The 113,032-nt window shown below is 51.5% G+C and overlaps 1 protein-coding gene and 1 long non-coding RNA gene across 4 annotated transcripts; one reads left to right on the top strand and one right to left on the bottom strand.

Moving 5' to 3' along the window:
• Positions 1–25,799: 25,799 nt before the first annotated feature.
• LOC116284925 (uncharacterized) lies at positions 25,800–58,016 on the bottom strand. 3 transcript variants are annotated; one of them, XR_012062912.1, is made up of 4 exons: positions 57,593–58,016; positions 54,674–54,859; positions 50,245–50,811; positions 25,800–26,338 (listed from the first exon to the last, which is right to left on the bottom strand). It is a non-coding gene; the product is annotated as an uncharacterized lncRNA (long non-coding RNA). The 3 variants fall into 3 exon arrangements; XR_012062911.1 differs by lacking the exon at positions 25,800–26,338 and adding an exon at positions 32,439–32,805; XR_012062910.1 differs by lacking the exon at positions 25,800–26,338 and having other exon boundaries at positions 50,093–50,811.
• Positions 58,017–58,922: 906 nt separating this feature from the next.
• ZCCHC14 (zinc finger CCHC-type containing 14) lies at positions 58,923–112,173 on the top strand. Its single transcript, XM_006212414.4, has 13 exons — positions 58,923–59,530; positions 81,527–81,650; positions 90,536–90,609; positions 99,088–99,159; positions 101,910–102,019; positions 102,765–102,859; positions 102,942–102,996; positions 104,187–104,466; positions 105,966–106,057; positions 106,398–106,525; positions 107,335–107,475; positions 107,557–109,038; positions 110,116–112,173. Exons 1-13 carry the CDS (start codon positions 58,979–58,981, stop codon positions 110,169–110,171), a joined length of 3,261 nt encoding a protein of 1,086 aa, XP_006212476.2. The 5' UTR covers positions 58,923–58,978; the 3' UTR covers positions 110,172–112,173.
• The last annotated feature ends 859 nt before the right edge of the window (positions 112,174–113,032 follow it).

Genomic DNA, 113,032 nt, shown 5'->3' with positions numbered 1-113,032 from the left:
TGGTTTTTGTGCCAATACCACGCTGTTTTGATTACTATAGCTTTGTAGTATTGTCTGAAATCTGAGAAGGTTATGCCTCCAGCTTCATTCTTTTTCTTCAATATTGTTTTGTCAATTCAGGGTCTTTCATAATTCCATATACATTTTAGGATTATTTGTTCTAGTTCTGTGAAAAACGTTCTTGGTGATTTGATAGGGATCACATTAAATCTGTAGATTGCTTTGCGCAGTGTGGCCATTTTAACAATATTGATTCTTCCAATCCAAGAGCATGGGATATCTTTTCCATTTCCTTAAGTCATCTTTAATTTCCTTCATCAGTGTTTTATAGTTCTCTGTACTAGTCCACCTGTACTAGTTCACCTCGTTGGTCAGGTTTATTCCTAAGTATTTTGGGGTTTTTTGATGTGATTTTTAAAAGGGATTTTTTTTTAACTTTCCTTTTCTGATACTCATTGTCGGTGTAAAGAAATGCAACAGATTTCTGTATGTTTACCCTGTGTCCTGCTACCTTGCTGAACTTGTTTATCAGCTCTAGTAGTTTTCGTGTGGAATTTTTAGAGTTTTCTATACACAGGGTTCAACACAATCTTTACTAAAGATTTGCTCTTTCTATTCCCCAGAGGTCACCACTATTAACATTTGGGGATATTTCCTTGCACACATTTTCCCTTGCCCAATATACAGATTTTTTTTCATCGATTTGCTAAATCTATGTTAATTTTTCTTGCTAAATTTATGATAATTTTTGTGTTACTTTTCATTTCTTCCCTCCAGTCCCCCTATAAGGACCCATATCTAGCCTCATTTGAGGTTGTTTCAGAACAAGGTGTCCTCCCTAAATTTAGTTGTTCAAAATAAAATCATTGAGACTAACCTGTAAAGACACATTATTATGTGACTTTATTTTTAAACTGATTTATTCTTATTATTGCTTACTTTTTACTTTGGAGCTTCTCAAACACACACAAAAATAGAGTGAAACGTACAAAGGGCACTGACGTGCCGGCCACACTCTCACCTCGAATCTAACACCTGTCCATCAGGGATGCCTCTTCAGTCAGTTCAAGAAGACGTCATTAAGTAATTTTGGTCTGGGGGGCAGGGGGCAGGGGGAGGCTCCTTTTCCTCTTTCTTTCTTTGTCCTGTCACACATGTAACTCTGGATTTGGCCAGCTTTTCCTGTAAAGGGCCAGGAAGTAGATACTTTTGGTTTTGCAGGTGCACAGTGTCTGTCACAAGCACCAGGCTCTGTGGTGGTAGAATCAGCCAGAAGTAATAAGCAAATGAACAGCACGGCTTTGTTCCAATAAACCTTCATTTACAGTAACGGGCAGCAGCTGGATTTGGCCCAAAGGCTGTAGTTTGCCAGCCCTGATCCAGGTCACCTAAACTCAGAGAAACACAAGTGTCCGCCTTGATTCAGCTGCCTCAACCACCAGGGAAAAAAGGCCAAGAGCTTGAGCCCCGGATGGTCCTCAGCTTTGACTCCTGCCTCGGAGATTAACTAGCGGTGACACTGGGCAAGTTACGAGCTCCTCAGAGCCTAGGGTGCAAGGGACATGGAAGTAATCCCTGCCCCTGCGGAGGGCATGAGACCAAGCAGATGTGCGCGCGCTTAGCTGGTGCCGTTGTCCCTAAAGCAGGGGGCGTGGCGGCTGGGAGACCCGCCAGCGTCCAAGGAAACCCGAGGAGGAGAGGACCCTGGGGAGGAGGGCACCTGAAGAACTGGGGCCGTCTGGGGGCAGGAGGGAACCGCACTGGGTACCAGGGGAGGAAGCAGACAGGAACCATGGCTGGGGCCTAAGGGCACAATGGGCACTTTTTAATGTCTTTATCAGTCAGACAGCACACTGAAATACTTAATGTGTGGAATGATGAAACATCTGGCATTTGCTTTAAAATATTTTGGTTGAAATAAAAGGAGTGGCAGGCGATTGAAACAAGATTGGCAAAATGGCAAAATACTGACATTGGGTCATGGCTCCATGGAGGGTTATTATGGAATCCTCTCTACTTCTGTGTAGTTTGAAATGGTCCACAGTAAAATGTTAAACTTAGAAAAAAAAAAGCGCCAGTCGATGCATTCCGGAGACCTGCTGAGTGACACGGAGCCCACGGTCAGCAGTTCTGTGCCGGGCACTTTAGCATCTGCTAAGAGGGTAGATTTCATGTTAAGTGTTCTTACCACCAAAAACCCAAAAACCAAAAAGCGACAACAAAGGGGCATGGGGAGCCTTTTGGAGGGGACGGATACTTCTGTTAATTGACTGTAGTGACGATTTCACAGGTGCTTGCAGATGTCCTGATTCATCAAATTGTTTGCATTAAACGTGTGCATGTTTTCATCTATCAATTATATCTCAATAAAGGTTTTTTTTAAGCAGGGCTAGAAAAGAGAAAGCCTTGGAACCACCACTAGGGTGGGTCCACTCAGCCAATGGCACCCAGTCCAACAGACCACCGTCCTTCATAGCAATCACTGTACACCCCGACTGCCATCCCGAAATGGAGCACAGAGCCTGCACCATGTTCTCGACCCCACAGAATGCCCCAGCTGTGAAACGCAGCACATCCAGAAGGAATAACACAGAATGACATTTCTCAATGTGCCCTCACTCAGCCCAGCCTCCCTAGACCTCAGCTGCTTGCCATGGCGCACAGGCTCATGGGAGTGTGACAGTGACACACGACACCTGATCCAGGTGTGAGCGTGGGACCCACCGACCAGTCACCTGGCTTTCCAAAATGGCGAAAACCTCTTGGCAAAGTTCCGAACCCAACGTGGTATCCCCTCCACTTGCACAATGTTTGCCTCGTGGCAATGGTGCAAAATCATGCTTCCCGCCTGTGTGTGAAGTTTGGTCATAAGCTCACACAGTTACAAACAGGTTTTCACCTGTGAGACTGTTTCCCAGGATGTCCTTAAACCAAGTAGAATGTAGGGCACTGCTCAGGTGGTGCTGCGTCCGGGGTCCCTGCCTGGCGCCCTCCAAGTGCGGGTGGCACCCTCACTGTGACAAATAGCTTCTTCCAGAAACTTTCAAGTCGGCCTTTGAGGGAGGTGGCACCCAGCAGGTCAGGCAGTCCCGGAGGGCTCAGGGGAGCTGCCTAGGATGCCGCCCACCCAGTGGCCCCTGTTTGGCCTTTCCCAGGGGCGGTGCAGCCTCACGGCAGTAGTGGGTACTGACCACAGCGGTGACCCAGACTAGGGACCCCCAGGGAGCTGCAGAGAAGCGGGTGGACCTGGCTTCTCACCGTCCTCCTTCTGGGAGGGGAGGCAGGTGGGAACCAGGAACGGGGCCCTGCCCAGGGCTGGCAGGAGGGCAGGGCTCTGGAATCCAGTAGCCAGGGGACCTGGGCAGCCCTCCCAGGCCTGGGTGTGGTGGTTCCTATCACGGATGGGAGGCAGAGGAGGGCAGAAGGCAGAGACCGCGGCGAGGACACGTGCAGGTACCGTGGGTCGGGTAGGAAAACACCACGAGGAGAGTTCTCAGAGCGCGCGTCCTCTAAATCGTGAACCGTCTGAACCATTCCCTGGCACTGAGAAGACGCGTGCTGCTCCTGGCCCAGCACGGCCCCCATTCTGGCTCCCACCTGGACAAATGATCTGGACCTGGGCTTCCAGGCTGTCCCCTCGCCCTGCCTCGTCCCCCTTCCTCCTGCAGGGGCCACTCAATGTGCCCGCCACCGCTGCTTGTTTTCAGTGATCCTGCCCTAGGGTTGAAGGGGTCGCTCACCAGTGGCTGGTGGTCGGTCCCCTGTGGTTCGCAAAGCAGCTCATCACTCCAGAAACAAATGACCTCATCCAGGCCTGGCGAGTGAACGACTTTGGCTGTGAACTCGCCCTGAGCGAGTGCAGGTTGGTGCTGAATTACTGTCCTGCTGTCAGGGAAGAGGGAGGCCAGAGGGGAGGCCCTGCATCTGCTCAGCTCACCCTGACTTGATGCTTCAACCCCCCGCAAGCCCAGAGCTGGCCTGCTGCCCCAGCAACACGGCCTCCCCGGTGACGGCACTGCTTTGCAGCCACCGTTTCTGAACAAGGCTGCAGTATGTCTCACTGACTGAATAAGTTGATAAATGGACCATCCACTTGACACCTACTTGTTACACACCCATAGTGTAGGTTGCTGAGCTAAAAGCCGAGCAACAAGAGGAAGGAGCCTCCTGGTCCAAGCAAACCCCAGGCTGGTCGGCTGGAAACTCTGGGTCCCCACTAGCTGTCTCTTCTTCCCTCTTGCCACTGGGAGGCCCAAGGTCTCTGCAGATGCCTGGCACCTCCCTTGCCAGGGTGGCGGGTCTCCATGAACCAGGTATTCCTTGGCTCGGAAATATAAACCCATTCCACACAGCCTCTGGGAGAGCACACTGTGGACTCGGAGGCTAGTCGCCCAGAAGCCCCTATGCAGCTGTCCCCTTCCCGAGAACTCTGGGGGAGCCCCGAGTATCACTAGTTTGACCCCATGCCCGTCGAGGGACAAGCTGAGACTCGGGACAGTCAAGGACTCGCCCAAGGCCACCCGGGAGTCAGGGGCAGAATCCAAGCCCCTGATGTTTCCCTGAGCAGTTTCTACCCAACTTCCCAGGTCTCCTTAGAGCAGGAGGCACAGCTCAGGCGAGAAGGGGACAAGCAGCCCGGAAGTGGCACCCTGGGGTCTCCTCATTGGGCCCTTGCCCGAGGACACAGATTCAAAAAAGTATTGCTAAGACCACTGTCAAAGAGCTTACTGCCAGTTTCCTTCTAGGAGTTTTGTGGTTTTGGGTCTCACATTTAAGTCTTTAATCCATTTGAGTCTGATAATATATCAAGTCCACAATATGTAAAGAACTCATAGAACTCAATATCAAAGAAACAAACAATGCAGTTAAAAAACAGGCAGAGGACCTAAATAAACCTTTTCCCAAAGAAGACAGACACAACAGGCACGTGAGAAGATGCACACCATCATTAGTTACAGGGAACACGAGTCAAAAGCGCCATGAGATGTCACCTCACAGCCGCCGGCACGGCTGTCATCAAAAAGACAACCGATAGCAAGTGCGGGCGAGGACATGCAGAAAAGGGAGCCTTGTGCATGCTGGTGGGCAGGTAAATTGGGGTTTTCCCCAAAGCAGAGGCTCCCCCAAAGTTAAAACCAGAACTACCACAGGAAACAGCAATTCCACTGCTGGGTATTTATCCAAAGAAAATGAAAGCACTAACGGCAAAGATATCTGCACCCCCGTGTTCACTGCTGCATTATTTACAACAGCAAAGATAGGGAAACAACCTAAGTGTCCCATTGATGGATAAGTGGATAAAGAAGACATGGTACACATATCCCATGGAATATTACTCAGCCATAAAAAAGAACGAAAACTTGCCACTTGTGACAACATACCCTCTGATATTATGCTAAGTGAGATACATCAGAGAAAAAGACAAACACTGTACAATTTCATTTATATGTGGAATCCAAACAACAAAGCAAATGAGCAAACAAAATAAAACAGAAACAGACTCATAGATACAGAGAACAAACTAGTGATGGCAGCGGATGGGGGTGGGGGGAGGGATGAAATAGACGAAGGGGATTAAGAGGTACAAACTTCCAACTGTAAAATAAGTAAGTCACGGGGTGTAAGGTAGAGCACAGGGAATGTGGTGTTGTAATCATACTGTAGTAACTTTGTAAGGTAACAGATGACAACTCAACTGATCATGGTGACCACCTCATAATGTATCCACATGTCAAATCATTACATTGCACACCTGACACATGTTAGAGTGTAAGTCAATTATCCTTCCATTTTAAAAGCCTACTAATAAAACTATGTTTGTGGGGAGGGTATAGCTCAAGTGGTGGAGCACATGCTTAGCATGAATGAGGTTCTGGGTTCAATCTCCAGTACACCTATTAAAAAAGAAGCTAATGAAAGGGAACAAGGGGAAAGGAGGTGGGAAGAGATAAATTTGGGAGACTGAGATTGCAGATGTTAACCACTATATATAAAAATAGATACACAAAAAATTTTCTTCTGTGCAGCACAGGGAACTAAATTCAATATCTTTTAGTAACCTTTAATGGAAAAGAATATGAAAACGAAAATGTGTATGTACATGCATGACTGGGACATTATGCTGTACGCCAGAAACAGACACATTGCAACTGACTATATGTCAATTTTAAAAAAAGGAAGAAAAGGAACAACCCAAATGTCCATCAACTCGTGAGTAGATGAACACTTCATGTCCCTACAACGGACTATTATTCAGCCATAAAAAGGCATAAAGTACTGACACGCTACAACACGGACGAACCTTGAAAACGTGCTGAACGAAGAAAGCTAGACACAGACGATCACAGATTATCTGATTCCATTGGTAGGGACGGTCCAGAGTAGGTAAGTCAGACAGAAAGCAGACTCAGGGCTGCCAAGGGCTGAGCGGAGGGGAGGCAGGAGTGCCTGCTAACGGGCACAGAGTTTCTTTCAGGAGTGATGAAAATGTTCTGAATTAGATAGACGTGATGGTTGCGGCAGCTCTGAGAATGTACTAAATGCCACTGAATTGTACACCATGAAACAGCTCGATGGTAAATTTTGTATTTATAAGTGGAGGTGTCAAGGGGCTGGCCTAACATAAACAGAGCTGGAACCTCTAATAAGCGTGGCCTCTGTAAATCACACCCAAGTGTACATTTTTATTTTGAGTACCTACTGTGTGCCGAGATCTAGGCTGAGCCCTTTCCTACCAGATGTCATTGCACTTCAGACCTGTATGAGGTCTCTATAAGGGACACAGCTTAAGTGGTGATGACAGTGACAGGACCAGCTCATCGACCTCTTCCTCCACACCAGCCCCGTCAGGCACTTCACCAGTCACCCTAGCTGATTCTCACGTTAACCCTGGAAGTAGGGCCATGTGTTTCTGCCATGTCACAGCCAAAGGATCGGAAGGCTGAGTCAGTCACCAGCTCCACGTGGGACTGGAAGCTAGGAAGGGGGACTCCAGAGCCCCCTGCTTGACACCACCTATCGACAGGAGGTAGGCCCTGAACTCCCCCATCACAGCAAGTCGACGGCACGGTGAACATCTGGAACTGACTCCCTGGATGGGGGGGCAGGTTACACAACACGAGAGGGGAGCCAGGGCAGCCTCAAGGCCAGGGATCCACGATCTCCCAGGACGGGGGGTAAATGCTCAGAAGCAGGATGCCTCCGATCGTGGGCAAAGCTGGCAGCTGCCCCCAGGGAGGCCATCACCATCCCGGTTGGAAGAGAAGACATGTCTGTTTGTGGGGAACTGCAGGCAGGTGCTAAGCAGGCTCTAGTCGAGACTTATCTCCTTCCAGTAAGGGAGCAAATAGGAGCCCAGGGCCAAGGTCACGGCAGGAAGAGGCACCAAGGCAGCAGCCGGCCTGGGCTACAGTCTGCCTTCCCATGTCCAGGCTGATGCCCATTAACAAAGAATCTGCCCTAACAGAATTCAGCCTTGCCTGGCCCCAAGAGAGTTCATTTATTCATTTCATAAACATCAGGCACTGTGATGGTTGACTTTTTGTGCCAACTTGGCTGGGCCCAGACATTTGGTCAAACATTATTCTGGATGTTTTTGGATGAGATTAAGGCTTATATTGGTGGACTGAGTAGAGCAGATTGTCCTCCATAATGAGGGTGGGCCATATCTAATCAGTTGAAGGTCTGAACAAAAGATTGATCTTCTGCAAACAAGAGGAAATTCTGTCAGCAGACGACCTTCACACTGGAATTGCAGTGCCGGGTTTCCCCTGGGTCTCCCGCCCATGCCAGCCAACCCTGCAGATCCTGGATTGCCAGGCTTCATAATTGTGAGAGCCAATTCCTTAAAATCAGTCTGTCTCTCTCTCTCCACACACACACACACACACACACACACACACACACACACACACACACACACACACACACACTATTGGTTCTGCTTCTCTGACAAATACAGGCCCCCACCGTCTGACAGGCCTGGGACTCAGAGTGGTGACACAGCCTCTGAAGTCTCAGTCTGCCCATCTGTTAAGGGGAATAGCAACGCTAGACCTTCAAGAACGCCATGAGCCTACACCAGACAACGCAGGTGTGAGGCTCAGTCAGAGAGCCAGGCTGTTCGCCAGGACAGAGGCTCCTCCCGGACAGCTGGGTAACCTTGACCAGGGACTTCACGTCCTAAGCTTCTGTTCCCTTGTCCCTGAAAGGGGCTACTGACACCTCATGGGTGGCGACTGCCCATGTGAGAATTAAATGGAACCTAACGTAGACAAAGGGGACCGTGCCAAGCCCAGAGGAGGTACCCACAAGCTGCATCTGGGAATGGCTCTGTAACTGAGTCTGAAAAGGCAGGTTACTGGGCCCCTCTGACCTCTGAATCCTCCTCTGCGGGTGGAAGAACCCAAGGTCTGCTTTTGAAGCATAGCTATCTCCAGGTGGGAGCTTTGGGAACCCTGGCTTGTGACGGAGGGGCAACAAAGGACCCTTTGCAAGCAGCTCAGGCTGTGCCTTCTCTGAACAGGCAGTGCAGGCCCGGATCTCCACTCCCTAGGCTGAGTGAGTCGGGCTGCAGCTGGGCTCTCGGCCACTGACAAAAATTGCCTGATAATGAGCTACCTCATTACCTCACAGACTGTCACTCCCCTCAGCCACCATCTGTCATCTCACCTGTCACCTGGCATGTCCCCATCCTCTGCTGGCAGGAAGGGGGGAACCCATACTGCCTTAAGCCTCCTTCCTCCACACTGTGCCTGCATCCTGCTCCCCTAGGGGCTCTGTGCTGGGGCCAAAGCTGTGCAGCCCTCCAGCAGTGTTACAGAGGTCTGCTCGTTCTGGACAGGTGACAGCAGTTCCCAGCACACAATTTAAGAGGCACTCAGGGTGCCAGCCCTGCCTCCATGCGTCCCTTCTTTCCTACCAGAGCTGCAGTTGTGACCAGAGCACGCAGGTCCCAGCTGAAAGCCCTGTGTCGCAGCGCTCCCTGCAGCCGGGGGACCCAGCCCTGCCAGCGGCGTGTGGGCGTCGGGGACGGGCTTCTGGTAAAGCCCTCTGCGTTCAGTTGGCACCTGTCCTCCTTCCCACCTGGAGACCAGGTCTGACCCCATCTTGTGGCCATGAGGACAGGAGCTGGGCGAGGTCACTGTGGCCAGCGGGGAGCTGCTGCCCCAGCCAGGATGCCTGTATCTGGATGCCTCTAGGCCCCAGGATGAAACATGCCCTATTGTCTGAGTCTGGTTTGTTCCCTGCAGCCATGTGAAGTTCCCAATGGGCTCAGGGATAAAGTGACAGCAAAGTGAAGAGTCTCCTTTTAGGCCCTGTCCCCGTCCCCAGCCTCCGTGAGGCAAGCAGAGGACCAGGCTCTCAAGGTCTCCCCAGAAGCACCAGACGCACACGCAAGCACCTGTGATCACAGGTTGTTCCTTTCCACCAAATGGCACAGGGAGCACACTGTTCTGTGCGTGTCCTCTGCAGGAGAGCACAGGCTCTCCTAAGAAGGGGTGTGGTGTCACAGGGGCTGTGTATGCACCCTTCACCGCGTGCAGTGACTTGGGGTGAGGTCACCAGCCTCCCGCTGAAGGACACTAGGCCATTTTCAATCTTTCCAGACACATGCTTTGGCAGTGCTCTCTAAAGGTGCTATCTGGCCAGATGGTTAAGACTGTGATGGAGACACAGAGGCAGGCCCTTGTCAAGGAGGGTGCCTTTGACCTCTGCCTTCCCCAGCCCAAGGTCTGGCCCCACCCCCAGGCCTGGCCCCGCCCAGGAGGTCTGGCCCCACCCCCAGGAGGTCAGGCTCCTGCCCCAGCGAGACCCGGCCCCACCCCTGGCTTTTCACTTCTTAGAACAGAGCTCCTTTCCCTGTCTTCCCCTTCCCCAGCCCCTGCTGTGGCCATCACCGGGGTCCAGCCCTCACCATCTGGTTCCTGGACTGCTGTACTGCCCGCGCCGGTCTTCCAGTGCCCCCCCCATCCCGTCCCTTTTCACTCCCAGCAACCCTTCAGGGGGCTTGTGCCTCCAGGGACAAGGACCGCCCGCAGACTAGTCTCCTCTGAAAGGGGAGGCAAGCCCCGCCCCGCCTCTGCTCCTGCAAGAGCCGCCGGCCCCTCCGCCTGTCCCCGCGGACATCCTTCCTTCCCTTTCAGATCAGATGTCCCCCCACCACGAGGCCGCCTGCCCGCCCAGCTCGGCCTGGCCGCTGTCCCTTGCTGCCGCCGCCCCGCCCCCGTTGTAAGAGCTGCCGCGCCTCTCGCGCAAGCCTCTTCGGAGGCCGGGCTGCGCTGCGCCCGCCTGACAGAGCAGGAACCCGGGGCTGTGTGGGAGTGTCCCGCGGCTCCGCACAGGGGTCTGTTGCTTGCAAGAAGGCATGAATGAGGGGGGCAAGGAGAAAGGGAAGAGACAAGATGATTCCCAGCTTCCATAGCAAAGGAAAGGATGCCGCTCTGTGAAGGGGGGGTAGGGATGGCCTGCTCCCAGGATAAATCATGGAATTTCCAGACAGAAGGGACCTTCAACTTCCTGTAGTCCAGGAGTTCTCAGCTGGGGGCGAGTTCCCCCTGGGGACTGGGGACTGGAGGCATCTTGGTTGTCATTTTGGTGGGGTGGGGGAGCTACCGGCATCTAGTGGACAGAGACCAGGGATGCTGCGAAACCGCCAGCAGAGCACAGGGCGGCCCCACAGCAGTCATCCAGCCCAGAACACCAGCGGTGCCAAGGCTGGAACACCGTGATGCGGCTCAACCTCTGTTCTGGACTTGAATCCTGTGACACCCTCCCACTCCCTCCAGAGCTGTTTTAGTCTTCGCTTAACCCAGCAATGGGGGGCTCGCTACCTCTAAGAAAAGCTGGTCCAAGGTGACAAGTTTTGCATCAGTGCCAGAGACAGCAGAGAGTCTAGGGGAGAATCTGCACACACGTCTCCGCAGCAGAAAAGCAGCACTCAGCTCACGCTGAAGCCTGGGAGAGAAACACCCGCTTCTGTCTGGCCTCAGACTTTCCGTGGAAGAGGGAGGGTCCACCAGGAACCAGAGGTCTGGGGGGAATTAGAGGGTCCTGCTGGTCCTTGGCTGGGGATCTCTGACCCTGTGGCTGCAGGGTGTTAGTGGGGAGAGGCAAGAAGGGGGCAGGACTTCGCTGTATACATATCCAGAAGTAAAATTAAGTTCGGAAATGTTAAAGTGTCATTAATGACATACATGTTGAAGTATTTAGGTAGAAGTGCATGTCCTCTGAAACACATCAGAAAATAGGGTGGATGGATGGGCAGGTGGGCAGGTGGGTGGGTGGACACACAGATGTGTGATTAAGCACGTGTTACAGACGAGGAAGCCAAGGGTTCAGAAGATTAGAGGAATTGCTCAAGGTCACCTAGCTAGTAAATCGTAGGGGCCAGGATTTGGAGCCAGTCAGTCTGACCCACAGGGGTTCTCTGCCCACCCTACAGGTCTCATCCCTTCCTGGGCCACAAACTGCCCCAGGGTTTCCAGGAGAGGAGCTGGCAGCCACCTCACCACAAGGAGGCATCTCAGGGAGTCTGTCAACAGGGATGAGGGGGTGATGGCTGGTTAAAAGCTCTAAGTTTCCCTAACGCACCCTTGGTGCTCCCCTGAGCAGGCGCTCACTTACACACGGAAATAGAGCAGTGACCTGAGAAGCAATCCCTGCCTCACAGAACTGGCACTTTGCTTCCCTCCTCCTCACAGTCATCATCTTCCAGGCATGCTCTAAAGCAAGGGTTCGTAGCCCTTTCTGTGCCATGGACTCTGTTGGCATTCTGGTGAAGGCTATGGACCCCTTCTCAGAGTAACGTTGTAAGTGCACAACTGAAATACATAGGGTATGAGCAAGCAGTTATGTAAGTGTACAACCACCATCTCAGATTGCGACCTAGTGATGTGAGTTTCTTTATTAGCACAAAACCAGCAAGCTCTGTCACGACTGTCCCTCCTGTGGGGGGGGGGGTACCTGCGGGGGTTGCCGGTGGCTGCGGGATGGTACATTCTGGTGCACTTTGTGAGTGCTGGGGTCAGACGGACCTGGGTTTGAAGCCCAATCTGATGATATTCACAAGCTGTGGAACCCTGAGTAAGGGGACGCCATCCTGCTGACCTCGGTTTTCTCATCTGTAAAGTGGGGATAAGGTTGGAGGGAGGATGGCAGTACTCTGAGATGCCTGCCTTGAGGCCAGCTGATATAACTCTACTTGAGATCTAATCCAGTTAAAGGTCGCTGAAAACAAGGGTGTAACTGGTTCTTGCTAAGTTCAGGGACCTCTGAAGTCCCTCTGTGAACCCCAAAGAGCCACTGGGCATTGGACCTTGGCCCACCCTGTCCTCCTGAGAAGTGGGAATTTTTTAACCTCTTGAGCCCCAGGGGCAGTGCCTCTGCCCCTCACTCCTCCCCAGCCCTGGCTGGAGACCCTCAGGCCCAAAAGTTGACATTTTGCTTTCTGTTCCCCCTGGAAGGGAAACAGGGCCAGTTCTGAGCTGGGGACAGGACCACTAAGGTCACGCAGACCTTGAGCCAGCAGCCGGGCTATCCCTGGGCAGCCGGAGAGAAGCAAGGCTGTTCCTGTGTCTGCCATGTCCCTGGGCCCAGCCAGCCAGGAAGGCCACTCAGGGCCAGGCCCTTCGGGTCACCAGCCATCCCAGCTGTGTTCCTGAAAGTCTTGGCAGGATGGGAAAGCGCCGGCCGGCCAGGAAGCAGAGACACTATCCAGCTGTGAGCAGCCGGCTGCCACAGACAGGGCAGGGTGTGTAGGGCACGGTCTGAGGCTGTTGGCAAGTCCCCGTGGGTGGGAAGGGACTCTGCCCTCAGCAGCCCAGCCGCCCTCCCCGGCAGAGTGAAGAGTGAGGGCATTTCAGGAAAGGGACAACAGCAGGGCAGTGGCGTCCAGCCGCAAGGACTGTGCCCTGGGTCGGGGAGAAGGTTGCCCAGGGCCCTCCCTGGAGACAGCAAGCATTGCCTTGGGAGTCCTGCCTCGGCCACGTGTCCCTGGGCGGTGCCCTGAGCGAGGAAGGAGTGAGTGTCAGTTACTGTCCACAATAGGGGCCCCTCTGGGCCGCGATATCTCCATCTGGACTGTGGCCCATCCTACAGAACTGGCTAGGTCTGACCTGGAAGTAGAGTTCAGCTCCCTTCTTTGCTGCTGAGCACTCCCTGCCCTCTTTTAAAAGCCAGTTTGGTTTAAAAAAAACCAAAACAAAAACCTAAGCCTAGAGAAAGGGCAGAGCAGTCCCGCCCACGCCCCCTGGCGGCCCTGGGCGGCCCCGGGCGGCCCCTTCCCGGGGAGGGGCGGGCCGGCTCTGCTGGCAGGGTCGCAGCCGCGCCACGCCCACGCAGTCCGCCCACCTCCTCCTCCTCCGATTCGCAGTGTCAGTAAGCGTCTCTCCACGTGATTTCATAATCCTGGTAAACACCTCTTTTCCTTGCAACATTTATTTATGCATTTCTTGCAAAATCACTATTTTTCTTGTTGTAAGAGCGGTAAATACTCATTGCAAAATATTCAAAGAATAAAGAGCGTGATGAAGAGAGAGGATTCAAAAGATCACTTTTAACCCCAATACCCCAGGGACGTCACTGTTAACGCGGGTGCTTACTTTGCCAGACTGTGAATTTTTTAAAATCTCTAGTAAATTTGTTTCCTTATTTACAAACTTAAGATCATAGCTACATATGGGCTTGCTGTTAAATTTTTTTTATTATATACACGCATGTATTCACATATATGCGTGTATTCACACAATGTGGGGGGTTTTTTAGTTTGCTTTGGGTTTTTTGGGGGGGAGGGGAGGTAAGTTGGTTTATTTATTATTGGAGGTACCAGGGATCTAACCCAGGACCTCGTGCTTGCTAAGCACACACTCTACCACTGAGCTATACCCTCCTCCCTCCTCCAACGTGTTTATTTTGTATTCTTATACCTCCACTGAGATTAGGAGAGCAAAGACACTAAAATATACCAAGTTTAGGAGTTTCGGATGTACACATAGACGTTTTTAAATGCAGTGCCCAACTTTCTGGCACAACCTGCTGTTCTGTTGTCTCCTCCACATCGGGCTCCAGATGGGCCGGGGCCGCATCTCACCGGGAGGCCTGTGGGTGCTGACGCCCCCACCCCGACCCAGACCAGAGCAGCTCCTGCTCCGCAGTGAATCTCCCCTAAGTCCACCTGCATCTTTCACACTGTCCCTTCACTCAGCTCCTTGAACTTGCTCATCTGTTTCTGACGCTTCAAGTGCATTCCACTCTGCTCTGTTCAGCCGTTTTCTCAACCACCTCTCTGCTGCGTGACAGTGGTTTCCAGTTTTTCACAACAGTTGTGAAATGCCAGTATACTTCCCCACTGTGTGCCTTGGAGATAAATTCTGGGAAGTGAAGTGCCTGGATCCCAGGACAGGCCCCTTGTAAAATTTCTAGCCAACTCTTCTGACGACCCCGTGACGTTCTGTCTGCAGGAAGCAGCACCACTGATTTTGCCGGCTCCGCTGATGGGACATGCCAGTTGTTTCCAGCATTTTCTTCGGTAAATAACACTGAGAGGAACCTCTCCGTGCATGAGGCGCCTTCTGCATCTGGGACTGCCCTCTCGCCTGCCTAGCGCGAGAATCTACACCCAGCTACAAAATCGGGTACTGAGAGGATGCCCAAGGACCTGTGGGCCCATGGTTCACGGCTCATTTCAAACAGCCACACCCACAAGGGTTCAAATCTGAGTGAGCAACAAGTCTAACAAGAATCACCGTTTCACATCTAGAGGTCTGTTTGTCCGCCGACATCAGGGCTGCAGCACCCCTGTTAGGAGGTAGCGCGTGGCATCCCATGGAAATATCTAACCTGGAAATAGAGTGACAGGAATCTAACCTTAAGCTTCTCTCAGAACCGGGGATTCCACTGTCTGCTCTTCCTGCAAACAGAGGCGAATACTTTCAGTGGCAGGTGATGATCCAGCGGGTAGACGAGGCAGGCCCACGACACAGGGGGAGATCTCTGCCCTGTGGTCTCCTGTGGGCGCCCCCACCCTCCTCACCTCCCAGGCCCTCTGCAGTCCCCTGCCCGCATCTGTCGTTGTGATCCACATTTTAAGACAGGCAGCACTGAGAAGCTTAGTGTCTGAAGCCAGATCTCCACACACTCCCATCTGTGCCTTGAGTCCCAGCCGCCTTCAGGTCGCTTCCCAGTGGAAATCGAGGCGTCAGCAGTCTCTCGTCAATTCACCGCTCCATTGTTTTGAGAAGCATTTAACGCTGACAATAGCTGAGGAGCACTGACTGCGTGCCTGCTGTGCGCAGGCTCCAACCTGTGGTTCCATCATCACAGCAGCACCATGGGCTGGGTGCGACCGGCTCCTTTCACAATGAGAAAACTGAGCTCAGAGCTGAAGTCCCCTGCTCGCTCTTGTGAGTGGCAGGGTCAGAAATCTGCCTCCGTGCGGCTCTGTCTCTGTGTCTCTTCTTAAAAGGAAGTTTGACATTGAATTTAGGGCTCACCCTATGCCCATCTGGCCTTGTCTTAACCTAATGAAATCTGCAAAGACCCTGTTTCCAAGTAAGGCCACATCCACAGGTAGCGGGCTTAGGACTTGAACACATCTTTCGGGCGGACACAGTTTAACCCACTGCCTCCTCCAGTAAACCAGGGACGGTCTCGGCAAGGTGCCTGCGTGGGGGGCCCCCTGCCTCCAACGGGCGTTTCATACTGGCTCACGCTTGTTCACTAGGGTGGACTGCCTGTTCCCGAAACCCAGAGACGGAAGAGGCTGGACCCCCACAGGGATCTGGGGGCTGACGGGAGAGATGAAGGCAGAGTACTAAGTGCACAAAGCCCGTAGGGGCCAGGGGTCCGCGGACGGGGTCATGCCGCTGTGCTGGGTGTGGGGTGGGAGGGCGGTGTTTCAGGGCCGGCACTCCCCACCAGCACACACCAGTCCCCTTCCAGGGACGCGAGCTCACCGTAGTTCACAGCCCCTGGGACAGAGCCGGGCCACGAACACGTGGACCCACAGCAGTGAGTCCCCTGGGGTGGAAAGAACAGCCTAGAGGAGCGAAGGAGAACTCCAGCTTCAGTGCCCCTCTACTTTCACGCGGGGCTGGGGGGCCCCCATCCTGCTGCAGACTGCCTGGTGCCGCCACCTGCTGGACAGTGGGGGTAGTGCGTGGGTGGGAACATTCTGGAAAGTGCTTGGATGTGACGTCCTCACGCCTGGGCCCTGCCACTGTCACTGTCTTCTTCCCTTGAAGGCAACGGCGACTCCTAGGGCGCCCAGGGACTTCGCCCCTCGGGGGCCCCCCACTCCTGGCCTGGCTGGCAGAGTGACTGGAGGGTAGTAAGGGGAGCAGGGACCTTGGTGTTGGCCCCAAAGGCACCTGCGCTGGGGACCCCAGATGCAGCCCCCCCGCACCACACACACACACACACACACACACACACACACATATTCACACGCTCACACCAGCATGAGCTCGTTTATCGCAATAGTAGGTTCCACTGGACGAATTTACCATCAATTACGGACCCCTGCGGCTGCCAGCGGAGGCCTCCGAGCTGCTTCTGTTATAAGCGATGCCGCTGTGAATGTCTGTGCGGGTCTCCGCACATTTGGGGGCGTGTTCTGCGGCCACACCTGAAGGGGCCTTGCGGGGCCTGGGGCGGACATGATCTCCGCTCCTGGACGCTGCACGTGGGGGCTTTCTATGCCGCAAAGGCCCATCCCCAACTCTTATCCTTGCCATCACCTGGGGTGGCTGCTTTCTTGAGGTCTTGCCAATCTGCCAGGCGCGGAGAGGGCCACACCGTGATGGGTTGTGTGCCTGGCCGCCTGGCGGGGTCCCGCGTCCTGTCTACAGTCGTCCATCGGGCAGTCTCTCATCCTTCATTTCCTGTTCATTTTAACGTCAAAGTCAGCAATCTTTTCTTCTACAGTTTGGGCTCTGGGGATTTTATGAAAGAAAAATCCTCTTTCCTCTCTCCACCGTGTCTCTCCTTGCTTCTTCTGGCCCACTCCCCCCAGCTCCAAATTCTCCTCTGTCAATGGTGGGGAACAGTTCCAGTCTCCCTGCCCCTCCCATGCACGCCCTGCCCCTGCCCGTGGCTGGGGAGCCCTGACTAACAGAGCAGCTCTGATGCTTGCTCACCGTGTGATTGTGGCCACGTTTCTCAGACTGCCACACACCCCTGCCACAAAACTCAACACAAATGCCCCACCACTGACGCCTGCTCCGCCTGCTGCCTCCACGCCAGAACCATCTGCACCCTGTCTGTTACCCTGTTCCTGCCCCAGGGGCCGACCTGTGCTTTGGGCAGAAGGGGACACACTTGCTCTCTGGCCTCTGGCTGCTCCCGGGAGCCCTGGTGAAAAGTCAGCACTCAGGTGCAGAGCGAGGTCCAGGGTTCACTCCTCTGGCTCCGTTCCTGCAGGGCTGCCTCTGGCCGGGGTGTCCCTGGAAGGTCACACCCTCTCAAGGCTGTGGGCTCCATACAGCCCCCCACCCGCATCCAGCTCGGCTGCCTTCACACACGGGGCTGGCGGTGGAAGCGGCTCTGCGGGGCTTTACCATTTCATTTACATTCCTCCTGGCTCCCTGCCCGCCAGTACCTCTGGGAATCACATGGGGCCAGGGCCCTCCTTGGGGTGCCATGATGTGAGTGATGGACAGACCGAGGGCCACCCTTCCTCACCCAGAGCCCCTGAGGCCCATCAGTTGGGATAGAAATCCCAGTCAAAGTCAGGACAGCCCTGGCGGGCAAACACACCAGCAGGTTCCAGTGACAATCGGTTCCACTGGTGATGACTGTGCCTTAATCGGATCACTGTTCTCCTTGAGACAAGATGTCATAAAGATTTACGATGATGGTCAGCACACTCAAGGGCCAACCTGGCCACCGGAAAGTCAAACCGTGCCCGCCTCTGAGCTCTGATAAAAGTAGCAAGGTGGGAGTGGGAGGGGGCAGCAGGAGGGAGGGGCAAGGTTTTCCCAAACACTTTATCAAGGTCAAGGGAGGCAGCCTTCCCCTTCCCACCCCTCCTGCTGAAAGGTAAATTCCATTAGAGGCCAGCTGCCAATAAGAGACAGAGGGTGGCAGCGGGGAGGGCAGGTGCTGTGACATCGGGCCTGCCTGGCCGGGCGCCCACTCACTAGTTAGGTGTCTGGGGCAGCACCCCCCGCCCCCGGCCTCCCCAAGCCAGGGTTCCTGGTCTATAGGGGAGGACAGCAATCCTCCCTGCCGAGCTGCTGAGAGGATTACAGACGTGAGTGGAAACACTCCGCCCATGGCGAGTTCTCAGTCACTGTGAGCTCCTGAACTCATAGTTGGGAGCATTCTTGTGATTAACATGAAAAACGGAACTGCTAAATATGTTCTTTGAATATAAAAAGAAGTGCATCTATTTCAATGTTGAAGCTAATGACCACTGGCCTCTACTGCTTTGTGGTCCAGGTGAGGACACTGAGGCCCAGAGAAGGTGAGTGGCTTGCCTGAGGTCACACAGCAGTAGCAGAACCGGGTCTGGAACACAGCCCCCTGAATGTGTTTTCAGACACATCCTAGGGTGGCTCCCTCCCCTCGAGTATGGGCAGGACCTGTGACTTGCCTCTAATTATGATAACATGGGATGTCGTTCCCATGATTACGCTTTATTATACAAGACTCTGTCTTAGCAGGTGGAGTGAGACAGGAGAGTCATGCTGTGAAATGCCACGGAGAGGGCCCAAGCGCGGCTCCACCAAGTGACAGAGTGACGCCCTCTGTCCTTCAGCCATGAGGACATAAATCCTGCCAACACCCAGAGTGATCTCGGAAGCAGAGCCTTCCCAGTCAAGCCTCCGGATAAGCACGCAGCCCAGCCGACACCGTGAGTGCAGCCCGTGAGACCCTGAGCAGGGGCCCCGTGCAGCCTGGACTCCTGACCCTCAGACACTGGGAGACAGTCCTGGGGTGTTCCCCCCAGCTGCTGTGTTTGTGACGATCATGCGGCACAGCAGACGAACACACGTGGTCCCTCTGAGCCCCCCGGGACCGCGAGAAGACCCTCCCTTCCCTACATGCAGTAGGCAGCTGGCCCGTTCACCCTTCATTGCTGGCTTAGTGATGGACTGAGCGCCTGGGCTGCGGCAGGCACGTGGGTGCTGGGAGCTGCCGTCTCCTGTGGTAGGAGACCTCTGGCTTCTGACGGGCACGTGGCCCCCGGTCAACACTGAACTGCCTAGCGGGGAGACCCAGTCACATGACCGCGCTCCGGCCGGGGGCTCTGTGTGCAGCTTCTTGAAGACCAGGGCATGCCCTCCCTTCCCTGCCCCTTCCTTCTGGCTGGAGCGCAGCCTGTGGGGAGCCAGCCAGGCGCACAACAAGCACCAGTGACTGTGCGCTCGCCAGCCCGACCTCGCTCCCCCTCTGTGGAGAGACCGCCCTCCGCTGTCGGCCCTGCCCGGAAATACCCTCGGTGAAGACAGCTGCTCAGCCTGGAGCCACGCCCACGCTGCTCCACTTGGGGACACAAAGGCCCAGCCCCCTTCTTGCTTGGGACACCTCGAAGGGCCACCCCAGCCTCGGAGCTCCCCATGGGCGCGGCTGAGGCCTGTGGAGGCTGCGTCACAGCGCAGGGTCTCCCTCCGCCAGGCAGCGCCCCCAGGGCCCCCTTCCTGCAGACAGCCCTCTGGGGGCCGATCTGCGCCCGGAGGAAGGCAGCAGCATGGGGGAGCAGGAGAGGGGAGCACAGGCGAGAGGGCGCCCGCGCCAAGCTAGTCTGACCTTCCTGCGAGAGGCAGGTGAAGAATCCCCTGCTCTGCTACCCGGGATTTCTTTGCTGGAGCCCCCAGATCAACGTCCTAATGAACACACCGGCTGCACGGTCACGTGGGCAGCCCGGACGGACGGAGTCCCTATAGCCACAGGGCGCCTTTTAAAATTCCTCCACCCAGAAGGCCGCACCTTTCTAAACTTAGTCCAGGCAGGGGTGCCTTTCTCTGATTTGCACAGACATCCTTAGACCGGCTCAGGCCCCACTGGCCCCGTGGGCTTGAAGGCTCACAGGGGAGAGGGCAGTGAGGGTCCCTTCCTGCCAACGGCAAACATCAGCATGGGACTGGGAACGTGGATGAGGCTGGCGTGGTACGAACAGGCGGCCAAGGGAGAATCAGAAACCCTTCTTGCAGAACTTCTTACAGAACCACCTCTGGTCCAGGAATCGCGCAGCTCCCGCAGGACCACACAGCCCCCGCCTGAGCTCTAGCCTCCAGTGCAGGAGGATTCATGGGCCACACTGGCAGGCCCAGGTGGGAGGTGGCGGGCGGTGACCACAAGAGCAGCTGGGAGGCCTCACACAGCGCCGCCCTTCAGCACTCACAAGGAGCCTGCTTGCCTCGGAAGACACTTAGGCAGGTTCTGACACTTCAGTATCAGATGTCAGAATCCATCACCAAGTTAGTACCAATGAACGTGTTCTGCGCTGAATACATAGGATGCTGAGGACAGGGGTGATTCTGGCGCGGGACTCACACGCACCAAGGCTGGGTGTGCCGCGGGGAGACGGCAGGGCCGCCCAGCGACCGAAACTGTGCCCGTGGGCATGACAGCTGCCGAGACGCCGCCAGTCTCAACCAAAGGCAGCAGAACTGGCTCCGCTTTCAGCAGCCGGGGGTGGGTGTTGTGAGGGCCCCTCCAGGTCCTGGGACTCTCCCCACTTCTGTGCACCGGAGTTTGGTGTGTTCACATCTCCACCAGCCAGCACCTGCGCTACGCTTGGAGGCCCTCCCGTTGCCTTTTCAGGTCACTCTGCCCTCAAAAGTGAGATGCCCACGAAGTTATGTCACCCCAGGCAGCCCTTCACCAAGACATGGGCTTGGGTGGAAGTAGGAAAACCCGCTCCCTGGGTGTCCTTGCGTGGCCTCCGCCCCTCCCGTCCGGGTCCCTCACTCGTAGTCACTGAAAACAAATGCACGGGAGGTTCTGCTTCTGCGCAACCTGTCCAGGAAAAAGATCTGGGTAAGCGCTTCCTTATTCATCCACACAAAGGAAAAGGCGCAGCTGCAGCTGGAGAAAAAGGAGCCGCAGCGGCCACTGCCTGGGGGACACCTTTAGAACAGACTGTGACGCGTGGGTGTGCATCCTCGCTTCTTGAAAGGGGATGGGTACGACCGTGGCTACATGCTTGCTCCTCCATCAGGAAGGAAACACATGGGCGAGGGATAAATTAGGCGTTTGGGGTCAGCATATACACACTACTTATCAAAAATTGATGACCCACCAGGGCCTATGTAGAGCACAGGGGACTATACTCAGTATCGTGTAATAACCTACAGTGGTAAAGAATCTGGAAAAGAATAGATTTATACATGTACATATAACTGAATCACTTTGCTGTACACCTAAAAGTAACACAACATTGTAACCCAACCATACTTCAATTTAAAAAAATTGAATTTAAGGAAAAAAAGAAGGAAATGCATGGAAGTAGCCACAGCAGACACCCTGGGTGCAGGGGGTTGACACCCCCCGCGTTGTTTAGGCTGCGGAGTCCCGTGGATGGACTTCCAGCAACCCAGAAGACTAAGCGGCACTCCTGGGCCCCACCTTCCAGGGAGCCTGACGCAGCTGGCCTGGGGTGAGGAGCCAGGCTCTCGGAAGATCCCTCTGGGGACGGCGGCCCTGCCAGGTCTGGGGATGGTGTTCTGGGTGACTTCGTCAAGAGGGCTGAACAAAAGCCAGCAGGCAGGCGGCAGTTCAGCACCCACCCGAGGCGCGGCGGAAGGCCTCCTCTTGTTCCTGGGTGACCCCGAGGGCATGTGTGAGCTGGGCCCTGGGTAGAAATCGACCTCCTTCCCCGGCCTCCTCGGCCCATCAGGCCTGGAGCTCGCGCCACATCCGTTGCCACAGCAACGGCAGACACAATGGATTCTGTGGAGTTCGGGTCTATAAATAGTTTCTAGATCAGTCGTTGGGTGTGAACGGGTGGGCTTGGCAGGATGGTTCGCGGTGGCCAGTCGGCCGGGCCACCATCCAGGGGAAACGGCCACACTCAGGGAGGCGAGGTGGCAGCCTGAGAGTCTGTCTGAAGCCCGAGCCCGTCTGGCGGCAGGGGCCACCGCCCCCCCTCCTGCAGCTGCTTCTGCTTCAGAGAACATCCCTGGGACTGCGCCATCTCCTCCAGTAAGCTGAGATGCTTACGCTGGGCTGGGGGTAGGGCTGGAGGGGCTTAAAACCCCGTCCTGTGACTTGGACCCTGAGGATGGTGCAGAGGGACTGTTTCTGTGCTGGCAAGGACGGTGCCTCTTTAATGTCTCGTTTTGCTGGGTGAGCTCCAGGGGCGGGAGGACTGGGGTGCGAGGGTCTGTACCCCAATCTACCTGGCTCCCCTGGTGCACACAGCCATCCTGTCCATGTCCTAAGGATGCTTTTTGTGTGTGTGCTTTAGTATTGGTGTTTCCAGGGGAGGGCTCGCATTCCCAAATCAAGGGTGAAGGAGGTGATTTGTGGTTGAGTCCTTTGACGATCAAGTTGATGGATGCCTCTCCTCTCTGGTGAGAGTGAGGCCCCTGCTGAGATGCCTGCAGGGTCCCTGGCATGCGGCGTGCTGCGTGGCGTCAGGAGAAGGGCACGGCGTTGCTCTGACATGGGGTTGCTGGGCACCTGAGTGGGGCAGCCCCTTTGGAAAGCAGTGAAGTGACAGCTCTCAGCACTGCCAGGATGGGTCCCTCTGTGGGGCAGTCCCGCCTCCAAGGGCTCTTTCTGACCAGTGCCCGCTCACGTGTGCCAAGACATGTTCCACAGGTCTGCACGGAGCCACATTGCACGCAGCTGTGTTCACTGTGGCAAAGCCTGGACTGATGTGTACCGGGAGGGAGGCTGGATACATACAGCTTGGCACCTGGATACCAACAACGAGCACACAGACAAAAAGAAGGGCTGGGCTGTCTGGCCTGATGCACAAGAGTCTCCAAGATAAATTAACAGAAAAGCAAGATGCGTGGACACTGCTGTTTCTGTAAGAAGTATATGATGTACTGCAAACACACACGTACATGTGTGCACGCATGTACGTGGGACATATGTGCACACACATATCTATGCGTGAACACACGTATACATAGAGACCGTTTCTGAAAACACACACAAGAAACAGACGCTTTGCTTAGCTCTGGAAAGGTGGGTCTGGTGCCCTGAGGAGGGGCACTGGAGGAGACATTCGTATTACATTTTTTTCTGTAGGGTTTGAGTTTTATCATCTGCACACATTCATTTTTAGTCAAAAACAGATGAATGGAGAAAAGGAAGGGAGGAAGAGCAAACAAAGCAGGAGAAACGGAGGGACCAGGAAAGGAGGCAGGAATCTGCATTTCTTCTCATCTGACGGCTGCCAAGGGCAGGGGGCACTGGGCTTCAACCCGGGGACCGGCGGAGGCAACGGAAATGCAGACCGGACCCGGGAGCGCTTCCCTCTGCGCTGCCCCCGCTCCTGGGAGCCCTGTGAACTGCCTTCCCGCCCAGTGGACAGCGGGGGCTTAGGGTTCTCTGAGAAGCAGCCCTCGGGGGCAGCGTCACTGGCCCTCAGCCCAGCTGCTGTCCGCCTCGAGGGCAGATTGAGAAAAGGGACGGAAAAATGAACCAAAGGAATTGGAAAGTGCGTTTTCCACATTTCTGAATGAATCTAGAACTCAGGCAGTCAGGCCTTGAGCCATGGGGCTGCTGACTCAGCTGTGCTGAGTTACAGGAGGCTGTGGTCTGGGTGCGACTCAGACTCTCAAACAAACAAACAAAAACGTTTTCGTCTTAGGGGAAGAAAACAGGAGGTGAGGGCGGGGAGTGTGGGCGTGGTGACTTGACCTCCCAAGCAGAGCCCCGTGTCACCGGCAGGCTCAGCGCTTGGGCTGGGAGCCTGGGTGGAGGAAGCATGTGTGTTCCCCACCGCTGACCAGGGCCATTTCACAGACACCGAGACCCAGACGCTGGGCACCCCAAGACGTGTGGGAAGAATGTGACAATCTCAGCTTCGATTCATCTCGTCCTTTTAAAATTTCTTTTATGTTTGGTGATGTGTGTTCAACAGCGGCAGCAGAGCAGATTCGTGCTTTGTAAGTAAGAATGCTAACATCTAGCCTCTGCACCACCTGTGCCCCACAGCCCTGCACCCAACCTTTCCCCAGTGTTCATTCATTCACTCCTCACAGCTCCGTGAGATGCCAGGACCTCCTGCTACAAACCAAATTCACAGGCAGAAGTCCTGACCCCAAGCATGGGAGCAGCAAGTGGTAAAGAGGAAATGCGATCCTAAGGGTGGGGCCCTGATCCCACAGGATTGGCGTCCCACTAGCAAGCTCGCCTCTGTCTCCCCGAGTGAAGAAACAACAAGAAGGTGGCCATCTGCAGCCGGAAGGAGAGCGCTTCCCAGACACCGAGCCCCCAGAGCCTTGGTCTCGGACCCCCAGCCTCCAGAATCGGAAGGCGATCAGTGCCTGTTGTGTAAACTGCCCAGTGTGCGCCCGTCTGTTGGGGCAGCCACAGGGGATGGGGACCTGCTCGTGCAGGCGAGGAGACGGAGGTGTGCAGAGGTTAAGGGGTCTGGACAAGGCCGCGCAGCCAGTGGTGGGGCTGGCGCTTGAATCCAGGCAGTTTGGCTTCAGAGCCCAGGACTCTGATCACAGACGCTGGGCTGTGCTCCTTTTGGTTTGGTTTTGTTTAAACTCCTATTAGAATATGTTCCAAAAAAGTCTGGAAACGACAAGGTTAGAAACCAAGGAGGTGACAGTCTGTAGCTGACAGGCTAACAGCCCCAACCATCTCCACATCCTCGCCCTGGAGCGGTGCTTACCTTACTTGGCAAAAGAAACTGCACATGGGAGTAAGTCAAGGGTGTGGAGAGAAGGTTCCCTGGATGCTTGCGGAGGGCCCTGAGTGCAACCCCAGCGTCCCTACAAGGGGGAGGCAGGGCATCAGAGAGGGCGGAAGATGCTGGGCTTTGAGGACAGAGGAGAGGCCGTGAGCCAGGGAGCACAACCACTCTAGAAGCTGGAAAGAGCAAGAGGATGAGTCTCTTCTGGAGCCTCCAGGAGGAGTGCAGCCTGCAGACGGCTTAGACGCCTGACCTCCAAAACTCAGATAACGCATCTGTGCTGCTTAAACCGCCTAGTCTGTGGTGATGTGTGACAATAGCAGTAGACTAAACAGAGGGAAGAACTGCCAGTCTGGGGGGTAAATGATCAGAGAAGACACAGGCGCGGAAAAAGTGATTCTCAGCTTGGAGCTGAAATGAGCCTGAACACCGGCTGCTGTGCAGCAAGATTCTGCAAAGGGCTTGGACCAACACAGTGCAGTGGAGATGCTGCTGTGTGACTTCTGACCTCGGTCCCAGGAGATCCCGTGGTTGCCACCCTTACTCTTTCAGACGCTGAGAAGATGCTCAGTCTCTACAGAGGCTGAGGCCACAGGGAGCAGAGGGGGCCACGCTACCTGCACCCACAGCTGGTACCAAGCGGCAGGCAAGCGAGAGATGCCGTCTCAGACCATGAAGCCCCCACGAGCCACCTGATGACTAACGCAGCAGGACTGGCCCCACACGAGGCCGCAGACGGACAGCCCAGCGGAGGATGTGAAGCCTGTTGAACAGCAGGGCCAGAGCCACCCCATCAGAGGCAGAAGTGGTCAGCCTCCCAGGTGGTCCCCACCTGTCCCTCCCCATTCCCGTCCTCCCCTCCCCCCAGTTTCAGTAACAACGATGCAGCGAACATTCGTTCACCCTCTTTGTCCTCACAACAGGCCTCTGAGGTCGTCAGTCTTATCATCACCGTTTTGCAGGAGGAAACTGAGGCCGGGAGCCTGACAGCCCTGCCTGAGACCACTGTGCAGGTGAGCACAGGGGCTGGGATTCAAACCCAGGTCCGTCTGATGCCACAGTTGCTGTCACTGTGGCTTTGGCTAGCCTGTGCCACTCACTCATTCAGGATAAGCTTATGGAGAGTCTGTTAGGTTTGATGGACAAGCTTGGAAAAATGAATATGAGAGATGCGGTCCCTTTGTGGGGAGCTCTTTAAATAAAGAATCCAAACCGAGGGTGGTTACCAGGCTTTGCGTCTGTGTTGCGATGAATCTGGGGTGACGTGGGAGGGTAAATCAGAGTTGTATTCCACTGTGAGTAAAAGCTTGTCCAGCTCAGGGTCCCCTTAGTCACGGGAGACGTCTGCAGACAAAGTGGGGGTCAGAGCTGCTCGGCATCCTCTGCACAGCTCTGCGGTGCCGCCCCTGGTGTGTGGCTGTCCTCGGCCGTGGGCTTTAGGACCATGGGGCAGGGAGGGGCTTCAGTGGGGCTGGTTGGGGTCATCGCCCACCCCTGGTCCAATCCCTGTGGCTGGAGAGACAGCGCGTTAGTGTCAGCCCCGCCCAGGTCGTGGGCTTCCCCTGTGGACCCGGGAGAAGTCTGCTGTCAAACAGAAGCAGGGAAGCTGGGCGTGGAGTCAGGAGGGCAGACTGCATTTTTCAAGTGGCCACAGCACCTTGCACCCCACATGCTCCTCTGATCTTCTCACAGTGGGACTTTACCCCTCCTCCCCAGAGAGGTGGCTTCTGGGTTTCCCTCCCTAGAGTGGAGTGGACTTGTGACGATGGCCGAAGTGACTGTGTGTGACGTCTGATGCTTGGACATGAATGGTGATGTGCCTTCCACCCAGTTCTCTCGAGATGCTCCCTCTTGGCAGCCAGCCGCCGTGGAGAAGTCACACGTAGGTGTTTGAGCTGAGGTCCCCCCAGACCCACGAGGGACAGAACCTTCAGCTGACCTCAGCTCCCGGCCACTGAATCACCCTCAGGCTTCGAGCTGCCCCAGCTGAATCCACATGGAGCAGAGATGAGCTGTCCCTGCCAAGCCCTGCTCAAATTACACATTCGTCACCACAATGATTTTTTTTCAGTAAGCCACTAGGTTTGGGGTGGTTTGTCAGAAAGCAGCAGATAACCAGAGCAAGAGGTGATGAGCACAGACCTATTCAGTCAGATACTTTCTTCGGGGGGAGGTGAGAGGTGAGAAGGAGCAAGAGACGGGTGGAGGCAGCAGGAGAAAAGCGCACACACACCTGACTTGCTAGCGCCGGGGCAAGGTCATGGGATCTGCACACATCTGTTTCCTGCAAGCATGAGAGACTCTAACCCACCCTCTGGCCGCGTGCTAGCTGGATCAGAAGGGACCTGGAGAGAGCACTGCCAGGACCGATGGAGAGCAACAGATGGAGGAGGCTAATGTGGAATGGCCCTGCTCCCCACCCAGCCGGGCCTCCTCTCCAGCCAGGTGGAACCACAGCGCTATGTCTGGGCTCAGATCCACCCACATTCTTGAACCGGCTCTGGCCTTGGGCAGAACCTCCTCTGGGGCCAAGCGGCTCTGTGATGAGCTCTGTCCTTGTAGGTAGAACCCTGTGCCTCCTGTCAGGCTCCTTGTGCTTTGTCTGGACACAGGGCTCTTAGATTTGAAAGTTTAATTACTGGAAATTACCTTGCTAAACTCTTACGTCATTTCTGATATTTTTTTCCCTGCAGATTCAAGTTTTTTTTTAAGGCAGTCCTATCATCTGAGACTAAATGATAGCTTTGTTTCTCCCTTTCCAGCCCCGATATTTTTATTACTTATTTTCCTATTCCGCTGGCTCCCCCAGTACAGCGTTAAACCGAAGCAAAGAAAGAGCCATCCTTGTCCTGTTCCTGATTTTAAAGACACTACTTTGACCGTGCACCATTACGAATGATATTTACTGTAGCATCGGTAGGTAGACTTCAGATGCTAAGAAAGTTTAATTTTGTTCTTACTCTTTCAAGAGTCCTTATAATAAGAGGATGTTGGATTTTAACTGTAGCTCTATCTGCATCTGTGTGGATAATCACCCGGTTTTTCTCCTTTAATCTTTTAATGTGATGAGTGACATTTATAGAGTCTCTAATGTTAAATCACTCCTCTACTCCTGGCATAAATTTACATTTATCATTTTTTTAATATATTGAAGACTGGGTTTGCTAATATTGTAAGATTTTTGCGTCTATTTTTATGGGTGATTTTGACTTATAATTTTCCACTCTCATGCTATTCTCGTCAGTTTATGGTATCCAGATTATACTGGTTCTATGGAAACTGACTACACTTCAATCTAAAAAGAAGATTATGCTGGCATGGGGGGAAGGTACAGCTCCGTGGCAGAGCACCTGCTTAGCATGCACAAGGTCCCAGGTTCCATCCCCAGTGCCTCCACGAAAAAAATGAGTAAATCAGTAAGTAAACCTAATTACCTCCCCACTTCGAAAAATAAATAAAATAAAAGATTACGCTGGCTCTACAGAACGAGCTGGGAAAGATTCCCTCTTTCCGTACTCCTTGGAAGGGGCTGCATGAGGCTAGGGTGGCAGGCCTGAAATGGCAGCACTCACTTGGAAAGCTCACTGGCACTTTTTTTGAGGTAAGATTTTAAAAACTGTCCAGTTTCATAGTGGTTGTAGGACTGTTCAGACTTTCTATTTCTTTTTGAGTCAGTTTTAATCAATTATAATTCTTCTAAAATTTTTTCCATTTCCCTGCCATTCCTTGAATTGGAAAAACCCTTCCCGGGCCACCCCGAGTGTACAGCCCTACCTTCTAAATCGTGGGCTGATCTCTCTGAACTTGCCCTCTTATCTCTTTGGAATTCCAGCCTCTTCCTGTGTTAGCATCTGCATCGGGGTGGTGCGGCTGCAGGTAATATTTGACTGAAAATGGCTTAAAACAATTTTTCACCAGTGCCATGAGCAGTCCAAAGGCAGACAGTTCCCGGGCTGGTCCAGGGGCACAGCGGTGCCACTGGGGACCCAAACTCCCTCTTTCTGCCCCCTGCCCCCATCCTCAGCACACTGGCCTGCTTCCTACACAAACACCGTACAGTTCCAGGCTTCTGTGTGTGGACATGGAAATTCCCAGGGACAGGGGCATCTCATGCTTTGCATCACTCTTTTGGAGAGGGAAGCTTTTCCCGGAAGTACACCCCACACGCCCAGCAGAACGTCCCCAGGTCCTCTTGGCTACTCTGCATTCCAGGGAAATCTGGGGCAGTGAGGATGGGGAGTTCTCAGCCTCTGTAGAGGGCGGCCACCTGGCAGCAGGAGTGGGCGGGCTGGAGTGCAGAAAACCAGGTTGCTCCAGCACCTTGGGGCGAAAGCCTGACCCTCCCCCTGACCTCACTGGCCTGTCGCCACCCAGACCAGCCTGACAGAAAGTACTAGAACCTGTGGTGTGCTTGTTAATGTTAATAGCTGGCTGGCTCTTGGGTGGAGGGAAGCCCTGATTTGAAGGTTTGCTGTTTCCAGGGTGTGAATACTCCCACTTCGGCTGATTTCAAGCAACCAGTGCAACATCATTGACTGCAGGGCTGAGAGGAGAATCATACAGCAGGCTCTTGTGAGCCAGCAACCATGCAGCCCAGGCCAGAACCCGCTCAGTCCTGTGAATTCAGGCATCAGAAGGGCTGGCTTGAGATGATGGAGAGGCTGTTTGTTGAATACCTACTATGTGCCAGTCACGCACAAACACTATGCTGCTTCTTCACGACCACCGTCTGCGCAGTGAGGAAACTGAAATTCAGAGAGGTTACAGGCACACACTGTCGTAGGGAGTCAGAACCCAAATCCAGGCCCGTGCCGTTCATAGCTTTTCACCCCAAACGAGGCCCAGATTCAGAACAGATTCTGCTACGTCTTGTTCACGTGCCTGTGATGTGCCAGGGGCTGGCTGGTGTCCTAAAAGGGCAGCATTGCTCATATTGGCCAAAGGTGGGGGGGCATGTCCATCAGTGGACGAATGGATAAACTTGGTCCCTCCTAACAATGGAATACGATCCAGCCACGAAAAGGAATGATGTCTGGCAGGATACAGTGTAGATGAACCTCAGAAACATCATGCGAGCAGAAAGGAGTTAGTCACAGAGGGCCACATGTCACGTGAGTCCATTCACACCAAGTGACCAGCATGGGCGAGTCAACAGAGACAGAAAGCAGGTCGATGGTTGTCGGAGCCTGAAGGGAGGAGGGGACGAGGTGACTGCTAACGGGCAGGGGCTTCTCTGGGGTGAAAAAGTGTTCTGGGTGAGGTGGTGATGATGGTTGTCTCCCTCTGCGAATATCCGGAAAAGCGCTTAATTGTAAAATAAAACAAGAATGTGGAGAATTAATTGGAAAGGGATTTTCTTTGCTCCCCTCTCCCTAGGCTGAAGCCTTTGTATGAATGTCTCATGATCACCAAGCAGAACTTTTCTGTGTCACCCAGGTACTAAGTAAGCATTTTCCATGCATCTTTCTCACTGAATACTCTCAACCACCATCAATGGGGGGTCGTCATATTATTCACACCATTTTACAGATGAGAAAACTGAGACTCAAGGAGAAATTAAGCAGCTGGCTGAGAGTACACAGTCAAGTGACGGCAGAGCCAGGACTTGGACCCAGGTCCACCTGACTCCAGAGCACGTGCAGTCAACATTCCGCTGTCGTCAAGTGAGGTCCCGGTCACTGGAGGCTTCCCTGTCCTCTCTCCAGCGTGCGGGTTCAGGTGACTCTGCAGCTCGTAGGGCTACTTAGCCTAGAAGCTTCTGTTCTCCAACCCCCACCGTCCCTCAGCAGGAAAGACCGGTGCTGGGAAGGCAGCCCTGCACTAAGGTGATGGTGTCCGCCGTGCTCCTGCAACACCCCTCCCCGCCCCAACACTCAGTTCTGCTGCTGCACGGCTCTGCGATGCACATTAGCCTCTTCCCATCTCTCAGCCTCCTTTTGCTCACCTTAAAAACTGAGGGGCCCCAAAGATCAGGAGTCCTCACCAGGGGCAGTGCTGCCCCCAAGGGGATGTTCTGGGCATTTGCAGGCGTTCCATGAATGGGACTGTGCCCCAAAATGAAGAATTCCCCCAACCCCTCCACGTTCCCATGTCCCACCAGACCACGTAAATGAAACCCCTCTTGTAATTCATGGGTCAGAACCTAGCTCTGGAATATACATCGGATGTTCTGGAAAGGCAATGACCACGTGGTCAAGGGCAGATGGTCACTTCTTCTGTTCAGAACTTGACTAAGAATTGCTCACCGTTTTGGAAATCCCTGTTACCAGCAGCGATGCCTTCACAGTGTTTGAGCCCTGATCTGACACACTGGTGTCACCGTGACTCCCCCTCCATGTACAAGCATCTGACCACTTCACCGTGTCACCCAGTCCTCAGCCCCGATCATTCACCTTTTGAAATCCACATTGTTTTATTTTAAATGACTTTTTCTTTATGTTACAGTTAGAGCATTATATTAATTTTTTTTGCAATTGGTGTGTAGGTAGATTATGTTTTCTATGGATTTCATTTCAGAATAAGAAGCATTACAAAATATTCGTTACATTTTTTAAAAGGTGTTGATTAGGGCTGATATAGGTCTGGGAACCACTGAGCTACATCGTTTCTCCAGATCCCTTCCAGCTTTTAAATAATTAAACCCGACCTCAGAGAACTTTTCCCATGCGCCTAACACAACCAAGTGCACAGTGCCTTTTAAACAATTCTCAAAGCGTCCTGGGCCACCGTGGTCCGAGCGCAGCCAGAGAGGGTGATTTCAGTGAACTGACCCGGTGGGCTCTTGAGAGGCTCCCCTCTGTCCCTAGTAGGAAAACCACCTCGTTTGTAACACTCACAATACTGGCCTCGTTTATTCCCCTTTCACCTCGAAAGAAGAGACGAGCCCATACCCCGAACTAAAAATCTTTCTCGTGCCATCTCTCTAAGCCTTGGCAAGTTCAGGGCTTAACTAGAATGCCTCATGGAAGAGGAAAGAACAAACAGAGCTCTGAGGATGTCTCTGGTAACAAACTCTGGTATGCTCGAGTGAGTTCACGCCACGTGACATTCCTTTCTGTTAATTATTTCTCCCAGGCTTATCTCCTCTCATCGCTTCTCTGACTTATTATATTTTAACGGCAGCTAGCGGAACGGCTGGGGTGCCGCCTTCCCCATCTGCGTGGAACAGAATGTTCAAAGTGGTTGGAATCAGGGATGCCACGCAGAACTGGCAGATGTGCCAGGGAGTGAAAAATGGCCAAAAAAAAAAGAGCAGAAATCAAGCAAAGCCAGACTGGGGGCACACTGCAGGGAGGGATGTTCTGCGTTGAACTGCACCCTCCGCTAAAACCTCCGAGTGCGAGCTCACCTGAAAACAGTCTTTGCAGGTGTCTAGTTAGGTGATAGCTAAGAGGAGGTCAGATTGGGTTAGGGTGGGCCCTCTTCTTGTTAAAAAAGAGAACAGGACTCAGAGAGACACAGAGGGGGAGGCCGGGGAGGTTGGAGTGACACACCATCAGAAAAGGCAGGAAGGACCCTCCCCTAGAGCCGTTGGAGGGAGCACAGCCCTGCCCACACCGTGATTCCAGGCTTCTGGCTTCCAGAACAGTGAGGGAGCACATTACTATTGTAATGTTTTAAGCCCTCCAGCTTGTGGCAGTTTGTTCTGGCAGCCACAGGGCTTATGAAGGAAAGCCGAGAAGGTAAGTGTTACATGAACGTTTGTGTTCTGCCCCCAATTCAAGTGTTGAAACCCTGCCCCTAATGCGACGTTATTGGAAGCTGGAGCCTTTGGGAGGTGATTAGGATTAGACAGTCCCTAAGGGTGGAGCCCCCATGAATGGGCTCAGGGCCCTTCTACGAGTCAGGAGGGAGCTGGCCGCCTCAGCGCTCTGCCACGCGAGGGTACAGTCAGAAGTTGGCAGTCCACAACTGGGAAGACGGTTCTCACCGGAGTCCAACCACATGGCACTGCGATCTTGGACATTCAGCCTCCAGAACTGTGAGAAATAAATGCCTGTTGTTTGTAAGTGCTGCCCTCCCCCAGCACCCCCCAATCTATGGTGTTTTATTACAGCAGCCTGAGCTAAGACAGTGAGCTGGTCCCACCCATTTCTACCTAACCCTCAACCCCTCCAACCAGCCATCAACTGCAAAATCGATTTTAGAAACCTGAGTGTCGTGTGGGATGGAAGAAGGACCTGCCTGTCTCTGGCCTTGCTGACACTGGAGTGGTTTATAGACTCTCTGAGCCCTGGGTATTATTTTAGCCTCAGTTGAACGAGCCACTTCCTTCTCCCCCCTGAAGATACTTGATACTTGATGACAGCTGGCCTTTCTTGAGTTCCTACTATAATCCTGGAACTGTTCAAGTGAAAAACAGAAACGTAAACATTCTATATTCTATACATTCTACTTCTAACTCTATTAATAGACAGAATACGTATATTTAAAGTTTATATAAATTTTATGGGTAAGAAAATTGAGGCTAAGATGACACAGCTAGTACTGGGTAGAGCCCAGATTAAACCCTCTGGAAGCTTGACCCTGGGACCTGAGCTCTTACTCAGTGTGCACACTGCCTCTCTCATTGGGGAAGACTGCCAACTCTACAGCTTTGAGTGTCTTAGACCAAGTCTGCTGGTTACAACCCCACCCAGCCTCCCCTTCCCTCTTTAGCAAAATGACTCTTGAGTTCCAGTGGGCACTTGGTTGTTAGCAGGAAACTACATTTCCCAGCATCCCTTGCAGCTTGATGTGGCCATGTGACTAAGTTCTGGCCGATGGGATGTAAGCAGGAGAGAAGTTAGCACTTCTGGGCCCATCCGTCCAAGGAAGAAGGGGCATCTTTCATGTCCCCTTCCCTCTTTGCCCTGGCTGGAATGTAGACATGCTGGCAGGAGCTGGAGCAGCCCTCTTAGATCTGAAGGTGGGAGCCACGATATTGGGGTTGGCAGAGCAACAAGTTAGATAACAGAGTACCTTGAATTGCCGCTTTGGCCTGAATTGCTTAATCTTGGGCAATTGCAAGAGAAAGAAAGAAACTTCTACCTTATTTAAACCACTGTTACTTTGGCCTCTGTTACAGTAGCCAGGATGTAACCCTAATTGATACACACCACTGTGGGCCAGATACTGCCCTGGAGGCTCGGGCCCTCCCTTCCAAGAGCTGTGGGCTCACTAAGTGAGAATGTATATAAAACACCCAGTGCAGTCCTGAGCACAGAGCAGGCCCTACAGAAATACTAGTTCCTTACACAGACATGGGTGACTCAGGCATCAGTTGCTTGCATGTCTTGAGATTGTCCTGCTTTTCCAAACATTACTCATGTACAGTAGGAAAAACAGCATGAATCCTGTTTTTCTGGGCTCCTTTCCTCAACTCCCCATCACTTATGCCTTAATAAGACTTTTTCAACACCTTCATTGTGGTATGGTTCCTGTAAACTACATATATTTCAGATGTACGATTTGATGAATTTTGATCGATGTATATGCCCATGAAACCACCACCACAATCAAGATAGCTAACATTTCCATCACTCCCCAAGAGGTACAATTTTTGAATTCCCAATTTATCCCTTCCCACCCCCTTTAACCTCTGGTAACCATAAGTTTGTTCTCTGTGCTGTGAGCCTGTCTCTGTTTTGTAGATAAGTTCATCTGTGTGCCTTTTTTCACACATAAGTGGTATCATATGGCATTCTGCTTTCTCTTTCTGGCTTACTTCACTTAGAATGACCATCTCCAGGTCCATCTATGTTGCTGCAAATGACATTCTTTTATTCTAATAAAACATTTTCTTGATTAGAAGAGCAGTTCCACAGTAAGCTGTGGACCTGCCTTTGTATCCTAGAATGGTACCCCTCTACCTAGTAGATCCATCCCCCTTTTCCTTGCTGGGCCACTTCCCTGTGGCCCTGACCAGCTTGGCTATCTCTGTCCGCACCCTTCACCAGGCCAGAGCATGGTTCACAGGCCAGCCTAACCAGCCAGAGTTTTCCATCCCTCTGGCCATGGTGATTGTGTTGGAGATGAGCCTCACCCACGCTGAATCAGTCTGCATCTGTACAAAGAACAGATATGTGGACGTTGGGGAATGAAGCTCTATCTCCTTAGCTAACGTCTTGAACTGTAGGGGTCGTGGAATCTATGGGAGTTGCTATGACTGCATAAACCTAAGGACAGAAAACAGCCACGTACTCTGCTTATAGCTTCTGTGGGTCAAGACAAGGCACAGTGTGGATAACCTTTCCACTCTGCACCATCTGGGGCCTCAGCTGGAAGACTCAAAGCCTGGGGCTAGGATCATCTGAAGGCTCAGGTGTGCATCTCTGGTGGTTGATGCTGGCTGTCAGCTGGGAGCCTCAGTGCCTCTACATGGGCCATCTCTCTGTGCAGGCCAGCTTGGGCCTCCTTACAGTACCACTGCTGGCTTCCAAGGATCCTGAGAAATGGTGGGCCAGGCGGTGCTTGTATGCCTTTTAAGACCTAGCCTGGGAAGTTACCTAATATCACATCTACCAGTTTCTATTGGTTGAGGTCGTTACAAAGGGCATTCAAGGTCAAGAGGAGGGAACATAAACCCTCCCTTTTGATGGAAGTATGTTGACACTACATTTTAGAAGAGTGTGTGGGATGGAACATATGTAGATGTGGCCAAATTTGGACTATATAACCTGACACAGAAACCTGGAGCTGCTATCACCCTTCATCAAACGGATGAGGGTATTGACAAAACGAGGCCAACACACAGAGGAAAGCAAAGCAGAGAGAAGGTGACATGCCATTTGAGCCCCTGGATCCAGCTGTACCTGAAGCTAGACACCAGACACATCTACAAATTTTCTTTTCCTATATATTATTTTTACTTTAGAGATTGGGGCTGAGTATCTGTCATTTGCAGCAGAGAGAGTCCTGAGTAACATACAGACCACAAGTTCACTAAGATGCTCTGGTGAGCCAGGACTCCAGTGGTTAGCAGCACAAAGCACTAGCTGACGGCTTGAAATGACATGTTTTCCTCTGCTCTTGGCTAACCAGAATCCCGAGGCCAGCATCCCCAATATGAATCTGCCACTTTAGAAGGCAGGAATTGATGACAGTCAGTTTTTTGTTTGGCTTAGTTTTAAGCAGTCAAAATATTCCTTCCTGCCACGAGTACAATACAGGGCAGCATCCAGGAAGTGCTATAAAAATGACCCAGACCAAGGTGAGAGGCTGCACACGCACGGGAGGGCCACGCTGGGGCCTGGACCACTCCTCCAGGCTAGGTCCTTGGCATGACAGTGCCAGCATCATCGCTGGCATCTGTGATGCGCCCAACATCGGCGTTTGCGCACTTTTCTCCTAATCTTTACAGCAACCTTGCAGGGGAGGGGCTATCTTCGTGTTACACGGAAGGAAACTGAGGTGGAGGCAAGCTTTGCAACTTGCCCGAGACCCACACCAGGAAGTTGTAAAGGCAGATACATGTGTTTCTGACTGCAGAGTGAGAATTCTTTCATGCCAAGCTAGGGGGCTGGGAGGAATACGAGGGCAGGGGGAGGGCATTCCAGGAGAGGTGACGATGCGTTGGGAGGGAGGGACTGGTGAGAGGTCGGGTGTGGCTGGAGCAAGGAGGGCAGGACTCATCTTGGGAGCGGGCACTGGCAAGGCGGGCTTGCTGGTGATCAGAGAGGCAAGGCCCAGCGTCCTGCCAAGGCCATTCTGCTGTGGCCTCTGCAAACTGAGGGCTGGCTTCTCTGAGCAGGATTTCGGCAGCTGGCTAGTGGCTGCGCACTGGCTCCTGCTTGCCAGCCTCCGTGTTTGGTGTTTGGCCGGGGAGACAGAAATGAGTCACACCCCAGTCCTGCCTAAGCCCCCTCCCCCTGCCTGGGGCGCAGGCTGCCCGCCAATCCCAAATAAGCAGTGCCCAGGGGTCAGGATCTGGGAGGGGAGGCAGCCCTGGAATAGGAGCTCCTTTTGCCAGAAGGACCTTCCTGGCTTTGGATTTCTTTGAGGACCTGGGCTGGTCCCACTGCACCACGTCAGAAGTCTGAGTTCAGGACTGGCTGTGCCTCCAACAAGCCACATGACCCTGGGCAAGGCCCCTCCCCTCTAACTTCTAGCTGCTTTGTGTGTAAGATGGAGCAAATTGATCCCAGCAGCACCCACAGGATGCTTGTTAGCCTGCCTCCCAGCTCCATGGTGCTGCGCCTCTCCCATCTGCCCTGTAATCTGCTGTCCATCTTTCCTCTCTGATCGACAAACTAGCCTGTCTCCTTCCAGTAACCCCCTCCCCCCAACCCCTTCTGTTGCTTGCAACTCCAAAACCCTAGCTGAGAGTGACCAGGCTGGGCATCACGCCCTGCCTGTGAGCCTGTCCCACATGCCCGCCAACATTTCAAAGGGGACAGGCATCCTCCCCTCAAAGAGCCTGTGGTACAAAGTGCTTTATCAGCTTCTCGAGGTGGCCCAGGGCCCACCCGGCCTCTAGGCTGGCAGCAGATGCATGCAGGGGGTGGGACCCAACAGGGGAGGCATGGCCAAGAAGCACCCTTATCATCTGAGCAGTGCTTTCCAGCAGAGGGGTGTGGCCTCCTGTGTCAGAGCTGCTGGGGAAGGCAAGGCAGGATGTGATTAATGTCGGCAGTGGGTGTGACAGCCTCAGCCCCATTGTTAGTGCCGCGGGCACGCAGCACCCCCTGGCCGCCCCTGCACCGTGTCAGTCCCCTCTCCTCCCTTCCCAGCACAAATTCACAGAGCAAGCGCTTAAGAATAGCATCCTACCCAACACGGAGGCATGAGCCGGAACTCCAGGAAAGGAGAGAGCATCTCCTCTCCCGCCTGAGAGCATGTGGACTCTCGTCTGTGCCTGGTGCGGGCGGGGGCCGCTCTCCGTGCCTTCTGTTCCATGGGAAGGGAAAGCCAGAGTCATAAGCTCCCAGCCTAAAGCCGGTGTCTCGATTCAACAGGGCTGGTGTGTGCCGGGCATCACGTCTGCTCTGGGCATCACGTCTGCTCATCTGGGGCCACTCTGCACACTGCCCAGGGTCTGACCTGAAGAACTGTGTCCCCGACCCTGGCCCCACCAATGGGGATCCCTGGTGTGAGATTGGGAGGAGGAAGGATGGAAGAACCTGCTACTCATCTCCCACCTTCCTCCCTACAAGGTCCCCACAGGCTGGTGTGACCTTGATCTCTCCACCCAGCCTCCATCCTGTGGAGTCAGTGACCCACCAGCTTGTACTTCCTGCCATACATTTTCTCATACATTTTCTTTGGCAGCATTGTTGATAATAGTAAAAAAAAAAAAAGGCGCTGAAATGTCCAAAATTAGAAGTCGGGCATGTTAATTATGGCAAAGGCACCCAAGAATACTACGTGGTTTTTAAGAAGCATTTTTCCAAAAGCCCCATTGTCTTGAGTCTGAGACGCCATCATTCCTCCCCTGTAACACCCACTACACAAGCCCCTTTCCAGGGGAAAAAGAGAGACAGAGGAAAGAGCTGGCACGTTTCTTTTGACATTGATTCTGAAACACATCTTCATTTCAGAAACAGCAAAGTGTGGGAAAATACGCAGTATGTAAAATGTAATGATTTGGAGAAAACGTTCTCGCTGTATTTTTAGGTTTTAAAAAAGTGGGTTAAGAACTCTTATGCCTGGAATTTAGAAAAGTTCGCGTGTATGTATCTATGTAAGCTGTACTCGCTCAACAGTGAACTGAGTCTATGAAACACACGCACAGAAAAAAGACTGGAGTCGGGGAGGGTATGGCTCAGTGGTAGAGCATGTGCTTAGTATGCATGAGGTCCTGGGTTCAATCCCCAGTACCGCCATTAAAATAGATAAACCCAATCCCCTCCTCCTCCCCAAAAAGGGCAGCAGTGTGAGCCTCCAGCGTGTGGGGCTGTGAGTGCTTTTGGTTTTCTTCTTTGAGATTTTTTGTATTTTGCCACTTTCTGATTTTATACAACTAAGATAACCCTGATGGCCTCTTTTCCACGTGTCCACACTTACCCGTGCTGTACGCTTTATTTTAACAACCCCATTCAGGTCTCAGCACCACCCATCGTGGTAAGAATGCATGTTATTGCCATTTTGCAGATTAGAAAACTGAGGCTCAAACAGATAGAGCAATTTTCCCAAGGTTACACAGCTCTTTTGTGGTGGTGGAGCCAAGATTCAAACCTGGGTCAGTGTGATTCCAGAACGGAGGCCCTTAACCGTTGTGTGACAGGCACAAACTTCACCAAGAGCTCTGCCCCTTCACGCAAGACGGCACCTCAGGACAAGAAGGGATGCCTAGATGTCGGCCACGCAGAGGGCCCCTTGCACTGTCTAAAGGCTGACGGCAGGAGGTGAGGACCGGTCTCTTTGGTCCTGAGCCATCAGTGTGTTTTGTGACATGAAATGAGCACGGCTGGGCCAAGAAAGCTGATGCTGCCAGCCCTGCCGCCAGCCTCTCCTGGAGGCAGTGTTGGCAGAGGCAGAACAAAGGAAACGGGTATTCCCATGGCGCCACGCTCGCACGGTTTGGCCAGCCCCCTGCACCCCTTCTGCAGTTTCTTCTTGTTCTGCTGAAAGGAGCTCCTCAGCTTCAAGAGATAAACATTCCTAACATCATTTTTTTCTCAGCTGGGCAGCCAAGAGAGCAGCTGGGACACCTCCAAGCAGGGAGGAGCGTGTTCGTTTTCTGGAACTCAGCTGAGAATCTTTTCTCCAGGAGACCCCAAGAATGCGTTCCAAACAAACAAAAAGGCTGCTGGGGAAACTGGTCGCTGGGAACTCAGGGAGGCCGGCACAGCCCTGGGGAACAGCACGGGGTCAGCAAAGGCTGGGGCTGCGGGCACTGGGCATCGCTGCGCTGCGCGTCCATGGCAACAACCCTGCGGGGGGAGGGGACCGGACTGTCCCATCATCCAGAGGAGGAAAGCAGAGGCTCAGAGAGGTCCCACAGCCAGAGCCCAGCCCGAGCTCAAACGGTGCTTCCCCAACCCTTATTAACCTCCTCCGGGTCTCATGGGGCTAACCTGGGATACGGTGAAAGCTACGGCCCTGAGCTTTGAAAAAATGGGTACCAGCATTTACATGTACACGTTGTGTATAAATTCAGGGAAGTCGAGTTCTCCTCGAAAGCCCTCAGTAAGAATCCCTACGTCCCCCAGCCAGGCATGTGCTCCGGTGGTGGGGGGTGCAGGAGGGCTACCGGTCTCTACTTCCCACCCCAGCCTCCAAGAGAAGGGTCCAGAACTGCGTTTCCTCTGCACAGGTTCTGCACAGTTAGGACCGAAATTCCGTGTATGGGTAGGGGAGCCAGAGCTGCCCCCCATTTCTGGCTATTGGAAGCTCTAGGCTCCCCTCCACCCAACCCTCACTCTGTTAGGTGGGCGCAACGCGAAGTTGGGGAGGGACTCATCTGTCCAGTTCTAGTAAGTCAGTAAGCAGGCAAAACCCTCTACCAAACATGCGCTCTATGCAGCAGCCTCTCCCCACCAACGAAAACCCTCCTCCTGTGCCTGGAGTCTTCCCCCTTACGGAGTTCTCGATGACATAAAACATCACGCTAAAACGTCTCCTACAGTCCTTGCTTGATTTGGGGTTTCTGCTTCCGTTTTCGTTTTGACAGCTACTAGACACGAATCCCTTAGGGCAGCTGTCTCCAGAGTATTTTGGGGCATGGACCCTACCAGGCAAACACCTTTCAGCACAGTGTGTGTGCATTTTTAAATTTATGAATTATACACTTGCATCTCTGTTCTCATACTGTATGCAGACTTGTTAGCCCCATATCAGTACGGAAATTTTAAAGTGCTGAGTAAAAGATTAAACGGTGTCCTTAATGTCCTGCTAATTGTGTTGGCTTCCATCATCACTAACAAACACCTCAAGGCGGAAAGATGCCTTCGGGTGAGGATTTTTGTTCCTGATCGTGGGCTTTTGAAAATGTGTTTCAAATGGACTTCTTGATAATCTGGAATTTGGGGCTGTCTTTGAGTTCTGATTAGATGTGTGTCTTTGTTTCCACTGCGGGCTGAGTCTGATAAAGAGCGCGGGCTGGAGCAAGACAGTTGCCTCCACCACTTTCTTGCTCTTGACTTGTGTTCAATTTTGCAGTGTTTCTTTCAATGCAGTTTCTCTGCAGGGATCTTGTTAAGGTACATGTTCAGTTAGGACCAGAGGAGATCGGTATGTAACTTGCAAGTCCACTTTATGAAGCCCACACTTCACAAATCTCTGTTACAATATTCTAGGAGCCAGCAGACCAGCCGCAGGGACTTTGCTGGGGAGTTCTCAGTCCTCCCAAAGGATATGCGTTGGGAGACAGGTGAGGGGTGCCCATCTGTGGCATAACTGGGCTCCAGGCCCAAGTTTGTGCTGCCCTCTGCTACCGCAGGTCCCCCTCTGCCTTTCTGAAGGTGGCCTTCAACACTTGCTCAACCAACATCCTGTATTGAACTCTCCTGCCGAAATATCCAGTGTGGTCCATTTTCCCATCTGGACTCTCATGATACAGAGGGCCAGTGTCAGTCTGTAAAGCCAGATCTCTCTCAGTCGTCAGAAGTAACTAGGATCCCTTCCTGGTCCTCAGCAGTTGGGCTCATCCCAGGAGCATGGTCACTGCCTGGAGCATTGAGCATGTCGGACTTTTAATGCGCCTGTGACCCCCTCCACCACAGCTTGCTGTATTTGCACTGCAGCAGGTGAACAAAGGCCCCAAAGATGACCACGTCCTAGTCCCGTGAAGATGTCACTTTCATGGCAAAGGGACTTCGCAGATGGGATGAAGTTAAGACCTTGAGATGGGAGATGACCCTGGATTATCCAGGAAGCTCTGTATCATCACATCCTCATGAGAGGGAGGGAGGCAGGCGGGTCCAAGTCAGAAGAATGGGATGGGGGGACGGAAGCAGACACTGGAGGGAAGCACTTTGAAGATGGAGGAAGGGGCCACAAGCCAAGGGATGTGAGCACCTCTGGAAGCTGGAGAAGGCCAGGAACAGATTCTCTCCTGGAGTTTCCAGAGGAATCAGCTCTGTGACACCTCAAATTTTAAACTTGCAAGACTCCTCTCAGACTTCTGACCTCTAGAACGCTGAGATAATAAATACATGTGTTGCCTTAAGCTACTATGTTCGTGGTAATTAGTTATAGCGCCCAAAGGACGTTAGTACGCTCACCCAGAAGGAAACATAAATCCACGGCATGTTTCTTTCCCAGTTCCCTGGACAAAGCAAGGAAGCTCCCAAGACCTCGAAGCCTGCCCTCACGGGAAAACGTAAACTCACGTTTCAGGAGGGTTGTCGGGTGACTACTGAATCAACTCGCTCATTTAAACCCACCTCGGCCACACTCTAGGTGCACTAAGAAATTGGCTTGTAGTTTGTAAAACTCAACAGCTTCATATCGGAGCCTTGACTTCATCCCACTTTTACTGGCCCCAGTCCAACGATAGTGACATTCACGGCCACTGCTCCTGGGTGCCAGCCACCAGTCACGTCCCTGAGCCACATAGCAGCCCAGCAAGGCAGCACACCCACTACACAGGCAAGAAAACTGGGTGCAGAGAGAATAAGTGACATGCCCAAGACCAAGGCAGGAAAGACAGAACCCAGGTGTCCAAAGCCCCGGGCTGTCTCAGCTGTTGCACCTCTGACATCACTCCATGTTAACGACCCAGACGGCATGAAGGGGTTTCAGCACCATCATCTCAGGACTGAGGAGGGCACAGCTTGTACCTTTGCTAGTGAAGGCAGCGCCGCGTGAGCGATGAGGACGAGAAGCTCGCTGCTAAGCCACCCAGTCCTCCGTTACCTGCGGCCACGGGGCCAGCGATGGGTTGGAGGGCGAGTCTAGCACCGTTCCAGTCTCGTTACAGGCAGTCCCTCCATCCTTCTCCCTCGTCAGACTTCTCAGGACAAGCTGAAGAGGGATGCAGACCCAACAACTGCCTTCCCAGACCTGGCGTAGCGGCTTGCTCTTGGAGAACTAGCCGAGGGGTGGATGGGAAGGAAGAAAGCGCAAGAAGTCGTGAAGCCCACCTCCGAAGAAGTGGAGGTGATTAACCTGGCAGGCTTGACCTTCACACGATGGTGAAACAAGCTATGTGGTTATCTGGGGCGAGACTGTATCTGCCCAGCTGCAAAATGAATGATTACAGAGCATCTGTACACTCCAGAGCTGGCTCTAATGGAGTAGGATGGCCACCATGATTATGACGGTGAGACGGTAATAACCACCCTGTCGTGATACAGTCCACCCCATCCACCCTTGCCACCTTGTATAAAGCAGCAGGGTGGTCTAGTGGAGAGAGATCTGGGGTCAGACAGATCTGCGTTAGAGACCTGGCACTACAGCATTCCAGATGTGACCTCCTTCAAGTTATAAAACCCCGGTGAGCCTCACTGTCCTCGTTTGTAGAGCTGTGACCATATTCCAGCTTCTATACTCTGCACATCCACCGACTTCAGGAGAGGCTGGCTCCAGCCCCAGAAGGCATATCCTCATTGGTCAAGGGTCATCATGATGACTCTATTCCTCTTGCCTGTGGTTAGCTGAAGCACAGGCAAGTGACACAACCTGGTCAGTGAGCTAAGGGCCTTCAGGGAAAGATTTTCTGGGTTTTGTTTTTGTTTTTTGCCCTTAAAATTGTTACACAAGGAAAGATACTCTTTCTTCTTCTGCTGGAGCTGGAAGTGATGCCTGGAGCGGCTGTAGCCACTTGTGAGCATGAGGAGAGTCAGACTAACACCAAGGCTGACCCACCAGGGAGGGCTGACTGTGCAGACAGAAGCAGCCTGGGTCCTCAGGGGTGTCCCTGAGCCAACACACTAACCACTTCTAGCCTTTTTGACGAGTTTCCTTTTTGTTTAAGCCCTGTTGAGTTGGGTGGTCTGATACAGTAGTCAAGAGCATCCTATCTGTTGTGGCAGGGCTGTGCTGAGGGTTAAACATACAAGTGCCCACTGTTACGGCTGGCAGCCAGTAGCTTTCATTGCCATGTTAGGTAGCACACATAGCAAGCCTCCATGATTCCAGGGGCTTTCTTCATTCACGCGTGCGTGCTACGCTCCCAGCTAGAGGCATAACCTCCCTAAGAGAGGCAGTGTCGTGGACCTCTGTGCTGCGCCCCAGTGCCTGCTTAATAAATGCTCTGCTACTGACCCAGGGGTAAACAATGAGGTTTGCCTCCTATATCAGGTAACCATGGCCACAATAATGCTGAGTAAGAGATCATCACAAACAGTAATCATTACTGTTGGCCAAAGGGTACAAACACTCAGGTACAAGATGAACGAGTTCTGAGGATCTAATGTACAGTATGCTGACTAGAGTTAATACTGTACTGTGCCCTTGACATTTGCTAAGAAAGCAGATTTTTAAGTGTTCTCACTACAGACAAAATAAAGGTAACTAAGACGCTGATGAAAGAAACTGATGACAAAACAAATGGAAACATATATAGTGCTTACGGACTGAAAGAATGAATACTGTTAAAACGACCATACCCCCCAAAGCCATCAACAGATTCAATGCAATCTCTATCAAAATACCAATGGCATTTTTCATAAAACAAGAATAAACAATTCTAAAATTTGTATATAAACACAAAAGACTCCAGATAGCTAAAACAAACTTGATAAAGAAGAATAAAGCTGGAGGTGCCATGCATTGTGATTTTCAACTATACTACAAAGCTACAGTAACCAAAACAGTATGTTATTGGCACAAAAACAGACACATAGATCAATGGAACAGAATAGAGAGACCAGAAATAAACCCACAATTAATCTACAACAAAGGAGACAAGAATTTACAACAGGGAAAAAACAGCCTCTTCAACAAATGGTGTTGGGAAAACTGGACAGCTACAAAAAAAAAATCAAACTGGATTACTTCCTTAAGCCATATACAAAAATACACTTAAATTGGATTAAACACTTAAAACTAAGACCTAACACCATAAAACTCCTAGAAGAAAATAGGCAGTACCCTCCCTGACTGTGGTCTTAGCAGTATTTTTTTGGATTTGTCTCCTTAGGCAAGGAAAATATGCAAAAATAAACAATGGCACATCATCAAACTAAAAAGCTTTTATACAGCAGCTATCAGCAAACTATCAACAAAATGAAAGACCTTTTATCGAATGGGAGAAAATATTTGCAAATAAGATATCTGATCAGGGGTTAATACCTAAAATTTACAAAGCACTCACATAACTCAAAACAAACAAACAAACAAACAAAAACAAATAACCTGATTGAAAACTTGGCAGAGGACCTGAACATTTTAAAGAATACAGATGCCAACAGGCACATGAAAAGATGCTCAGCATCACCAATCATCAGGGAAATGCAAATCAAAACTGCAGTCAGACACCACCTCACACCTGTCAGAATGGCTGTTATCAAAAGGACAACAAATAATGAGTATTGGGGAGGGTGAAGAGAAAAGGAAACCCTTGTGCCCCTTTGGTAGCAATGTAAATTGGTGCAGCCACTGTGGAGAACAGGATGGAGGTTCCTCAAAAAATTAAAAATAGAACTATGATATGGTCTAGTAATTCCTGTAACACTTTTGGGTATTTTTCTGAAGAAAACAAAAACACTAATTCAAAAAGATATATGCACCCCTACATTCATTACAGCACTGTTTACAATAACCAAGACATGGAAGCAACCCAGGTGTGCACTGATGGGTGAACAGATAAAGATGATGTCACACCCCCCCCCACACACAATGGAATACTACTCAGCCATGAAAAAGAATGAAGTAATGTCATTTGTGGCAACATGCATGGACTTACAGGGTATTAATGATAAATGAAATCAAGCAGAAAAAGAGAAACCCATACGATTTCATTTATATGTGGAACCTAAAAAGTAAAAGAACAAACATACCAAATAGAAACAAACTCATAGATGCAGAGACCTGGTGGTTGCCGGAAGGGAGGGAAGTGGGGGGAAATGAGTGGAACAGTTGAGGGAGATTAAGAAGTACAAATTTCTAGCTACAAAATAAATGAGTCATGGGGAAGAAATGTTCAGTGTGGGGAACATAGTCAGTAATATTGTGATGACTTTGTATGGTGACAGGCGGTAACCAGACTTATCATGGTGATCACTTTGAAATGTACAGAAATATCAAATCACTATGTTGTGTACCAGAAACTAACATAGTGTTGCAGGGGAGTTATACTTCAACTCTAAAAAAAAAGGTAACTATGTGAGGTGATGGAAATGCTAATTCTCTTGATTGTGGTAATCATTTCCCAATGTATGCATACACAAAATCATGAGGTTGCATGCCTTAAATATATTTAATTTTGTCAGTTACACCTCAGTCAAGGTGGAGAAATACCGGCACGTGCTACAACATGGATGAACCTTAAAAACATTAAGCTAAGTTAAAGCAGTCCACGACAAAGAGAACACATATTGTACAACTGAATGTATATGAAGTGTACAGAACAGGCAAACCCACAGAGATGGAAAACAGGCCAGTGGTCGCCAAGGCTGGGGTTGTTGTGGATAAATGGAGAGTGACAGTAATGGGCCCAGGGTTTCTTTCGGGGGTGATTAAAAGTGTCTAAAATTGGGGTGATGGTTGTGCATAGTTGTACTCTTTTAATTCACTAAAAGTTACCATTATTGAAGTGTACACATTAAGGGCATAAACTGTATGATATGTGAATTATATCTCAATAAACCCATTATAAAATTTTGTATTCAAAAACAACCATCAGCAACATTAATTCTCATACATCAGCAGGTAGGTCGAGGGTCAGCTGATCTAGGTGAGGCTCAAGGGCAGCTCTGAACTCGCACATCTTGGGGTCTGCTGGAGGTTGACTGACCCAGGCTGGGCTCAGCTAGGCTGGCCCTGCGCCACCTGTCCCTCATTCTCCTCTCAGGACTGGCGGGCCAGTCTTCTGGTGGCATGCTTCTCTCAGGGCGACAGCAGAGGTGCAGGAGAGCAAGCCTCACCACCAGCCTTCGGTCAGACCCTGAGCACTTTCTTTCCCCACCTCCTTTGCAGCATGGACAATCATTGGTCCATGTTGGAAAATGAGATTTAAGCAGAAATCTAGGGTTTCTCAGAAAGTGCTTTCCCACATATAAGGAGCATCTGCTGATTTCTTCCCTTCCTCTCTTTTTCCTGTATTTAGTGCGGGATGTGATGCCTGGAGCGGTGGCAGCCATATGGATACCACTAGAGAAAGCTGATGAGAATCACAGATGCCATCCCTGACATCACTCAGCATCGTTGCTGGAGCGGCACTGGCAACTACCCATCTCTGGATTTCTCGTCATGTGAGGAAAACAAAGCCTGTAAGTTCACTACACTGTTCACTGCACCCCAAGGTCCTTCTCACTAAGACCCAGCGGCAACTGGACAGGACAGTCTAGCATTCATGCTAAGTGGGCCACTGGCTCAATGACAAAGTTATTCTTGGCATTTCAATCCAAGGTTCAGCAATCATTCAGTCACTAAACATATTGATTACCTTACGTGTACTGGTCACTGTGACTAAGCAAAGCTACCCTCGGGAGCTGCCAGTTAGCAGGTTACACAGATAAAGTCACATCTAATGTCAGAAGCACAGACAGATAGTGAATAGGATGTGTTATGCAAACTGATATCACACAGGTACTACAGAAAAACTTGGTCAAACATGTAGTTACTCAAAAATCTGAAGATGTTATGAATCACATCAATTCTCTTCAGTCCCAGCGATCACTCCCCAGCGCAGGCGAGGAGTGGGTTGGCTGGGTGATCCCTGCTAGTCCTTTACCTCATCTCTTCATCTGCTGGCTAGGAAGCAAACCTGACTGACTACTGAACAGGTGTCAGCTCGTTGACCCAGGGTCACCTGAGCCACAGTGACCCTTGTCACCCACGGAGCCATCCTCCTGACCCAGCCATCTGGAGGGCATAGGGCAGCAGGGTCTGGGGTCAGGAAGCCTCTGCTCTGGGGTGAGCTCTGCCAGCACCTGCTCCCCACCCCCAGGCATGATGGCCTCCTTCGCCAGGTGAGGATAATGATCTATTGATTCAGAGCCTGTCACATGGTTAAATGAGGCATGAACGTGCTTCGTCCCTGGCATGTCTGCTCTTCCTGCTCTCAGTGCCAAAATGCTCAACTCGGCCAGGCTTGGCAGGAGGCACAGTGAGCTGCGGGCCTCCAGGCCCAGCCCAGTCACTTTCTGTCTGTCCTCTAGCAGGTGACTCCCCGTGCTGTGCCCGAGCACGGAACCCACTCCCTCAGGGCCCTACTGTTCTCTGATGTGGGAATGGCTTGAGCCAAACTCTGGGAGCGCGTCTGTGACATAAACACACAGTCCAGGTGAGAGGGGACAGTCCCCGCCCTGGCCTGGACTGTTCACCTGGGTTTCCGGTGCTGAGGCTTCTGTGGCGCCCCATGTACCCAGAACTCGGGGACGCAGACTCTCCTGAAAATGACGCTATTTCTCGAGCCTCCAGTAAGCTCCTGCCTCACCTCATCTAACTGTCCAGCTATCTCTCGAAGTCCATATCCTTATCTCCATCTTGGGTGGAAGGTTGGGGAGGGCACTGGGAGGAAGGGGCGAAGTGCAAGCTGGGAAGTAAGGAGCCGGGTATGGAATTTGCTCTGACTCTTAGAATCACTGTGACTTCTGGAGCTCCCAGCCTTGCCGCTCTGGTCTACCAGAGGGAAGGCGGTTCGGGAAGGCGTCTGTGGGTGGACCCCGTGTTGGCCAGGAAGGCCTTCCGCAGCAGGCAGCAGAAAGCCCAAGGGTCCTGAATAAATGCGGCTTTATTTTTCCCAGGGGAGAAGCTGAGTTGAGTGGCAGGGCGATGCCGGTTCAGGGTAACAGGATGGCAGCGTGGCCCCCCAGCCCCATGACCGTGCTGTGCTCAAGGAAGCCACGATGGGGAGGATAAAAAGGTGTGCCTAACACAGCTCTCCTCCCAGGAGAGGAGCAGAAGCATTCCAGAAACTCCTCAGCAACTTACTTGGGTCTTACCGGCCCGAACGGGATCACAGGGTGACTCCCAGATACAATGGAAGTTGGGCACGGAAAAATTTGTTTTCCCGCCTCTGTAGTCTGAGACAGCGAAAGAGAACAGGTAGGAACAGATTTCAGGCAGCTCACAGCAGTTCTGCACATTCACTGCGCGGCCGGCCCCACCCTTGCCTTGCAGACTGGATGGGTGTCCTGGGGCAGCCAGAACAAAGGACCACAAACCGGGGGGCTTAAAACCACAGAAAAGGATGCTCTCACAGTTTGGAGACCTGAAGTCTGAAGTCCAGGTGTGGGCATGGCCGTGCTCCCTCTGGGGGCTCTGAGGAGCGTCTCTTCCGATTTCTGGGGGCTCCAGGCATCCCTGGACTTGTGGCCATGTCACCCCAATCTCTGTCTCCATGGCCTCTCCCATGTGTGTTTCCTCTTTGTATAAAGACACCAGTCCTACTGGATTAGGCTCCACCCTAATGACCTCATCTTAACCTGATTATATCTGCCAAGACCCTATGTGTAAGTAAGGTCACATTCCCAGGTGACAGGGGTTGGGACTCCAACACATCTTTTGGGGAGCATAATTCAACCCACAATAGAGACCACGTTGGCCTTCTATCATCTTCAAAAGGGGAGGTTAGGGCCACCTCTATGCCATTTTCCTCCAAGATCAGACCCCCTACCCCTGCTCTCAAGGCCTTGGGTCATTCTTGCCTGAGCAGGGCCTTCCCCAGGCCCCCCTTCTTCTCCTGCTTCACACCCCCCCCCACCAGGAAGCCCTTGAGTATCCTCTGATTGCTCCTCTTCTCGTGTGAGGGGTTTCTTGGACATGTGAGTCCCGAAGCCTGCCACAGACAATGGCTTTCAAAGCCCTGACTGCCCTGCTCAGCACTGCTCCCTCCTCCCACCCACACCTGGCACTGCCATCAAGGTGCCCCCTCCCCTCCCCCCAGTGATGCTCAGGGCTCTGGGTCATCTTTCCAGGCTGAGGCTCAGCTCCTCCTTGGCCTAGGTGCTGCACCTGTGCACTCAGAGCTGCAAGTCCCTCCTCTGGTCTCACCTTTGTGATGGGGTGGGGAGACCTGCCCTGGGTCAGGGAGACCTGCCCTGGGTCAGGCAGCTTAACAACGATGATACTGGGAGGAGGCAGTGCAAGCTGCATCCCACCTGAGAAACATGGGCCCAACTGCTAGCATCCACTGCGCACCTGCTGTAAGCTGTGCCCCACGCCTGCTGCCTCAACCCCTCAGCCCCTGCCCGAGGCTCGGCGCACCCAGCTGGGACGTGCAAAACACTTTGCTGCTTATTCTTTCTTATTTTTATTTTTTTGGTGGGGGGAATATAATTTTCTGGGACGTTATCCCAAAGGGGGAATTGACTGTGTTAAGGGACTTTATCAAGACTCCTTAGTCCTAGGAACCCATGAAACACCTGGATAGATGTGGTTAGACTTACCTGGTTCCCGGGTCTTCAGCAGTTGTTTGACCATGAGAAGGGCACGTGTCTGATTTCCATCAACTTCCGGAGCAGAGGACACCCACAGCCAGTTCATTCTGGGGTCTTCACATCTGGTGCAGGGACCAGGAGCTCTCTAGACCTCGTGGGCAGACACAGGAATGGAGGTGCGATGGGCAGAAAAAATGGACTTGCCTCATCCTGTCTCCACGTCTCCCCCAGACCTTCATCAAGAGCAGAGGCGCATTTGTTTCTCTTGCTGCAGCACAAGTTACCACAAACTTAGTGGATGGAAATAACACCCATTTGTCATCTGACGGTTCCGCAGCTCAGAAACCTGAGCAGGCTCCCCTGGGCTCTCTGTTTGGGTCTCCCAGGTGAGAACCCAGGTGTCCCCCGGCTGCGCACTCTTCTGCAGGAATGTCTGCTTCCAACTGCATTCGGTTGAGGCAGAGTCCGCTTCCGTGAAGCTGCAGGTCTGGGGTCCCGTGTCCTTGCCAGCTGGAGGCTGGGGCCACACTCTGCCCTGGAAGCCACTCACATTCCTTCCCACATAGCTCCATCTGTCTTCAAGGCAAAAAAGAGGTGTTACCTCCTTCTGACCCTTCTAACATCTCTGACACCTCCTTTTGCTTCCGATCAGAGAAAACGCTCTGTTTTCACAAGATTCACCTGATTGGGTCAGGTCCACCCAGACAATCTCCGTCTCTTAAGGTCATCTGACCCGGGACTTTGCATCTGCAAAAATCTCTTCACAACAGCACCTGCATTTGTGTTTGGATAACCAGGGACATGGGATCCTGGCATGGGAGTGGTGGTGGGGGCATCCTTAAAGTTCTACCTACCCTAGGAGGTCTTCAGGGGAGAGAGCTACAAAGAGAGCTCTGCTCTAGATCTCGGGCAGGGAAGACACCACCCTTCTCCTGCTCTGGCATGAAATGGGCCCACTTTTGGCACAGATTTTGTATGAATTCACCCCTTACACTGAAGGAAAAAGCACAACAGAGGCCTGGCCTGCAGGGGGAAACCCAAATATTTACACTGAACAAGCCCGTCTTCTATAAGCTGTTGGACAGGCTGGCTATTCGTTCAGACTTAGGAGAGATGGCCACTGGTTCCTTTTTTCAGAACATTTTAAAGTGACAAGCTGGCAATGCTTTTCAAAACCAATTCTCAGAGCGAAGTCTGATGAACTTCCGAATACGGCAGACCCTTCGTCACTAGGCACGGACGATCCCACAGCAGCACAAGCTGTCTGGCGGCAGGGGGAGGGCAGGCCCCCGGGATCTTAGCGTGCAGCTCTGCGCAGCTCCATGCGCTCCAGGTGGTTCTGCTCTGCCCTCCTGTGACCCCAAGTTCACACCTACCTGGAGCTTATCAGCGTGACTTTGTCTGGAAACAGGGTCCATGCAGATGTAGTCAAGTTAAATGAAGTCCCACTGGATTAGGGTGGGCCCTAAATCCAAGGATTGGTGTCCTCACAGGAAGAAGGCAGTAGGGACACAGACACACAGGGAAGAAGGCCACGGGAAGACAGAGCCAGAGATTGGAGTGATGTGGCCAGGGGCCAAGGGACACCAGGGATGGCTGTCCATCACCAGAAGCTGGGACAGAGGCCTAAACAGACTCTCCATCAGAGCCCTCAGAAGCAACCAGCCCTGCCGACACCCTGACTTCAAACTTCTGGCCACTGGAACTGGGAGAGAATACACTTCTGTTGTTTTAAGCCACCAGGTTTGTGGCCGTTTGTTTCTGACGGCCCCGGGAAAGTCACAGGGCCATCGTGTGGGTGTGTTTTTAGGTGTAATCTCTACCTAGCCAGAGACCTCACCACTCCCTATTTTATTACACCATTTTGCTTTGCTCATTAACTTTCTGCCTGGCTCTTTAAAGCATTTTAATTTGCAACCTCTGGTTTAATAAACACATTTCATAAAACCAGGTTTAAAAAGCAAACAACTCACCCTATACATAAGAGCAAACACCAAATGGGTCAGGGATCTAAATGCAAAAAAACTGAAACCATATACACAACATAAAACATGGGTAGATTTTTCTATAACCTGGGTGTAAGAAAAGGTTTTTCTAACCACAATTCCAAGTCCAGATGCAGTAAAAGAGGTGAATAAATTTAACGACATAAAGAAAAAAGTAACCTTTTCAAGGTAAAAATACCATAAACAAAGTCAAAGGCAATTGACAAACTGGGAGAGTATTTTCAACATCAATCACAGTTAAAGTGTTAATATCCCTAACATACAAAAAAAAAAAAACCCTCTTAAAAATGGACAGAAACAAAGCCCCAAAACCTGATAGAAAAATAGGCAAAAAACATGAACAGGCGATTCATTTATAAAAAGACACAAAAGTGGTGTTCACACCTGGTTCTCCAACCCTGTCAGACTCTGACTTCTCTGTTATTATTTAATAAATCTGTTTCTGCTCAAACTAGACAGAGCAGATTCTATGTTTGCAGTTTATTTGGTGAGCACAGGCTGTTTCCAGATCTCAATGCACCCTGAAGCATGAAGGCTTTCCAGCCTACAGTACATTCAAATATCATTTACACCAGACTCTGAGGACAGTTTTAAAAGATCATGTATTTTCAAGCAATCACAGTTTTATTGCAATAGGAGGACTGCTTTCCGGGGTGACTAACTTTGAAGGAGGAGGAGCTACTGGGTTTGGTGAGCTCTGGTATGTTTGTTTAAAAAGAAACCTTCCATATTTTAGAGCTACCCCTTGTCACCCAAACAATACGTTATCTGTCTTTGGAATGTGTTTTTCACCCACACTCGAGTCTGGGTGTGTCTTGTGTCTTGAAATGGCACACCAAGCAGCGAAGACTATACTGGGATGGCACTGGGAAGCAACCCAGTGTCTCCGTCTTTACCCCTGCCTGACACGTCTCAGAAACCCATGCGGAACCTAGAGGAGGTGGGTCAGGCTTCAGCTAAGTGCAAAGTCCAGGGCAAGCAGAACCGCCTTTTGAAACCCAGTCAGCAGAGCATGGAAGCAACCTGAATGCACAATGATAGGGGATTGGTTGAATAAATCATCGTACATCCAAACAACAGGCATCTGGGCTGCCCTGGAAAACCATGATTTAGAAAAGATTCCATGATATGGGTGGACATCTGGGATATGCTGTTCGCTGGAAAAACCAGATCGCAAAATGGGGAGCAGGATCCTACTTCTATGGGATACACTGTTTTTGTAAAAACAGGTGTATGCGGACACATATGAATACAAGTGTCTAAAAAGATATATTTTAAAACGTTAATGTTGGTTATGATTGAGGGGTGACCTTATTTGACTTTTATGTTGTTTTTCAGTAAGGCACAATCTCTTCACAAGAAGCAGGTATTAGCTCACAATCAAACAAAATAACAGTTATAAGCATATAATCCCTAATTTACTTGTTTTAAATACTCTAGAAAGAAAATATGTGTATTTCTCCCACTCTGGGGAGAAGCAGATGAAGTAAGAGTGGCGACATGTTATCCCTGTTGGAGCCGGGCCGTAGAGATGTGGAGAATTATACACTATTCTCTTGACTTTGGGGTATGTTTGAAAACTTCCCTAGTAAAAAGGCAAACAAAAAACCCTAAACACACAAAACTGAGAGCAGCCATGAATTGTTAGCTTTCAGAGGCTATCATTATTGTGCTGTAAGAAATGTTGAGACGTGAATAACAAGCAGATATACAGAGACATGAATAACAAGCAGATATACAACAGAAATAAGGTGACAGGGTTTAACGACGAGAATCCACAATTTATTGGCTATGGGACCTCTTGAAGCCTCAGTCTCTACACCTGTAAACTAGGGGATCCTCACAGAATGGTAGGCCTGTAACATAGACTTGACTCAGATCATCACTGTAGTTGTTGACCCAGAGAAGCACACAAGAAGCCTGAAAGCATGAAGTCCATACCCCACAGTAGCTGTCCAACTTCAGTGTGCGGCTGGGGGGAGGGCGGGGGGGCGGGGGGAGCAGCCACGTGCAGATCCCAGGGCCCCGCCCCTAGGGAGTCTGACCCAATGTCTGGGGTCAAGCTGAGGACTCTGCTTCTTAAGTAAGAGCCCAGGTGACTCCCCCTGGGGAAACTCCGCACACAGCCGAAGGCCAAAGACACCCTGGAAAGCAGGTCTGCCCTGGAGGAGCACGTGTGACCACGCAGAAGCAGAGCCCGCCGGGGCTGGGGACAGTTGCCATTTATGAGCCTAGGTGGACCTTGTCAGCCGTCACGGCTGGTTAGAACCAGCCTGCAACAGACACCTTTGGAATCTCCGGTTGGAAGACAGAGTGAATGCAGACCTGTCACCTTTGCACTTTCCTCCCTGAGGGAGAGTCTGGGCAATTGACTTAGGTCAGAATTTAGTTCCAACATGTATGAACAGCACGCCCCCAGGCCCACAACTTACCGTCAGCATCCGCAGGGCGGGGCAGTGACAGCACTGTCAGGACCAGTGTCGCTGGGTGGAGGCCGTCCCATGAGGCTATCGGGAGCGGAGGCACAAGCCAGGACCCTGCAGCAGGGATAGGGGCCCGCTTCTTAAGGCCCGCACGTTAGGGGTTCCTTTGCTTTCTCAGTCACAGGAAGGCAGGACCTAGGACAAATGAAAACATTGAAATGGAGACCACACACGCATGCCGGCGACATGCCCCAGGGGAAATAACTGGTGGGTCCAGGCACAGAGCAGGCATGCGCACCTCCAGCTCTGACTGTTTAAGTCACCCTTGTCTTAATCAGTCTCAATCTTAATTGTTTTCTTTTTCCTAACCACAGCCTGGCCTCCAGGCGCTTCCTCTCTGGCCAGATTCTAAACAAGAGAAAAGAAGCAGGGTTTGAGGTGCAGCGAGGGGCAAGGGGGACCGGTGCACTGGAGTCCAGGTGGCTGATCTCTTGTCTCAGCCTGGACCCTGTCTACTGCAGTGATTAGTCAGCATCACTAATTCAGACGCAAAAAATCATCCCAGGCACATCTTATCTTCATTGCAAAATCATTTGTTTGCCTATCAAATTACCCAGGACATTTTCCACAGAACTAGAACAAATAATCCTAAAATCATTTGGGGAATTTGGGGTGAACTCCAAATTTCCTTCTCAAAAATAATTTTAATTTATCTTTATTCCAGCTCCATAGAAAATGCAGACAGACATGTAGTCCTATCCTAGACCGTGAGCTCCCTGAGGGCAGGGCCCACTGCACTGTCACCTCCGACACTGAGTTAGGCATGTAGCAGGTATGGCCTGAACTTGCCCTCCTGCTCATCCCTATTTGGGGAATCACTCCTTGCTGAACACACGGCCCCGCCTCCCTGTTACCTGTAGCTCCCCGCTAATCCCCAACCATGGGCCCGTAGCCCCTCCACTTTGTAGGCGGTGGAGAAATGTGCAAGTCCCACTGAATGCCAGTGGTCACTTTTTGCAGAGAGGGGGAAAGTGAGAGGCTCAAAATTCCCCAGGGCTGGAGGCTGCTTTAGGGAAAGAGCCCTGGGTAGGAGAGAGAGTAGGAAGAGGGAGAAAACCACAGCCTCAGGGCCAGGCCCAGGAGTCACTGTCCCCCCTTCCCCCTCCCTGGGGGATCCCTGGCTGTTTCCCCGGGAAGTGAAAAGCCCTGGGGACCGGTGGCCCATCTGTCTCAGAGCAGTAGGTCCAGATGTCAGTTCCTTAAAGCCGGGGGGTGGGGGGGCTGTATCTCATTCTCTTTAGAAGCTCCAAACCCTTAGTGGGGTCTGGTCCTGCAGGGCAAGGATTTTAATACCTGATGAATTAAACTGAGCTAGACTCAAGTTGAGGGAGAAATGACACCGTATAAGTGTCCCAAGGTTGCCGTAACAAATAACCACAAACTTGGCTGCTTAACACAACAGAAATTCATTCTCTGACAGTTCTGGAGGCCAGAAGGCCAAAGTCAAGGTGTTGGCAGGGCTGAGCTCCCTCTGAAGGCTCCAGGGGAGGGTCTTTCCTGCCTCTTCCAGTTCCTGGTGGCTCCAGGCATCCCTTGGCTCCAAAGTTCTGCCTCCATCTTCACATCTGCCTCCCTGAGTCTCTGCTTTTCTTTTTCTTTTTTTCCTCTTATAAGGACACTCTCATTTAGGCCCCTCTGGTCCAGGATCTCTTGATTCTTCCCTGAATTATACCAGCAAAGACCCTATTTCCAAATGAACTCACATTCTGAGGTTCTGGGTGAATACAACCTTTTGGGGGGCACTCTTCACTCCACTACATACCTTACAGAGCAAACTGCATGGGTGGGTGTGGCCAGAAGGCAGCTGAGAGCTGGGAGACCTTGGCCCAGTTACTTGTGGCTTGAGGGTCCCAGCTGTCCAGGGCTCCCATTAGCTTCTCTGACCTCTGCTGCCAGCTGGGAGGTGGAGCTCCTGGCTCCCTTTAACAGATGAGGAAACTAAGGCTCCGAGGGGCTGAATGAACGGCCCAGGTCACACAACTGGCTAGAGCTTGGACTGGAATCCAGGCAGACTTGGCACCTGAGCTTAGGGGTTTCACAGCCAGGTTGTACTGGATTTGAGGAAACCCTCTGCATGGATAAGGTCCCTAGATCTTTCCGTTCCAAGGAAGTTAATTTATCAACAGAAAGCAAAGGTGAATTGTTTTGATTTTTATGTTTCTTCACTTCCTCATATGGTAGATGTTGGAATGTGGCTACTTCCCTGGAATCACTTGAGAAAGCGAGGTCAAACAGAATAAGGATTAACAGTTATTTGTAGAAATTAGTCTGTATTGGGGAAATAAGGTGGACAGACCCCGCTAACACATGGGTGAAGCTGCGCTGACCTTCACCTGAAGGCCTGCTCCTTCCCACACTGGCCAAAACACAGGGTGGATCAGGGGAATTCTGCCCCAGGAGTGGAGGGCAAAGAGACATATTTCTTTTCTTGTTCCCCCAACTAGGACTCTGCAGTGTCTGCTCAACTTTGAAGTCCCAAGGCTGGAAAATTTCTTGTTAGGAAGTTTCTAGTAACTTAACCATGTCCTGAAGAAATTCATTCATTTATTCAATCACTCTCTATTGTGTACTGCCCTGAGCCAGGTTGTCAGCTCCACAGGGCGGGCAGGCTTTGTTCGTGGGGGTCTCCCAGGACTCAGAACCTGGTGAACACCAGGCCCCCATATAGCTGCCAAAGCAATGCAGGTACAGATCCCGTCCTAGACCACAAGAAGGGGTCCAGGGGAAGGGCAGGGAAGAGATGAATGAATTTCTTGCTCCTGGACCTTGGTTTCCTTTTCTGGAGGTGGCGGACCCCTGCCTGCAGCTGCAGAGAGGTGGCTGGGCCACCAGCTTCTCCCCTGCTGGTCCCCAACCCGCAATCCGTACCAGTACAAACTCCAGGGCCGGGGCATTCCTCCTACTCCCTGACCCTGGCTGGTGTACTTGCATCCTCCCGGTTTTCAGAGCTGAGGAAATAACCCGCTGGAAGGTGGCGGCCGACTTAACGGCTCCACTTGGGCGAGGTTTTCACACAAAACTTGTTCCCGTCACATCCCCAAGGCAGGCCAGCCGCTTCAGAGATACCGGCGCCAGTCCTCTGTGAGCTCACGACCTTCTCACGGGCCACGGGGAGCGGTTGTCATGACCCTCACTTTTGGGAGAGGCGCCCAGGGCTCCGAGAGCCCACGCCATTCGCCCAAGGTCACACAGCTTCTGAGGCAGAGCCGGCATGAGGATGGCCCCGCTCCAGAAGCTTCTCGAAGACACCCGCTACCTCCCTATTGTGACGCTCTGGAATAAAACAGCAAGGCCAGACGCCCTGCTTTCACCTACGACAATGCTCCACGCAAATCTGAGGGAACAAAAGCAACCAGGAATCCGCCCCGGGTTTTCGGCCCGTCCGGCCCGCCGGCCAATCGACTCCGCCGGCCGCCGACGGGTGGGCCGGGGCGGTTCCAACGTGATCGACAGCCCTGGGGAGGCGTGGCCACGGCGGGGGCGAGTCGGATTGGGGACCCGGCACAATCACGGCCCGAGAAGGCGCAGCCCGAGCCAATCAGCGGGGCGGGGCGGGCCCGGCTGCCCGGCTGTCGCGAGAGGCGGCCACCCCGCCCACTTGCGCCTCGTCCCGGCGCCCGTCAGCAGCGAACGCGGCGCTCCGCCCGGATCCGTCCGCGGCGCGGGGAGCTGAGGCGCGAGGCCGCGGCGAGTGCCGGCGCAGATCCCTCCGCCGCCCGCTTCCGAGCCCTGCTCCGAGCGCCGCTCCCCAGCCCGCCGCGGCCTCCGTCCCGGGTAACGGCCGTCGGCCCAGCGCGGCGGCGTGGCGGAATGGCACGGGCGGCTCCGTCGGGGGGCGGCCCGCAGTGACAGACCCTGCGGCGCGGGGGGAGATGGGGGCGGCCGCCTCCCGGGCGACGACGACGACGACGAGGAGCAGCCGCCGCCGCCGCCGCGCACCGGCCGCCGCCGGGGACGGGCGCGGGCCAGGAGCCCGCCCGTGAGCTGGGGGCCCGAGGCCGCTCGCCGCCCCCGGCCGCCCCGGCCGCCCCGGGCCCCCCCAGCGCCCCACGCGCGCCCGCCCGCCGGCCCCTGGCGGGGGTCTCGCCCGCGCCGCGCGCCCCCGGCCCCGGCGCGGCCCGCGGCGCTCGGCCGCCCTCGCCCTCGCCCGGCCCCGGCCGCGCCCCCGCCCGCGCCCGCCCGCGCCCCCGGCCCCGACCCCGGCCGCGGGTGGCGGCCCCCGGCCCCGCGTGGCGGCGCGGCGCGGGCGGCAGCATGGTGGAGAAGCGCTGCCCGCTGCAGAGGGACGGCGTGTACCGCTGGTTCTCGGAGCTGCCGTCGCCGCAGCGCGTGGAGTTCCTGTGCGGCCTGCTGGACCTGTGCATCCCGCTCGAGCTGCGCTTCCTCGGCTCGTGCCTCGAGGACCTGGCCCGCAAGGACTACCACTCGCTGCGCGACTCGGAGATCAAGGCCAACAACCCAGCCGACCTGGGCAGCCTCACCAACCTGACGGACGAGGTGGTGCGCAGCAAGCTGCTCGTGTCGCTGGCGCTGCTGGGCTCGGAGCAGCGCGAGGCGGCGGGCGTGCTCTACCGCACGCTCACGCACATCGACTCCATCATCCACAACTACGGGCTGCAGCTCAACGAGGGCCGCACGGGCGATGAGTTCCTGCTGCTCTTCACCATGGCCTCCAACCACCCGGCCTTCAGCTTCCACCAGAAGCAGGTGCTGCGCCAGGAGCTCACGCAGATCCAGAGCAGCCTGAGCGGCGGCGGGGGCCCGGGGGGCAAGAGCGCGCTGCCCACCTGCCCGGCCTGCCACAAGGTGCGTGCCCGCGCCCCAAGCTTTCTCTCCGGGCCCCACCCCGACCGGCGCCCCCAGACTCTACCCGTACCCCAAGCTTTCAATCCAGGCCTGAAGCCCGGATCTGTGCCCCAGGCCCCTACTCGCACCCCAGGCTTTCACTCCAGGCCCCAAGCCCTGACCGCATCCCAAGCCTCCACCCTAAAGCCTTACCTCAACCCCAGCGTTCACACCTTCCACCCCAAGCCCCCAGTGGCACCCCAAGCCACCGCAAACCCCTACCCCTACCCGCACCCGAAGCTTCCATCCTGCGCAGCCAGGTATCTCCTCATCACCTCGATCTCCCACTGCAGGCCCCCACTCGCACCCCAACCCTCCATTCCGCAGTTCACCCTGCACCTCAAACCCCACCCTCACCTCAGCCCCCTGTCCCCACCTCACACCCCCAAACACGCACCCCAAAACCTCGCCCAGCTTCCCCGTGCCCCTTCGGGGGCGTCACAACCGCCTAGGTCGGACCCAGGGGTGGGGGCTCCGCGGTTGGGGAAAGAACACCCCGGGCAGAGTTCGCGGCCCGTCCGAGCCTTTGGTACAGTTCTTCCGCTGAAAGCACGATAAGGCCTTTGTCCCCTTAATCTGGCTCTTGGGCGACAGATAACCGTTACACATTGTGTCGCCTTGGTTTCTCCAAATCTGGTGTTTATTATCAGGAAAGGAAGCCGCTGGTGAGATGGAGATTAGAAGGCGCTGGAGCCTTAGGAGACCCGCGCGGTGCGGTGCTGGGGCCCCCAGGGCCTGTGTGTCCATTTGCGCGGAATGAGGCAGGTGTCCCCTGGAGGAGCTTAGGGTCGGGGTGAGCCGCAGGCCGCTGTGTGCCCGTGTATCACTGTGTGTACATGAGTACACGTGTGCATCATGTGTGCGTTGTGTGTATATGTAAGTGTGTACACGTATGTGTAGAGAATGTATGTGTGTATTTTTAAACGTGTGTGTATATCTGTGTTTATACTGTGTGTGTGTGTACGTGTGTGTCTGTGTGTGTAAGAGCAGGCCTACTGTAACAGACAGGAAGACAGGTTTGGAGCGTTCTGTGTATGTGAAACAGTTACTTCTCCGTGACCTGCCTGCCTTTGTAGAAACAAATCCCAGGCTGATTTGGAGTCAGACTAGGATTAAGGCTCTCCTGTCTCCAGATTAAACAGGAAGGGCATAATGGGTATTCACTTAGAAATGTGAACTTTTGTCTGAATGTTTCAAAGCTATGTAAACACAAAGTGTTTTGCGCTCAAACTTATTTTTAACAGTCCCCTGGGACCCAGAAAAGGATTTTTCTTTGACCACGTGTGGTGTGTATACTTGGATTAAAACCGTCTTTCTCTGGGAAGTGAAAGATGGGCAGTCGGACCAGTGGTCTCAGTGCCCTTGACAGTGCCTGAGCTCTCTGAGAGGAAACCTTTGATACTGTCTGGTTTGCGAGTGGCGGTTTTCAGGCTGTCTTTCAGCCGTGGACCTGTGGCTTTTCTCTTTTAATGCCTTCCTGTAAGAGGTGACTGGAGTACCCACAGTGGTTTTAATCTCTGTCATATCTTTCTGGTGACTAACCTCTGAGTCTGTGGTTTTCTTTCTTGTGTGTTCAGATCTCACCCTAAATCTGTGCATTGGGCAGAAAAATGTTCTTGCAGCTACAACCAGGGGAAGACAGGGTCCTATGAAATGTGATTGTCCTTAGGGAGCTCAGGAGGCTTTGAGGTGCCAGTCCCTGGCACCTTCAGTCCCTGGGGCCGGTTGCATGCACTTTCAGTCTTCTGCTAGTGTTACTAACACTGATAATGTCTGTGGCTGTGACGCTGGTTGTGTTCAGCCCTTGAAGGGGATTCTTTTGTGTATGCAGATGCATCACTTTGTAAAAGCAGAAGATGGCAATTATTTTGGCAGGGCAGTGAGCTAAAGCTAGAACAAAAATATCTTTTATGAGAGAGCCTTTTTGTGAAGCCAGAAGTCCCTTTGATGAGATGCAGGGGCTTAATCTGCCCCACCCCTGCTGGTATGCGCACAGAATTGACCAGCTTTGTGACCTTGGCCAGAATCCTCTCCTCGCGGGGCTTCCCTTTTGGAGTAGAAGGTAGGTTACCTGCCTCACAGGCGTGTGTGAAGGGTAACATGAGGTCACGTGTGAAGTGCCCGCAGACGTGAAGTGAGTACTTCCTGCTCCGCCCTGTTCTCTCTGGTTTTTTATGGAGCAGCCCTGACTTAAGCAAGGCACATTGTTATGGAGTGAAATACTTACTTCTCAGAGTGGTGATATTTTCTAAGTAGATTTTTGAATACATAGTTACTTGGAGCTGACAATTTTTTTTGTTCATCTGTAGGAAATTGGAGAATTCTGCTTGATCTTTAATAATGAGATTATAGTGAGTAACCCTTGCTTCTATATTTCAAAAACAGTCATGATGTCTAGTTTTACTTAGAACATCCCCCGTGTCACTGCTAAGGTAACTTCACTCACATTTATTTAATTTTCTGTTCCTTTACCGTTTTCATGTTAAGGCCTGACACTGATACATCCTTTGCTGCTTGATGTCGGCAACTTTTTAGTATCTCTTTAGATCTGACGTTTAGCGTGATCCTGGAAAAGTCCTGGTAAAGCTCTGTTTGCATTTCTTCTGTAAGATGCTATGTTTTGTTTTGAACTCTTTGAGCTGAGACTTTGTGTTTATCTTTTAGAGATAAGGATGTTGATTGTTTCATGTTTTTCATTCTATTTAAAGAGATACTTCTTTTAACTAAATTTTCTGGTACAGTCATTATTTGCAATTGTTTCACTGTGTTATTTTAAAATGCTTATTGGTCAGAGGACTTGGAAAAGAGGTTTAAAAGTGTGAGGAATATAAAGTAGACATTTTTACTTTTAGAAAGGAAAAGTGTTCATAGCAGTAAAACTGATGGTGTTCATGGCGGTAAAGCGCGGTAGCTTTCCTGCGCTTGGCAGCCAGCAGGTACTGTGTGTGTGCAGTACGAACTAGTCATGATGGTTGGTTTGGACTTACACTACTTCTTTCTTTCCATTTTGTTTAAATATAAAGCCATAGTTTTGGGAAAAGTTTAAATTTATCCTTGGTAGTCTTTTATCTGTGTAAGTGATAAAGTGCTGTGGTATATACTTGCTTTTTTAAGTAGCTGCTTCATTGAGATTTGATTCATATTGTAAAATTCGCCCCTCCAAAGTGTATAATTCAGTGGTTTTCGGTGCATTCACAGAGTTGTGAACCCCCTCACCGCTGTCTCGTTCCAGAACATTGTCATCAGCCCCTGAAAGGAACTGTCACTTCCATTCCCCCTCACCCAACCCTGACAGGCACTGGTCTGCTTTCTGTCAGTGGGTTTGCCCGTTGGGGACATTTCATGTAAATGGGATCACACACTCCCTGGCCTTTGGTGTTGGCTGCTCCACTCAGTGCATTGTTCTCAAGTCTCGCTCCTGTTGGAGCTGCGTCGGCCCTTCACACCTTTTAGGTTGAGTAATATTCCGTTATGTGGCTGTACCCCATTCTGTTTGTCCATCCATCAGTTGATGGACATTTGGGTTGTTTGAGGTGCTTCTTTCTAGGCTTCTTTCCTTCGTGGCTAGGAGGCTGCTGTTTTATACCCAACATTTACCCAGTCATCTTTGGAGTGTCGCAACGCACAGCTGTCCTGCGGGACCCGGTTCTCACGGTCAGAGTGCACCTGGCGGATTGCTGGGCACCATGGCAGTGCCCTGCAGGTCGTTCCCTGGCCTCCCAGAGGAACTACAGAGGAGACAGTGGGGGCTTACAGTGCAGCCCCTCCTACCTTGGTGTTTCAGAACCCACATGATAGGGGTCATGAGGGTGGTTTTTAAGGGAGTGCTGAAACCGTGTTTTTAAAATGCTAGAGCAGGAGTTTGGTGGAGAGCGGTCTTCCTTTGGGTGCGTGTCCCCTGGCAGGGTCTGGAAGGAACTCCATCGGGGATGCTCCAGGTAAGCACTGGAGGAACTTGGGGTGCAGGCAGATGCTCATAATCTCTTGCCTGAGGCAAGGAACAGCTTGCTTCATCTCCTCGTTTTTGTAAGCTGTTGGAAATCATTGCAGTTCAGAGTTGAGAGTTGGGAAGTTTGTCAGGTGAGGTATAAATGGCTTCTTCTGGTTTCTTCTTTAACTGTAACTTGGCCTGTCGCAGCCGAAAGTCCAGCATTCCGTCAGAAGGGACTTGGGAGCAGCTGTTGTTCCCGCTCACGGGCAAAGGAGGAGCCTCACGGCCCCGCTGTTAGCACTTGCTCGGCAGCTGAGGCCTGACCGCCGGCCTCTGAGCAAGCCTGGCTTCCTTCATTACGCTGCTGCGGAGGCTATCCTGAAACAGATTGGATTTTTTTTTCCTTTGCCAGCTTTTATAGGCCCCAAAGACTCCTCTTTTTATAGTGAGGTTCATGATACAGGAATTGAGACATCCTGGGGTGCAGCTTTAATTGCTTTGCTGTTGCTGGTGTGGTCATTGAAAATGGAAGCCCAGTCACATCCTCTTGGAGTCGCAGTACTGCTGGTGTTCTGTATGACAGCTTGAATTGTGTGGCACTTTAATTACTGTCCTTTGCCCTCAGGTTAAATTGAGGCTGTTTTCTTTCCCGTGAGCTAGTTCACGTTTGCTTTATTCAACTCGGACATTTGTGTTCCTATTCCATATTGTGTTCTGGAGTGTGGCTGTAGAAACGGGCAGTTTTATGTCGTACTAGGGTATAATGAGCAATGTGGTTGACTACGGATGGACATTAGATCATGTTGCAGAGACACCAGCGTTAGCCTCGTTTCTGCAGGTTCTGAAGCTTACCTCTTAGGCTTTAGTTTACCCGTTTTCTCCTCAGTCCTGTGTGCTGTATTTACTTCCTTTTGGATTGAGGACATTTTGGGTTGTCAACAAGTTTTCGTCAGTTTTACAACTCCATAGGAAGCTAGGAGAAGGGACCCATGCTGGTACATTTTGTTTGCTAAATTGGTGACTGCTGACTTCCTTAGAGACTGTTGGTAAGTCAGAAGAAAACTTTTATTCTGTCTAATAAAAATAGTTTCTACGTACATATTCTTTTTTTTTTCCTGCCTTAGGTGGATTAGATTTTAGAAAAAGATCCTTTGGGTGTCTTTTTTTTTTTTTTCCTGAGAAACCCCCACTCAGAACACTACTTCTCCCATTAGTTTTAGTGAGAACTGTTGCCACAGACTCGCTGGTTAGTTTACAGTTTACTGAAGGTTTCTGATTTTGGACTTCAGCCTTGACATGCACAGTTTAGAAATTAGTTTCAACAGGGTAGTTTTTCTCTAGTCTCTATGGGTGTTTTGCCTCTGGCTCACTATTTATAATAGCCACTCTATTTTATGGCTGCCCTGTGAGACCTAACACCTTATAGAAACATTTCCTATCAAAAGTAAAAAGCAATAATCGAGGATTATTAATTTGGTTAATTCTTAAGCAGTTTGTTTTGTTCTGGGTTAAAAGGCCTGAAGTTATTTAGAATGAAGAGAAGATAAGGGCAGACAGTATCTTTCAAGTAATTGATCTCTAGCAGCTGTCTGCAGTGCAGTCTCTGACCAGGGCGTCAGGATGGAGCAGAAGATGCTGTCCCCGAACGCCTGGCCCAGAATCACCAGAGGGCCACGTAGGCCAAGCGCTCTAGGGACGTCAGGACGCTTTTTACTCGCTGACTTGCTTGGGAGGGGTGTGTGGGGTTCGGGGCGGATGTTTGCTGGTACGTAGGAAAATCGCTAGTCCTTGAGATGTCTTATGCACTCGTCCTGTCCCTGATCTCTCTCCTCCTGTTTTGGGGCAGAGGTTTCCTTTCTGTCCCAGGCAGTCACTCTGTTTCTCTTCTGGTCACATCTTTCTTTTCCCTCAGGGACATTGTTAGGTCACATGCCTGAACTTTGCCACTTCCTGCCCTCCCCACCTCCCCCATGCCAACCTCTGACCTCTGCTGTTTCCCACTTGGCCCATTAGCACTGGTGGAAACAAGATCCTCACCCCTCCGTGTCCCCCCTGTCATCCACTCCAGTCTTGGTTCCTCCCCACAGCAGCCATGCCTGCTTTCCAGGGAGAGTCTGTTTTCATCACTTTGGTGTGTATCCTTCTGACTTCATAGTGCGTGTAGACATGCAGACTCACACACCCTTCTAAGACATCACATGCACAAATCAGATACCCATGGGAGCTCCCGTCCCTGCAGTTCTGCACACATGCCTCCCCTGAACGATGCAGGACACAGCCAGCTTCTGGGAACCAGCTTTTGCCCTCAAGCTCAACTAAAACATTTTTTTTTTAAAATGGGAACTCAGTAATCTTTTACATGAAAAAAAATTTAATAGATAATGAGAGGTAGAAAAATTGAAAGGCTACAAAAGGATATTCAAGGACCGCCCCCCCCCCCATCCCCAGGTAGTCAAGGAAGGACACACAGGACGTTTCAAGTTTCTGACGACATTCTGTTCCTTTACCTGGGTATCGAGCCTTTTATTTCACATTTAAAAAGCAAGGTTTTTCACTCTGGAACCCGTGCAGTTCTGTTCCCCAGTCTGTTCCTTGTGGAACCTCCCAGAGAGACTGTTACTGCCGCGGGTAGCTGGTGTCACACAGGTCTGCCCCTCTGGGCTCGTCCTCGTGTCTTCCTAGATGAGCATCAGTCCACGAAGCCTCTTTACTCTGTGGCTGCCCTGTGTGTCTGTTGATGGACACGTTGTTCCCATCTTCCTGTTACATACAACCCTGTCACTTCCACACTGTGTATGTGTCACCTGCGTGTGGTGCACCACACGGGTGGCCTTTCACATTTTGGTTAAGTGTGTCTGCAGAGTGGAAACCTGGACGAGGAGGTGCTGGTGGGTCAGAGGGTCCGCGCTGCTGTAATTATTTGGGGGATTGCCAAGCTTCTCCGTTTGAGGTCCCCACAGTGAGTGTGGGCACCGGTGTGTACCTTCACCTCTGGGGTCAGCGCAGCGCCAACAGCCACGTGCGCTCTGGTGGGAAACAGCACTCAGTGAGAGGTGCAGCCCTCTGACCCAGGAGGCTGGGCCTGTTTTCAGTTGACCCGTTTGGTTTGGCTTTGTGGAGTTCTCCGTATTCTGGTGGGTGGTTGACCTTTTCCTTGCTGTTTTTAGGAGCTCTTTAAGTTTCAAGGAAGTTGTCCTTTCGTCTCTTTAGTGGAAGTTGCAGGTATGTACTTTCCAGGTTTGGGGTTTTTTCCCCTTGCTTTTTGACTTTGCCTTGCAGTTTTTTTAAATGTCATTTTTCTCAGTCTCATGTGGCTTCTGGGTGTTGTGTTATAATTAGAAATGTGTTACCTGTCATGGATCGTACTTACACACTTGCATATGTAGATTGTGCTCATACACACATCATGCTTTACACGTTATAGCCATTCCTTGTGGTGTTGTCTGGTGCAAAACTTGTTTGGTTTCTCATTGTACATTTAACAGATACATCTGGAATTTATTTGGTATAAGGTACAAAGCTAGTGTGACATTTTCCAGATGAGGCGCCTTCATCTGTCCCAGTGCTGTTTGTTGAGTAGCCCACCTTCCTCCTCTCAGACTTGGAAGCCCCTTGTTGCCCTCCTGCGCGCGTTGGGGTTCACTTCCAGACTGACGTCTGCATCGGGGTGACTCTTACTTGCTAGGTGCAGTGGAGACTTTTCAGCCCTTATCTTCCTTACCTCTCCTTTGTTCTTGGTTCCCTGCTCAGGGGAATTTCCCAGAGGGTGGAGCTAAGGCCCCGGGAGCAAGGTCTGAGCGTGGCCCGCTCGGCCGGAGGACCGCGCGCCCTCTCCGCTGTTTCTCTGGCACCGCTGATTTTCTCCTGCTTCTCTGAGTGTTTTCTGTTTCTCTCCTGCTTTCCTGCCCTTTTGATGATGGGATTCCTCAGACTTCTCTCCTCCTTTCTCTTCCCTTGTTACTTTATAATTCGTGACATTTTCGGCTGTGATTTTGCCACTCTTGCTGATGAACCCAAAATCTCTAAGCACCTGGGACTGAGCTACAGCTGAGGGTCCCAGGGAACTGAGCGTATCCAGAAGCAAGTTTCTCTCTTCCCATCCTTGTCCTGCCCCTCTGGCCAGAAGCCCATGCCTTTTATACAGTCTGCTGTCTTTCCTATTCCTCCAGCCAGCTGGTTATCAGGTCCTAAACACCTTCACAGATTTGTTCTCTGGCCACACGGCCAGCTCCATGTTGTTCCTGTCTGTCGGCCCCCTGCCCTTTCCCTGCCACACTCGGCCTGATGGTCATATATGTGGAGCATTTCTTTGTAAGTGGACTTAGGGTGATTTACCAGGGAGTCAGGGCATAGATTAAAATAGTCTTCTGGTAACAAGCACAGCCCTAGCCACACTCCCTCCTCTCCATCCCAAGTCAGGAAACAGGCTGGAATGCAAGTGAGTGACGATCGCCTTCTAGAATTAACTGATGTCATTGTTTTAAGTTCTGCTGTTCTGCAGGAGACAACTTTATAACTGCTCTCTTGTATTAAAATCAGTTTATAACAGACACTTTGGTACCTTAACTCTTTTTAGAAAGAACAGTGACATGTTCAAGTTCTGACCTTGACCTGGGTCCAGTCTCCAGTGACACCTGTAGTTTCCCTGGCCCCACCCGTAGCCTCTAACAGCAGCTCCCAAGGTGTCACAGGAATGGTCCTGGTAGGGTGCCCGTGGGACTGTGTTCTGGTGTGCCGTCCTCAGCATGGTGTGCCGCATCCCTCGTGGTCTGTCCGTGGCCTGGCCCCTCAGCCCCTCGTGTGCGCTGTGTCCCCTTGTCCCCTGAGTCTCTGCAGATGCTGCTTTCTCAGGTGGGACATCTGCTACCTGGGGCGCCCCAGCCCCTACTTTTTGGCTTACACATGCTAAGTCTTCTGCTGGCTCCTTCTGTCCTAGACCTCACCGTACTGTGTTACATAATAGGTTTGCTTACATGTCCATCATCAGACTTCGACCTAGTGGATGGCAGAGGCTGTGCCTTTCTCTTACAATCCCAGAGGCTAGTGGTCCCTGCTACCTCACAGAGGCTATGTCCTGAGCACCTGTGAAAACCCAGTGGAAGGGACGTGTTGGGGTCTGGGAAAGGCCACCCCAGTGGAAACATCCAGTGCTGTTTTCCTCTGTGACCCTGTTAGTCATATCTGTCACCAGCTCCCACTCTTCCTTGATTGCCTTTATCCTGTGGCTGTTTCTCTCAAGCATTACATAGCTGTAGAGTCTAGTGAATTTTAACATCTGCACCCTACTTTCTTATTTTTCAAAAGCTGGCATGCAAAAGCTTCCACTGGGAGAAACTCTTTGAACCTGATGGTTTGGCTTTATATTACCCCAGGGCAAAACCAAGTTTATGTGGACAGGACACTGAGAGCTGGGGACAGCGCGTGGTCTTCTGAGGCTCTGGGGGGCTTGCCACCGGGGGGTCTGTGCACCTCAGAGTGCCGTTTGTAATTCAGAAACTAAGACTGTTTGATTGCATTCCTTCAGCGCTTGCACAGCAGTGAGTCGTGGTGAGCCTGGGTGTGTCGGTGTGCTGCAGGATGGCCGTAGGCTGAGCGACTGCTTCTCATCCCAGGTTTCAGTTCGTTTCTTTTACGCTTTGACCATGGACATCAGAGTCATTGTAAGGAGCTGGCATTATAGCGTTTTCTGATTATTTAGGACTTTCACATAAGAACTGCAATAGAAGTACTAGAAAGAAATTAAATCCTCAGTTTTCTGATTCACAGCGAATCTAATTAAAGCATGTATATATAGGCACTACTAGAAACATAGTCTAGACTGGGGAAAAATAACTGTTTGGAAAAGAAGAGAATTAATTTATGGAGAAGAGAAAAAGGCCCTTCTCCTATCACTTCTGGGCATTTTAATAAAATTTTAAAAGGTTGGGAATAATGCTAACAACCAAACTATGTAAGAGTAAATTAATGAGATACTTCGCAAGTGTCGGGTGTTGAGGCTGTGTGGGCAGCGCTGGTGGGTGTGCCCCCTGCACACAGGTGAGTATTCAGAGCCTGCTTGGAGCTCCGCGCTTCCTCCTGACTCAGCTTCCTGACGGTGCCTTTCTCACGTGGGTGCTTTGCAGGGTTGTGTGTTTCTGAAGACACTCGTTTGTGCGGGTTTCTCCTTTACTTTAAAGGCTGTTGGTGTTTTGGTTGGGTTGGTTGACCAGCCAGCATGATTTTTCCTCCCGGGAACTGTTCCTGGGGAGAGGAGCAGAGGACGAGTCATCAGCAGAGGCTGAGGCTGCTGACCACTCACTCCTTGGGGCTCCCATGTGCGCCCAGTCTCCTTCACCACTGGTGAGCTGGGGTCTGTTCTGTCCCCTTTTAGTGGTGAGAAAAGAGGCACAGAGGGATTAAGACAGTGAATGGCTTTTTGAATTTTTAGTTTATTTTTTACCTCTTCATTAAAAGTGAGAGGAAGAACCTGCAGAGTATGAAACAGAAGGAAAAGGAGGCCCAAGCTCTGTAGCCTGGGTGGGAGGAAGTGGCCATTGCTGGCGCTGGGTAGCTTTGGCGCCCAGCCAGCTCCGGGCGGCTCTGGCTGCTGTTGGAGCCTCTGTCCCTGTAATGTGACTCCTCTCCCAGCCACCCCGCCCCCGGCGGTGCCTTTTTCTTCATCAGTAACCTTAAGTTGGTAATCAATCCTCAGTACTGCACCCCAGGATGTATAGCTCAGTTTAAAAGTAGGACTTGCATTTAGTGAAACATACACATTGTAAGTGTATCATTTGAGTGTTTGCTTTTTTCCTTCACTTCGCAGTTGAGTTTCAGTGAATGCATGAACCTGTGTGAGCAAACCGCTGCCAGAATGGAGAACGTTACTGTCTCCCCAGAAAATTGCCTCTGCCTGTTTCTGGTCAGTCCCCGCCTTCACCAACAGCCGCTCCCACGACTACCTCCCGCCTTTTCCTTTCTTTTTTTTTCCCTTCTGCTTTTCCCCACCATTGACTAGTTCCCTCCATTCCAGAACTTCATTTCAACAGGTGGTAGAACATTGTCGTCGGCGCTTGCCTTCCTGCACCGTCCGGCGGCTGGTCTGGGGCTCCTGCAATCTCCAGGTCTGCCTGGCTGGGGTTGGCATGGACGTGGGGTCCTGAAGTTACTGCCCCCCGTGCTGGCTGGTCTGGGGCTCCTGCGATCTCTGGGTCTGCCTGGCTGGGGTTGGCATGGACGTGTGGGGCCCTGCAGTTACTGCTCCCTGTGCTGACTGGTCTGGGGCTCCTGCGATCTCCAGGTCTGCCTGGCTGGGGTTGGCGTGGACGTGGGGCCCTGCAGTTACTGCCCCCCATGCTGACTGGTCTGGGGCTCCTGCGATCTCCGGGTCTGCCTGGCTGGGGTTGGCATGGACGTGTGGGGCCCTGCAGTTACTGCTCCCTGTGCTGACTGGTCTGGGGCTCCTGCGATCTCCAGGTCTGCCTGGCTGGGGTTGGCGTGGACGTGGGGCCCTGCAGTTACCGCCCCCCCTGTGCTAGGGTGAGCGGACCTGCCACTTCTGCTATTGCTGTGTGCCCCATGCTTAGACCCCGCTTGTCACGTTATCCCTTCAGTCTGGAAGCCTTTCCTTTAGCATTTTTTGGAGTCCAGGTCTGCTGAGAAGAAATTCTCTTTGTTTTCTTTCACCCAGAAATGTCTGTTTTGCCTGTGTTGTGAAAGGGTATTGTCACTGGCTGTGGGATCTCTGGTGACTGCTCTTTTTATCCCGGCATTTAGAGAGGTTGAGGCATGTCTGGCCATCTTCCGCTGTGTGGTTCTGCCGTGTGCTGTTTCCGTCTGGAGCAGCTTGGGTGTGGTGTGTCCAAGTGCTGTTTTCTTGAATTCATCTTGTTTGGTGTTCTCTGAACTTATTGGATCTGTAAATTTATGTCTTTTATTTAAATGGGGAAATCTTCAGCCATAATTTCTCCATAGTTTTTACAGTTTCAACCTCTCTCCTTCTGGGACTCCAGCTGCAGGACATGTTAAACCTCTTGATATTCTTCCAAAAGCCCTGGAAGCTTTGTTCTTTTTTTTTTTTTCCCCAAATCTTCTGTGTATTGGATTGGACACTTTCTGTTGATCTGTTTTGAAATTCACTGACTCTTCTATTAATTCCAAACTGCTGTTAAGTATATCCAGTGGATTGTTTAAACTTCAGAAATAGCATTTTTTTTTGTTTCAGAATTTCCATGTTAAAATTTCTTTTTACTATTTTTAGACAGTTTTTTAAGAGCACTTTTAGGTTCACAGAAAAATTGAGCATCATAATCACCTGGAGTCGATTGGTCATGTCAGGGCCCATGCTCGGTGTCGCACGTTTGGTCACATCAGGGCCCACGCTCGGTGTGGCACGTTTCCTGGGTTTGGATGAATGTGTGGTGACGTGTGTCCACTGTTAGGTATCACACAGACTGTCTTCTTCTTCTTTTCTATACAGAATATCTTTCCTGTCCCTAAGTCCTCCGTGCTCCACCTGTTCATCCCTCCTTCCCCCCGTCCCTCCCAACCACTCGTCTTTTTACCGAGTCCATAGTTTTGCCTTTTCCAGAACGTTGCATAGTTGGCCTCGCCGCCTCCTCATGGGGCCCTTTCGCTCAGTAGCGTGCATCTGCGTTTCCTCCATGTCTCTGCGTGGCCTGATAGTGCATGTCTTTTGAGTGCTGAGTCATATTTCATTGCCAGGAAGTCCACCATTTATTTATCCATTCAGCAGTGAAGGACGTTTGGTTGCTTCCTGAATTGCCATTTTTGAAAACGGTTTCTATGTCTCTCCTGAGAGTCCCTCTCGGTTCACATCACGAGCGTGTTTTCCTTTGAGGTCTGGAGCCTGGTCACAGTACCCGCTTCGCACTCCTCGCCTCTGGTCCCGGCGCCCAACTCGTCTTGTGCCTGCTCTTCACCGTGTGTGTTTCCTTCCATGTCTAGTAATCATGGACTGCTTCTTGGACTCTGAGTGCGATGCTGTGGAAATCGAGATTCTGTTCCGCCCTCCTGAAGAGTCTCGCAGACCTGTCGGCGCCCCCGGGCCTCTCCTGGTGCTCGTCAGCTGTCTGTGCAGTTGGCTGGTCTTAGCGTGACTGCCGAGAGCTTGCCCATGATGCCCGTTTGGGCATGCGGGGATGTGGGCCCACGTCGTGTGCAGGCTTGGGTGGCCCCCTTCCGGGCGCTCTCCTTTCCGAGTTTCCCCCTCACTTTCCAGCTGCTGGAGCCCACCAGCATTCTGATCTCTGGTTTTCCAAGTCGGGAAGATTTGGGGATCTGTCTAGTGGGAACTGGGCCCGCTGGACGTGAACTTACGGGTGCAAATCTCGTTTCCAGTGTAGGCCTGGCTCTGGTTTCTGCCTGGTTTGGGTTGTGTTAACTGTACTGTTTTATATACTCTGTCCAGAGTTTATGGGTACCTGTGAGAAGATTGGTTTGACTACTCAACCATGATTGAAAGGAGAACCTCCTGCTTTTTATAATCCAAGTGTTGTGGTGAATACAGACCATGTGTTTAAGGAGGATTAACTCTATCTAAGGAAGTGTGGCTGTGAAGGAGGGTTTTACACTAACTGTGACATTTGTCGTTATGAAGAGTGGGGTTCTGGGCAGAGGAGAAGAAATGACTGGCCTGGTGCCTTGAAACTAGTGTCGTTTGGAGACTGTACGCGCGATGATTATTTAACTGTTCTGGCACTTAGAAGGTGCTGAGTAACAGGAGGGTCTGAAGTGTGGAAGGGTGGGCTCTGCTCTGGTGCCCATGGTCCTGTACTTCACTAGGAAATGCCATTTACCTGTCGTGTGCAGCTCTGGTTACATCTGCCATTGGACGTGAATCTTGAATTTCTTGACCCGCGGGTCGTCTCTGTTCCAGTCCTGACGGAGACCCACATGGCCGCCTGACTGTGAGAGACTCCGGGAGCACGGGAGCAGCTTTGCCTTGCTCAGGATGGGCGTCTGCCCAGTGGCCCCGTAGAAAGAATCCCCAGGGCCTGTTTGACAGAGAGTGCTGGATCTTTGCTCCGTCCTGTTCTCAGCTAGGTGGGGCCTGCCTGTCTCCATCCTGATGCCCGAGTGTCCTGTGACCAAACTTAACGCGTGGCCAGCACCAGGGCTCACAGAGCAGCCGTTTACTGTGCGCCCTGCTCTGCGTGGTTCACCTCAGGCCGCGGATGTTAGGTCAGGAACCCAGATGGTCACTACAGCCCAGCTTCCTTATTATGATTAGACACTGAGCCAGTTCCTCAAAGAAAACCCCACATTTTAGCATACTTCTGGCCAAAATGTGCACAGTAACAATACGGTGTGCAGTGTGCACTTCACGTCAAGAGTCCTGAAGGTGAAAGTAACCTGCAGCGAGTGCCTCACCTGCTGCCCTTTCGGCTGTGACGTCCACAGAATGAAATTCTGCGCGGTGTGCGGGGGAGGGGTGACTGCAGCCCTGCAGCGGAAGCTGTGTCCACTGCCGCTGGGTCATGTGGTTTGCGTTTTTCCGGACCGGGGCGTGGGGAGGGCTGTTTTCCTGAATGTATTTTACACACACATGGTGTTGCCTTCGCGGTTCCCACCTGGCTGTGCCTGTTGAGCTTCAGCTTTGAAAATGCTTCTGCATGAGCCCTCGCCGTCGCTGGCGCTCCTCGCTGCTAACACTGCCCCTTCTCTTGCAACCACTGAGTTTTTAGTACTCCCCCGAGCCCACCTGAAATCTGCTGCCCGTTATCTGCTCTGTTCTAGAAGACACCTAAGCTTTTGGGATGTTGAGAGTAAGCCTTCAGATGAGAGGCTGGTAGGTGCTCAGACGAAGCCTTTCTTGCTACATAGTGCACCTCGCCACGTCACCAGCCTGGATGATGGTGGCACCTGCCGAGCCATGGGCTCTGTGAGAGCCACTTTCTGGATGACCCGGTGCCCTCTCTGCATCACCAGGCTCTGGTTTACCCAGCCTGCTGGGGCGGCCTGTGGCCCATGTGTGTGGTAGGGCTGGGAGCTCCTGGTGGAGGTGGCACCACTTGGTGGGCTGCTTGTGAAGAACTTGGCTTTACAGTCCCTTGGCCAGAATCATCAAGTTACATGCTTGGTACCTTGTTCTGAGATTTTTGAGCAGTTATCTTTTTTCTCCTTTCTTTCTTTCTTTCTTTCTTTCTTTCTTTCTTTCTTTCTTTCTTTCTTTCCTTTCTTTCCTTTCTTTCCTTTCTTTCTTTCTTTTCTTTCTTTCTGCTCTAGGATAAGAAACAGTAAAAGGAATGTTTTTATGTGGAAAATGGTTTTGGTTAGCATTGGCTTCCACTTGTCCTAAGTCAGCAAATAGCTTTCACTATTAAACTATCTATTTTCTTGTTCTGGTTTTTAGAGACACATAATCACTTTTTTAGTAAAATGCTTATAAATCACTTTTCTTTTTGATTTTTATGTATTTTTCCCATTGACGTAGAAGTATTTAGCATGTCATTCTTTCTAGTATGTATGTGGTAGTCAGAAGACAAATTGAAAATCAGGGGCTCTGTGGATGTTGGAGTTCGTGTTTGTGCTTGAGCGTCCCCAGGGTTCATCAGCGTGGGCCTGGGAGGCCTTTCTGGCCAGCTCTCGGTGCCTGCTTCTGTCCCTGCTCTGGAGGCCCCTGCAGGTGTCCGCTTGGCTGCTCCTCCTCCGGGGAGGCCTCATCATGTCTGCATCGTCGGGGCCGCTCAGCACCTCTGACAGCTCCCTTACAGCGCTGTCCTGAGGGGAGACGGCACAGCCGGCCAAGGGGTGGGCAGTGCGGTTTTCACAGTTGCTTTTCTTTTACTTTTTCACATTGTTCACGTTGTGCAGGAAGGTGCTCGCGTTTAGACTTGAGAACTTCAACTGTTTTTCTAGTGCTAATGATCCTCAGAAAAATTGAAAAGCAGAAAAATGTATTTTTTAATTGCTCAGAAGTAGTAAGCACTAATATTAATATTGCGGTGTGTTTTCTTCTTTTCTCAATGCCTGTAATGTATGGATACACACAGTCGATGTATTACAAATTCTATTTCCTTTCACATATCTAAGTGTGAGCATTCCTCATGCCTTTCATTTTCTGAAATTATTTTTAAAAGACTGCATAATATTGTATCATATGGATGTAAATTAATTTACATGCTTAAATATTAGTCTTGCCGGATATTTATGTCATTTATTTTTGCTTCTTTAAAACTAAGATGAACCTCCTTGTACACAAACCTTTGTATCACTGGTTGTGTTAGGATAGATTGATTCCTCCCAGTGGGGTTAGTGGGTCCAAAGATACAGGGGTAATAAAGTTTGTTACGTACACCTGATTGCTCTCAAGACAGGTGTACAGATCTGCACACGCCAGTTGGGGAGGAGATCCCTCCCCTGTAAGCTTGTACCTGCAGTTCAGGTGATTACATAACCTCTCACGTTGCAGCGTTAGAGGAGGCGGACACTGGTCATGGCAGACTCCATTTGTAGGTGGAGTGTCTATTAGAGGAGACAGCAGCCCCAGATTCCAGGAAGGGGACACGGAAGCTGTGGGGTGTCTGAACCTCGTCCCTGGATGTGGTCACCGGCGCAGCGCTGCCTGCGTGCTCTGCTCCAGGCATGGGCAGTGGGGTCGAGCACAGACCCCCCCCCCCCAACCCGTGACCTCCCAGGGGAGCTCCTCTGCGGGACCTCGTGGGCCTGCCTCTCCTGCAGGGGTCCCCGTGGTACTTGAGCCTATTTCATTGCCTTCCCAGCTGGTCTGCATGTGCCACGGTCCCAGCAGCAACTCATGTTTCACCAAATCCTGACCCGTCTGTCCAGCACATTAGCTACTTTAAGTGCTTTCCGTTTAATTCTCACAAAAACCCTGTGAGGCGGGTGCAGTTATTCCCACTTTGCAGTGGAGGAAGCTGAATTCTAGCCAGATGGGGTCTTGGCCATGGTAGCACAGAACCACGGCCTCCACAGCTCCGACTGGATTGAATCCACACCCTGAGCCGTGGCCTCTGCAGTGCAGGACTGCTCCCTGCCGGCCCGGTGGCCTTGGGGGTACCACCGATGAGCACGAGACTTTGTTGGTGTTAGAGTGGAGACAGCAGTTTCTGCCAGGGTCCCTGAGAGTAATGTGGGTGCAAGAGCCCCCAGAGTGTGGTTCTAACAGTAGTATTTTCATGATTTTATCCTTCCCATCCTCTCATAGTGTGATCACATCTCAGACGTCCAGCGTGCACCTTGCCTGTTAAACTCCTATTTTAATAGTTTTTTCATGTCAGAACCTAGCCTTCTCACACCTACTTTGGTTTACAGCTGCCTAGTATTCCAAAGAGTAGCTGCATCCTTTTATTTAACCAGCCCCAGAATAACAGCCATTAGTTATTCCCAGTCTTTTGCTGTTACACACATCATGGTCGTGGAAACCCTGTGCAGACGCCATCTTGAATTGTCAAGTGTAGATGTGGCAGAATTTGGAACTTCAGCCCGCATGCACGAGGGGAAGCCAGATGTTGTCTTTCTGTCGGAGTACTATTCAAGTACAGGATGGGGGGGTGCTCCTGATGTGGGGTCCCCAGCACTCTGGTCTGGGAGGGAGAGAGGCTGGCACACACCCTAGCCTCAGGTGCCCTCCGCCTTGACGGCTTGGGTGGGGGTGTGGTCTGCCAGCCCTGCCTTGCTGCCTGGGGCTGCTCCGTCCCCACACCGTTGGGAGACGTGGGGAAGAGCCTGGAAGTGTAGCACCTGCCCCCAGGACAAAAGCAGGTAAGAGACCCCTTTGGGACTTCTGGTGCATGTGACCTTGTCTCTAGTGGAGACCAAGTGTTTCCATGTCGCAGTGGACGAGGCACTGTAAATACCGCTTATGCTCACCACTGCAAATACCGCTTATGCTCACCACTGCCTCAGATCATGTGACGCTCGGTTACAGAATGTGAAAGAATCTCCTTTGTCTTCTAAGACTTTGAGAACCGTTTTCAGTGTTACTAGCTTTCTTTGGAATCCTGTATGTTTTTATACGCTTAATATGTATTTCTGAGAAGGGATTGGTAGGCTTCACCACACACCACAAAAGGGGTTATTTGTTTTGAGAAGGGGTTTGCACAAAGAAAGTTAAACCTCTGCCCCGGGTGCATAGTACCATTTTCTGAACCATTTCAAGTGCCTGTTAGGGGCCGGAAGTGAGACTTTCGGCAACTCAGACCCCCCAGGGGCTTACCTGGTGTGATCATCCCACTTGGATGACCGTAAATGACCTATAGTGAAATCGAGTTTTAAAAAGTAAGTCTCTTCTGAAAATTATAGCTCTGTTCTTTGAATATTAAGGTGAGTTTTAGACCCAAAGCTTGAAAGCAGCCTGTGTGACAGGAGGACTCTCTGGCCCGATGTCCTGACTGAGGTGGGCGTGAGCAGGAGGCCCCTGGAAGGAGGGGCCTTTGAGTCCCTCTGACGGGACTGTCCGCACAGCAGTGGGCTTCCTCTTCACATCCCACAGGGAAGGAGGCTGTTGCTTTGAATTCTCTGACCATGGTGAGCACCTGTATCTGGAAACACTCTTGAAACCCCGGGAGCTGGTTAGAAATGCAGAGTCTCAGGCCCCGCCCCAGGCCTCCTGAGTCAGGACTGCGTTTTGGTGTGCCCTGGGGGTGTTTTGTGTATTAAATTTGGGAGCAAAGGCCTGGTCTGTGTTTAAACAGCTGTCCCGATGGACAGAGAGCCAGGCGTGAGCTGCTGAGTCAGGTGCCGGGACTCTAACCATCACCTTTCCCCTCGGTGTGCAGCAGATGCCAGCCCGAGTCACTGTCCTGGGAGCAACACAGCGTGCTTCAGCCAGATTCCACGCACGGCCGTAGCTTTTCAGTCCCTTGTTTCATCGGGAAGGATGCTCAGTAAATGTGTAGTACATAATTTAGACTGCAGAAATGTTACTTTGAAGTAGACACACTTTTTAAAAAATTAATCCTGAATTTCATTAAAATTTGTGAGGCAGTCAGATCTCACAGATACTCACTAAGTGCCTGTTTTGTGCCAGGCCCTGTGGGAAGCGCAGAGGATGCGGCAGTGAGCGGAGCAGACAGCCCCGCCTTGCCGAGCTTCCGCAAGTCCTCACAAGAAGGTGACATTCGAGTGTAGACATGCAGGCAGGGAGGGGCTGTGCAGAGATGGAGTTGTGGGTTCCAGGCTGAGGGCACAGCCAGGGCAAAGGCCAGCAGGCGAATCCTGGCCATCCACCCCATCCCTGGTGGGGCAGAGGGGAGAAGTGGGGGACCTCCGAGACCTGAGGGCAGCCCGGCCCTTGTAGGTCGTAGGAGAGGCGGCTGTGAGTGGAGAGAGATTCGCTCGGCAGGGCACGTTGGACCCTCATGTAGAGATAGAGCAGGGTGCTTGCAGGAAGAAGGCCTTCGAACATAATGGAACACAGCCGTCAAGGTGGAGCTGGGCCCTGTCGTTGGAGAGTGCTCTCACTGCCTTCCTAGTGGCAGCAGAAGGCGACATTTGGAACTGATCAGGTCCTCATGCTGGTGTCTGTCAAGCTGATGACTGAGGGGTCCTGCTTGTGAGCGTGAGTCAGTGTTTAGTGAAGCTGTTTAGGTCACATGGGGCAAATTAACATAACCAAAAATAACCCAGAAAACAGCATTTCTGGGAAATGCAAGTGAAGACGGCTTTCAGTGTAAACAAAGGAGCAAAGTAAAGATAAAGTCTTGGTTGGAAAAAGTGAACATCTGGAAAACTAAGAAGAAGTGCGTTGGGAGAAAGGCCCAAGGAGAACAAGTGCTCTCCCAGCGGTCGGGGTTTCAAGCGCCTTCTTCCCCGCGTCTGCGTCAGGTGCCGGGCCTCTGCCTGCTCCGCGAGCTGCGTTCCCCCAACCACAGCGCTGACCTCCGGGCCTCGGGGCCTTCTGTCCGCTCCCACACCCGCCCCGCGGCCTGGGGGTCCGGGGGGTGGCTTTCTGCTTGTGGCTGCTGGGGCTGCTGTCGGGCGGGCCGCAGTCTGTGTGTCTGTGTCTGTGTGTCTGTCTGCTTGGGGAGGAGAGGCTCACCGCTGGCCGGCAGGGCCGGTGCTCCCCTTGTTGGTTTTCAGGTGACTGGGCCTCTCTCCCTGTCTCTCCTTAGGAGCACGACTTGGCATCACCTTCCTCGTAGCTGAGGGACCGTGGAGGTCCGGGTGAGCCGGGCCCGGTGGGCTGTGATCTGCCTCGGTTGTGTTTGTTATGTAGTTAAAGGTGTTAGTTCCGCCTCCTGAGCTGTCTCCCAGAGTGGTGCTTACTGTGTGGGAGCTGGATCTCGCTCCCCGAGTGGCTCCTGTGCCTGTGGGTGCTGCTGGCTCACCTAATAGGGAAGTTTGCTGCTGGGGTGCTCTTGACGATCGGATGGTGAAGGAGACTTTCCAGACCTGAGGGAAACAATCCAATGTGGTTAAATTACAAGTAATTTAAAATTTTAACCGTCTTGGTAACATTTTAGTAAGTGTTACCAGAATTGACACTTTGGAGGAGTACTGGGTGGTCAGGGTTTACCTCCTGGAGTTATATAAACTTCCACGTTAATCAGACTGAACCAGTGTTGAGTTACTGAACCTGCGTGGCATCAGACCCATCGTCTCGTGCTGAGTGCACAGCAGGGAGGCGTCCCTGCTCCAGAGGCTGTGACAGAGGTGGGAGCAGAGGGGCTTGTGTGTGGTGGGAGATCTCACTGCAGCTCTGTCTGCGGAGGGCTGGGTGTCCTGGCTCCTCCAGGAGGCCAGTCCAGGTCCACCCTGTGGGAGTGGTGCCACCTCTGCCAGCCCCTCACCCTCTCTGCCCCTGCCTGGGGACCCAGGCCAGGCCTCCCACGGCAGGTGAGGGTCTGCGCTTGCTCCCACCTGGCATCCAGGTGATAAGGTAAACCAAGGACACGATGGCCAGAGAGCCTCAGGACACACCTGTCCCAGGTCGCCTCCGTATCTGCGGTGAGACTGAAAGTCACGCTTCTCTTTTTCCCAAGCCTTCTCCTTTCCTGGGTGTGCAGCACAGGGTTTCTCCACTTTTTAAAACCCATGTCTCTTTTGATAAACTTTAAAGTCTTAACTTTCCTCTGCTACCCTTTGAAATGTTGACATACATTAAATTGTGACTCTGAAGATGTTGAATCATTTTTCAGATTGGTAAAATTTTCGAATACTGGTCATTATTAAAGGGGAAAAAAAGAGAAGGTTATTGCCGCCACCCCCAAGAAAACTGCCTGTCTCCTGAGGTCACTGTGGTTGAGGCTTTGCGGCATCCTTCCGGGCCCTTACTGTTTCTTTGCACACAGTCACGTTCACCTTATACCCAAGGCAGGGGAGGGGAGGAGAGGACGACACCCCCGACTTGCTTTGGGAACGCGGTGTGCTCTGAGCCTTCTTTGCCGGCGCAGAGTATGGGGCTGTGGGCAGACAGCCCTTGGCTTGTCGGGTCTCATCGGTGGCCATTTAGGATGTTTTCAGCTTCTCGCCGTTGTAAATGCTGCAGCGAGCGCCCCTCCACACACACCTTTTTCACGTCTAAGTGCTTTGTATGATGGATTCCTAGAAATGGGATTGTGATGTAATTTTAGAACATGCTTTTTTAAATGTACCCCCAAATAGATCTAGTTGTATTCTATTCTTTATTGCTGTTTTTATAGAGTTTTATTTTTTTTTAAGATTTTAAAAAGACAGTGTTAAGTCTTGCTGTGTAGTTGATTATATAGGAAACTATATGATTTGAAGAAATGAAAAATAAAGTTCTGCCTTGAACGTAGGAATATAATTCATGACAGCTTGGTTGTCAGTTTCAACCCAGAAGAGTGGGTCCCGGCACTGGACATGAGCGCCCATGTTTGCTCAAACTGGGATGTTTTTCAATTTCAGTGGTAGATGGTGGATTGGTAAACTTTTTGTCTTTCGTAGGACAAAAGATCACTTTTTTTATTATTACACTAGTAATACATGTTTTATGAACAAATTAGGAACTGCAATAAACATAAATGACTTTTAAATAAAAACGAAAACCATTCCTTATGAACTAGTTGGAAGGGAATAAGATGATTCTGTTTCTGTCCCCTCAGGTCACTCCACGGACAGAGACCCCCGTCAGCAGCGTCAGTAATAGTTTGGAGAACGCCCTGCACACATCCGCACATTCCACTGAGGAGTCGCTGCCCAAGAGGCCCGGAGGAAAACACTCCAGAGGTGAGCCTGTCTGTCCGGGCTCAGAGGGAAGACGCGTCGGTGCAGAAAGGAGGCTTTTGTGATGATGTTTGGTTAAATGATTTCAGATCTTTTGAAAATGCTAGTCTTAGTAGAGTCTATTATTTGTGTAAATTCTACAGGTTATACCTGAATGTATCTTGGCTGTAAAAATTTCACATATTGGTGTTGGTTAAGGGGGGAAAAATGAAAGTTGTTGTGCCCTCTCCGCACCCCACACCAGAGTAAGTCCTAAGTTCTAGAGCAGCGCTACCTGTGGAACTTTCTACGGGAATGGTGTGTCCTCTCTCTTCACTCGCCCAGTCACCACCAGCCACACGTGCCTCTGAGCGCTTGAAATGTGGCTCATGCGACTGAGGACCTGAAATTTCCATTTCATTTCATTGCAGTTACGCAGCTCAGTGTGGACAGTGGCTGCCGTTTGGACATGCAGCTCTGGACAACAGGGCGGGTCTGGGAGGAGGCTGATCCTCCTTAGTTCTTGCGCATCTGACTTTGTGCAGCTGGTGAGCTGTGTGGCCTGAGGGAGCCTCGCCAGGAGGAGAGCGGGGGTCGCGTGTGAACCCCAAGACTGCAGGGAAGGGGAGGGCCAGGGCGTGTGGGCTGGTCCTGGTCTCTTCTGGACTGAGCCACCTCGTCAAGAGCCAAGTCCTTCTGGCCCGTCGCCTCTAGTCTCGGGCACAGATGCCGACTCCCCCGACTGAGGTCGGCGTCCGTGACCTCAGGCTGCACCCGAGGTGTGTATACACAGATGATGGGGTGTGAGACCATCCACTGTCCCTGCAGCCCTGGGGGCGCACAGTTAGCTCCTCCATCATGGTCCGCCAGAGGGACGGTCATTCTGAAGTCCGGCAGGGCTGCAGCTCCTGGGGTGGGTGTTGTCCCTCAGGAGAGGGTCCAGGTCCTTCTCTGAGTCACCAGGGAGACGTGCTTCCGGGTGGGGCCTTGCTTCCTTTATCCCCACCGTCCCCCATGGAAGCTGTGTCCTGTGCCCTCCCTGTCTTGAGGGCTGGCCTCTTCCTTGCCAGCGCTGCTTCCTCTGACCAGTTACCATGACCCCTCGTTCCTGTTTTTTAATGGAATTACAAATTATGTGGCTGTTCCTCTGTCCTTCCTCTCTAGCCTGTGTGCTGTGCTGGGCCGAGAGAGCAGGAAGGCGGGTCGGCAGTGGGGCCCTCGTTCTCTGTTCTCAGACATCGGTCTACCTAAAAACATCGTGAACCAAACGTGGTTCCTTGTCTGCAGTAATCTCCATGCGGTGGTCGTAGCACCTTGGCTCCTCTGCCCAGAATTTGACACGCAAGTTAGCTCGGTTTGTTGGTCACGTTTCCCCCAGCACTTTGCTGGGCCTAGGTTGCTGCTCTCCTGAAAGTCTGAAGCCACCCTGTCATTACAGTTTCCTTGATGTCTTTCCTGTATCCTACTTCTGTTTTGGATTTTCTCTGCTTCTTGGACGTCTTCAGTGACACAGTTTAACTTACAAAGAGTCACACTTCTGTATTTCTTCAGTGTGAAAGCTCACGGGACAGCAGTGAGGACAGTCTGAAACCCGACTGCCCCTGCCATGCAGAGTTCCGAGCTCATGAGTTAGCCTGCCTGGTCTTCCCGAGGACCCCGTGGGGCTTAGTTACACCCGATCCCTCTAACAACGAGCCCCACTCCACACGCAGGAGAGCCGAGTCACAGATGAGCAACATTCCTGAGACAAGCTGGGACCCCAGCCCCGAGCTGACACTCTCAGCCGCTTGTGTTAGGCGGAGGAGAACAGAAAAGGGAGGTCGGGGTGGGTGCTGGAAAGCACACATTGGGAAGTGAAGGCATGGCCTTTTGATCAGGACGGTTGATCGCGAAGGTGTTCAGGTGCAGGAGTAGGGGGAACAGTACAGCAGCCCCAGCGTCCGGCTCCAGTGGCAGGTGACTGACCGTGTGTTCCCTCTGGAGCCTCGAGTCACGCTGCCCGTCGAGCTCTGGGAGAGCGCTGCGTCACCCAGGCCCTGCCCCTCCTGAAACTTGGGGAAGCGTTCATAATGCACAGGGTGAGGTTGAAATTGCTTGTAATAATATTCTGAATGGAAGGAGTTCTGTGACTTTGTTCTTGGGCTTTGAGTAATTATTTTTTAAAATTACCCTTCTGTGAGACAGTGAAGGAAGCAGAGTTTCATTCAACTTAATTAAACTGCAGATCGTTTACCAGCAGTTTGGAACCTTTTCGGTCTCAAGACTCCTTTGCATTCTTAAAAAATTGTGAACAGCTCTTGTTTATATAGGTTATATCTATATTTACCATATGATAAATTAAAACAGATTTTTTTAACCTAAATAAATGCTTTGTGTCATGTGCCACTGAGGTTTTTTTGTTTGTCATGCAGCATTATTTTGATGAAAGCTAATAATTCAGTTAAGGTTGGATCCCAAGAGTCTTGTACTTGGTAAATAAAACTGAACTCCAAGAATTAAAACATGAATTCGAGTAAGGTAAGAATTACAGTGAAGCCAGATTCTAACCTGCCACTAGTGTATAACCGTTCTTGGGCTGCACGGGGGATTCTAATGTGCGCTTGGAATCGAGAAGCCCTGATAATTGTCATTTCTCTACTGCTCTGTATTCAACCTTTTATTATGAAGACTTTGAAATGTACAGTAAAGTTCAGAGGATCTTCCAGTGAACACCTGCCACCTAGATTCCAGTTTCGTTTTACTTTACTTCGTCCCTTGTCCACCCATCTCTCCATCCATCAAGACATTGCATTTTTTGATGCATTTCAAAGTAAGTCGTTTTTTTGGCTTTTTGCTACACCTTTGTGCATTATTATTACTGTTTTTTAACTGGTTGCTTGCAGCCTTCCTCAGCCAAGGATTTTCATTTGAACCACACAGAGCGCAGAGGTATTTGAGCAGCTCTTCTCTCAGTCCCTGAAGAGAATCTTGTTCTAGCATAGGGGTGGGGCTGATCCGGCCTTAATGGCTTCTCTGGGGCTGTGGGGCTTGGTTCCCTCCATGAAGCCCCTTTGAGATTCACAGAGAGGGATCACAGTGCACACCTGGAGCTTTTCAAGCTGTGCTGTGCGTTGGCAGTGAGCCGCTTCATGTAGAATGCAGCAGTTTTGCAGCTGTGCTGTTGGGCGATGTCCTGACCCCTGGGAGCAATTGTCAAAGCTCAGGAGTTTTTGTAGCCTCTTGATGTCACATCATTGATAGCAGGAGCTCAGCTCTGGTATTTGCGCCTTGGAAATCGGTAAATGCTACAAATTAGGGGCTGCTCCCCTACCCCGGCCAGTCATGCAACGTCTGCTAGGGCACCACTGGTGTGGTTCTCCTGCACCTGTGCTCTGTGCTGTCATTGTCATGTGTGCACCACGTATGCAGGACACACGCCACAGTCCCCAGCCCAGCTCCAGGAAGAGACCTTGCACCTCCAACTTGAGCGCCCCTCCCCGAAGCTGCCCTCGTGGTGACAAATCTGCTCTCACCCTCTTTGCTTGGCCTTGGTGGTCGCCCCTCTCCAGCCTCCATCCTCCCTTGGTTTCTTTGCTTTTTACATCGTGGAGCCTCACGCGTACAGAAGCTGTGCACCATGGGCTCCTGGTGGCGCTCAGGCGGGGCTGGCTTCTGTGCTGTGCTGTGGCCACTGCTGCTGTTAGTGACTTCCAGATCTGTGGGTCCAGCTGGGCCCCGAGTATTTCCACGGAGATGCCTGCTGGTACCTTAGACTGCATGTGGAGAGCAGAGCTGTTACTTTGTTACTTTGATGCGCTTCCAGGACTAGTGATTGATACCAACATTCAGGCACTCAGAGCAAAGGCCGGAGGGTCTCCCACGTGAGGGATCTCTACTCTCCCAGCCCTGACGACTCGGCCGTGTCTTCGGGTCCCCTGGCCACTGTCCTGATTCAGGCTGCCTGTGTTTCTCCTCTCCGGCCACCTTCCAGCCAGGCAGGCGGCGGCTGGATCATGGTTCCCGCCCTAGGAAGCTGCCGGGCATTGGTGGGAGCCACTGTGCCCCGTGCTCAGGACTCAGTGGCTGTGCCAAGGTCAGCCTGAGCCCGGCTGACTGCCCAGTGGGCTGGGGGCGGCCTGCCCGCCCTGCACCCTGACTGGACTCCCTGCTCTGGGACGGGGGCTGGGTCCTGGCCACACAGCCCTTCCCGTTGAGTCTGGCTCAGCAGTGCTCTGTGAACTTTGTCATACTTTTGTCAGTATGGCTGGTTGTGTCCCGTACACACCAGTGCTGGATGAAACGTTCACCTCAATACGTAAAGAAGCGAGTTCCTCAGGCCCCTAAATTCAGGGGCCACATCACTAACCATTAAAATGGAATATGGATTCGTTTCCTGTCTTTCCTACATTAGAAATGTCTCTTACCAGCTTTAAGTTTTCTGGATCATGTACTGCTTTGTTTGTATCTGTTTTTGGGGAACTAACACATCAAATACCGCAGGGTAACTAAATGATAAAAAAAAAATGGAAGGAAAAATAAACTGCAGTTCTTAAATGTAACATGACCTAAAAGGTGCAGGAAAGAGGACCGGCTGCCGCAGCGTCGTAGCAAGTGTGCAGTTTTTAACAGCAGGTGAAAGAAGCAGTGTTTTAAAACTCACTCCTGTCGACGCAGCCGACGAAGTGGAGGGAGACAGTGAGTTGACGTTTTAGGAGCATCATTATCCAGCTGAGTCTTCAGGAATAAAGGTTTTCGATTTTTTGATGGAAACTAGATTTCAGTGATAAAATTTTAAAAGAGGAAGCATCTTACAAGTTACTCTCTTCACCTTATGAAAGTGCTGAGTTCTGTTACGTAGAACTTGAGAGCAGAAGGTGTTTTGCTGGAAGTGATTTTTCAGTTTTCCCCTGTTATAAATAATACCCTTTTTACTCTGATTTCCTTTAGCATAGTTTTGGTGATTTTTGAATTGGTTTCTTTGGGCACATAGAATTAAGCTATTTAATAAAGATACATTAAAATCAAGTAACAGACGTATTTGGCAGAAAACTACCAACCACCCAGTTTTTTCCCAGAGGACTTCAGGGTAGAGAAGGAGAATGTTTCAGAAGAGTGACTCATTTCTGGGACTTAAAGCCATTGTCTATAGGTGTCTTGTTTGCTCAGCGCCAACTCGGCAGTCAGCTCTTGGGAATCCCTTGGAGGCGCTTGGCCGTGGAGGCGGCCCCCAGGCTGTGGCAGTGAAGTTCAGGGAGTGTATTCCTGTCCTGTGTGGCTGCTGGGTCAGTGGTCGCCCGGACAGCGTCTGTGACCGGCCTCTCAGGACGCCTGCTGGGCTGATACCATGGGGGGCTTTGTCCTGTCTCTGCTGCACAGGTCTCCTCCCTCTTCCCTCAGCTATGCTACGGTTTTAGTTTTTAAATTAGGTATTGATCCAATTACTAAAATGGTGGTTCAGTGAAATTACACATTGTAGTGAGAGCTGTGTGCTCTAACTTGTGAGATTTGAGGAGAATGCCTAGTGTACACCTTGAATGAGAAAAGGAGAAAAGCTTGAACACAGAAAATTTGAAAGGAAAAAGCACACTGTCTTTTTCCATCCCGCCACGAGAGCAGGCTGGCCGGCTTCGTGTCCCTTGTCCCCAGGGACGAGCCTGTGCTCAGGCTGGATCCCAGCCCCGTTTCTCCCCAGGTGGGCACTCCCGTCCTTCCCAGCCCCTCTCAGAGGGCTGTTCCCAGCCGCGGCCTGTTAGCCCCCAGGTCCCTGGTCCTGCTCATCCTGTCTTTGGCACTCTTCTCTCCCTTCCAGTGATGGGTGGACATCCAGCCCCTCAAGTTGACGCAGGTTTGCTTGCACTTTTCAGAAAGCAGTGGGACTTAGGGTGTGACTGTTAGATGACACTGAACAGTCTGCAGGGCTCACAAGGGCAGTGAGAGGAAGGGCCACTTTGCCAGAGGGCTTTATGTGTGTCGTTAGCAGGTATCTGTGTGCGCACAGGTGTGCGCTCTGAAACCATGAAACCACGCTGCGGGAGTGTGGGGGAAACTACCCGCAGTTCTGCCACCAGACACAGCTAACCCTGTCATTCTTAGTGACTTATCTGTAGTCTGGTTTTCTTTTCCATTTTAGACAACCATAGTCATGTTACAATACAAATCACAGTTTTTTCAGTTAGTATTACAAACATTTTTTCATGTTTCTATTTTTATAAGTGTGGTCTTTAATAGCTTCACAATTGAGAGCGTGCTTAAACATCTTTTAAGCCTCATCAAACGCCACCCGCCAGCAGGCCATCCTCTGTCCTGAGAGCCCTGCGTGACCCCGGCAATGCTGTCAGGGAGGGTGGTCCCTAGGGGAAGACTGGGGATGGGGTCCAAGCCGGCCTGGTGCGGGGAGGCCCGGAGCCTGCGGTGGCGAGGCCCTGACACGACCCCGCTCCGGAGGTCTGGCGGCCTAGAAGAGGTCTCACAGCCGTCTCAGTCCTGCGGTCCGGAACGTCTGTTTGAAAACAGCTGAGTAACACTCATCTGCTTCTCACATTTTCCTGTCCAAGTACGAGTCACTTCCCGCTCTCAGTCCAATTGGAGTTTTTTCTTTTTACTGTTTTTTCATAAGTCCTAATGTTCAGTCCTGGAACTTTTAGGTGCACTTTGGTGTGTGGCCCAGAAAACGCCGAGTACATTTTTCTGTATTCATTGACTTGGGTTTATTCTGTTGTTTAAAAAAGTAAAAGATCTGTGAGGTCATTGTGGGTAAGTTTTTTAAAATACTGGTTGGGAAAAACATAAAAGCTGTTTATTTGCTGACAGTCTGACGGAGGAAGTCAGGCAGGACTGTGAGTGGATTCACTGAGGGAAATACGGAGGTGCACAGCTTCTGAATGGAGCGTGTTCTTTGTTTTGCCAGAAAGGAAGCAAACTTTTTTTTTAGAGTAATTTCTTCCTGTAATGTGCTATTTTAAACTTAAAATACTCTAAGCCGAATGGGTTCTAGTGTCTCCCAAGATGCATGTCAACCTGGCGCAACTTTACAAAATTAGAGAGGAAAGTTCAGGGCGTGGAAGGTCTTTTCCCTGGCAGCCCATAGCCTCTGTGAGCGAGGAAGCTGGAGTGCGGCCCAGGGCACAGCACAGCAGTTGTTGGTTAGAGCAGGGACTGGCACGTGTTTTCCTGCAAAGATCCCGACAGTCAGTATGTCCGTACGTGGGAGGTGAACGTTGACTTGGCCCCACCATGGGCTCTGCTGGCGAGGGGCAGAGCGCAGCCACGGACGCACAGAGCCACGGTGGGGCTGAGCACTGTGACACAGAGGCCGCCTGTGGTCGGTCTGCCCGTGCCTGGCTTCGAGCAGCGCCGTGCAGTAGAACTCCCTGCCCACCCACGGGTCTGTCTGTGCTCTGCAGTGCGGTAGCCACTAGCCATGTGTGGCTGCCAAGCACTTAAAATGTGGTTAGTGCGACCAAGGAATTAGATTTTTAATTTTATTCAATTGTAATTAATACCAATTTAAATGGTCCCGTTTGGTCATTGGCTGCAGTGGTGGGCAGTGCAGTGTTAGAACCTTCCTTCAGGCCTGGTGCACAGAGCTGCTTGTTCTCTTTTGTTCTTGTCTCTGCTCAGACACATTAAGGGAGGAAAGAGTTCTGTGGCCAAAGAAATTGGGAATTGTGGTTAATAAAAATAGATTTATTTGTTGCAGGACTTCTCAGAGCCTTTAATATGCTAATATATACACGTGTGGTCTAGAAAAAGGAATTTCTCAGATTTTTCCTCAAACTTTTGACCACAAAACTTGCTGAAGGTGGCCCTGAACATCCTACAGAATGATGCTCCTTGGAGAAGACTGGGTGGTACAGCCACCAGGAGGTGGGACGTCTGCACGACGTGTAACGTAGTAGTTTGGAGGAGTTATGTCCAGTTTGTCGAATTAGACAGTAACCTTTTGAAGACCTATGGGACTCCCCACAGCCAGGCAGCCTGTAGAAGCCCTGGGAAGAAGTAGCTCAGGAAGGTGTGTGTGCTGGTCGTGGGGTAGAATCTCCCTTGGTCGCCAGGGTTTTTCTGAGTTTTCCAGGAGAGCTGGGCTGTTGGACTGTCTGTGCCTGACAGAAACCCATAAGCTTGAAAAATTCGTTCAACTAGTACTTTAGGAACATTAGTGTTTGAATCAGAAATAGGACACACATGCCTTAACGTGGCTGGGGAGTTTGGAGACTGCATCACGTTGTATTTTCAGCAGATATTTGTGCTCAGATATTTGCATCTTACAGACTTAATTTGCATCTTCAAACTTAAGCACTTGAAGACATCATTGTATCATTTTCTTTCTGAGGAGAAAAAGATGCAGGGATGTGTGAAAAGGTGTGGGGAGGCAGACGGCCCCGGGGCTCTGGCGGTGCGGATGCGGGGGCTTTCCTGGTCACCATGTGCCTCTGCCCTGTCCTGCCTGCAGGGGCAGCCGGGGGACGGGCGGTGTCTCTTCCACAGCCGCTGTCCTCATTACCTCCAGCCTGGCCCTGTCCCCAGGGAGAGCTGAGAAGATTCCATGAGAGACCCTGGGCCGCTGGGACTAAAACGGTCACAGTTGAAAATGTTGCGCGTTCGCTTTCTGAAACAGAAATTAGAGCAGATCATAACTGGTCTTCAGTGGTGATCATGGTCTGTGCTCACGCGCGTTCAGATAAGCGTATGTTCTCTTTTCAAGCACCATTCTCTTTCTTTTCTATAATTTGGGAGTTTTGCCTGGTTTTTCTGTTCAACTGTTAAATTCCCCTCCCTTCCTGAGCGCAGAGAACGCGGCACTGGGTGCGGGAGTCGCCCAAACGCTGATGATGTATTGATGCAGACTAATCACGCGTACTTCAAGCTTTCATTTCATTTTTATAATTTTGTTTGTTGTTTGTTTTGTTTTGTTTTGTTTGCTTTTACAGTGAGTGTTGAAAAGATAGACCTGAAGGGATTATCACACAAAAAAAATGAAAGAAATGTTGAATGTTCCTTTGAGGTAAGACACTAAGTTTTTTTTTCCCCTTTGCTCCTTTAAGGGATAGGAAAGAAACTTTTTCCACGAATAGATACTTTTGTTTATCTAAATAAAAAACGGGTCTTTTTGCAAAGCACTGTGCCAGTGCTGTGGGAGGTGGAAGTAGGGGCTGGACCATCTCCACGGTGGGCTTGTCAGGCGTCTGGCCTGTGGGACTGCAGCCTGCACGGGGGCCGGGGGGAGGCGGGGGGGCAGGCTTCAGCCAGCCTGGAGTCAACAGTCCAGTTCTGTCCCTGTTGGCTGTGTGGCCAAGGACAGGGCTGAACTTCTCTGTGCCCCGCACCTCCACGCAGTTGAAGAGGGTGGGATTTGGGAGAGAATTAAATGAGACAGCCCATTCAAGGCACTCAGTATGGGGTCTGGACTCAGTAAATGCCTGCAGAGATGGGCTCTTCTGTACCCAGTGGACAGCAGGACTCCTTGGTCTGCGTGGGGAATGTTCTTGAGACTGACACACTCAGCTGCTGGTGATTGGTCACCAAGGTCGGCCACAGTGGAGGATTGTCAAAATTGAGACACACAGTGTGTTGGGGTTAGAGACCCTATGACACAGTGGCTGAAAGGAGGACAGACTACACAAGGAGGAGCCTGGGGCTGGGTGTGGCAGCTGTGCTTTGTCGCGCCCGCAGGGGTCCCAGCTCCCTATACCTGCTGCTTTGACAGCCCCGGGAGGTGGCCTTTAGCCTCGCGGTCCAGGATGGCAGCTAGGGATCCAGTCCTCACATTTTCATTCCATGCAACATTCTAAGACACTGGATGAAGAGAAGGGTGAAAGGTTACTTTTATCTTTAAAGGAATATTCCTGAAAAACAGCCACTAGACATTTACGCTCATGTTTTATTGGTCAGAGTTAGTTTCATGGTCCCGCTTAGCTGTGGAAGAAGTATTCTGGCCGGCTGTGTCCCCAGAGTTGTTACTCACCCGTCACATTGTGCGAGGTCCTCCTTTGACCACTTGCATCATTGGGAACCAACTGATGAGGAAGATCTGCTTCCAGCATTACTGGAGACTTTTCTCAGGAATGACGGTTTCTGGTTAGTATTTAGTGTGTGTGCTGCCTGCAGTTCACTAACTTTTCAGAGTGCAGCAGTGTCAAAGTCCTCTAAATACTTTCACTACTACAGGGATAAAATCTTCGTTTGATTTGGGAGGTGCTACATCGTGCCAGTCAGTCGCTATGCCACAGATGTGACTTTTTTAAAAGTACAGGAAAGACTTCCCTTCCGTCTTGGAGGTTGTTAAAGCGTGTGACTGGCGCCCAGGTATCAGCGCCTAGAGGCTTCCAGGCCTGGTAGAGGTTGGAGAGCCCAGCGAGTCCCCGAAGCCCTGGGCACGTTTTCTCCTCCCTCCTCAGGCTGCCTCTGGCTGTCAGGTGTCCCCTGCGGGGCTGAGGCGGGGCGTGGTCCCCCTGCAGACGGGCTGCCTGTTTGGGGACTGCTGAGCACAGGCCCTCTAGGGCCGACACCCCACTCTCAGGCTGCCTGATCGTGCTGGGCTGGGATTCGCCCTGGTCCTCGGCCCCATCACCTGGGGTGAGGGAGATGGGCTTGTCCAGCCTGAGCTGCGGAGGCTGCGCACAGGTGGCTGCTGGGCAGCCTCTCTGTAGAGAAGTGAGCTCTGGCAGAGGAGACACGTGGTCTCGCACGGCCTCTCCCTGGAGGAGGAGCTTGGGACCAGGATGGGAGGCAGCAGCCTGGCCGGGTGGGGACATCCTGGGTCTTCAGAAGAGAAACTAGATGATCCCAGAGCGGGCCTGGAGCCTGCGGGCCAGTCACAGCACGGAGGTAACTGTCACATGAGGCCAGCCTGCAGCACAGGACGTTTCTGACCCCTCACATGGCTGAGCGGAATGAAGCGCCTTATTAGCAGTTAAGGAAGAAGCTTCGATTATCTGAAAAGCTTACTTTTCCTGATGTGATAACTGATTTAAAAAATCCTTGTGTTTAGGAAAGTAATAATCCTTCACTAGCCAGCAGTGCAACTAGGTTTCCTTTTAGGGCACTAACTTGATCTGCCCTAAGGAGTTTATAGCCAAACTGCATTTGTTGGATGGTAATTTGAGGCACAAAAGAAAGATAATATCAGCATTAAAAAAATCTGTTTTCTTATTTCTAAAGCGCATTGTTCATTTGCACAGCTTAAACTGTGTGCTTGTTCTGTGCAGGTGAGTTGTACTCTCCTACTGGCAAACAAGTGGCTGCTTGTAGGGGCCTGGTGCGCAGTATGCATGTGCCTGGGTTCCGGACTCCTGTCACAGCAGAAAAATGAGCTGCCGTGTGGTTTGATGGCTCCTGGAGTTTACCCGCAGCCACTGTAGCTTGCTGGGGTCAGAACTACAGTTCTGGAAAGAGGCAGAACTGGTGGGCAGGCGTCTTCACACCTTTGTTGAGAATCGCTTGACCGTAACCGTGTGGGTTACTTCTGGACGCTCACGTCCATTGACCTGTGGAGGTGCTCTGCCAGTGCCACGCTGTCTTGAGCACTGCAGCTGTAGGGCAGACTGTAAGTTAGGGAGTGTGAATCCTCTGAGGTCTGTTCTTCTTTGTCAGTGTTGTCCTGGCTCTCCTGGGCAACCTGCACGTGGATTTCAGGACCAGCTGGTCAGCTCTGGCGCCAGCGCCAGCAGCAGCTCAGGCTCCTGCTGCCTGTTGCTTTGTGCTCGGGTGGCCCCTGGGGGCTCGGGGGCCAGCGGTGGTGATGGTGTTGTCCCTTGGGCCAGGCTTCGTCTGCTTCAGGCTAAGAGCCCCGCATGCCGCACCATCCTGGTCAATTGATTATTGACAAAGGTACAAAGGCAGTTCAGTGAAGAAAGGACGGTCTTTTCAACAGATGGTCCTGGAGCAGACAACCATATGAAAAAAATGAACCTTGATCAATCAAACCTCACGCCTTATACAGAAATTAACTCAAAATTGATCACAGACCTAAGTGTAAAACCTAAAACTATAAAACTTCTAGAAGAAAGCATAGGAGAAAACTTTGTGACTTAAACAGAAAAATATTTCTTAGATAAAATACCAAAAACATGATTCATAAAAGATAAAATGAATGAATTAGACTTCATCAGAATTTAAAACTTGCTCTTTGAAAGGCACCGTGGATAAAATGAAAAGACAAGCCACAGAACTAGGAGCAAAATACTTGTAAAGTGCATGTCTGATAAAGGATTTGTATTCAGACTATTAAAAGGACTCTCAGAACTCGGTGATGACACTATAACCCAATGATAATAGGCTGCGGATTTGAACATTTTACCAAGGAGGATGTATGGATGGCAGGCCGCACATGTGAGCAGGTGTTCAGTGTCATTAGTCATTAAGAAAACACCGAGTAAATCCACAGTGAGACAATTCTCTGTGCCTGTCAGAGTGGCTGAAATCAACAAGAAACCACCCACCAGCCGCTGGCAGACACGTGGCGGGACCGGGAGTCTCCCACACTGCCAGTGGGAGGGTGAAATGGTGGCACTACTTGGGAAAACAGTTTGGCAGGTTTTAAAAGCGTTAAACATGTCCCTAAAATGTGACTCCTCAGTTCTGCTCCTAGGTAAATGCCCAAAGGAAACCAAAGCGTATGTTCACACACAGATTTGTACATGAATGTTTATAACAGCTTTGTTTGTAACACCCCAGATATTCGTTACCAAGAGAATCGATACGTAAACTGTGGTATCATGTCCATACAGTGGGGCGTTCAGAGTAAAGGGGAGTGAATTACTGATGGCTGAAACTCAGTAATTGTGCTGTGTGAAAGAAACCAGAACCCCAACCCCACAAAAACAGAGTTTATATTGTATGGGCTTATTTATATAAATTTTTTAAATGCAAACTAATCTTCAGTGACAGCAGATCAGCAGCTCCCTGGGAAAGGACAGGAGGAAACTTTGAGGGTGGTGTTATGTTCGTTATATTGATCAGTGAGCGTGATGGTTTGATGGATGTATACATGTCAGAACTGATTAGATTCTATGCTTTAAATACATGCATGTCATTGTCAGTTGTAACTCAAAACGTCTTTTGTTTGGTTTTTTGTGGAGGGTAGTAATTAGGTTTGTTTGTTTTTTTAATGGAGGTACTGGGGATTGAACCCAGGACCTTTTGTGCATGCCAAGCATGCTCTCTACCACTGAGCTATACCCTGCCCCCTAAAGCTTTTTTTTTCGATTACTGAGAATTAAACCTTTATTTTTGTCTATAGAGCCCTAAATAACGAGGCTAAATAAATTGTCCTTTAGATAGGTTGTCTTTTAAACATGGAAATAAATAGCATTGTACTGTGACCAGAACAGCAAAGAACCGTGAGGAGTGTCTGTCCTGCCGCAGTGAGGTGCAGCAGTCTGTTGCTAATAGTACGAAGGCTCGAGAGACAGTCCTCTCCGACAGCTTTCACTAATTCAGGGAGAAGTCAGTGAGCCCGTCCCCCGACCCCGTTTTCTCAGCCTTGTTTATCTCTCGTTTTAACTTTTGTAACATATCATTCTTTTCCAGGATACAAATGAAAGGTTACTATTTTACAGGAAGACATAAGTTTGAGTTTCCTGTTCTTTTTCATGGAGTTGATTTTGTTTTTGCTGAAGTGTAATTGCTAGTTACTAGTTATTGAGGAAATCAAATCAGTATACAGGAAGCAGATGACAGAATCTTTTAAATTGTAAAATCAGCTTGTATCTGTGTACATGGGAAATGTCCAGATTTTACCAGCTTTTCCCAAATTCACTGTTTAGTTATTCACTGTTGAATAACTAAGGTTTAAAAAAAAACTTCTGTAATGCTGTACACCAGAAGTTGACACGTTGTAACTGACTGTACTCCGACAAAGAAAGAGAATTCCAAACACACACACAAAACTTACTTAAAAAAAATATTTATTACACATGAAGGACAGGGAGGGGAAAAACATGGAGAGATTTACTGAGACCTTCGAAATGCCCAGCAGACTGGAGTGTTTACTGACTCTGAAAGAACTGTGGAGCAGCATCTAATAATGACTTTTAAAAACCCACCCTTTTTACGCTATTCTTCATCAAGAACCCAGACGTTACATTTTAGTGCTGTATCTTTTCTTTAAAAGTTTGCTTTTTCATCTCAAAACAATCTTAACTGCTCTGAGTATTTTAGCACTGTTAGCTAAGGATGAGTTTTGGCAACTGTTTTTTAATTTGTTTTTGTTCTCATCCCCTCTGTGCGTGCAGAGAGCCCGTTAATCCTGCACACGGCACCAGGAGCACGAGGCACCACTCCTTTTGGTACCTCCCTCAGTGGCTGTGTGATACGCAGCCTGACTGTGTGAAGACTGTAGGTACTGGAGCCGTATGGCCTGTGCTTAGTGCTTTTCCTTTCTGGTCCTTTGTTTTACCTGCAGTTCCCTCTTCTTGTCTGGTTATTTGTTGCTTGGGGAAAAGTACCTATAACACAACTTCAGTCCTAAAGTTGCCCTGATTGTTTTCGGCTGGTCTCCCCTTTGGAGCTGTGGCCCTGCTGGGCTTGACCTGGGCTTGACGGGCTTCAGCCTGGGGTGGCCTCTCCTGTAGGGCTGCGGGGTCCCCCTCCTCGGGCCCCAGTCATCTGTTGTCTTGGGCTAGTGTCTGCTCTCGTAGTTTCTTAGAAGGAGTACCGGGGAGGTACAGTTTCTGTGCCTGTGCCTGTTTGGAAATGACATGTGCCTGAGAGTACAGTTCTGGATGGGCGTCATGCTTCCTTAGGAGCTTGTCCTTTGGTTTTTGTTTTTTTTTTCCCCCTCTATTTTCTTTTCCTTTGATTTTTTTTTTTGATCTACCCTATGGAAGATTTTCTCATCTTCCATCTCTTGAACTAAATTTTCCACTTCTGTCCCATTTTCAGTTACGAAGGACTCTTGTTCACTGACCATTCTTTTTTCATAGCATCCTGTTCTTGGCTATGCTTGCTTCTCTTAATTCAGAGACTATTAGTGATAGTTTTGAGGTTTTGTTTTTTTTTTTAAGTTTCCTTTTCTGCCCCTGGTCTTGTTCTGTGTGACTGCTCGCCTGTCTTCGTGTTCTGCTTCAGAGCTCCTCAGTGGCCTGGTGGCGGGTCTGGTGGCGCTGGGCCACCTGCTCACTTTCTGGGCGCAGCATGAGCGGTGGGCAGGAGCCTTGCCCAAGCTGTCTCCTGTGCGAGTGCAGGGAGCTCCGCTTCTTGTGCTCAGACAGTGGGTGCTGAGACTGAGTTGGGAAGTGAGTCAGAGGAATCAGGCTGGCAGTGTGAAGAAATCCTGAGTGTGACTTACCTGTTTTGTGTGTATTTTGCTTTCTTGTGTACGTTTGAGACAGGCTGAGACCTGTCTCAGCGAGCCTCAGCGGCTCTTTGAGGACGCACAGGTGAGGGAGAAATACCTGCCATCCTTTGGTTAGCAGTGCTTCTTCTTGGTGCAGAAGACAGTGGGGACGTGTGTGCTTGCTGCCATCTTAGGCTTGACGGAACACGTGCCCCTGGCCCCTGGCGTGACATGAGGCTGTTCTCCCATAGCCATGCCCTCCTGGGGCCTGTCCCCTCCCCTGGCGCAGGCGGGTGGGTGAAATAAACCCGCAGCAGCTGTGGAGGGTAGTGGTGCTGAATTCAGCTTGGAAGTGGACCCCTGCTGTCCAGTCCTTGCTTTCTCTCTGCCCTTGGCTGAAGCGTTAGGTCCACTTGGAAGTGAAAGAAAAATGTATCAGGAGTAGACAACCTGGAGTATTTGTACCTGTTTAAATACACAGCTGTCAGGGAAGCAGATTGACTGTTGCAGCGCAGAATGGTCTGTCCACACTGCACTCACTGTTTGGGTGTTGGATTTCATTTTTAGCTGGGTGAGGATGCATTCATGTGATGTGAATGCAGCGCATTTTACTTTGGAAAACACACGTCGTCAGCGGTGCTTCGAGTCATGCATCTAATGTTAGAGAGTTCTCACCTTTAATCATGGGTATTACCGGCGCTTTATGTGGGTAGCAGCTCACTCTCCCCCAAACTTCTTTTTAGTGTTATTATAAGATTTGATTACTTCAGACAGAAAAAGATGGTTTAGGTATTTTCGTTTTAGCGTAGGTAGAGCTTGGATGGCACAGCACGCTCATTCAAGGAACGCCAGCACTTGCCTTGGTGAATTCTGGGAGGCGCTGGGAATTCGGAGATGAAGAAGGGAGGTCCTTTTCCTTGCCTGGCTTGTATTTTACCGGAGCTTGATGAAACTGACACCTTAGTCATTGTTTCGTGGTGTGACAGCTACCGGAAGAGAAAGGGACTCTGAATTTCAGCAGACAGGAGAGTCGGCCAGCCCCTCGGGCCCAGGGAGACGGTCAGCAAACACGCTGCGCTGCTTCTCAGTAGGTGAGGGTGGGTGAAGGGGGCAGGAGAGTTATTTGATATCTCCAAGCTCTGTTTTCTCTAAATCAGTGCAAATATAATGCTTTCCTTTTGGTAATAAAGTATAGTGGTCATGTTGTTTCCTGACTTGAAATCCTCCAGTGGCTTCTTGTAGATTTTAGGCAAAAGATCCTCTTTCATAGTTTAACCGTCCTTGTTCTGGGCCCTGCCCCCCTCCCACCCCGTCCCCTGTCTGTCTCGCTCTCCTGAGTTCAGCTCGTGCCCTCCTCAGAGCAGGACAGCCCTGTGACAGGCCCCGTGCTCACTCCCTTCTCCCTCGTCCTGGTAGTGAACATTGTGGTAAGTGCTGGGAAGCCCGAGGAGGAAGGGCCAGCACCCCAGGGAGCTTGCAGTCCCTTTGGGAAGACGGACTTTGTGGAGTCATGGAATAAAGCCACTCGCTGTCAGAGGTGCAGGCAAGGGAAAGCAGACATCCCGGGCTCTGCAGAAGCTCTTCCAGAGAGACCTCTCTGTGAGCCCCCCGGATTCTTCCCTCGCCACCTTGTGATGGAAGGTTTTCTCTGCCCTTCTGGTGCTGACCGCCCTGGCCTGTGGCTCCTGGTTCACCCCCACGCTACCCCCAGTTCTGTCAGATGCCCGAGGGCAGGGCCCTTGCTCCATCTCACCGAGCGCCCCTAGCACCCAGCGTGTAGTGAGCACTTCCTGTGGGGAGAAGTGAGCTCGTTCCTGACAGGTTCTTGATTCCGCACCCAGAGAGTCACGTAGACTGACCTCAGGAGAGGAGGTCCGCCTGAGATGAGGTGTCCTGGTTCACACACGCCTTTGAGATCATCAGTGCCTTTGTAGAACTTTGAGAAGGAAGCCTTAGACCCCATGCTTGAGTAAGTCAGGGATATTTGAATAATTGCACAGACTAGGAAGTCAAGCTTCGGTGGACTTGAGCTCCGTGAACAGTCTTGGTAGCAGGTCAAAGGTACATGAGCAGTCCACTCACAGGGCAGGAGGGCTTGTCATGCTGCTGCACCTGTACCAGCCGCCAACACCTGGACAGGGCTGCTGTGCACTAAGTATGTGGTGGTGTCTGTTTTTAAGGCTTGTTTGTTTATTTGTTTTTAAGGTCTTGTGGTCTGATTCTTCAGTAACATCAGTAACCAAATCTTCCTCTGAAGTGACGGAATTTATCTCAAAGGTAAGTTGATTTAAGGGCTCTTGTCAAAATCTAAAGGGTCTCATTCCCCGCGGGTGGCAGTCCTGCAGAGGATCTTGCGTGGTTGCTTCCTTCAGCTCGAGAGGTGCCGGCAGTCCCCCCTTTCTGCCGTCCAGTCCAGGTCCTCCCTGAGAGGCGTGCTGCATGAACGCCGGGTCCTGAGGGCCTTGCCCGCGCTCCCTGCGCAGGGGCGTGCCTGCCGGAGTGGGGTCGGGGACTTCACTGCTTCCACTTATATCTTTTATCTGTTTGTATTGGATTTTCCTGTTCATTTTTATCTTTTTTTTTAATATTTTTTGTTGAAAATTGGAATACAGGCAATGTACATTCTGTTTGTTTTTAAATTGATTCAGCAAATACCATTTGAGAACAGGGTCCACTACTAACTAAGTACTCTTTTCCTCTGTCACACGGGTACACACCCATGTCCCCTGCCTGTCCTGTGCCTCAGCAGCGAGCCACTGTCGTGCCACAGCCATGCGTCCGAAAGTCACCTCCGTACATGGAATAACACATCTAAAACCTCTCCACAGTGTAGCTTGCATTTTGGTTATAACGTGAAGGATATCGTCCGGTAGGAGATCCAGTTGATGGCTCCAGTTTGAGAAGCTGAGGGGTGTGTGAGGAGGCCCGTCCTCTAGGCTGGGAGGCATTGGAGAACTGCCCAGAGCGTTTCCAGGGTCACTGGTCCTCCCCAACTCCCTTCTTCCCCTGCACCACTGGGAGCGCCCCCTTTCCCCCTGGTGCCGACCCCCTCGTCCTGGAAAACAGCGGTTTCTCCAGACTCGCTGATGCTGGCGGGCCGGGTGTCGGCAGGGGCTGCTGCTCACCTGGCTTCGGCTTCTCTGCCCTTCCCAGGTATCTGGTTTGGTGTTTTCCAGTAATGTTCAACACTTCTTGTCCCTCGTCTCTTCAGGTACTTGTTCTGCCCCAGTTCCTGTCCTCGCGGACCTCGAGTGGCGTGCCTTGACTTTGAGGCTGGCCACAGCTCGCGGCCGCTCACTTTGTCTGTCTGACTCTGGCCGTTTGTTTGGGTGATTTCTCTCACTGCCCCGTCGTCGGGTCCACCTGTGCGCCCTCAGCTCTGCCCAGGGCGCTGATGGGCCTGCTGCCTTTGCTGAAGTCTTCTCCGGTGCCACAGCCTTTTGGGTTCTTGTTCTTTAGTTTTTCCCAGGTTTCCCATTTGATGTGGCTTCTGATAAAGTTTCTGTGTCTCTGCCGAAAGTTCCATTTGGTTCACGAATGTTGTTCTTTGTTTTATTTTGTTTTATTTTACTTTATTTGTTTTTACTAAATCCTTTAGTACGTTAAGCATAGTTGTTTTCAAGTTCCTGTCTGATAGTTCCAACATCTGGGTCGTATCTGAGCCTGGTTCCGATGATCACCTTGACAGCGGGTTTTGTTCCCTGCTTTTTTTTTTTGGTTTGTGATTTTTGACCGAATGTTAGATATGGTGTTCAGACACTGGACTAGAAGTGGGCCCGTTACTGCATCCGTCAGAGCACTGCGGGGCCGCGGGATGAGCTCAACAGCAGCGGAGCTGGGCTTGGGTTTGCCGCTGCACTGCAGGCATCCGGTTCTCCCGGGGAAGGTCTGCTGCTGCCCTTAACCTCAAGTGGGGCCTGGAGGGGTCCCACTTCTCCTGTGGCACAGAGTGGTCTCCCTGCTCCGTTGACCACTCCTTCCCCGGGGGAGGCTGCAGGGCTGGTGGTGGGTTTGCGGTGGGCGTGGGCAGGATTCTGCCCATTTCTGGTCCAGCCGTGGCTCCAGACACAGGGTCTTCGGGGGCCTTCTCAGTGTCCCTGCCCCTTCCTTCCCCAGCAGCGGCTGACCCTGTTTTGTCCTGGTGCGGGATCCCCAGCCCAGGAAGGCTTCCTGCCCCGTCCTGAGGGTCACAGGGGTTTCGCTTTTACCTTTCCCGAGAAGCAGGGCATCTCTGCCTGTAGGAAGATGTCCTAGGAAGATGTTCTCCTCCTCCCCCAGAGGCAGGAGAGGCCTCTGCCTCATCCCTGGAAACTTGGGGTTTTGTTGGGCTCTGGGAGCAGGAGCAATCTTGTCCCCCCCATAGTGGCTTCAGGGCTTTGGGCTCAGATTGAGAGCAGGCTGCAGGGAAAGGCGTGGGGTTTCCCACCTGGCCCCCAGAGGCAGCCGGCCTGCACCTGGGCTGCCTGTGGCGGCGCTCAGCAGTCTCCGCTGGCAGGAGGGAGCTGGCATGAGGGCGCATCCCCGTGTCGGGGTCCCGGCTGACTGCTGTCTGACCCACACTCCGCCGACCTCTTCCTGCTCGTGTGGCAGCCACCTCTTCTAGTCTCTGCTGCGGCTGAGACGGAGCTTGGGTCCTGCCCCTCCTCGGGGGGGGGGTGGCCTTGCCTCTCCACTCGGGGACGGACTTAAGAGGAGGCACAGCTGTGTGGGGTGCCGGGCTGCTGCTGCTTTTCTAGTGGGGGTTTTGGGGACTGAACCCAGGACCTCATGCACGCTAAGCACGCGCTCTGCCCCTGAGCTCTGCCCCCACCCCAGCTGCTGCTTAATGTTGCAGTGGGAGCATGATGTTCTTCTGTGGCTTTGTACGTCCCAAATGGACGCAGAACCCCACGTAGTTCGCAGAGCGGTCTGCTTAGTCACACTGGCGACGGCACCGTCTTGTAGCTGCCCACGTTTCTCTCAGGGTGAGGAGGCCTGGCTCACGTAAGGTGGATTCTGATGTCCACGTGCCTTTTCATCTCTTTCAGTTATCTCAGCTGTATCCCGAAGAAAATCTGGAGAAATTCATTCCTTGCTTAGCTGGCCCAGATTCGTTTTATGTAGAGCGAAACCACATGGATCTGGAAGCGGACCTGAGGTAATGCTCCTCACCCGCCCAGGTGACTGACGGCCGCCTGCGGGGCCGGGGCCAGGCGGGGCCAGGCGTGACTGCCGGTCATCTGAGGTGCTCCCTTGGTGACGCGTGGCTCTGGCTGGTTTGTGTCTCCTCTTTGCCTCTAGAGATTTTCATCAGTTGTGGAGAATTGGAGGATCTTAAAGACCTGGCCATGATTTTGAGGATATAAGTAAAGGAATTTCAAAGTACATGCCACCGTTTAATGTAGTTTTGACAGACTTAATGAAATAAAATCTGATCACTGTTTCTGTCATACAGTTAGTTGAAAGGTGAGACTGTTCCAGGTTAAACCTAGGACCTAATTAAAAAGTCTCCCTGGCCAAGTATCTCTGGACCCTTGACTGTGTCCTGACACACTGGTTGTGTAAATGTGCTAGGAGGGGCAGGCCTGCCCTGGGGCCCGGACCCAGGACTCGGGACCCAGGACCGACGTCTGAGTGCAGCGTGGTGACTGACAGCGGTGATTATGCTGGCTCACGACAGCTCGTGGCCACGTCGTGGGCCCTGAGAACTCGGTTCACACAGGGCAGTACGGTGTAAAGGAGGACAATTAGATTGAAGCAAAGCAGGCAGAGTACAGGTTAAGGCACTTCTGTTTAATTCTCTCTGATACATATTTTTCTTAATCAAAAATTAAAATTTCTCTCCCAACTAGTTTTTGGAAATACATTTTAATGCTGATAAAAGCACTTTGTTTAATTTTTAGGTATTTGGCTTCCTTACCTTCTCACATATTAAAAAATGACCATGTTAAGAAGTTTTTCAGCACTTCATCTCCCACCCAACAGCTTCAAAGTCCAAGTGAGTTTGTAAAATTTGAGTAAATAAAAACAGAAGCATTTTTATTGTCTGTAAACTTCATGATGTTTATTTTAATTTATAGGTCCTGGCAACCCTTCCCTTTCTAAAGTCGGTACCATGATGGGCGTGTCTGGAAGGTGAGACTTCCACCCTGTAACCAGCAAACACGTTTCAGATCAGCATTGTTGACAGAGGTTATTTTCCATTGTGTGTAAATAATCGTTCTTAGAGTTAAGCCATTTCTGGCCTTAGTCTTGAATCATTGTGAGAGAATTAGATAGAGGTAGTCCACTTTTTGATTCCTCCAAAAAACAAAAAAACAAAAACAAAAGTAGTTCTCTGCATGCCTGGAATTGGAATTCCCCAGGACTCTTATTGCAGATGCCAGTTTCTGGGCCCTGCACATTCTAGGAAGCCAGAATTTCTGAAAATCTTCACTTTTAAAAGCTCCTGGCATAGGGGAGGATATAGCTCAAGTGGTAGAGCAGATGCTTAGCATGTACGAGGTCCTGGGTTCAATCCCTGGTACCTCCTCCAAAAATAAATAAGTAAACCTAATTACCTCCCCCATTAAAAAAGAGAAAATAAAAGCTCCTTGAGGAGCAATTAAGCCCATAAAGGGCCAGAGTTGCTGCTGTAGGGATCCTCCACCAGCGCCAGCCTGGCAGTGATGGAGGTAGCTCAGGTGACAGGCAGAGTGCCTGTCCCGACCGACAGCTGAGATTAGAATGGGCTCACATGACAGCCGGCGCACGCACGCTCACACACACACACCCCCCGTATGAGGTCTTTGAAAGTGCTGACTGTCTTCTTCACCCGCTGCCTGGTGTGTAAGCACGGAGGAAATACGTGGGCTTGCAGTGTACTGTGGGAGGGGCACGGGCAGACAGTGGAGCTTTTGCTCCTTCCAACCTTCTAGGATTTACTTTTTAAAAAACAATTAATTTGAATATTAAAGTTCTTGGAGTCAGTGTTGATATGTGATTGTCCATATCATCCTGTGATAGGACTCACAGAAAGTGACCAGGCAGCTCAGCCAGAGTCTGGTTGACACACTCGTGTCCGTGCACATACATGCACACACATATCCTCAAGCACAGTGGGTAGGTGGGTGCACACAGACGAACAAGCACGCACATGCACATGCCTCCCAACGGGAAGCTCGGGCTGGCAGGTGCTGGGGAGAGGCAGCAGCTGGGTCGAGGGCTCTGACGTCAGCGGCGGACACCAGCACAGACACAGGGCTGCCCCCCGGCAGGGGCAGACTCGTGGTGTCCCCAGGGGAGGCTCTGGTCCTGTGAAGACAACCTGTCCGCTGTTCCTGCAGGCCCGTGTGTGGAGTGGCCGGCATCCCGTCCTCTCAGGGCGGTGCCCAGCACCACATGCAGCACCCGGCCAGCTCGGCCGCCCTGCCCCACTGCTCGCATGCAGGGGGCGCGGGCTCAGCCCTGGCCTACCGGGCCCAGATGGACACCTCGCCCGCCATCCTCATGCCTTCCGGCCTGCAGGCCCCTCAGACCCAGGAGCAAAATGGGATTTTAGATTGGCTACGGAAGCTGCGTTTGCACAAGTACTACCCCGTCTTTAAGCAGCTCACAATGGAGAAGGTATGCTGGTCACTGCTCGTTTCTCCTGTAACCGGTCTTTCTTCGGACCTTGTTTCTAGCAGAACTGAGTCGGGTTTCTGAAATGTGTATGCTGTGGAGATCATGTCCTGGTGTGTGACACTGGCAGGTGCGGGCCCCAGGTCCCGGGAGTGCATGGAGGTGTTTGGGGATTTGAATTTGAAGGCTGCCTACAGCTGAAGCAAACACTGGAGCACAGTTGTAAACAGCTTTTTAAAGACAGTTTGGGGTCTTCACAAATTAGATACTCCGTGTGACCTGAAGGATGCGGTGTCCCCAGCAGCCCTACCGCAGGCAGAAGCACTGAGCTCTGGAGCCCAGGCCCCTTTCTGTGGTGCCCCTCAGTGCAGGCCAGTGCGTGCGCTGGAGCTCAGCTCAGGAAGCCGACTTTACAGGAGCCCCTCATGCTTTGATCCAAGGAGGTGGCTGGCTGGTGCTTTTTCTTCAGTTAGGGTCATAGAGCTAAAAAAAAAATAGGTGAATTTGATGGTTTTCAAGAGATCCTACATAGAAATTATGTTCTATAATGGAGAGTTTTGATGAGGAGCATTTTTTTCATTGTTTAAAAAGTTTTGAAATAGCTGAAGTCTCACTGTCAGTGATGAAAGTAAATTAGACCTGTACCTGGTATCTGAACTCTGAGCGCCCCCTGCTGGATAAAGTGACTTGGTGGCTTTTATCTTTGTAATATTTTGTCCAAAAATCTGGAGTGTCTAGAAATCAAGCTTTTACTGCATAATAAAAAACAAATTTTAAGTGTATTTGCAACACTCTTAGCTTAGGACTTGTAAATCTTAAAACCAACAGATTTTACTAACCTTGGTTGTGATAAGTTTAAAAAGTTTTAGTCTAACGTACGAGTTGAAATGGCTAAAATCACAGACCATGTCTAAGAACCAGGTACCATCTTCTTGCTAAGTATAAGGCCAGTGGGTTAGGTGGCCATTCCAGTCAGATGGCATCTACTTTTCTGGGTCATTTGCTACCCAACAGTTTCTGTTGTCCCTAAAATGACTGTGATTTCAAGAAGAAAGAGCCATTAAAAGAAGATTCTGTTCCCGTCTGTGGGAGGACAAATGGTGTGTGTTTGATGGGGGAGCCCTGGGGTGGGGGGACACGTCCACAAGCTGCATCTCTGCAGCAGTCGAGGCTGTAGGACAGCGTCTTTAGTCACCGGCCCGCACAGTACGGCCCTCTGAGGGGATGGGTCTTCACCAAGCCGTTGCTCAGATGCAGGCTCCGTGCACACAGCCTGGGACCCTTAGACGCAAAGTGAGTGTCTTGTGTTTTGAACCATGGACACCAAATCATTTAGCGAGTGAATGTTTTAGTGTTCCCTGGCCTTCTGTTGTCTAGGTAAGGCTCGATCTGTTCACATGTCCTAGAGGTAGAATACATTTATTAAATTAAGCTACAGATTCTTTGTTTTCAGAATCCTAATTCATTCTTACTAACTTTATAATTTGTTTCCTCTGTGTAAGTTTCTAAGCCTTACGGAAGAAGATCTAAATAAATTTGAATCCCTCACCATGGGAGCAAAGAAAAAACTCAAGACCCAACTGGAGCTGGAGAAGTGAGTGTGAGATCGTGTGTGAGACGGGCGTCTGTCTGTCTCAGCGTCAACACGTGGGGCGGGCGCTGGGGCTTAGGAACTCTCAGTGACTGGGTTACTTTTGATAGCTTATCGAACCTTAATTAATGCTTTAAAAATGCTACAAATGCGGCTTGGTTTGCTAGGAAAGGCCCTTGATAGAGAATCTAAGTCAGAATGCGTTATCTTCCACCCTGGAGATTATTTTGGTGGAAATCTCCTTTTTATGGAATATGTGTACTTAAGCAGAGTTTGTGGAACACTGAAAGGTTCTTCAGTGGAAGTGAACACTCGCGTACTGCTATGCTTGCTTGTTGCACAGGGAGAAGTCAGAGAAACGGTGCCTGAACCCCTCGGCTCCACCCCCAGCCAGCGGCGGTGGAGTGGCCCGCGTCCCCCCCACCAGCCACGTGGGGCCGGTGCAGACCGTGCGAAGCAACCATGCTGCAGGTGGGTGGGCCGGGCGCCTGGGCCCGCCGTCCTGCTGATGAGCGTCAGACCTGCCCTATTTCCAGTTCCATTTTCTAGTATTTACAGTTACTTTTCATTATTTTAGCTTTTGTAGCTTCTACCATTGGAAAACAGAAGGGATATATGGGTTAGAAGCTGGAGACTGGTACTCGCCTGAGGTTGTCTGGGCAAAAGATAGATCTAGAAACGACTATGTTGAAAGCAAAGCAGCAGGAAGTACAGGAAATGGATGAAAATCTCAGCCCCCAGAGGCATGTGCAGGGAGGTCATTTGAGGTCATTGCCTTGCAGGCGGGTCCATCTGGAGGTCCTTACTGCCTTCCTCCTCGCCTCAGGAAGAGGTGGCGTGGACAGCTGTTTTCCTTATGCCCTAGAAATACCACAAGTGACAGTAAACTGGCAAGAAAAATATGTCAGCATAGCTTTTCAGTGGTTATTTGACTGAAAAGGTCTTAAGTCCTTGGGCCTCAGAGAACGGGGGTCTCCAAGCTGCTTTTGTAGCGCCTCGCTGCCCTGGGAGCCCTTCCTTCTTATCCTGCAGCGATTGCTGGGGAGGCCGAGAGCACACCATGGTGCACCTGCCGCAGGGCCAGCCTTGCAAGCCTCGGCCCTGTGTGAGTCAGGGCAGGGTCGCCCTGCCTCCTCGGGTGGCTGTGAAAATGAGGGCGAAAGGTGTGCCTGGAGGGGGTGGGGAAGGTACAGTCAATGCTGCCTGCATGGCCCCCTCCACGTCCTGAGGCGCCTGGACTTGGGCGCCACCTTTGGACTGTCACCTGTCCCTTCTCGCAGCACTGCGGGTGGAAGTGGAGCAGCCCCCTCACCCGACGGCCCGGGAAGGCAGCTCCTCGGAGTGCTCCAGCTCCTCACCCAGCCCGATGGGGGTGCAGGCCCGGGAAGAGAGCTCGGACAGCGCAGAGGAGAACGACCGACGTAAGGATGCCCACGCGGCCTGCCTGTGTGGCCCGGCCCGGTGAGCCGGGCAGTGTGCTGACGCCCTGTTTCCGACTCTAGGTGTGGAGATCCACTTGGAGGGCCCGGACAAGGAGAAGCCCGTGATGCTTCTGAACCATTTCACGTCCAGCTCCGCCAGGCCCACGGCCCAGGTTCTCCCCGTGCAGAACGAGGCAGGGTCCAGTCCATCAGGCCACCACCCGCTGCCTCCCCAGATGATGCCCGCAGCCTCGCACATTGCGCCCATCCGGATGCTGAACTCCGTGCACAAGGCGGAGAGAGGGGGCGCTGACATGAAGCTGCTCTCGTCCTCTGTGCACTCACTGCTGTCTCTCGAGGAGCGGAATAAAGTCTCTGGACCAAGAAGCGGCGTCAAGGTGGACAAGGGCTTCGGCAGTGCCATGGTGGATGTGCTGCCCACGCCCGCCCCGCATCAGCCTGTGCAGGTCCTCCCTGGACTTGCCGAGAGCAGCTCTGTGTCACCCACCGTCTCCTTTGGTCCCCGCACCAAAGTTGTCCACGCGTCCGCGCTCGACAGGGTGATGAAGCCGGCGCCACAGCCGGCACTGGTGGTGGAGACCAGCAGCGCCGCCACGGGCACGCCGAGCACCGTCTTCCACGTGGCCCGGCCGCCCATCAAACTTCTGGTGTCTTCATCTGTCCCTGCGGATTCCGCCATTTCCGGGCAAACCTCTTGTTCTAATAACGTGCAAATAAGTGTGCCCCCGGCAATAATCAACCCCCGGACTGCCCTGTACACAGCCAGCACCAAAGCTGCCTTCTCTGCGGTGAGCAGTGTGCCCGTGGGCCCCCTGCAGGGCAGCTTCTGTGCGAACAGCAACACTGCCGCCTCCAGCAGCCACCCTTCCACGTCCTTCGCAAACATGGCCCCCGGGCCTAGCTGCCCGGCCCCCAGCTCCAGCCCCGCGCTCTCCTCTGTCCCCGAGAGCAGCTTCTACAGCAGCAGCAGCGGCGGTGGGGGCGGCGGCGGCGGTGGCGGCTCCCCCGGGAACATCCCTGCCTCGGCCCAGAACCACCACCACCACCACCACCATCAGCAGCAGCCAGCGCCCCAGCAGCCCGCGCCCGCCCCGCCGCCCGGCTGCGTCGTCTGCACGTCGTGCGGCTGCAGCGGGAGCTGCGGCTCTAGCGGCCTGACCGTCAGCTACGCCAACTACTTCCAGCACCCGTTCTCGGGCCCGTCCGTCTTCCCCTTCCCGTTCCTGCCTTTCAGCCCCGTGTGCGGCAGCGGCTACGTGGGCGCCCAGCAGTATGGCAGCGGCGCCTTCCCGGTTGTGCACTCGCCCTACGGCAGCGGCGTGGGCCCTGAGCCTGTGCTGGGCGGCCAGTCTGCCTTCGCCGTCCCGCCCGTGCAGAACTTCATGGCGGGGGCGGCAGGTGTCTACCAGGCCCAGGGGTTGGTGGGCAGTAGCAATGGTTCCAGTCACAAAAAGAGCGGGAACCTCTCGTGTTACAACTGTGGGGCCACCGGTCACCGCGCTCAGGACTGCAAGCAGCCGTCCATGGACTTCAATCGGCAAGGTAAAGGCTCCCGAGGCTAGCAGTGCGGCGCGCCCGAGGAGAGGGCAGACAGGGCTATCCTTTACTGAAAGTGGTAGTCAGCTTTCTTGTTTCTAAAGCAAACAGTGATTTTTCACATGCTCTCTGCAAAAGCATGAAATTGTCGATAGGCTGTGCAGCCCCGACGGGGCTGCTTTGGTTCCGAGACTGTCTTTACGACCTCCGCCTGCTCCCCGTTCTGGAGCGCGGCCAGCTGGCTGCGGAGGCGCCACGTGACTGGGGAGCAAGTGTGGGTGATTTACTGCCATCGCCAGCGTTTACCTGAGAACCGAGGGCGTGGCACGTGAGTTCAGAGGCTGCAGAGGGAACTCGCTCTCCCTGCTTCTGTCCCCGCCGTCCAGGGCGGCTGTGGCTGTGGCTGCTTGGTGTCCTCGCTCCCTGGGCTGCATCTTCTTTCTTGCCCCTTTCCTCCTCTCTGTCTCCTTCAGTCAGATTCCAGTGTGTGTCTGCTGTGGTGACTACACCAGGTTTGTTCTTGCTGCCTGTCTTGGGAAGATGAAGCTGGCATTGGACAGGCTGGTTCCAGCCTGTGACTGCTCGCTGCAACCGTGGAGAGTCAGTCACTCGCTTTCTGGAGACTTGAGGGTTGCTCCAGACCTGCCTGTGCCCCTTAGTCACCTGGAGAGCTTCACAGACAAACAGGCAGCAGGTGGGGTGACTATGGGCTGTGGCCACCCCTGCTGATAGAGCTGTGCTGCGTCTCCTGACGCGGTGAGCCCAGGGCCCCGGACCCCGTGGTGGTGGCCAGGCCTCCTTGCCCTTGTCCTGGGGAAGGGGGCTGCGTGCCGTCTGAGCTCCCAAAGAGTGAAGAAATGGAGTGGGAACTCTTCAGTCATTTCACTCCTTGTCTGATTTGATAAACTTAAAAAATATTGTCCAGTTTGGGGTTGGGGGAGGGAAGTTGGGTGTGGTTAGAGCAGGTGGTCTAGATTTCCGGACCCAGTGTCTTGACCAGTGTCTCTGGAAATAACTTTGGACAGTTCATGGCAGTAATTCTAGTGATTCAAATTTGATCTCTTTTTTCTCCCCCCTCTCCAGGTACTTTTAGGTTGAAATATGCCCCTCCAGCAGAGAGTCTGGACTCCACAGACTGATATTTTTCTCTGGCAGCAGAACACTATTAAGCCATGGAGACCTAAGGAAAATTAAATACAAAACTGAGAAGTCTAGTTGCTATCGAGCTTAATATTTTTAATCCAAAGGTGCTTTACTTTTACTAGACTGGATAGAAAACCTAGTGTAGGAATGCATCAAACTCAGTTTTATTGCCAAATCCTAGATGGGAGCTTGATGTCAGGACTGGCCTAGTGGGTGTCTCCACTGTGGGTGAGAATTGGCCACCTCCACTCTTGGTCGCAATGCAGAGACCTCCCGTCCCCCGAAGAGCATTGCCAGGATTGGTCCTTCTAGGCTCACACGTAATTCCAGGGCAGCTACGTGAGGCTGGAATCGAGAGCTGCAGGCCGGAGTTTTCCAGGTGGAGTTCCAGCAGTCGGACTCTTGACACCCCTGGTGAGGGAAAATGTCACCTTTGTTCTGTTCTGTTCTGTTCCGTTTCGTTCCTAAAGTGGTTAGGCACTAATCTCTGGGCTTCTTAAGGACTGCACTTGCGAAGAATGTAAACTGATGTCAATCTCTGCAGCTCTGGGAGACAGACTCCCTGAGACCAGTCAGTGCAAGACACTCAGAATCCGTTTTTAAAGAGTTGGCACCAGCAGGCTACATGAGTTAGTACACAACAGAGATTTTAGTATTTCCTTCCCTCCTTAAAACACTTGTAGCAGTTTCAGGTTTTCAATTTTTTTTCTGCAGGTAAATTTATTAAACTATGTTATTAGATAGAAATAGTTACTCGCAACAACTTAATTTCTAAGGGTCCAAGTCCCAGAGAATCCCTAGTTGTCAAGGCTTTGAGGACACCTTCCTCCCCAGCCCTGCAGAGCTTTGAGCCCTGTCGTCTTCCACACAGAGGAGCTCGGGCAGAGACATAGCAGCACAGCCTCGTGAGTGGCTCTGGTGGATGCCGCACGCCCTTAGCCCAGTGGTGAGTTCTTTTATCTCCCATGGACTCCCCGAGGACCCCAAGGCTTACTGCTAACGGATTCACACTCGAGACAGACATTTCAACAACAATTAATACAGTCCTATAATTTATGAGCAAAAGATTTGAAATTTTCTCCTGTCAACTTCTTTTGTATTAGACTGTGTATCAATAGGTAGTTCTGTTAAAAATTACCTGGAAAACTACAATAGAAAGTGGTAAGACTCTGAAAGAGACCACACCGACAGGACAGAGCCACAGGATCTGCAGAAGTCTAGTTGTGTCAAGCCCACCACACAGCTCTCAGCTTCGTCCCACTGCAGTGAGAGCTTTTGGCCTGAAATTTAGGGACTTAAAGCTTCAAGGCGAAAGGGAATTTTCTGCTCAAATAATACTGTTTTAAATGCTACAGCTTTCCATATTAAAATAGTGATTGGTAAGGCCTTGCCCAGGGATTTTTCCAGTTGAATATTAAACAAAGAAAATCACAATACTCAGACCATTCTTGGAATGGGACAATCAGCCTCGTGCAAAATCGGTGTTAACTCACAAGAATGCGGTGGAATTTGAGGCGTTGTGACGTGAGCTCAGTTTCCTGGCTTCATGGGAACTAAAGCAGAAAGTTACTACATTTTTTTAATGAAAGGCTTTTAGTAGAGTTTTGTAGAGTTTTATTTTAGTAGTTTCATTTCTATGCAATGCAGAATTGACAGCCCTCTGTACTCTCTCTCCCTGGTACACAGTGTTACATATGGTTTTGAAGTAATGATGATGCTCACAGCAGCTTTTGGGGGGACTGTTACATTGATCTCTTAAATTATAAACACTACAAAATGTCAAGATAATGAGAACTGACACAACCTTGCCTTAAAGCGTACTAGACTGGAGCTTGTCGTGTTGTGTTTAAGGAAGACTTGGAGTGTTCATTGATGTTTACGATTTTAATATTTCTGAAGGCCATTACAGTGGCCTAGATATGTGCTGAAAGCCAAACTTTTAAAATTTTTGGTTTTTTTAAACAAAGAAATATTTTAAATAAATCCTATTTCAACACAGTGCAATTGTTGAAAACTGTCTCATAAAGAAAAAAAATCATATTTAGGTTTTTGGTTTTAGTGGTCAGTACTGGGGGATGAAAGTGTCTGCTGTTACCCTTCTAACTATTTTGATAAAAAAATATGAAAGAGGTTAGAGTCAAATACAACAAAAAATTAAAACAAACTTTGGTTTTAAGTATGACACTCAAGTTGAGGCCAGTAAGTTCAGACACTGTGACTGTGTTCCAGTCATCAGAGGTCTTGGAGAAGCTCCCAGCTGTCTGGGCCAGTGCGTGTGCAGAGTGATGCCTCCAGCGAGGCCATTCAGAGTCTGAGACAGGACACACGGCATTCAGCTGCCAATCCGTGAGACCTCTTCCCGAGTGAATCCCGTACTTGGGAACATTTGTTAGCAGTATTCTCTCTGATGAAATTCCTCTCCGAAAGCAACCAGTCAGTAAGCCTAAAGGTGATCTGGCATTTCCTTAGAGCACATCTTCATCAGCTAGAAACACAGGTCAGACTGACCCTTCCAGCTACTTACCCATCTTCTTGAAATTGTGGGCAGGTTCCAGGCGCTGTGGCAGCAGGTAGGTGTGGCACAGCCACTCCGCTCTGTGTAATTTGTCATATTTTAAAGTTTCTAGCCCCATTTTTCATCTCCAAGAATGGAGAGAGTGGAATGTGCAGATTGAAGTAGAATACAATGTTGGGATAAAACACTAATCTCTTTGTTTTTTAAGCAAAACATCCAGTTTTCTACCTTATTTTCTAATTTTTATTTCATGGTAACATTGAAAATCGGAAGGTGTATAAATGTTAAAACTTTTAATTGCTAAAGAGCACTGAGGAAATGGGAGCTAGCACGTAGAGAGAA

The sequence above is a fragment of the Vicugna pacos genome, chromosome 21, assembly GCF_048564905.1.
Source record: "Vicugna pacos chromosome 21, VicPac4, whole genome shotgun sequence".
NCBI lineage: Eukaryota > Metazoa > Chordata > Mammalia > Artiodactyla > Camelidae > Vicugna > Vicugna pacos.
Note: the sequence above shows the minus strand (reverse complement) of the source record. Positions and strands in the feature narration are given on the sequence as shown.

Excerpts from the sequence above, each read along its gene's own strand:
- ZCCHC14 (XM_006212414.4), top strand. The coding sequence starts at position 58,979 with ATGGTGGAGAAGCGCTGCCCGCTGCAGAGGGACGGCGTGTACCGCTGG. Across the intron at positions 102,020-102,764 it reads GATCTGGAAGCGGACCTGAG|GTATTTGGCTTCCTTACCTT; the intron begins GTAATGCTCCTC and ends TTTAATTTTTAG. Across the intron at positions 107,476-107,556 it reads CGCAGAGGAGAACGACCGAC|GTGTGGAGATCCACTTGGAG; the intron begins GTAAGGATGCCC and ends TTCCGACTCTAG.